Source organism: Oryctolagus cuniculus, chromosome 18, assembly GCF_964237555.1.
Source record: "Oryctolagus cuniculus chromosome 18, mOryCun1.1, whole genome shotgun sequence".
Taxonomy (NCBI): domain Eukaryota; kingdom Metazoa; phylum Chordata; class Mammalia; order Lagomorpha; family Leporidae; genus Oryctolagus; species Oryctolagus cuniculus.
The window spans coordinates 49,483,923-49,604,250 of record NC_091449.1 but is presented as its reverse complement, the minus strand read 5'-3'; the positions used below and the strand labels follow the sequence as shown (position 1 = coordinate 49,604,250).

The window sequence follows — 120,328 nt, the reverse complement described above, 5'->3', positions numbered from 1 at the left end:
GTTCGTTTTTCTCTCAGATCACACACGCTGCAACGTGTGGATCCTCGATGGAGACCTGTACCACAAAGGCCTGCTGAAGTTTGCAGTGTCTGCAGAATCCTTGCCGGAGACCTTGGTCATTCTCGTTGCAGACATGTCTAGGCCTTGGACTGTGATGGAATCTTTACAGAAATGGGCTAGTGTTTTACGTGAGCACATTGATAAGATGAAAATTCCGCCAGAAGAAATGAGGGAGCTGGAACGGAAGTGTAAGTATAATAGAATTTACAGTCTCTTTGAAAGGTTCTTTTTTTTTTTTTTTTTTTTTTTTTAAGATTATTTTATTTGAGTTACAGAGAGGCAGAGGCAGAGAGAGAGAGAGAAAGGTCTTCCACCTGCTGGTTCACTCCTCAGTTGGCTGCAATAGCCAGAGCTATGCCGATGTGAAGCCAGGAGCCAGGAGTTTCTTCTGGGTCTCCCACATGGGTGCAGGGGCCCAAGGACCTGGGCCGTCTTCTGCTTTCCCAGGCGATAGCAGAGAGCTAGATCAGAAGAAGAGCAGCCAGGACTCGAACTGGCGCCCATATGGAATGCCAGCACTGCAGGTGGCGGCTTCACCCACTACACCACAGCACTGCCCCTGTGCAAAGTTCTACCCACCGTCCTTTTCAAAGCCAAGAGGCTTCCTTTGCATAGTGTTTGGTTTGTTTTCACCATGTGTTTCAGTTGCTCAGTGGTCAGAAGGATTCAATCCTTATCTCAAGTGTTACAGTTGAAGAATGAGTCACTGTTTCTTGTTATCTTTATTGGTTCTGTTTTAAATTGAGAATTCTTCCCTCGCTCACTGAAATGAGATCAGTGCAGTGAGTCTCAGTACCTGCTAAGTTAGCAGTAGAGGTGTGGGGATTTGTGGTGGTCTCTGCAGCTTGAATCTCCTGCCCTAGAACTCCATTAAGGCCCCTGTCATGGGCAGGTTTGGAGGAAGCCCTAACAAGACAAACCCGTCAGCTCCTACCAATTGATTTTACAACCCAGTACATAAGATTTTAGTTAAGACAGAAAGGTCATTTTTTGGATCCTTGAGATGAAAGGCTATTTTAAGACGAAGGATGTCCAAGTCCTTATGAGAACAAAGAACTTGCAAATAAAAGGAAGTTGTTTTTTCCCCCTTAATGTGGTTCAGGAGCTTGTTTTTCTTTTTCCTTGCTTCTGTGCAGTTACATCAGCTTCTGTCCACTTGCCAGGGAGATGGGAGGGGCAGGTGCTGGAGCTGTGGCAGTGCTGTCTTAGCCAGGGTAGGCTTGGCCTCGCCTGGCCTATTTCCATAGGATGACATCACTCCCTCTAGTGAATTACCGAGGGCGGGCTCCTAGGGCACGGCACATGGCTTTCTTCATTCTTACAGCAGAAGGGTCAGGAATTTTGATGCGTTTTTCAACTCAGATTTCCTGCCGAGTGTCTTCCTGTCCCTCACCTTATGTTGTTCCTGTCCCACGTTAGCTAAAGCGGGGGAGTTCAGCGTCTTCCTCTCAGTGTGTTTGTATGCATGTGTGTTTCCTGGGGCACCCACATGTGCGCTGCAGTGATTATTATGCAGCTCAGCTTGTCTGTCTCCAGCCACTGACCTTTCTAGATAAAGCCTCTTTTCCCCTGAAATAAAGACAGCTTCTCAGAATAACTGTGGGGCTGACGAGCTGTCTGTGTCCCTGCAGTTGGAGCTTTCCTCCCAGATGAGGGGGCTAGTGTCCTGGAGACTGGGGTTCTTTGAACCTGTTTTCTTGCGTTGATAACCTTGTAAGGATTTGTTAGAGCAGAAAAAAGGAGAAGGATTCAGCCAAGGATGTTGTTCCTTCCCAGGCAGGGAAAGTCTCTGCCCTGTACCAGTTACTGGGATGCAGCTGGCAAGATGCCTGTTCCTGGGGATCTGAGGTTTCCATGAGCCCCTGCAGTCATTTTGTGATCTCAGTTATTGATGGCTGTGTCACCGAGGATTTGGTTCAGCTACATGTGGTGGAAAACCTGAGATAATGTGGTTTATGCAAGACTGGGATTTCTATCAGTGAGTTGTGAGTTCAGTGAGGCAGTTCAGGATTGGAAGCAGCCTGGGAAGACAGGTCAAGACCGTTGATTCCTTTGTCCTTGTAGCTCTGTTATTTTTGGGTGAGGTTCTCTCCCTCCTGACACCTGGAGCTCCAGCCTTCACATCCACGTCCAGGCAGCAGGAAGGAGGAGTTGAAGGAAGGGCCGAAGGGCACATGGTGTCTTGTTATGGAGGCTGGAAATTCAGTCTCCGTTCTGTGTCCCAAGTGTCAGGGTTGGGTCTGGTTTTGAAGGGAAGAAGGAGAGGACACTGGAGAGGAACTAGTGATCTGGACTCCTGTTGGGTCGCGGGTCTGGGTAACCTGCCAAGGGCCTCCCTGCTGTCCCCGCCCCTCCGAGATGTTTGGCCTGGTAGGGAGCTCTGTTTACCGCATATAGGAGTGCCTTTGATAGGGCTGATTTTAGGTTATGTATTAATGAAGCAGTCGGCCATCCTTGTGTTCAGAGGACCCCACTTCCCAGATTAATAGGAAGTTTCACACTGAGTGTGTGAAGGCTGTTATCCAAATAGTTTCTGATCCAGCACCCATCTCCAGTCTGCTGATTTTCGCAGCTGCTCTGTGGTTGGACCACTGTGTTTCAGGGTTATGTTCCACAGTGGCCCTGGGTCTGTAGCAGCTGACTGAGAACCATCTGAGAGGGAAGGTGTTCCCCAGAGCCACCAGAAAGTGGTGCTTGTTCCTCTGTGATTGTTACCTTTCCTGCTTTCTGTCTGGGGCTTCTCTTGAGTACGAAAGGCTGTGGGGTCTTGAGGACTGTGGAACCCACGAGTGGTCAGTGAGGTAGGAGGGATAAGACAGGAAGCAGCAGCCGGGAAGGACGCTGTCCCTGTGATCTCGTTCGTGCACCTGCTCCCCTCTGATGCGAAAGGGGAGCCTCAGGCTCCCTGCTGTGAAACACCAGCCATCCCCAGCTAGAGAGAGATTGTTAGCACGGTGGATTGTGTAGACCTGAGGAAAATGCACATCCCACATCCAAATTGCACAGTCCTCGCTCTTTTTATGATCCTCCCTTCTCACTTACGTGTATGTTATGCACATTAGCTCTGCTTTCCAACCTGTTTGGTAAAATGGCAAGTTATTTAAAAACCTGTGAATTTCCCCCTGCTGTTAGACAGCTGCAATTAAGTCATTCCTTTATGGTGGGAATCATCTTTTTTTTATATAAAAATTTATTTTTATTTATTTGAAAGAGTTAGGTAGCGACAGAGAGAGAGGTCTTCCATTGCTTGTTCACTCCCCAGATGGCTGCAACAGCTGGAGCTGAGCCGATCCGGAGCCAGGAGCCAGGAGCTTTTTCCGGGTCTCCCACGTGGGTGCAGGGGCCCAAGGACTTGGGCCATCTTATACTGCCTTCCCAGGCCACAGCAGAGAGCCTGATTGGAAGAGGAGCAGCCGGGACTAGAACCAATGCCCATGTGGGATGCCGGCGCTTCAGGCCAGGGCTTTAATCTGCTGCACCACAGTGCCAGCCCCTCAAGTGATGTCTTAAAGGCTGTGCCAGACACTCTCCCTCAGGTTCTTTTTATTTCTGCTATTTGCATTTACTTGCTGTGTGTGTTGTTGATGAGATAAAAGGCCTATCAGTCCCTCAGTCTGATTGGGTGTAGAACAGTAGAGCCACCTGTTTGCTCCTCTGACTCATGGTAGCTTTAACCACCGTGTTTGTGCCATGGCTCAACAAGACAGCTTTGCTGTGTCCACACAAGGGTCAGGTATGTGGGCCGTGTGGTTCTTGGCTTAAGTGAGCCGGTGTACTACTGTCAACTTGGAGGCCCTCGTTAGCCGGAGTAGTGGACGTGTGTAGTAAGAAGTGATGCTGTACTGCTGGCCCTTTAGGTAGGAACAGTGACGAACCCTGCACATGTGACTTAGGCTCTGCTGAGGATGATACCAAATCTACCAGGTGAGGGTAATGTGGGGATGCTATGGTGCTGGGCAGGTCTGGCCTTGTCACCTAGTGCTGAAGGACCTCAGTGCTTTGTAGCCAGCATGGCGTATCTATGTGGAGTTCAGATGTTTTACCGGGTATCTCTAGCGAGGTCCCTGATGGGTTTTGTATGATATAGCTGTTTCTAATAGTTGCCTGTCTTAAAATAGCACAGTTCAACTTTTCTAGTATTTACAATAGAATATATGTACAGAAGTGGCTTTTTTCATTGTAAAAGGTATGGAAGCCTTAGAATTTCTTAAAAGTCTGTTTAGGAGTTAGACAGAATTCAAAGTTTTAGGGGAATGTCCTGGCTGCTCTGGAGTGACAAGGCTCACTCAGATGTGTCTGGATTGGCACTTTGCATCACCATCGCCGATCCCTAAGATTGCAGTCAGATGCAACTAGGAAGTTCTGTCGCATGTGACTGCTTATTTTCTGTGCTGGTTGCTGCCTTTTTCAGTTTGCTAAAGCTAATGTGTTTTTTATTTTTGTATATATTTTTTTCTTTCATCCACTGTAGTTGTGAAAGATTTCCAAGACTATATCGAGCCTGAGGAAGGTTGTCAAGGTTCCCCGCAGAGAAGAGGCCCTCTGACTGCAGGCTCGGATGAAGAGAGTGTTGCCTTGCCCCTGGGTGACAACGTGCTGACTCACAACCTGGGGATCCCTGTGTTGGTGGTGTGCACAAAGGTGTGTGCTAGGGGAGTGTAGGCATGCAACCATCACCACTGGAAGGAGAGTTTGAGAAGAGCAAACTTTGGATAAAGTTAGTTCACAAGGGAGCATTCGGCTTGCTCAGGATTCAGTAGGTACTGAATATGTCAGGCTAGGAAAAAAACCCTGTCATTGAATGTTGCTGCTGGACACATGGCATCACTCAGGTTGCTTCTGGGCTGGGTTAATCTGTGAAGCCCTGTTGACTTTTTAGGCAAACTCAGAACTAAAAGCAGTTTTCTTTTTTAAGAGATTAGCTTGTTTGCCTTATTTATTTAATTTATTTGAAAGGCAGAGAGAGATCTGTCTGCTGGTTCACTCCTTAAATGCCTGCAGCAGCCGTGGCTGGTCCACGCTAAAGCCAGGGACCCTGCTGCTTGAGCCATCACCTCCTGCTTCCCAGGGTGCACGTGAGCAGGAAGCTGGAATCGAGTGGAGCCGGGTGTTCCTGTACGCGATGTCAAAGTCCCAAGCAGCTTTTTATCCTCTATGCCAAATACCTGCCCCAAAAAGCAGTTTTCCTAAAGCTGTGTGAACTGGTTCATCTCACCCAAACTGATGGTGAGAATGATTAGCTGGGAATAGGAATTAAGTTCAGTTATGCAGAAGTAAACTTATGTTTCTTACATAAGAAAAAAATGTTGCCTTAAAAACTTTTGGATTCCAGAATACTTTACTCCCAGTTATTCACCATGTTACCCAAGTATGGGCTGTGCCAGTTTTATCCTGTTATGGAGCATGGAGCTCTGTGGACAGCGGCCACAGATTTGCCCAGTGTGGCTCATGAGAGCTGGTTCCAAGTTAGAACAACTGTAAACTGATCAGGCCTGTTATAGCCAATTTGTACATGGAGAAACAGGCCCAGAATGGGCGGGACAGCTCCCCGGTGATTCCTTGCTCTTCTCTGATTAATACTTGGATCCTTGGTGGTCTTTATCCTTGGTGTCCTGTAGTTGGTTTGCAGAGGTGCTGTTCCCGCCTCAGCAGGCAGAGAGGCAGGAGGTGACTGTTTGTCTTGCTGTCTCCCCTGCAGTGTGATGCAGTGAGCGTCCTGGAGAAGGAGCACGATTACAGGGACGAGCACTTGGACTTCATCCAGTCGCACCTGCGGAGGTTCTGCCTCCAGTGTATCCTTGGGGTGCTGTGTCGGGCCCAGGGCATGGACTTCCCTCCAGAGGGGTGAAGCTCCTTAGGAACCCAGAATAGTCTGCTGTTGGGGGAAATTGTGTCTTTTACCTCATTGGAATTTGAGGCTTACTTATTTTGGCCTATCTTTGATCACTTTTTTTTTTAAAGACTTATTTATTTATTTATTTGAAAGGCAGAGTTATAGGGAGGCGGAGGCAGAGAGAGAGAGAGGTCTTCCATCCTATAGTTCATTCCCCAGATGGCCACAATGGCTGGAGCTGTGCTGATCCAAAGCCAGGAGCTTCTCCCAGGTCTCCCACCTGAATGCAGAGGCCCAAGGACTTGGGCCATCTTCTACTGCTTTCCCAGGCCATAGCAGAGAGCTGGGTCAGAAGTGGAGCAGCCGGGACTTGAACCGGTGCCCATATGGGATGCTGGCACTGCAGGCGTAAGCTTTACCCACTATGCCACAGCACCAGCCCCTTTGATTACTTTTTAATGCTGTGTATTTGATAGGATTTCATTACAAGGAAGCTGATTGTGTAATCATTGACCGCATTATTTTTCATCATTCTGTCTTAGAAATCTTTTAAAAGTTTGCTTTTATTCAAAAGAGATTACTGAACTACATAGTGCTTCAGATGCAACAGGTGCTTCCCTTGAATTGGTTTTGTGCTATCCATGAGGGGTGCTGTGTGGCAGTCTGTCTCTGGAACCTTACTTCTGTAATGTCAGTAGTTTTCATAGTTCCAGACCTCGGGGTGGGTTCCTACCTTTGCCTTTGAGCTCATTGGCACTCAAACCTCAAAAAAGTTTTACCATGTGTGAGTTCCTGCTTGGGACGGGACCTGTGTACCTTGATATTCTGTGAGTGTGGACATCATAGAGCCATTAACTTAACCTCTTGGGAAGCAACCTTGATGTTGAGGGGGTCAAGACAGTGAACTACATGGCCTGCTGATGGTAATAGGCTTCATGCTTTTGATTTGTTTCATATGCTACTGTTTACTTTTTTCATTTTTTTTAGAAGATATATTTAGAGGCTGGTGTTGTGGTGTAATGGATTAAGCTGCTGTCTGCAATGCCAGCATCCCATATGGGCGCTGGTTCAAGTCCTGGCTGCTCTACTTCTAATCCAGCTCCCTGCTTAAGTGCTCGGGCCCCTGCACCCACATGGAAGACCTGGAAGAAGTTCCTGGTTCCGGGCTTTGGCCTGGCCTAGCCTCAGCTGTTATGGCCATTTGAAAAACCTTTCTCTCTCTATGAAAAGATTTATTAAAATAGAAGTAAATATATAATAAAAATAAAATAAAAAGGTTTATTTTATTTGTTTAAAAGGCAGAATTAGAGAGAGTTGTCTTCCATCTGCTGGTTCACTCCCTAAAAGGCCACAATGATCAGGGCTGTGCCAGACTGAAGCCAGGAGCCAGAAGTTTCATCTGGATCTCACATGTGGGGCAGGGGCCCAAGTACTTGAGCCATCCCTGCTGCTTTCCCAGGTGCATTAACAGGGAGCTGGATAGGAAGTGGAGCAGCCCATATAGGAAGTGGTGCCCATATAGGATGCTGGTGTCAACAAGCAGTGATTACCCACTGCACCACAACACCAGCCCATCTTTTTTTCTTTTTTTTTTAAAGATGTATTTATTCATTTGAAAGAGTTAGAGAGAGAGAGAGATTTTCCATCTGCTGGTTCACTCCTCGAATGGCTACAGTGGCTGGGACTGGTGCTGAACCAGGCCATAGCCAGGAGTGTTATCTGGATCTCCCACATGAGTGCAGGGGCCCAACCACTTGGGTCATCATCTGCTTTCCCAGCCTCATTAGTAGGGAGTCAGATGGGAGGTGGAACAGTTAGGACTGAAACTGGTGCTCATGGAATACCAGGGTTGCAGGCTTAACCTGCTGTGACAGCACCGGCCTCTACCTTTTTTCATTTTTAAGTTGTAACTTTCTGTTGCTCCTGTATTGATCAAAAATTGATGAAGCTGTGAGTACTGCTTTGAGGATTATGCTTGAGTGTGTTTGATTTTGTCTCCTCTGGTGAATCTGTTTTCCTTAAGAAGATTGATTAGATGGCGCTGCCTTGATTTACACATCAGTGAAGGAAGAGAAAAATCTCGACTTATTGTATAAGTACATTGTGCATAAAACATACGGGTTCCACTTTACCACACCTGCCTTAGTTGTGGAAAAGGATGCAGTGTTTATGTGAGTTCTTTAGCTGTAACGCTTGCAAAGTCTCTGTCATTCACTTGCTTTTTACATGTTTCAAGTAAGGTGCCTCCGTCTGCTGCCTGGAGGTGGAGACCCACCTTTCTCTGCTCCCTTCCAGATTACAAGGCGCTCTGCCTGAGGGAAGTGGGGTGCGCTGAAGGGTACAGCCTTTCTTCAGGGAGAGCAAGTTGCCAGAACTTCACCAGCTGTGTGGGGCACTTACTGTCGTCTGGTACAGTTGTGGTGGGAAGAGGGAGTTGAGGTCTCGGGAGTTTCTCTTTGGGGATCCTAAGTAAGCAGTAGTTCCCGTGCTCGTTGGCAGGGATGGCTGCTTGCATTCTGCATGCGTCCCAGTCAGACGGGTTTGGGAGCCACTGGAGTTGACTGGAGGTTTTTGTTTGTTTGTTTGTTTTTAGATTTATTTTATTTATTTGAAAGTCAGTTAAACAGAGGAGAGGCAGAGAGAGAGAAAGGTCTTCCATTTGCTGGTTTGCTCCCCAGTTGTCCTCAACAGCTGGAGCTGCACTGATCTGAAGCCAGGAGCTTCTTCCGGGTCTCCCACGCAGGTGCAGGGGCCCAAGGTCTTGGGCCATCTTTGCTACTTTTCCAGGCCACAGCAGACAGCCAGATTGGAAGTGTAGCAACCAGGTCTCGAACCGGCACCCATATGGGATGCCAGCACTTCAGGCCAGGGCATTAACCCATTGTGCCACAGCACCGGCCCCAACTGGTCTTGAAGATGCGTGGAGGCCTATGTGCTTACTGGAGAACCCTAGATGTTACTGAAAGCATAAATAAATGGTGATCCTGTGCCGAGAGGACTTGTGTCATCAGATTGATGTTTAGGCTTAGATATTCTCATGACTTAGCGGTTACATTTGCTTGCTCTGCAAAGCTTACTCAGCCCCTCCCAGATACCTGGATTCTCCACTGGGGACCCAGAAATGCATGCGCTCTGGTCCCTGCACATGGCACTGCAGGGGTCACACGCATAGCTGAAGAGGAAAGAATAGTGCTGGAGTAGTGGAGAAGTGTGGGAGGGAAAGCAGAGGGGCTGCTGGAGGACAGGCAGTGCGGAGGGAGGGACGGGCGGTCGGTGAGAGGTTGGAGGCGTGAAAGGGGCTCTCAGAGAACCACGTAGGTTCCGTCCTGCACTCACTCAGGCCGCTCACGGACAGCATACCTGATTTTGTCTTATTTATTAATTTATTTAAAAGCCCAGAGAGAGAATCTTCCAGCTGTTGGTTCACTTCCCAAATGTCTGCAATAGCTGGGGCTGGGCCAGGCTAAAGCCAGGAGCCTGGAACTCAGTCTGGGTCTCCCCTGTAGGTGGCAAGGACCCAAGGACTTGAGGTATCACTTGCTGCCTCCTGGGATGCACATTAGCAGGAAGCTGAATTGGCAGCAGAGCCAGGACGCAAACCCAGGGACTCTGATACGGGATGCAAGCTTCCCACGTAGCATCTTAAGTGCTGTACCAAATGCTCACCTGGCATACCTGGTTTTAGTCATCCAGAGCAGTCGGGCAAGCATCAAAGGCCCAAATTTAGTGAGTTTTTGGAATTGGAATTGCTCATAGCCAAATCACATGTGATCCTGAGGCGAAAGGGGGACAGAGACTGGTTTGGGGGTGCTGGGAATGGAGAAGCATCTCATAGCTTTTGAAGGCTGCAGAGGTCGTGGCATGTCTGGAGCATGCTTTGTTCCTTTGCGCTTTTAGCTCTGTTTCTTATCTGGAGATGGGTGTAGTCAGCAAGGCCATCTTGGTGGAGTGCCCTGGGTAAGCACCCTCTTGGTTATGGAGCTGTGGAACAGGAGTTGGGTGAAGAATGATCGTTTGCCATCTTTCAGAGCTTCCTGAGTTCAAATGGGTATTGTGTGGGCCATTTTATAATTGCTACCTATAAGAGAATCAGGCAGGAACCTAGGTGACATGTTGTCCTGTGGTATGCAGCAGGGCAGCCTCCATGGGGGAGGGTCAGGGACATCTTGGGGCCAAGGTTAGACATAGACTCTGGTCACTTTGTGGCTTCAGGACATATCTTCCCATGCCAGAAAATGAATGAATGAGTTCAGAAGATGATGTTGCTAAGAGTTCACAGTGACTGCGTAGGAGGGTAGCCTCCATGCCACGGTCCATGAGAAGCGGTCACCTCCTGAGCTCTGCTCTCTGCGTGGTCCTCTGCCAGAACAGACCCCATGTGTCCTGGCTCCTTGAGGTGGAGTTGGTGACTCTGCACACTTCAGTGGGACAGTGAGCCTAGTCATTCCACACTGGCTCCCTTAGGCCTGGCACCCCTGAGCTGGTATGGGTGGAGCAGGATGTGCAGTGTTATCTGCTTTGTTATTCCTGCAGTGGATTCTGGCTTCGTCTCAGAAGCTGCAAGCCACCCCCTGCAGTCACCAGATCTTGTGGGAAACAGTCTGAGCCAAGTGTGCTTTACAGATGCCATCAGGCAGTCGGGGGAAAAGCAAGTCAATCCCTGTCTCTTTGCCTTTAGACCTGCAGGCTGGGATAATGAAAAGAAAATAGCTATTTTACATGAAAACTTCACGACTGTGAAGCCAGAAGATGCATATGAAGACTTTATCGTGAAACCCCCTGTGAGAAAGGTACTCAAGTCAGTCACTTGCAGAGATGAGGTGTTTCAAATGGGAAAAGAAAGAGATCTCGCACACTGTGCCACTTTGGGGGAAAAAATGCAAAGTCCTTTTTGTTAGTCTTTAATGAGGTGTAGTGTTGGGTAAATGGCCTGGATAGCAGGCCAGGAGTGATGGTATGCCCACTGGAGCTGGGTGGTGGCTCATGAAGTCCAGGCACTGCTGTGGCCACCTCTGGATTGCTGCTCCGAACCCCCTGCTCCTGGGGTATCCTGTAGATCCTCTTCTGGGATGTGTTGTTTAGAACCTGCCAGACTCAGAGATGGTAATGAGCCACCTACTGTGGGTGGTTTGGGGAATGGGTCTGTGCCAGGCCAGAAAAATGTTAATTCTGCAGTCTGAGCAGGAATCCCTCAGCCCCATGTGGAGGCCCAAGCTTCTTGCAGCATGAATCATGATGGTAGTTATGAATATTCTTGGTCTGTGGCCATAAACCTATGTATCACTTCACAGCTGGTCCATGACAAAGAGTTGGCAGCAGAGGATGAGCAGGTGTTCCTGATGAAGCAACAGGTAAGAAGACCAGTGAGGTGTGGAACAGAGGCTGCCGCGTGCATGAGGTGTCAGATCTCCAGGGCAGGGCTTGGGGTGTCCACACAGCGGGAGTCACAGAGCTTACAGGAGACCAGGTCTCCTCCTTCCCATCTGTCTCCCGTCTGTCTGGGATTAGTAGGGGTGGGACTGCCTACCTGCTTGCCTTGCAGATTGTTTTTAAGTGCTCTTTCTCTAGAAACAGGGAAGGTTTTCTGGCTTACTTCCTGTGAGGACAGTCTACCAAATCACCCGCCTCACTTCTGTTATTTCATGGAGCCTTGCACAGCCCCATGCAGAAAGGCCGGTGATGCCCGTTGCTGTAGTGATGATAGTAGTTTCCCCAAGCTGACAGGTTAGAGCATAAACCCAATCTCACGTTTCCCTTTTACCTGGACGGTTGTTAGACGTGTCTAGGGTGTGTCTGGTGGTACAGGTAGATCAGTTGGTCTTTAAAAATTTTTATTTATTTAGAGCCGGCGCCGTGGCTCAATAGGCTAATCCTCCACCTTGCGGCGCCGGCACACCGGGTTCTAGTCCCGGTTGGGGCGCCGGATTCTGTCCCGGTTGCCCCTCTTCCAGGCCAGCTCTCTGCTATGGCCAGGGAGTGCAGTGGAGGATGGCCCAGGTGCTTGGGCCCTGCACCCCATGGGAGACCAGGAAAAGCACCTGGATCCTGGCTCCTGCCATCGGATCAGCGCGGTGCGCCGGCTGCAGCAGGCGGCCATTGGAGGGTGAACCAACGGCAAAAGGAAGACCTTTCTCTCTCTGTCTCTCTCTCTCACTGTCCACTCTGCCTGTCAAAAAAAAAAAAAAAAAAAATTAAAAAAAAAAAAAATTTTTTTATTTATTTATTTACCTGAGAGACAGTGTGTTCCTATCTGCTGGTTCACTCCCCAGGGCTGGTCTAGGCCGGAGCCAGAATTCAATCCAGGTCTCCTACCTGGGTGTAGGGATGGACCCGACTACTTGAGCCAGCACTGCTGCCTCCCAGGATGCCATTAGCAGGAGGATGGCGGCAGCAGCCAGAGCTTGCTTTCCTAGCTTCACAACTGATTACTTGGAATAATTTTTTTAAGTGTTTTTGCATTTGTATTGTAAAACTTAGGACTTTGTTGTTGTTACTGGTGCCCTCTAGTGGAATATTGGAGTATATTTTTCTCCAGACCTTCATTGCACTCTGCAGGCCTTGGTTAACGGCCAGTTTGTCCCTCTCTTTGCAGTCACTCCTTGCCAAGCAGCCAGTCACGCCCACGAGAGCCTCCGTGAGTACCTTACACTACACAGAGGGTCATGGCCCAGTGTCATGGGTGCTTCAGACTTTGTACCATTATTTGTGTGGGCTTTCATATTTCTAAAGGGAATTTGGTTTCCCTGCAGCCCCACAGCTAGGAGCATCATATGATGTCTCATGAGGAGCCTGATGAGGGACTTCAGTTGGGAAGTGGAGGGAACTGACGTTGTTGTCTGGGTCACTCTTGTCTCACCTGGGACTGGGAAGGATCTGTGGAATCAGGCTTTCACTTTTGGAGTAGGTGTCTGCTGTCATTTTATGCCTCTATGTGACCTGGGCTGGTTTTGGACTTAGGAATCCCCTGCAAGAGGACCCTCTGGCTCTCCAAGGACTCAAGGCCGGGGAGGGCCAGCCAGTGTGCCAAGTGCTTCCCCTGGCACGTCAGTGAAGAAGCCAGACCCAAACATCAAAAGTATGTATGCTGTGTGTCCATGGAGAGTGTTGTAGCCCTAGGCCTGTGCCCTGCAGTGGCTCGGAGGCTGGCTCTGAGGAGCCCCCGAAAGCTGGGCATTCGCTTCCCCAGGAAGGGCTGCTTTCCATTTCTCCTTGCCTGGGGGAGGGGTCGTGCTTGGTGGAGACCAGGGCCTATTCACTTTGTTGGTATTGGAGGCCCATGCACTTAGCTTTGCATAAAAAAAAAAAAAAAAAAGAAAGAAAGAAAGAAAAAGAAGGGAAGAATAAACTGCAGTTAGGGCTCCCAGATTGCCTCATAGAGGATTCCAGAATATGAAATCACATTAAAATATATATTTTGAATTCTTAGCTTTTTTTTTTTAACCCCATCTACTCCAGAAGGCGGAGAGAGGGAGAGACCTTTGTCCACTGGTTCACTTCCTAAATGTCTGCAACAGCTAGGGCTGGGCCAGGCCGAAGTCAGGAGCTTGCAGCTTCCTCCAGGTTCCCCATGTGGGGGGCAGGTTCACAAGTGTCTGAGCCATCATCTGCTCCTCCCAGTATATGCATTAGCAAGAAACTGGATCTGAAATGGAGTAGCAGGACTTGAATGGACCAATATGGGCTGTGAGCATCCCAGATGGAGGCCTAATTCTGTGCACCACAATGCTCTCCCTGAATTCTTTCCTTGTGTTTCTCATTATGTTTGTACTGTTACTACTAAATTCTTATATATTTGATGGCATTCATTCAGGAGATGTACTGTTTTCAGCAGGTTTGGAGCATTAGGGCCCAGAAACCTTTAAAAAAACACTGCCTTGCAGACAGGCAGAAGAGGCGGAGCACAGGTTATCTGTTCGGCCCCCAGACAGGTGGGAGGTGTAACACGCTTCTGTTGACCTCGTTAGCCTCAGCAGCAGTGCTAGGTAAGGACTCACAGTGGAGAAATCGGTGTTCTGGGAAGATGATAGGCACCACAGCTCATTCCAGTGAGAACTAGGCTTTTGTTCAATTAAGTCATCCAGTTTGTGTAATGCTGTGTTGTTGTTTTTTCTGTGATTTCCCTAGATAATGCAGCAAGTGAAGGAGTGCTGGCCAGCTTCTTCAACAGTCTTTTGAGTAAAAAAACCGGTTCCCCTGGAAGTCCTGGTGCTGGTGGGGCACAGAGCACAGCCAAGAAGTCAGGTACAGCAGGGGCCCCTGAGACTGGGAGCCTGGTAGTTGAGCAGGGCTGGAAGGATGGGGAGCAGCGTGGAGTGTCTGCCTTCTCCTGACCTGCAGACCCCGGCCTCCTGAGTGGCAAGCAAGGAAACAGATCCTCACTTGGCACTGAGCAGTGGGAGCACTTGAGGCATGTGGGTTTTCTTGGCGCGTTTTGAGTGGGGTTTACATACATTCATATTTTTGGGAACTACCTTCTGGGTGAGTGAGCAAATTATATGTGTAGCCCTGCTACATATATAACCTTCCTATTGGAGGTCATGGTTATAGAAAGGGTAAGTAACTTGTGCAATTAAAATTAGTAGAATTGATTTCAGCAGAGTAAAGCAAACACAATTTGCAATTCAGGAAGCTCCCAGAACCAGAGCTTATTCTGAGAATCCAGCTAACCATGTGATCATTGCAGCATTTATAGAAAGGGCAGCTGAGGTACAGAAAACAACCTAGCTGAATCCTGTTCGGTCTATCAGCCAGTCAATTGGTTGGTCCCTGTTGGCTATAGGGCTTCCTGCCACTAACTAGCGCTTGGTTGGTGTGATTAAACTATAATGGTTTGGTCTGTTGAGTTCAGAACTGGTGCTCAGTCCAAATCCATGGTCTCCCAAAGTCTTATTTAACATGATCTGGGGTGGACCTTGAGCATTTTATTGTTTCATTTTCTGTGATGCTTTATGAAGCTTTCTGTTCATGTCTGCTGGAGCCTGTGAATCCTCACCGTCTCGCTGGAGGGTCCTCATCTTCTCCGTGAAGCCCCTTCCTTGTCACACGGATGCCCCTCTGGCGGCCCCCCACCTGTCTCTCCCTGCGAGCTGGTAGGACAGTTTGATGCCATGGAGGACTCTGAAATGAAAGAACCGAGTCCCTTGGGAAACAGCACATTTTCCTGAGGAACTGGAGGATATTTTCAAAGGTTCTTCGCTTTTAATTCTCCATTAACTGTAAGGGTATTACTGTAGTGTTTTCCATGACTGGTTTGTCTAGGACAGAGAGGTCCTCAGGAGACCCCAGTCCATCCTCAGGGCAGCCTGGGCCTCCAGCAGCTCCCAAGGTCTTAGAGAGTCAGAGTCTGGTCTGGTGGCCCTGGCCGTGGACTGCTATTCTTGGCCTCAGTTAGTGTTTGACAGCAGACAACTGAGAGCACCAACTTTGTGTAACTCTTTGGCCTTGATCTTTCTTTCTGATAGAAAGCAAATATTTCTAGGCTAACACATGGGAATCAGCCTAAACTATTGGAATTAGAAATAGAACCTAAACACCTGTTCTTTTGTAGGGCAAAAAAAGTAGTTGGTGGCAAGCCTGAAACTCAGATACCCCACTGTAGGTGGTGAGAGTGTACAGGGCTTAGGGTTGGAGGGCGAAAGGGTTTCTCGAAAGGTCTATGTGTGTGGCACAAAGCGCCCTCTGCCAGGGGCCACCCATTTAGCTGGGGGAGCACAGACCTGTGACATTTAGAATTAAGGAAGTCTGAATGAGATTCTGTCTCAAAGTCTTTCCAGTGAACAAGCTGTCCTTATTCTTACTAAGGTTACTCTCTGTATTTGTCCATTTTCTGCTACTGCTTATTAAATATGAGGCAGAGGCTTATGTAGCTCATAGTTTTGAGGGCTGAAAGTCCAGACAGTGTGGTGCAGGGTGTAGCTTAGGTCACATGGTATGTGTGGCGGGAGGAAGGATCATGTCTCAGACCTGGAAGCTAGGGATTCAGCTTGCACAGTTCCTTCCCTGGGGACTCATCATTGGACCTAAGGACTTCCCACTAGGCCTCCTCCCAGCTTGCTCTGAGGAGCCTCCAGCATGAGGACCTTTGGGAGATAAACCACATCAGAACCTCAACATTGTCACTACACATAATTACTGAAGTCTGCATCATTTTATTTATTTATTTTTAAAGATTTATTCATTTGAAAGGCAGAGTTACGGAGAGGCAGAGATTGGTTCATTCCCTAAATGGCTGTAATGGTCGGAGCTGGGCTAATCTGAAGCCAAGATCCAGGAGGTTCTTCTAGATCTCCCACATGAGTGCAGGGTCCTAAGGACATGGACCATCTTCCACCGCTTTCCCAGGCCATAGCAGAGAGCTGGATTGGAAGTGGAGCAGCTGGGACTGGAACCGGCACCCATATGGGAGGCCTTCACTGCAGGTGGCAGCTCTACCTGCCATGCCGCAGCGCCGGCCCTCTGCATTTTTTTTTTATTTGAAAGACAGAGTTTTATTTTATTTATTTGAAAGAGTTTTTGTTTTGTTTTGTTTTTTTATTTTACTCTGCATTGTTTTAAATGTCCCTTTGTTTTTATTTTTTTTAGAAGATTGATTTATTTGAAAGAGTTGCAGAGAGAGAGGGAGAGACAGAGAGCTTCCATCTGCTGGTTTACTTCCCAAATGGCCGCAACAACTGCAGCTGGGCTAGGCTGAAGCCAGGAGTCCAGAGCGTCTTCCGTGTCTCCCATGTGGGTGCAGGGGCCCAAGGAGTTGGGTCATTTTCCGCTGCTTTCCCAAGCACATCGGTAGGAAGCTGGGTTAGAAGTAGAGCAGCTGGGACTCAAATCAGCGCCTATATGGGGTGCTGGCACTGCAGGGCATGGCTTAACTCACCATGCCACTGTGCTGGTCCTTAAATGTCCCTTTTGAAAGATTATTTTCTGACATCATTGCTTTTTTTTTTCTTTCTTTTCTTCTTTAGGACAAAAGACTGTGTTGTCAAATGTTCAGGAAGAACTGGATAGAATGACTCGAAAACCAGACTCCATGGTAACAAACTCCTCAACAGAAAATGAAGCCTGATCCTCCTTAAAAAGTGCATCTGTCAAATGACCAAATAACTCTGTATATTGATCTGCTAAGACCAGGATTTTTCTGATACGGCACATGCTATCAGTTTTTTGGGGCAGGGGAGATGGACTCTAAACAAACAAACAAAAACTTGGTTGGCTTGTCCAGATGTGAAATGCACATTGAGGAAAGTTGTATGCCAGACCCTTTGTTAGGGAGAACCCTTGGACTCTTGGGTGCGTGGCTCTCTTGTGGTCGGTGAGCGCAGCTGGGTTTCTTATGGAGGGAACGTGGAGCGAGAGAGGGAGGGCCCATTTCCTGTCATGGTGGGGCAGATGAGCCCAGGCAATCACTGATCCGAGGGTGGGGAGTCTGACCAGTTGTGTGTTAGCAAAGTCACTTGTTCTTGGGAGGCAGATTAAGTAGCAGAAAGTGCAAGAGAGAGAATGACTGAAGGAGGAAGGAGAGAAGTGATGACGGGGAAGCCGAACGTGAGGCAGGTGGGGGAAGCAGGAGGTGAGCAGTGTTAGCAGATACTGTGTGTTCAGTAGAAGTCAAATAATCATTGTTTAAGACTTAAAAATTAGAAGCATTTCCAAACTAAACACTAAGCAAATGGCAATTAGGCTTGCTCTGGAAGCATCTTTAACTTAAGAAGGATGTGATAAGCATGGGGGCACCTGAGTCAGGTGGAGCTGACACGGCTGGGGGAGATGGCAGCTGCCCAGGACCCACGTGCTTGGCCCAGGCCACGTCCTCGTGGGAGATGCTGGGCTCCACGCATGTGCTTCGTGGGGCAGACAGTCACTGCGGGGTGTGTGCAAAGTCAGCAGTTTAAGAATTAATTTTAACTTGAGTTTTCTAAATAGCTCTTGCGTTTTTGTTTTTTGTTGCTGTTGTTTTTTTTAAGCTGCCACAGGCTGGCCTATGATAGAAAATGGGTGTCACCCTCTCCTTTTGTCACAACACAGTGTGCTGCAGAAAATCAGGGGAGGTTTCGCTTGTGACCGCACTCCAGGTAATCGGCTTGCACCAGTCCCTGCCTTACAGTCCATAGGAACCTTCAGGGAGTTCCACGGATGGAAAACGGTCTTGTTCTAGCTCCCTGGTCTGATCAATGCTATCAGGTGGATAAATAAGTGTGAGTGTTTTATACTGAAAATGAAAGTTACTGATTTCTTTTGTGTTTTTCATAACGTAGCATTTTTTTCTTATGGAAGTGATACTTTTAGGTGTCTCCCTGTTTAGGGCAAATTCATGCACATTGTCATGTCACGCCACCATTCTGTGATGGATTTTCTGTGGATTAGAAATGGCACTTTTAATTTTATGTATGATACAACATTTGAATGCAAACACTACCATGAATTTAATGTATGAAATATTTTGTTGTCAAACCAAGGGAGAAAACCACAATTCACTTATGTGGAGTTTACTTTTTTTATATGAATGTTGTACTGTGTCTGAGCATAACTTCCCTAACGTCATTACTTTTACACACCCAGTTTGACTGACCACTGATGTAGTGCTGGGCATAACTGAATAGCCTGTGTTACATAACAAGACTTAAAACTGTCTTGATTTGCTTTTGTAAAGGTCTGAACACTGTTAAGGAGAGAGCTGAGTATTTACTTGCCTTTCTGACAAACAAAAACATGTTTCTTGTGCCAGTTTTATTGTTGAAATATACTATTTTTTCTTTTTAATTGCTTTTTTTAAAAATATTGTGGCTTCCAATTACCATGTTGTCTAGGTGATGATGCTGAATTGTCGAATGATGGTAGTGGTGAAGTGACCAATAGATGCCAAACAGCTCATGGCCACGCTAAAGGTGGGGGTCACTTAATCCTTCCATAGCAGCTGGGGCAAAAATGAGTGACCTCAGAAACAGGAAGGCATTCTGGGAAAGGCACATGCCTAAGAGAAATACAGTATGGTTTTAAATTTTAATACAGAATTTTAATTTCTGTTTATTTTTTATCCTTTGAAATGATAAGCACTTTGTGTGTCAGTGTAAAATGTACTACAACTGATGAAAAGGTTGCAACACCAGGCTTGGGCAGGAAGGCTTCTTGGAGACCACTTAAACGTTTCTCACAAATGGGTGCTCCTTGGTTCAGAAGAAACTGACACATAGTGTCACATGCGCAGTGGTTGCCAAAGTCTACCAACTTTGGGGAGCTGCAGGGTTCTTTTTAGGGGGTGGGAGGAGGGGAGATGATTTTGTTACTTTGGGGTTTTCAAGCATTGGAACCAAAGGCCAAATAATAGACAGCCTTTACTTTTTAAAGTAAAATTCATTTTATTTGCAGAATATACTTGTATGGTAGACTGTTAAAGAAAATTTTATGACTATTTATACACATTATAGTGATTACATCTGCTATTTGTCTTTAATATGGAAAAAAAAATCAAAGAAAAATAAGCCCAACCTTGAAGACGTGGCCAAGATAAAGACCTATGAATTGGTCTTTTCTAAAAATGCAACAGGTATGCTGCTAGATTGTTTTATTTTGTTTGCACTTTTTTTTGATTGGCCTTTTAAAACCAGTATTTAAACTAAAGATGTTGTGTTTTATTAATTTAACAGTTGAAAGTGACTGCTCTGTACATCTTAACAATGTTGATGCTGTAAGTGAGCGTTCACTGTCATCTATATACTAAGTTTATTGGTGTTTTTAACTTAAAATTAGGACTGCAGGTTTTCCCCCGCCAGCTTCAGCCGAGGGGTGTGACTCTGGGTGCAGTATGCAGTCATGTGGAACCTTGCTTTCTAGTGCTTGGGGAAAAAAGATGTGTCTAATTACTGGCTTCAATAAACATGAATCCAGACTGCTTACAATTTTTGGTGACTTTCTTTATGATAAATCATTCTCCTGGAGATCCATTAATTGCTAATCATATGAGATGTCTGATCATGTAGCTAAAAACTTATGCCTCTCACTTGAAATTACCAGAAATTCTGATAAAGAAACATTTTAAAGCCGTGTATTGAAGGTGGTGGAGCTCCACGCTGTGGGTAGAGTGCAGTGGTCGGTGTGTGAGTTGTCCCTGTGTTTTCTTTCTTCTTGGGTAACTGTTTCCTTGTCTGCATTGGGCTGGGTGATTTTTACCCCAGCTCACTTGGCAGCACTGAAGATCTGTAGAGCAATTTCAGAGCAGCTGTACCATGAAGCTTTTTCACTAATTTAAGTGGGGCACCATAACAGAGAGGGAAGGAGAAGCAGAGAGAGAGAGAGAGGTCTTCCATCCGCTGGTTCACTCCCCAATTGGCCGCAACGGGCGGAGCTGCACAGATCAAAGCCAGGAGCCAGGAGCTTCTTCTGGGTCTCCCACATGGGTACAGGAGCCCAAGGACTTGGGCCATCTTCTACTGCTTTCCTAGGCCATAGCAGAGAGCTGGATCGGAAGTGGAGGAGCTGGGACTTGAATCGGCGCCCATATGGGATGCCAGTGCTGCAGGTGATGGCTTTACCCACTATGTACGCCACAGCACCGGCCCCGTCCATGACATTTTTTCAAGAAGATTAGATTTTTTTTTTTTTTTCCTCTAAAGATTTATTTGTTTGAAAGAGTTACAGAAAAGAGGGAGATAGAGAGAGAGAGATCTTCCGTCTGCTGATTCACTCCCCAGATGGCTGCGGCACTGGAGCTGGGCCCGGCCAGAGCCAGGAATCTGGAACTCCTTCATCCAGGGCTCCCACACAGGTGGCAGGGACCCAAGGACTTGGACCATCTTCTGTTGCTTTTCCAGGTGAAGTTAGCAGGGAGCTGGATCAGAAGGGAATTAGCTGGTACTCGGACTGGAACTCATCTGGATGCCAGCGTTGCAGGCAGCAGCCTAACCCACTATGCCACAATGCCAGGCCTAGTTCTTTATATCTTTATATTAGTCCTTGAATTATATTTCTTTTTTTTTTTTTTTCAAGATTTATTTTGTATTTATTTGAAAGTTATAGAGAGAGGTAGAGACAGAGAGGTCTTCCATCCTCTGGTTCACTCCCCAGATGTCCGCAACGGCCAGACCTGTGCCGATCCGAAGCCAGGAGCCAGGAGCTTCTTCCAGGTCTCCCAAATGGTTGCAGGGACCCAAGGACTTGGGCCATCTTATGCTGCTTCCCCAGGCCATAGCAGAGAGCTGGATCGGAAGCGGAGTAGCCGGGACTCAAACCGGCGCCCATATGGGATGCTGGCGCTTCAAGCCAGGGCTTTAACCTACTGCGCCACAGCGCTGGCCCCATTTGAATTATATTTATGATGACTGCACTCACTTTAAGAAGTATGTTGAGTTTTTTTTTTGTTTGTTTGCTTTTTAAAGCCGATTTATCATACAGATTACCTCCCCAACTTTTTATTTTGTAAAAATGTAAACTGGCACCAGATTCACCGCTTTTGACCTCATTACCATGTGTGCTTGCTTTCTCTTTCCTTCTCCTCCCGCTCCCTCTCTCAGTACAAACTTGTTGGCATGTGTGTGCACAGACACTCTTGCCCACGGGTCCAGACCCGTTGTCTATAGAAAGTTCTGTATTCTGGGTTTGTCACTTTTACTTTTGATGTGATTCAGGTTAGACATACTGGGAGAATGCTGCACTCTGTGTGGGGTTGCACGTGTTCTACTGTGGTACGTCGTGCTCTTCCCCATATTGGTGGTGCCGGGTTGGAGTCTTTGGTTAAGGTGGAGTCCTTCAGGTCTCTCAAGTAGCTGCAGGACGGTTTGGGGAGTTATTTTACTTGATATACTAGCAGTACCAATATTTGTTATTAGTAGCAAATACTTGTTGCACATTGCTAGCTCCCTGTCGCTCTTCCATGCGTGAGGTGAGCGCTGTTGTCATCTCCATCTTGGTTTCCAGATGAGGAAACCGAGGCACAGATAGGCTAGGTAGCTACAAAGGTCGTGGCCAGAATTTGAACCCATGCATCCCAGCTTCTGAATTTGAGCTAATTTTGTTGTGCTGTGCTGGTATTCCTTGTGCTCGTGGGAAGCAGATGGGGAAAATGCATCAATTGAAAGTGTTTTTGTCTCTGGACCTGAGCCGCCGTGTGCTGCTGAGCCATTCTTGTCAGGTAAGCAAAAATGGCAGTGAACAGATCCAGGACCAAATGGGGTAGGGCTGCAGCTGCAGTCCCCTGCTGGGAAAGGCAGGTTGAGTGGTGTCCCCTTCTGTCTTGGGTGGGTCTTTGTAAGGCCTGGAGAGCTGTAGGGTCACCGGTGGCAGACCAAGACAGTTCCCCAGTGCAGGTGTCTGAGTGTGTGTGAGGCTGGAAGGCTGCTGCCCTGTCTGCTGGCCCGCTGTAGCCAGCCCCCCACCCTCTGCCCACTCTGGATTGCGAGCCTCACACCCAGGGAAGCGGCTGGAATGTGCAGGGACATCATGGGCTGGAATAGGTTCCAGTTTGGGGCATTCTGTTAGATTTTGAATTAGGCACATGCAGTTTATCAGATGAGAAACTGATCGAGCACAGGATTCACCCTGCTAGACTTCCTTTCCCCATCTTTGTAAAGTGGGGATAAAATTTCTTTCCAGTCGTGGACATTGAAGGAGGCACACGTGCACTTGGCCCTCAGCAGGTCTTTGTGTGGTTATTGACCCTAATTAACATTGTTCCAGCAACCCTGTCCTTAGCCCCTGTTCCTTTTGTTTGTAGCATTGCTATCTGTCATTTACCATCTCATCCCTGAGGAAAACAGGTCAGAGGGAGGGACTGTTCCCACGGGGCGCACATCTGAGCCCTGGCTTCTGGGAGCAGCATCGCCGTCCCCCTTGCAAGACCTGCAGGTGGCCAGAGGCCGCAAAGTGCAGTCTTGGTGCTGCTTATGACTGTTAGGCTGTACGCGGTGTGCTCTCAGTGAGGGGTGCGGAGCAGCAGCAGTGATGTGGAGGCAGGAGGAAGCTACGAGTCCCGTCCAGGACGCACAGTGCACTGCTGGCTTGCAGTGAGCCACACGCGGCCGAGACCTGGGCCGGAGAGGTCTGCCCTGGGCTCTGAGGAGAGGGAATCCCACAGCCTGGGAGGAGAAGATACTGCGGGACAAGAGTCCCTTCCTCAGCCTCGGGCAGTGTTTGGACAGGAGGGGCCTGGCCCATCAAGGGTCTGTAACCTTTCTAAGCTGTGGTGTTCTGTCTTGGTGGTTCTCATGGAGTGACTACAGATAAATGACAGTAGCGGTATTGTCCTGTGTCGGGTTTTGCTCTAACAGCCACTTGACCCTGTTTCTTTCATGGCACAGAATTAACATTCCTGAGTGATCACTGGCTGCCTCCCCCGCCTCCCTCCAGACCCACCTACCCAACTAGCGTCTTTAAAGAATGCTTTAAAGTTCTCTAGAAATGCACAATATGAAACACTGAAGTTTTTGTTTGGGAAGAATTCAACAATTTAAAACCGTTCCTTTTTGAGGCCGTAATTTATTTTAAAGACGGGGTGCTTTGCTACATCTGTCAGCGGCTTGTGTCATGTTACATCTGTCCTTGATATTTAAAATATTTGGCACTGTTTCACTGTGAATCCATTTTCGACCTATTCAGAGCATCTCACGAGTACTAGCCTGGGGATTACATGGGAAACAAAACCACGCAGTTGCTTAAACTTTGCCTGCAGAAAATCTGGCCATGTTGAGAGGGTGTTTCAGAGGCTCCAGCTAACGTTTGGTGGTTTTTGCCCCAGAAGGATTTTTTTTTGGGGGGGGGGCAGAGTTAGACAGAGAGAAAGGTCTTCCTTCCGCTGGTTCACCCCCCCAAATGGCTGCCACTGCCGGCGCACTGCACCAATCCAAAGCCAGGAGCCATGTGCTTCTTCCTGGTCTCCCATGCGGGTGCAGGGCCCAAGCACTTGGGCCATCCTCCACTGCCTTCCCAGGCCACAGCAGAGCAACCGGGACAGAATCCAGTGCCCCAACCGGGACTAGAACCCGGGGTGCCGATGCTGCAGGCGGAGGATTAGCCTGGTGAGCCAGGGCGCCAGCAGGATGTGTTCTGAGAGTACACCCCTGAGAGATGAGCAGAGGGCAGAGCTTTAACCCCCGCGGTTCTTGTGCCAGCTCCACCTGCCTCGCCCTTGACAGCTGTCTTCCCAGTTGTAAAAGCCTAAAATCCAGGTTTCCCAAAGCTTGTTTGGGAGCGCAGCCTCTAGGTGTTGGTCAGGTAGACTGAGAAGACTCAAGGTTAGACTACGTTAAACCATTAAACAGGGACCTTTACCTCTGTGTTCCCTCATCCTTGTTTGCATCAGGCAACTCCAAGGGGCCACACTGAGATGTCCTTGTGACCGACACCTGACTACGTGCTCCGGGTGCTGCAGAGTGCCCTTTGAGACCATTCCCAGGCAGGCCTTCTGAGGCACCGGCAGGGTCCAACTTTTTGTGACCTGGAATTTGGTTTTTGGTAATAGTACCTTCCGCTCCCCCTCCCCTTCTCCCCTCCCTCAGTAGCATCTGCCTGTTGGTGGATATGCCCACACCAGGTCATCCCGGGAGAGTTGCCCCCAGGCCCGCGTGGGCAGGTTTCTCCTGTGATGCTCATGAGTAGCACAGCTGAAGGTGTAAAAGGAGTTTAGCACACACTCGCCTGCTGCTGGTGCTGAGTCCTTGTGGGAAACACCACCAAACACAGCCTCAAGCCAAGCACCCTGCCAGGTGATTCTCTCCGAACTTGGAACCGTAAGTGTTTTTGGCATTGAGCTGAACCAGGACTGCTCTGGCAGAAAAGGAAAACCCTACCCCAGCCCAGACCGGAGCTGCTTTAGCTGGGAGCACAGTCAGTAGACCTGGGTGTGGGTCCAGTGTGCAGTGATGGAGCAGTCAGCCAGCCCGCTCAAGGTCAGCGTGTCCTCTCTCGGGTGGTGAGAAGCCTCGCCTGCCGCCCTGGGCAGTGTGTACACTCATCACGGTGTGTCTAGCATACAAGTGATGTCCCAGACAGGATCAATCTGAACTCTGTGAGATGCACAGTAGTCTGAAAGGGTATTTGAAATTTGGCCGATGTTGTGGCACCACCTACAGTGCCAGCATCCCATACAGGCACTGGCTGGAGTACTACCTGTTCCACCTCCCTGCTGATGTGCCGGGGGAAAAGCAGCAGAAGATGGTTCAAGTACATGGGCCCCTGTACCATGTGGATGGAGTTGTGGCTCCTGGCTTCGACCTGTCCCAGCCCCACCATTGTGGCCATTTGAGGGGTGAACCAGCAGATAGACAATCTCTCTCAACCGCCTCTCAAGTCTGAACAAATATTAGAGGAGTGAGGCATCCAAGTGTCACTGCTGCCTCCCTGCCTTCCTGCACCCCATCTGCACAACTTCCCTGGGCTGGGCAGTGCCAAACACCAGGCCTTAGTCTGAAGGATGAAACTGCCAGTTTATAGACTGAGAAGGAGCCCTGTTTTAGAACAGGCTTTCAGCGTGCCATAAATCCTGTCACCTGGGCAACCGCCTGATTTCTCGGGCAAGCAGCTCTTCGCCATCTGCTTGCGTGGGCATCCGAAAAATGGTGGAAGTGTGTGGCTTCCAGGGGCTGCCTCCCTGCGCCTCTTTGGCAACTGGAGCTGTCTTCCAAGAGTGTGGGTGGGTGACCCTGGCGATACAGCATGATGGGGAGGTGAACAAGGTGGGCCGTGCCCCTATGGGGCTGGTGGTCTAGGCCAGCAGACAAGCCGGCTGCTCTCCACACAACAACCAGAAGCTTTGTGGGGCTTTTCTTCTCCTGCCTAAAGCATTAGGTGGGCAGAGTACAGTAGGAGTCTGCAGACATGGGGCAGGTTTTCAAAGCAGGGTGAAGAGGGCATCCTGTGGGTGGAGCAGAGCAGCCAGGCTTGCAGTGTCAGAACCTGAGTGGGTGACCCAGTGTGCAGTCACTGGGCAGGAGGGCATCTGTGCAGGGATCGGGGTGATGGGGGCAGGGGAGGGTGTCTGCATACCAGGGCATTGGTCCAGCACATTAGTGAATGAGGATATTGGGCCAGGATTCCTCCTGCCAGAGAGAGAGGTACGAATGATGAAACAAACTAGAATGAAGCCCATGTGTTGGGTTGGGATGAGGTCAGCGCAGTCTTGGTTGTTTTTGTTTTGATTTATTTCTTTGAAAGGCAGTTACAGAGAGGCAGAGAGAGACGCCTTCCATCCACTGGTTCACTCCTCAAATGGCCACAACCGTCAGGAGTGGCCAATGAGGAGCCAGGAGCTTCTTCTGGGTCTCCCACATGGGTGCAGGGGCCCAAGGATTTGGGCCATCTTCTACTGCTTTCCTGCTTTCCCAGGCCATAGCAGAGAGCTGGATTGAAAGTGGGGCAGCGGGTCTTGAACCAGTGCCCATGTGGGATGCTGGCACTGCAGGCTGCGGCTTTACCTGCTGCAACACGGTGCTGGCCCCAAACGCAGGGTTTTCAATACATACAAACATAAAAATAGACATGTCAAGGAATGCAGGTGTGTGTGGGTCACAGCATGCATACACACTCCAACCTCCATTTCTTGGCTTTCCACCCTGAGGGCCTGAGAGCAACAGCAGTCCAGTAGCAATGAGCCCACCTGTGCCGAGATCTTGATTTATAAATCCTTTTCTCTTGAGGCCGTTGGAGTGTGTGACACTCCAGCTCCTAATGTGCCCAAGAAACTACAGAGGATGGCTCAAGTACTTGGGCCCCTGCACCCATGTGGAAGACCCAGATGGAGTTCCTGGCTCTTGGCCTCAGTCTGGTGCAGCTTTGGCTGTTGGCAGCCATTTGTAGTGAGTGGATCAAAGGTAGACCTCTCTCTGTGTCTCTCTCCCACTCCCGGCACCCCCCCAACCCCCGCATCTTCTTTCTCACATTCTGCCTGTCAAATACCATTCTCCAATAAAACAAATCAGGGCTCCTTGGAGGAGTGCAGAATCCAGAACTGGGGTGGGGAAAGCATAAGATGAGCCTGGAATATCTGTACAAGAAGCCAGAAGGGGCTCAGAACAGTGGAGATCTGTGGAAAAGATGGCCCAGTGGCCAGATGGGACAGTTTGAGCGTCCAGAAGTAACAGTGGGGTGGGTAACTGGCCGAGCTGGTTAAGGTGCTGCTTGGGACCCCCACATCCCCTGTTGGAATGCCTGGGTTCTAGTCTTGGCTCCACTTTGATTCTGCTTTCCTACTAATGCACACCCAGGCAGACTCCAAGTGATGGTTCAGTTAGGAACCTGGCACCCACATGAGGGAGCCAGATTGAGCTCCAGGCTCTTGGCTTTGGCCTGACCCAGCCCTGGCTGTTGGGGCCATTTAGGGAGTGAACAGCGAATGGAAGATCACTCTCTCTCTGCCTTTGAAATAGAAATTTTAAAAATGTGAAAAAGTGACAACAAAGGGCAGCACATGACTCTTTTTTTTTTTTTTTTTTTTTTTTTGACAGGCAGAGTGGACAGTGAGAGAGAGAGACAGAGAGAAAGGTCTTCCTTTGCCGTTGGTTCACCCTCCAGTGGCCGCTGCGGCCGGCGCACCGCACTGATCCGATGGCAGGAGCCAGGTACTTTTCCTGGTCTCCCATGGGGTGCAGGGCCCAAGCAACTGGGCCATCCTCCACTGCACTCCCTGGCCACAGCAGAGAGCTGGACTGGAAGAGGGGCAACTGGGACAGAACCGGCGCCCCGACCGGGACTAGAACCCGGTTTGCCGGCACCGCAAGGCGGAGGATTAGCCTAGTGAGCCGTGGCGCTGGCCCGCACATGACTCTTAATAGGAGCATTTTGCTGGAGAGACATGACAAGGACATTTGGCAAAGCTTGAGTGGAACCTGAGAGTGGATTGTGGTAACGCATCAATAATTTCCTGGTTAGGAAATTGCGTGTGCCCTGGTAAAGGAGAATATTTCTGTTGGTAGGAAAAGCACACATAAGTATCTGAGGGTGACAGGACACTAGGTTGACAACTTACACTCTCAAATAATTCAGGGGAGAAGTTATTTGTACTGTTCTTACCTCCATTTGGGGGATAGTTTTCATATTGTTTCCAAATAAACACATCAGTTTAAACAAGCAGCCAGCCTTCAAGTCCACCCATGTTTGCCACTGAAGAGCGTGGGCCGGGCTTTGACAGCAGCCCTGGAACGTGCCCGACCCCACTGCTCCAGCGCATCCCCCGGCTCTGGCCCCTGCCTTTGCCATCCCAGCCGCTGTGCCTGCCCACCCGTCTGCTCTGCTTCCCTAAGGCCGCCTTCCTGTGAGGCTTAGCTCAGGTGCTCACCTGAGCTCTGGGAGCTTTGCTGCCTGCCCCAGCGCTCCCTGTGATGGGTCTGGAGACCCCTAGGCATGCACACATGGACACCTGGGGTCCCTGAGACCTTTTTCCTTTTACAAGGGCTCTCCACATTATTCACAGTGTCCCTGCTGCCCATTTGCAGACAAGACTTTGAATAACCCATTTGTACTTTGGTTTTGGCCCAAATAGGATCATGTCAGTGCCTGATTAAGAGCAAAGTGCAGTAGCTCCTGCAGGTCCCCTCAGAATCTGTTCCCAACCTACTGTCCTGCCCATCTGTCCTTTGCACACCTTCAGCCCTCCCATGTCTGAGTGAGAACCCGGAGCACACACCCCTTTCTGAACCCTTTTCCATCATGCCTTATCCCGGGCTGGCTCCTCTTTCCAGAACGCCTTGCCCTGCCTTGTGGCTTCAGAATCGCGACCCCAGTGAAGAGTGTGTGTGGTGCTGAGTGTTTGCTTTGTAAGAGACATAATTCTAAACCCTTTGCAATTTACAATGAGACTGCCTCCTGGAGGGTCACATCTTGTCTGAGGTTGCAGAGCTAGTGAGTAGAATCTCATGCCCTGTGAACAGTTCCTTTTGTGCCTACCACATGTCTGGCCCTAAGCCAGGCTCCAGATAAATGGGGCTGTTGCCTTCTTGGAGCTCATGGTCTGAAGGGCAGTGTCCGGGTGTGTAAACAGGGAGTCATAATACAGTGCGATGAATCTGTGATGCAAGGGGCTGTGGAAGCCAGGACAGGAGTGTCTGACCCAGCCTGGGCCTTGGGAAGGTGTTCCCAGTGAGTGACGTTTAGCTTGAACCCTACAGGATATCCAGAAGACAGCCTGCCTTACTGGACTTTGAAGAAAAAAGAGCAAAAGTGAAAAACAAACAAACAAAAAAAAAAAAACAAAAAAACTACTAACATTTATCTGGGAGCTGGTGTTGTGTTGTAGTGGGTTAAGCAGCTGCCTATGACGCTGGCATCCCCTATGCACACTGGTTATGTCCCAGCTGCTCCACTTCCAATCCAGCTCCCTGCTAATGTGCCTGGGAAAGCATGGAGGGTGGCCCAAGTGCTTGGGCCCCTGCACCCACACGGGAGACCAGGAGGAAGCTTCTGGCTTCAGCCTGGGCCCATCCTGGCCATTGTGGCCATTTGCTGAGTGAACTAGTAGACGGAGGATCTCTGTTTCTTCCTCTCTCTCATTCTGCCTTATTTGAAAGTCAGTGACAGAGACAGAGAGAAAGAGATTTTTCATTGACTAGTTTCATACCCCAAATGACCACAATGGTCAGGGCTGGGCTGGGCCGAAGCCAGGAGCCAGGATATTGGGTTGTTTTGTTGTTTAAGTGAGTTAACATATGAAAACTAAGTACTGGTTTCCAGAATGCACTACACAACTGCTCCCACCTCCGTTGCCTCCTCATAAGTGGGCAGGTGTGTTTATGGCAGGGAAAGGGTGGGGAAGAGCAAGTGAGACGAGGAGTGATGTTAGGGCCTTGTGGAATTTGAGACCCCTGAGGATTATGTCCAGTGAGAAGCTGGATCTAAGTGGCTGGAGCTCAGGAGGAAGGTCTGGAGTTTGGGAAAAGGGGCGAAGGTAGAATCCTGAGAAGCACTGGCCTTGAGGGACAGCCCATACAAGCGACTGCAACAGAGGTAGGTGGGAAATCAGGAGAGCCCAGGCCATAAATGCCCAGCCAGGAGGCTGTTCCACGAGAGCAGGAACAGTTGGCACGCCGCATGCTAGCGAGCGACCTTCAAGAGCCAGGCGGGCTCTGTGGCGCTTTCCTTGTCTACCCCCAAGGCCCAAGTCCTGTAACTTGCACCAGCAGCTTCCTACCCCCTGCCTTGGGCCTAAGATTCTCCAAATCCTGAGAACTGACCCCTTGAGTGATTCCTATGCATAATAGGATCTGTGAATCCCTACCTTCTAGAGAGAAGACTCCCACAGTAGGATTCTCATTGGCTCAACTCAAGATCTCGTGCCGGAGCCGGCGTTGTGGCACGGCATGTTAAGCTGTAGCTTGCAATGCCAGCACCTCATATGAGTGCCAGTTCAAGTCCTGGCACTTTTGCTTCCAATCCAGCGCTCTGCTAATGTGCCCAGGAAGGCAGCAGCAGATGAACCAAGTACTTAGGCCCCCAATACCCTGGGAGAGACCAGAACGGAGTCCCTGGCTGCTGCGGCTATTTGAGGAGTGAACCAGCAGATGGAAGATTTTCTCCATCTCTCACTGTCTGCCTTTCAAATAAATAAAACAGTCTCATGCAAACTCTGAGCCAATCCTGAGGGTAGAAGGGAACCACAATTGGTGTTTTGTGGTTCAGCTGCTTGTCTTCCTGCCCAGGGAGGTGGGTGTTGGAGTTAGGCACAGCCCCCAGAATGAGGTGGGGGTGCAGCCATCTCATGAGAAGCAGGGTAGTGGGTGCCGGGCTGACCGTTGTGGCTTCACAGTGCCCCCTCCACCCCAGTGCTTTGAAGGAGCCTGGGGCCGCAGGGTGTGACCCAGAGCCTGGCACGAGGTGGCAGGGCACCAGCAAGGCTTGCTTGCCTGTGTTGCCTTCTGGTTGCCTCCGCAACTCCCTGGGTACACGTGGCCTGTGCAGCCGACACCTGGCCTGGCACCAGACACCAGTACTGGGAGTAACTGAAGGCAGTTCCCACACTTCCGGCAGCTGCACTTGGGCCTTCTTCCCCAGCAAACCTCTGGTGTAGACGAGAAGTCGGAGGGCAGCCAGGGATAAGCGACACAGCTGCCGTGCACATGGACCTGCCCCTGAGTCTCCCTAGTTCCAGCAGGGTTCGTAGGTGGCAGGCACCACCAAACGTGGGATTCCACAGAAGGCTCCGTTAGGGGCGCAGAACGGGCTGGCTCGGGTTGTCCTCGGTCATAGGAACTGAAGGAATGTTGAACTGGAAAATCCCAGCAAGCACTATTTTTAGAGGCTTCTTGGGAGAGCTGCTTTCCGGCTGCAGGGACAGTTCTTTCGAGAGCAACCGGCAACTCTAACCATGCACTACTTGTGCCTGGGGCTGGCCCCCGCCCGGGCTCTTCCCCCCGCCAGGCCTGGGGGACATTGCTGGGGGAGACCAGTCCTGCCACAGGGAAGAGGCAGGGCCTGTCAAGAGTGGAGCTCACTTCGTTTATTTCTGCGTCTTGGAGTCCAGTCCCTCGGCTAGAAGGACTGTATACTGGCAGTTTTCCTTCTGAGGCTTTTTAGATGTGAAGAGAATCGTTTCAAACCAAGTAGTCAGTCTTGAAACACTCAATATGTGATGTTCTTGTGTGCTTAGTTCATTTTTAATATTGATCATCAATAATAATAGTGTGATTGCCACCCCTCATTACTGTATTTTTTGGAAGTCTCTTAGGGCTTCTCCTAGCGACTGAGTTTATGTAAAGTAGATTAGAACTGTTGCTTAACTGAATTTACAGGAGGAGCTACCCCCCCTGGCAGGAAGGCACTGGGAGGGGCCTTGGGTGAGGAGCAAAATGAAGTAGGAGCCCCTCTCTCCTCACCACGGTCAGGCGCTGCCTGCAGGAATTGCACTGGGAAAGGCGTTTACTCCCAGCCCTTCCTGGAATTTGGAGTCGGCTATGGCTTGCCTGTGGTTTATTCCCCAAGGGTTCACGCATTTGGTCCCCAGTGTGGAAGCTCTAAGAGGTGGGGCCTAGCAGGGGGTGGTGAGGGATCGTGGTTCTTGTGGGGCCCTGGGCGCTCTCGGGCTTCCTGTCGCTCACATGTGCTCGCATCCACCACAGGGCCCTCACCAGAGCCAAGTCAGCTCAGGCTCATGCCCCTCAACTTACAGACTTGTGAGCTAAATCAGACTTTTCCTTACGAAGTACCCAACCCCAGCTATCTCCCTACAACAGCAGAAAGAGAACTAAGGAAGAATCTAATCCCCTGGCGGGAGCAATGCTTTTAAAGCTAGGACTCCCCAAGAGTCCTGATGTTCGGGGAGTCAGAATGCGTGGAGAGGAGGCATAGTGAGGGGTTCCAGGGCTTGGAGGTGGATGCCTTTCAAAAGAGCTAAGCCCAGGGGCCGGCACTGTGGCGTAGTGGGTAAAGCCGCTGCCTGCTGGTTCGTGTCCCAGCTGCTCCTCTTCTGATCCAGCTCTCTGCTGTGGCCTGGGAAAGCAGTAGAAGATGGCCCAAGTCCTTGGGCTCCTGCACCCATGTGGGAGACCGGGAAGAAACTCCTGGCTCCTGGCTTCAGATCGGCGCAGCTCCAGCCATTGCAGCCATTTGGGGAGTGAACCAGCAGATGGAAGACCACCTCCCCCCCATCTCTGCCTCTGCTTCTCTCTGTATGTAACTCTGACTTTCAAATAAATAAAATAAATCTTAAAAAAAAAAAAAAAAAAAAGAGCTAAGCCCAGGCTACATGAGAATCCCAATGATCCAGGTGAGCTGAAGTTTCCTAGGGAACAGCCCATACCTGAGGATGCTGTGTGGAGCACGACCTGCAGAGAGACGGACCAGCCAGTGAGGAGTGTGGAGGAGAGGGCCGATGACGGGGCTGCTGTTGTAGTGAGTGGGCTGAGCCACCATTGTTGACGCCAGCATCCCTTATCAGCGTGCCGGGTTGAGTCCAGGCCGCTCCGCTTCCCATCCAGCGTCCTGATCATGTGCCTGATGATGCCTGGAAAAGCAGTGAAGGTAGCCTAAGTACTTGGCTTCCTGCCATGTTGGAGACCTAGATGGGCTTTCAGGCTTTGGCCTGGCTCAACCCTGGCTGTTGCAGGCATTTGAGAGTGGACCAATGGATGGAAGATCTCTCTCTCTCTCAGATAAATTAATAAATCTAAAAAAAAGAAAAAGGGGTGGGTGGGTGGGTATGTCAATGGGAAGGAATCTGTCAACACCAAAGCAGTGCCCAGGCTACAGAAGACCCTGTGGTAGGAGACCCTGGGCAGGCACCCCAGCCTCCTGTGGCTCAGGCGTGTCTGCAGGCATGGAGTGTCCCTCTGCATTGTCTGGCCGCCCTGTGCAGCTTGTCACAGGCTATGCTCGGGGTCTGAGGCAAGAACCGGCATGCTGGCAGTCTTTCCTCCTGCAGCAATGAATGAGGTAGCATCTGGCTTACGCATCAGTCTCTTCTGAGTTTGGATGCCCCGAGTCAGCCCTGGTTATTTAGCAAGCAGATCCTGGAACCCGGGGACCTGTCCGGGGGGTGCGTGCTTCTCTCGTCCTTGTGCCTGCAGCACTCGCAGACACCCAGAAGTAGGGCTACAGCCAGGAATTGATGATGTATTACAGCGGCACACCGAGGAAGGCACTGTAACCTCAAGTTTCGCCTACTATTTAAGGATCCACGTGGGATTCCCAACAACACCCTTTGGAAGTCTGTGAACTTCTGTTAAAAACCAGAAGAGAAAATCTTGAATCTGTCCCTGGAACTAAAAATAAACTTAGGCTGAGGTCCAGGAACAAGGAACAGTGAGTAAGTGCTGGAGGGGAGCCTCTGCCTTGCTTCTGTTCCATCCATCCCCCTCACAGAAGCCAGCGAGAGCATGCACGGGGCAGGCCTCGCGGGGCCGCGCTCTTTGTCAGCACTGTTCCGTGCAGAGCCCACCCTCTAACATGGCCCAAGAGGCCTCACAAAGTCTGCCTCAAAGCCACGTTTTGGTTTCAGATCTTGCCTGCCAGTCCTCCTCCCCTGAATTCTACACTTGACTCTTTTCAATGCGCTTTGTTTTTCTTGTCTCCGGGCCTTTGCACATGTTGCCTCTCCCTGCAGTTCTCTTCCGCCCTTCCTCCCTGTCCATTTGCCTGGCTGACTGGTGTGCGCATTCCAGATCTGAGATCCTGACCCACAGGTGCAATTGAATCCTTGTGCTGGGAATTCCCACACCACCATGAACACCCCGTGCCCCCAGCAACACTCAGCACACCCTCCGTGGTACTTACTGGTTTAGTGGCGGAACTGAGTCTCCAAGTGGCGGGACTGAGTCCCAAAGCCGGGGGCAGGACCTCCAGCTGCGTCTCCCACATAAGTAGCAGAAACTGAGATACTTGGGCCATCATCTGTTTCCTCTCAGGCGCATTTGTGGGAAGCTGGATTGGAAACAGAGTCAAACTAGGTGCTCTTATATCCCAAGCAGTGGCTTAACCCGTTGCACCATAACACCTGCCCCTAGCTTTTACTTTTACCAAAGCTTTGAGCACACATTTCAGAGAATCAAATAGATCTACGAGCTCCAAAACTGCCATTCCATTTTCTGCTCCCCCAAAGGCAACACTATTTAGCTCTTTTAACTGATTATTTTATATTTATATTTCTAATTAACATGCATATATTGGTGCCTCTTGATTTTTCAGTTTTAAACACCTATTGGTCTCCCATGATGAATGTTATGTGTTTATTTATTTATTAAAGATCTATTTACTTATCTGAAAGTCAGTTATAGCGAGAGAGAGAGGGAGACAGACTTTCTATCTGCTGATTCACTCCCCAGATGGCTGCAACGGCCAGGGCTGGCCAGCAGCTTCATCCGGGTCTCCCATGTGGGTGCAGAGGCCCAAGCATTTGAGGTATCTTCCGTGGTTTTTCCTAGGCCATTAGCAGGGAGCTGGATTGGAAGTGAAACAGCCCAAAATTGAACTGGCATATGGATGCCGATGTTGCAGGTGGTGGCTTTACCCACTACACACCTGCCTGGATGCGGTGTGTTTAGATCTCTTCCCACCCTCCCCTTCTCCCTGTCACACATCCTTCTTATTCCTATCCTCTCCTAATATGGTTGTGTACTTTTGGTTAGATCAGCATTCACTCTTTCCATGACTATGCAAATGCTCCTCACAGCTGGGCCATGGGATTTACCTTGCTTATTTCTCCTTTTTGATTTGAAAGGCAGAGTTACAGAGAGAGGGAGAGACAGAGAAAGACCTTCCACCCACCGGTTCACTCTCCAACTGGCCTCCATGGCTGGGGCTGGGCCAGGCCAAAGCCAGAAGCTAGAACTCCAGCTGGGTCTCTCACATGGGTGTTAGGAACTCAAATGTTTGGACCATCATCTGCTTCCTCTCAGAGGCATTAGCAGGGAGCAGGATTGGAAGTGGAGCAGCCAGGACTTGAACCAACACCCATCTGGGATACTGATGACACGGGCAGTAGCTTAACCCAGCTACATGCTGGTTCCCTATTTCTCCTTTTCTTCCTTCCTTTTTTTTTTTTTTAAGATTTATTTATTTATCTGAAAGGCAGAGTTACAGAGAGGCAGAGAGAGGCCTTCCATCTGCTGGTTCACTCCCCAAATGCCCACAACAGCTGGACTGCAGCAGGTTGCAGCCAGGAGCCCGGAGCTCAATCCAGGTCTCCCACAAGGTGGCAGGGACTCCGCTACTTCAGTCCTCACCTGCTGCCTCCCCACGTGCACATTGGTAGGGAGCTGGAACTGGGAGCTAAGCTGTGACTTGAACTCAAGGTATTCTGGGCTGGCGCTGTGGCTCACTAGGTTAATCCTCCACCTGCGGTGCCAGCATCCCATATGGGCGCCGGGTTCTAGTCCCGGTTGCTCCTCTTCCAGTCCAGCTCTCTGCTGTGGCCCAGGAGTGCAGTGGAGGATGCCCCAGGTGCTTGGGTCCTGCACCCGCCTGGGAGACCAGGAAGAGGCACCTGGCTCCTGGCTTCGATCGGTGCAGCCATTTGGGGAGGGAAACAATGGAAAGAAGACCTTTTTCTCTGTCTCTCTCTCTCTCACTGTCTATAACTCTACCTGTCAAGTAAAAAAAAAAAAGATATTTTGACACTGGATGCAGTGGTGACTTAACCACTGTGCCAAACACCTGCCCCTCAATCACATTCTTGATTTCATCTTGGAGAAGTCTCCCTCCAAGCCTCTGACTATGAGGTTCTGTCTGGGAGACCCTAGGCCTGTGTCCCCGTCATCTCCGGGACCCTTAGTGCCTCTCTCATGCTGCAACTGTCCTTCCTAGATCCCAGATCCTCTGTTTCCTTGGTTTAGAATCAGGGGTGGGAACATCTGGCCCGAGTGCTACTTTAAGGCCCAAGAGATCATTTGGTCTGGTCCTGCCAAGACAACTGCAGGTGCGACTCAAAATTCAATAAATCTATAGCAGGCTAATTAAAAAAAAAAAAAATTGGGGCTGGTGCCACGGCTCAATAGGCTGGTCCTCCGCCTGTGGCGTCAGCACCCTGGGTTCTAGTCCCAGTCGGGGCGCCCGTTCTGTCCTGGTTGCTCCTCTTCCAGTCCAGCTCTCTGCTGTGGCCCGGGAAGGCAGTGGAGGATGGCCCAAGTGCTTGGGCCCTGCACCCGCATGGGAGACCAGGAGAAGCACTTGGCTCCTGGCTTTGGATCAGCGCGGTGTGCTGGCTGCAGTGTGCTGGCCACAGCGGCCATTGGGGGGTGAACCAACAGAAAAAGGAAGACCTTTCTCTCTGTCTGTCTCTCTCTCTCACTGTCCACTCTGCCTGTCAAAAAAAATATTTTGCATCTCATTTCTATTTTTTTTAAGATTTATTTTATTTATTTGAAAGTCAGAGTTAAACAGAGAGAGAAGCAGAGGCAGAGAGAGAGAGAGAGGGAGGTCTTCCATCCGCTAGTTCACTCCCCACTTGGCAGCAAATGAAACTGTGCTGATCTGAAGCCAGGAGCTTCTTCCGGGTCTCCCACGCGGGTGCAGAGACCCAAGGACTTGGGCCATCTTCTACTGCTTTCCCAGGCCATAGCAGAGAGCTGGATCGGAAGTGGAGCAGCTGGGACTTGAACCAGCGCCTATATGGGATGACAGCACTGCAGGCGGTGGCTTAACCCGCTATGCCACAGCGCTGGCCCCATAGGCTAATTTTTAAGTTGATAGTTTTGTGTGGCCTGTGAATGATGTCATAAATATTCAAATGGCCCTTGGCAGAAAAAAGGGTCCCCATTATGTTGGAGTCTCCCTCCAGCTGCTTCCTGGGAGATAGAGGGTGTCTCTGCACGTCCAGAAGCGTCTTTGATGCACACTGCTTTCCGAGCCAGGCTCTGCGGGAACTCGCCCTCTAGGTGGGATCCTTTTCCCTTGCAGATACGGAAAAGTATGGTCCACTCACTCCCTCATTACTCCCGAAGTTTCTGTGCAGCAGCTGGTGCCCTTCTGATTGCTGATCCCTACAACGAGCCTGCTGTGTTCCTCTGTGGGACTTCGAGGATCCTCTCTACTCCAGTGGTCTAAGGGCTTGGCTGAAGGTTCAGTTTCATTCATTCTGTTGAGCACTGGTGGGTCCTTTAAATAAAAAACTCATGTCCTTTGGGTTCTGGAAAATGCTATTGAATTATTCTACATTTTCTTCCATTCTTTTTTTTTTCCTTTTGACATGGAAGTGTCTTTCTCTTGGATTATTCCTGTAATTTTCTCATCTTTTCTTTCATTTTCCACCTCTTTGTCCTTTGGCTATATTTCCTGTGAGATTTTCTTTAACTCTTCTGTTGAACTTTTAATTTTTTCTTTTATATTCCTTAATAGCTAAGGATATGTGTGCAGTATACTTAAAATGTACCACTTTTGCGGGCCGGTGCCGTGGCTCATTTGGCTATTCCTCCACCTGCAGTGCCGGCAACCCATATGGGCACCGGGTTCTAGTTCTAGCTGCTCCTCTTCCAGTCCAGCTCTCTGCTGTGGCCCGGGAAGGCAGTGGAGGATGGCCCAAGTGTTTGGGCCCTGCACCTGCATGGGAGACCAGGAGGAAGCACCTGGCTCCTGGCTTCGGATTGGCGTAGTTCCTGCTGTAGCGGCCATTTAGGGGGTGAACCAGCAGAAGGAAGACCTTTCTCTCTGTCTCTCTTACTGTCTAATTCTGTCAAATAAAAAAAGAATATATATATATATAATGTACCACTTTCAGCCGTGTTGAAGTATACAAGTCAATGACATGTGTCCACATGTTGTGCAACCGTCTCCGCCATCCCAGACCTTTATCACCAAATGGAAATGCCATACTTCTTGCGTAGCCTCTGCCCATCGTGCCTCCCCCAGCCACAGGCAGGAGCGAATCTGCTTTTCCTTTCCAACGATTTGGCTGTTGTGGATATTTCGTGTAAACAGAACGCAGTGTGGGATCCTTTGGGTCTTGTCTTCTTTCACTTAGCATATTTTCTTTCTCTCTTTCTTTAAATATTTATCGTTTATTTGAAAAGCGGAGTTGGGGTAGGGAGGGAGACAGAAAGAGATCTTCATCCACTGGTTCATTCTCTAAATGGCCACAACGGCTGGAGCTGGGGCCCGTCCAAAGCCAGGAGTTTTCTTCCGGGGCTCCCACGTGGGCCATCTTCTGCCACTTTCCCATGCACAGAAGCAGAGAGATGGATTGGAAGTGGAGCATCGGGCCTAGAACCGGCACCACAAGGGATACTGGCATCGCAAGCCATGGCTTAATCCACTACGACACAATGCCCCACTTAGCATATTTTCAAGGGTCATCCATGTTGTGGCATGTATTAGTATTTCCTTTTTTGTGGCAGAATAGTATTCCATTGTATGAGGTGTATCATGTTTTGTTTATCCACTTCTCAGTTAATGGACATTTGAGCTGTGTCTACCTTTTGGCTACTGTGGATAATGTTGTCATGAACATCCGTGTACAAGTTTTTGTTTTGAGTACCTGTTACTGACTCTCCCCTTGTGTCTTCAAAAAGTTCACAGAAGATTCATATTAACAGACTTCAATTTTTTCAATTTTTCTTGCTTTTTCTTCTTTGTTTTGACCTCTATTATAGCTTTCTTCAAGCATCTGGGGACTTCCAGCTATCATTTGTATTTCAAAGCCAGGCCCTAAAAAGCTCATTGGAAGTCTGTGCCTGTGACATTCCCGACTCTGGGGTTCAGTCAGGTGACCTGGCTGCACTGTCCCTGGAGGAACTTCCAATGTCACCATCTTCAGGTCTTTCTTCTTGGGCTGCTCATGTTCTCCAAGGATGATACAGAGGTCTCGGTACCTCAGTTGAGGGAAAGAAGCCGGATTGGGGAAGGGCCCCCAATATTCAGTAAACAAACTTGTGCTTACTACACTCCTGTTTGCAGTACGGTGCCCCTGCCTCCCCTTCACCTGTGTCTGGCAATCTCTAACCAAGAGATCCTGTTTCACCTTCTCTGGTCCTGGGGCATCAGCGCAGAGGGGAGCCGGGGTCCAGCTGCTGCTTAGAAAGACTTTCAGTTGATTTGGGGCATTTCTGTATTCACCCTCCAGACACACTTGGTGCTGCCATGCCTGAGCCTTTTTTTTTTTTTTTTTTTGACAGGCAGAGTGGACAGTGAGAGAGAGACAGAGAGAAAGGTCTTCCTTTGCCATTGGTTCACCCTCCAATGGCCGCCATGGCCGGCGCACCGCGCTGATCCGATGGCAGGAGCCAGGAACCAGGTGCTTTTCCTGGTCTCCCATGGGGTGCAGGGCCCAAGCACCTGGGCCATCCTCCACTGCACTCCCTGGCCACAGCAGAGGGCTGGCCTGGAAGAGGGGCAACCGGGACAGAATCCGGCGCCCCAACCGGGACTAGAACCCGGTGTGCCGGCGCCACTAGGCAGAGGATTAGCCTAGTGAGCCGCAGCGCCGGCGTGCCTTTTGTTCTGATACAGCCTAGGTTGCATTTCAGTCTCTCACTGCCGGCTGAGGGTTTAGTTTTCTTGGATATGCTAGTCAGTTACCACTTACCCATTTGCTTTTCCACTTCCAATATTTTGTTGCCATTCTTTTTTTTTTTTTTTTGGACAGGCAGAGTTAGACAGTGAGAGAGAGAGAGAGAGAGAGAGAGAGAGAGAGAGAGAAAGGTCTTCCTTCCGCTGGTTCACCCCCCAAGAGGCCGCTTCAGCTGGCACGCTGTGCTGATCCAAAGCCAGGAGCCAGGTGCTTCTCCTGGTCTCCCATGTGGGTGCAGGGCCTGAGGACCTGGGCCATCCTCCACTGCCTTCCCGGGCCACAGCAGAGAGCTGGACTGGAAGAGGGGCAACCGCGACAGAATCCGGCGCCCCAACCGGGACTAGAACCCGGGGTACCGGCGCCACAGGCAGGGGATTAGCCAAGTGAGCCGCGGTGCCGGCCCGTTGCCATTCTATATTCGTGTGGTTTTGTGCCCTTAATAAAAGCAAATGCCTGTAACTGTCATTTCATTGGGATTTGGGGAGAGTAGAGGCCAGAGCCTACACCCAACCATTTAACCTCCGGGGACGCAGGGTGGTGGTGGTAGGAATCTTAGCATATTGCTTAACACATAGTGCCCAGTAAGTATCTTTTGTTCAAATAAAGTATTAATTAGCACCATAGTCCTAGGATCGTCCTTCCATTTTTGAAAAAATGTTGAAACCTGGGCTCTGCCCACCATTTAATTGTGTGACCTCAGCCAAGCCACTTCCACGCTGGACCCCCAGCCCTCTCCTCAGGGTAGCAGCCGCCACCACCACCATTACCACCATCACCACCACCACCTCAGGTGCCTCACTCCGTGCCCAAGCCAGGAAGCTGCTCTGTGGTGTGCAAGGGTTCAGTATCAAAGCCACAGTTCTTAGAAAGTCAGTGTTTTACTTAAGCTTAAAATTAGCCTTCACACTTGAATTGCAAATTGGCCCCTAATTAACGCCCTTCAGGGCAAAATCTGTTTAACTCGACTCGATATTTCAAGATGGCAAAACCTTTCCGGCAGAGAGCGGGCACTAACGGTAGTCACGGGGGCCCTACTACGTGCCGGCGCCGCCCCTCGGGCGCTCGGGGCGCGGACCCCACACCGGGCCCCCGCACCTCCTGGTGCTGACTGGGTGCGGACCCCGGCCCGCCGCGCTCCGGCCTCCGAATCGGTGCGTGGGGGGCGCTCCTGTCGGTCAAACAGTCCGAGTCGCGCCCACTCTTGGCCACACGCTGTCCTAGTCACGGGGGTGGCACAGCCCATCCTTGTCTTCACCGGTAGAAGCCCCCACTTTCTCCAAAGAAGAAACTGAGGCAGTGCCCTGAGAACGCAACCTCAGCCCCCTCTGCCCCCGTAGCTCCTGGTCCCGCCGGCGCGCGGCGCAGGTGAGGGCGGGGCGGGCGGGGCGGGGCGGGGCTTGAGCAGCCGGCGCCCCGCCCGCCCCGAGCCCGCGGCGCGGCCCCGCCACCTCCACCTCGCCGAGCCGCGGAGCGCCGCCGAGCGGCGGGCTGGCGGGCGCTCGCTCCGCCCCCTCCGGGCCCGGCGCGCCGGCTCCCGCCTCCTTCCCTCTCCGCCCGCTCCCGCCTCCCTCCCTTTCCGCTGCCCAGGCGGCGGGAGCCGAGCCCGAGCGCACCGAGCCGCGGCCGCAGCCGGGCGGCGGGTGCAGAGGCAGCGGCAGCGGCGGGGCGGGCCGCGGGCGGGCGGCGGTGGCGGCGGCGGCGATGCGGCGGCTCCGCTGAGTCCGCCCGCGCTCCTGGCGCCGGGGGCCGGCCGCGGGAGGCGGCCCGGGCCAGGCGGCAGCATGCGGAGCGGCGAGGAGCTGGACGGCTTCGAGGGCGAGGCCTCGAGCACCTCCATGATCTCGGGCGCCAGCAGCCCGTACCAGCCCACCACCGAGCCGGTGAGCCAGCGCCGCGGGCTGGCCGGCCTGCGCTGCGACCCCGACTACCTGCGCGGCGCGCTCGGCCGCCTCAAGGTCGCCCAAGTGGTAGGTGCCGGGCGGGGCCCCAGGTGCCGGGCGGGCGGCCTAGCCGTGCGCCTTCTCCCTCCCGGGCTCCCGCTGCGGGGGCGCAGGCCCGGCCGGCCTCCGCCGCGTCCCCGCCTCCCGGGGCCAGACCCCGGCTCCCCGGAACCCTGGCTCCCGCGCTGGCTCTCCGGGCCTCCCTCTCGCCTCCCCTGGGGGACCTTGCCCTCGCCGCACCCTCTGGGGAACCTGCCCTGTGCATCCTGGCTGCCTCAGGTGTGTGCCTTCTACCTGGGCAGCTGTCCCCGGGCCTACCTGTCCACTCGCGCCTCCCCCCTTGGGAGCTGGTCTTTGCTGTTGTGCTTGGCGGTGCGCGGCGCCCGGCGCGCAGGGCTATCTCGTCCCCGGGGTATTTCTGATGGGAGCAACTTGTGGCAGGTTGTCGGGGCCCACACAGCCTCCGGACGGTCCGTGTCTGGCTCTGCCCCCCGGAGATGGGCAGCTGTGGCTTGGTTGCCTAGCGGGGTGCCTGGCATATGGCAGCCGGCAGGAACTGTTGCTGGGAGGCAGGTAGCCCAGGTACGGCGGGGACGCCCAGATCGGCCACACACAGCCTCTCGCTTATGCCGCAGGGGTCTGAGCCCTCCTGATTGACCGAGAACACAGAACCGGCCGCCCGGAACCCTCCGCGCCAGCATGGTGGCTGGCACTGCCCAGTTGGTACCCAGAGTTAAATCACTCTGGGAGGGCAGCCAGTTTCGGAGGTAACAGAAACAGAGAACTTTCTGTTGGACTCGTCCGGAGTGGAGCTCATTCCTCAGGGTCCTTGTTTTTAGCTTCCAGGGTGTTCCAGACACCGGCCTCTCGGCTCTGTGCCTGTTTTGTGGTTTTGTTGAACAGGCCTGTGCGGGTGGTTGGTTAGCTCTGTGGTGGACAGGGCTTGCTCTGGAAAACCCTCGGCGGCTTCCATGTTCCCTGTCTCAGGTAGGCGCTCCTCTGAGTGCCTGCCGCCAAAGTTTTTAGACCCACCCCCACCCCCACCCCGGGAGAAGCCATTTGCAGAGAGCCACAGCGTGTGTGCATTTTGTTCCTTGTGCTTACTGGAGAGCATAAGCCAACATTCCTTGGGAATCATGTGTGGACGCCCGTTTCAATCAAGGTCTGTGTCGACTGCAGAATCACGAAGTGTTTTATCTCTGCCTGGTAAAAGGCTCACTGCTGATTGCCGGGAGTGTGTGGGGGTGGGGGTGGGGGTGGGGGTGTATTTTTGAAGGGCGTCAGGACAGGTAAATGGAGCAGGTTATTTGTCTCTAGAATTTTCAGCTGACGTTTTCCCAGGAAGCGGGAATGTTCTCCGAGGTGATTGGTTCAGTAGTTAGGTGTTGCTGTTAGCAAGGAGAATGGAGGAGGGGCAGGGGGGCGGGGCTTTGCCAGGGTTTTGAGTAAATGGGGCTGAACTTGGACCAGGTCGGGGACAGGGTCTCTTCAGGGGCCTTGCTGTGTTTACTCCCTGGGGTTTTGAGGGTAAATGGAACTTGCCATGGTGAATTCACTTGTCACTCAAAGACTGGTAAACGAATTGAAATTCAGTAGTCGATACACCTCATTGCTGGGACTTTGTCACCTATGGCCTGGGATGGGAGCTGTTGGAATGTATTTACCTTTTGGGAAGGTACTAGTTTGTTGTAGAACTTTGCTTTTAATCTGGAAGAATTTGGGGGCCCAGCCCCTAAAACCTTGCCCAACTCCGCCATTTGTCTACTCACTGGAACTTAAACAGTGAGAAGTTATGTCGGAGTGAGTGGAGGAAAGGGATCCGCCTGTCGGCTACGGCGGCTTGAAACTGTCTTCTGTTTCCTTAGCTTCTCAGCTCTTACACAGGTCAGGGATGTTAGAGGGGGAAACCCCTGGAAGACTCCAAAAGATTACAGTCTAAGCTGGAAAAGAAAAGTGAGGGAGATTGTCCTAAGATATTACAAAACTCAGAGTCCCATCAAGAGTCAGTTCTAACTTTGGAGAAAAAAATGACTTTAAAAAATTTTGGTTTTTGTAGACATTTTTGGTGGTCTGTGACCTGTTGCAACTTGCAGATCCTTGCGATTTCAGATGTGGCCCATTGGCCAACGGCACTGCCCTCATGTGAGAGCAAGTTAGTGCTGTGGAAGCAGGGGCGGGCCCTTGGCGCAGCGGTCAAGTTGCTGCTTGAGACCCGTGCTTCCCACATTGGAGCGCCTGGGTCCAGTCTCCCACTCTGCTTCCAGTCCTGTTCATGGGTACTCTGGGAGACAGCAGGTGATGGCGCAAGTACTTGGGCCCCTACCACCTACATGGGAGACCCACACGGAGTTCCAGGGTCCTGGCTTCGGCCTGGCCCTGTCCCAGCTGTTGTAGGCATCTGGGCAGTGAATCAGCAGATGGAAGATTTCTCTCTCTCTCACACGCGCATGCACTGTTTCTCTGGATTTCAAATAAATAAAATTAATGAATAAAAAAATTCAGAAATGTAGGAGCAGCACCTCACTCCGGACCTTCTGAATCATAATTTGCATTATAACAGCATTCCCTTAGGTGATCTGCATGACACTGAAGTTTGAGATTTAAGCTTTCTGCATCATTTTAGGGAGTAACCTTACACAGGTGCCAGCAACCAGCTCTCTATCAGAACCATTAGTCAAACTGAAGGCTGAGTTTTCTATGTAAGAGGAGCCAGTCCCTCCCTCCAAAGATTAAGAGAATGAGCTATTATGTAAGAATTAGCACCTAGCTCATTAGGTGTTTAATTGGTGTAATAAATGTAAGCTATCATTGTTGCTAATTAATATTTCCTGTCTCTAGAGAAACTTGGCAGTAATGTCACCTGAAAATCCTAATTACATATTTGAATAAATATAGCTTAATTTTTGATTTAAAGTTTCCTCTTGGAATGTTGTTTGAGGGTAAAACTAATCTGAAATGTTATGAAAACTGATCAGTGCAGTTGCTTAGGTTATATCCTTTCAAAATGCTACCTGGGCCTACCTCTGAGTGGGGGGAGAAAGTACTATGGTTACATCAAACAATGAAGTTTGCTTTTTGTGGAAAGAAGAGTTGGCTTGACCAACTGATTTAAACTACCTGCATTCCTCTTATGAGTGTGAGGTTTATTTATTATTATTTATTTGAGAGGTAGAGTTACAGAGAGAGGGAGAGACAGATCTTCCATCTGCAGGTTCACTCTAAATGGCTGCACAGGCTGGAGCTGAGCCGATCCAAAGCCAGGAGCTTCTTCCAGGTCTCCCGTGTGGGTGCAGGGTCCTGGGGACTTGAGTCATCTTCCACTGCTTTCTCAGGCCACAGCAGAGAGCTGGATTGGAAGAGGAGCAACTGGGACACGAACTGGTGCCCATATGGGATGCTGGTGCCACAGGAGGAGGCTTAGCTTACTACGCCACAGCGTGGGTCCCATGAGTGTAAATTTTGTGAAAACTGGTTTTCAGCTGTCAGACACCAGTTAATGAAATAGCTAATGTAGGCCATTAGCTTGTTGTTATTCTTAAATCAACTGATGGAAAGCAGAGTTTTGTCCTTAGGGTGGAGGACAGGGGACCAGGCTCTGGAGTGGACAAGGCTGACCGGTAATAGCAGGAGGTGTCGTGCAGGCTCACTCTCCACCGTAGTCGTCCGTGTTTTACGGATGAGGAAATTGAAGCCCGGAGGTGCTGAGTCACTCAAGGTCCCGGGGCCAGGCATGGAGGAGCTGGGCTTTGAACCCTGGCAGTCTGGTTTCAGATCAGCTCTTCGCCACCTCCTGAACATGTGGATTTAAGTTCTGCAGAGCAGTGCCGGGCACTTGCAGGTCAAGGATTTTGCTGGGATCCGGAAGCAGCCCAGTGTCTCGGGTGTGAATTTGTCGATGCTGGAGAGAGAGGGAGAGGAGGGGTGTTGTTTGGAGGTGGGAGGTCCTGTTTAGTGCTGAGCTGGCCCACCTGACAGCTCACCCCCTTCCAGGAGTGAGGGCGTGGGCCCTCTCAAAGGCATTTCAGTTCCTCGAAGACCCTGCACGGGCCCCTGGTCGCTTCAGATCCTGTTTTCAATCCTCTCCCATGCCAAGCTGACATTTTGCAGTGGTTTGTCTAGAACCCTTCTTAGGCAGGGGTAGGCTACAAACACCCTAACCCCGGCTGTGTCTTCCTCGGTAGCAGAAGGTGGGCGTAGTGACTAATTGAGCATTTCAGGAATTATATGAATTAATGTTTGATAGGTGCTTTCTTAGGTGTGTCAAAGGCAAATCTGAGTATTTGCATTTTGGGGTTGGGTGATGGCATATCTTATTTGACAGCTTTTCACCTCAAGGCAGTCTACACAACTCCGACTGGTTCCTGCTCGCTGGGGCCTTAGAAAACTGGGTTTTTACTAAAGTCCAGTCGGGAAATAAATGATAGATAAAAAGTAGACACAACCTGGGAATCAGTCACATTTACGAAGCAGCAGCCTTGATAAAGGGCTGGCCCGGCACAGCCCGCAGTGTATCAGCCCCACATCCCCCAGCAGGGTAGGAGGGGCGGGTTCACCCGAAGGTCGGTTAGGACAGACCTGGTTTCTTGCTTCTGAAGACCTGGCCAAAAGAGCAGGCAAGGCTCCGCCCCGCAAACGCAGACTGTACCTTGCCCGACCCTGAAGGGCGCTGCGCCCTGCTAAGAACAGAAGATCCTTCGCCTGAGGCAGGTGGGACTTGAAAGTCAATAAATCTGTTGCAAGCTGAGGTTTAGGTGGAATTAAATATCCAGGTGACCTTTGGCCGTCTTCCCCACCTCTGCTTTAGATCGCTATCTTTAGGAGTTGCCTTCCTGATCAAGGACTTGGAATCAAATTCTAGCAGGAAAGCAAAGTTAAAACTAGTCTTTATTTTTTAGCCGGTGCCGCGGCTCACTAGGCTAATCCTCTGCCTTGTGGCGCCGGCATACCAGGTTCTAGTCGCGGTCGGGGTGCCGGATTCTGTCCCAGTTGCTCCTCTTCCAGGCCAGCCCTCTGCTGTGGCCAGGGAGTGCAGTGGAGGATGGCCCAAGTGCTTGGGCCCTGCACCCCATGGGAGATCAGGAGAAGCACCTGGCTCCTGCCATCGGATCAGCGCGGTGCGCCGGCCACAGCGTGCCGGCCGCAGCGGCCATTGGAGGGTGAATCAACGGCAAAGGAAGACCTTTCTCTCTGTCGCTCTCTCTCACTGTCCACTCTGCCTGTCAAAAAAAACAACAACAAAAAACTAGTCTTAAGTTTTTATGATGTTTAAAAATAGTACAGTTATCCACGTCCTCCAAAAACCACATGAATATTGGCTTGTTGTTGTTGTTTTAAAGATTGATTTATTTTATTTGAAAGGCGGAGTTAGAGAGTCCTCTACATCTGCTGATTTATTTCCCAAATGGCCGCAGTGGCCAGGGCTGGGCCAGGGGCCTGCACCACCAGCCGGTCTCCCATGTGGGTGGCAGAGACCCAAGTCCTTGGACTATCTTCTGTTTTCCCAGGCACATCAGCAGGCAGCTGGATGGAAGTAGAGCAGCTGGGACTCGAACTGGTGCTCTCATATGGGATGCTGGTGTTGCTGGCTGCAGCGTAACCCTCTGTGCCACGATGCTGGCCCATGTGCTGTTTTACAAAACCAGACAAATAGCTGGGGAAGAGAATACCACAGACAATATTACCCATGAAGGCAGACACAAGATTCTCAACAAAGTAACTAGGAAATCAAATCCAGCAATAGCAAAAAGAGTAACACACCACAGCCAATTGTGATTTATCCCTGGAACAAGAAAGAGGCTGGTGCAGTTTTCAAAAATGAGTATATGTAGTACATCCTATGAATAGCTTGAAGAAGGAAGAAAACACAGTTAAGTCAATTGATGCAGAGAAAACATTTGACAAAATTCAGCACTCATGATAAATGCTGTCAGCAGACCTGGCAGAGGACATCCTCAACCAAGAAAGTGTTACCGGAGAAATGGCAGGGCGGAGAAATTCAGGCGTGAGTCAGAGAGTAGTGGGAGGTAAAATAGCAAGGTTTATTAGGGAAGGGACATCCGTAAGGATGGATGGGCACCCCTCCAGACAGGACCCGGGAGGGTGCCCAGTCACTCGGACTGGGGTGGGGGGAAGGAACGAGGTTACGTGGTTGGGTGGAGAGATGACACCTGGCCATACCAGGCGGGCGACTCAGCATAGAGGCAGAGGGCTGAGCGCGCAGCTCCTTAAAGGAGCTCCTTAAAGGAGATGGGTCTTTGTCTTCACACATCTCCTCCTGAAACAAAGGATTTTATGGCTGTAAATATTAAGAAGCTCCTATAGTTTTCCCTTGAAGGTATCAGACAGGAGGAAGCCTAGCTGGCGCCATCCTGGGTTCAGAGGAAGGGTGAGCAGGACCCCCTAGAGAATGGGGATCCGGAGCAGGGTGTTTGAAATGCAGATACTGGGCTGCACCTGGGAGATTGTGGAAGATTTGTCAGGCAGAAGGGGCAGGGACCTCCACCTGGCAGGTGATCAGGTAGAAGGGGGCAGGGCAGGATGCAAATACCAGGCTGCCCCTGAAACATTGTCAGCAGATGCATATGCTGGACATAGATGTCTTCTCTTTAGGCCTTTCTGTCACACACACATAAGCTCATAACTGACTTCCTACCTAACAAAAGGACGTCTACAGAACATAGACAGCTGGGAAAGAGTGAGTGCTTTCCCCTAAAACAGGGACAGGCAAGGCTGTTTGCTGTCACCACTCATATGCAAAGTGCTATTCCCAGCAAGTGCAAATAAAATAAATAATCAAAGACATTCAAATTGAAGAAATACAATTGTCTGTTTGCAGATGGTATGATTGTCTATGTAGATGATCCCATAGGAATTTATAAAATAGAACTAATAAGTTAGCAAGTTTGCAGGATACAAGGTCAGCACATGAAAATCAAATGTATTTCTGTAGCAGAAAATCATTGGAAATTGAAGTAAAAAAAATCAATATTATTTGCAATCGTTTTGAAAATAATGGAACTCTTGGGTATATGTCTACAGAACATGTACAGGATCTGCACACTGGAAACTACAAAGACTAAGGAAAGAAATCAAACACAGTCTAAGTAAATGGGCACATATACGGTGTTCCTGGATTGGAAAACTCAGTGTAGTTAAAATATCCATTCTCAGGACTGGCGCTGTGGTACAGTGGGTTAAAGCTGCGGCCTACAGCGCCGACATCCCATATGGGCACTGGTTCGCTTACCTGCTGCTCCACTTCCGATCCAGCTCTCTGCTATGGCCTGGGAAAGCAGTAGAAGATGGTGCAAGTCCTTGGGCCCTTGCACCCATGTGTGAGACCTGGAAGAAGTTCCTGGCTCCTGGCTTCAGATCAGCTTAGCTCTGGCCGTTGCGGTCATTTGGGGGAGTGAACCAGCAGATGGAAGACCTCTCTTTCTCTGGTTCTACCTCTCTCTGTAACTCTATCTTTCAAATAAATAAAATAAATCTTTAAAAATAAAATATCCATTCTCCCCAAATGATCTTTATAGGTTGAACACCATCCCAGCCTCCTCACAAGATTTTGTGTAAAGTGATTCCAAAATTTGTGTAGAAAAAGCCAAGTTAGCCAGGTGAAAGGATGCTTTTGGGAAGAGTGCTCCCAGCAGAGGGAACAACAGGACAGGGACTGGCCCTTGCTTAGGGGAGAGCTGTGTGTGTGTGTGTGTGTGTGTGTGTGGTCGGTCGGTCAAGGTAGGTGTCTCGTCCATGAGACTTTAGGCAAGATGGTTGTTCACCAAAGGTCCCAAGCACATCTCATTTCCTGTAAGCCGAGGACGATGATGGTACTGCCTTACCTGTCCCAATGAGCCTGCAGTAAAGTCCTCAGCTCAGTTTTTTTCACCAAATCCTCACACCTGTGAGTTTGGTGGTGGCTGTGGTGTGAATGTTGTTGCCACCATTCCCACCAAATTCATGTGTTGGGAACTAATGCTCAGTGTGAAAGTGTTAAGAGATGGGTCCTGTTGAGCAGGCATGGGATCAGGGCCCTCCCAGAGAGGTGGGGGGAGCAGCCTTGCCCCTTTGCCGCGTGAGGTCTGTGCCATCTGCACAGAGCAGGCCCTTTGCAGAATTCGCTGACACCCTGATCTTGGGCCTCTCAGCCTCCAACACCCTGAGCAATAGATGTGTTGTTTATAAATTGCCTGGTCTAAGGTAGTATGTTATAGCCCCTCAGAGGCATAGAATGTCCCTGGAATGATACAAGTTGGAGAAGGGGGAGGCCAGGGGACAGGGAGACAGTTGTCACTGTGAAACTCTTCACACCTTTTGAATTTTATACTACACGCAAGGACCTCCTATTTAAAAATTACTAAAATGCTGTTACCAGTTCTACCTTCGAATAGATTAGCCTTCAAGCTAATATACTGACCATCATCTTTATTTAAACTTTTACTGCTTCCCTTACTTTATAACTGGGAGAGCCGTGGGGAGAATGACTTAGATACTACAGACCTCTTGAGCAAACTTGAAGGATAAAATTATTTTCAGTACATTTTCCTGTTTAAAAACATAGCAGACATTCTGCATGTTAGCAGGTGCTTAATAGATTTCTTGATGCTGGTGGAAAACATCTTCCGCTTGAAAGAAATATACTCCTATTTTATTTATTGATTTAAATGTTGCAACATTAAAGGAAATGAGGGGGAAATCATCTAGTGTGAGACTCAGGAAGAACTGGGGATTTTTCTTTCCAAAGGCCTGTCAGATGCCCTGGGGGCCAAGTCCCAAGATCATGGCTTCCGACTTTTTGCTGTTGGGAAGACTGCATCAGATAAGTGTCTTCAAGAATAAGCCCGATTCTTCTTTTGAATTATTTTTTGGTTAAACATTTTTAAAAGATTTACACAGAGAGAGAAGGAGAGGCAGAGAGAAAGAGAGAGAGAAAGGTCTTCCATCCACTGGTTCACTCCCCAGATGGCTGAAACAGCTGGAGCTGCACTGATCTGAAGCCAGGAGCTTCTTCAGGTCTCCCACGTGGGTGCAGGGGCCCAAGGACCTGGGCCATCTTCTACTGCTTTCCCAGGCCGGAGCAGAGAGCCGGATTGGAAGTGGAGCAGCTGGGGCTCGAACAGGTGCTGACCCGCAGGGGCAATCACCTGGGAAACAGTGACCTCTGCAAGTCCTGTGGCTCTTCCTGGACTGCAGGCCCAGACTAATTCCTTTTTGATAGTTCTGGAGAAACTTTTTCTTTTCTTTCTTTTTTTTTCCACGCACTCGTTTATTGGGGGCGGGCGGGGCTCAGTCCTTGGCGGCCGCCTTGCGCATGGCGGCCAGCACGCTGCTCAGCTCCTCGCGCTTCCTCTTGGTGCGGATGTTCGTGCTCACCCTCTTCTTGATGAACTTGAGCGCCCGTTTGTCCTTGGAGACCTTGAGCAGCTCCATGGCGCGGCGCTCGTAGGGGGCGAAGCCGCACACCTCCCGGATCATGTCCCGCACGAACTTGGTGTGCTTGGTGAGGCGCCCGCGCCGGCGGCTGTGCCTCGGCTTGCTCACATTCTTGGTCACCTTGTGGCCTTTGTTGAGGCCCACGGCCATGGGGTAGCGCAGGGCCATGGCTGCAGCTTTCCGATGGCGGCCGGGGCGGAAGGAACGGCGCCGCACGGAACTCTGGAGAAACTTTTTCTTAACTGGAGATTGATGCGAGCCTTTCCTAGGCCACAGGGATCCAGAAGACGCTGAGGACTGACAGGGTTCCGGAGGTGCTGAATGAATGCTGCTGGGTTCCTTGGTGCGGCACTGCGGGGAGGTGGGGCCTGGTGGGGGTGTTTGCATCATGGAGGCAGAGCCCTGGTGCACGGGTGGGTGCCTTCTTCCCACCTGCGCTAGCAGGGCTGGATCAGGTACTGCAGCAGCACTGCCCCTTGTGGCGCCTGTGCTTTTGTCGTCAGTGCACCCGTGGGTTGAAGCAGCAGAAGGCCCTCACCAGAAACTGATCTCGGGCTTGTCAGCATCCAGAACCCTGAGCCCAAAGAAAACTCCTTTTCTTTGTGAGTTACCCAGCCTCAGGTGTTGTGACACAGCAGCAGTGACCACACTAAGACAGATGCCCGCTGCGTGTCAGAAGCAGTGCTGGATGTACCTTAGCTGCCCCACATGTGGGGGCCATCCCTGTAAGCACCGAGCAGCCTGGGCTGAGTGCCCCCACCCCGCTCCCCACGGGTCCTCCCTGAGTGGTTGAATAAACAACTGGAAAGGCCAGCTTGTTGACCTTCAATGGCATGGCCGCCTCTATCCTTGTTCCTGGGACTAGCCCCAGTACCTTTAGTGGGGTCAGAGTTCTTTGGAAAACAGGACTATTTGTTAGGGAGTAGCATAGTTAGTCAGAAGGGCTGTGACCATAGGTAATAAATTGTCCTGGACAGTCCCTATTGTCTGTGCTGCCTCATCAGACTGTGTCCTCAGTTTAAAAAAAAAAAAAAAAAAAAAAAAAAGTCGGGGGCTGGCTCTGGCGTAGCGGGTAAAGCTGCTGCCTGCTCTGCTGGCATCCCGTATGGGTGCCAGTTCGAGACCCGCCTGCTCTACTTGCAATCCAGCTCTCTGCTGTGGCCTGGGAAAGCAGTAGAAGATGGCTCAAGTCCTTGGGCTCCTGCACTCATGTGGGAGACCTAGAAGAAGCTCCTGGCTTCGGATCGGCGCAGCTCCAGCTGTTGTGGCCATTTGGGGAGTGAGCCAGTGGATAGAAAACCACCCCTCCCACCCCGCACTGCCTGTCCTTCTCTCTGTGTAACTCTGCCTTTCAAATAAAGAAAGCAATCTTTAAAAAAAAAAAAAGCACCGTTTGAAATATGAAGTATTCCAGGGATGTGCCGTGGCTCACTAGGTTAATCCTCCACCTGCGGTGCCGGCATCCCATATGGGCACTGGGTTCTAGTCCGGGCTGCTCCTCTTCCAGTCCAGCTCTCTGCTGTGGCCCGGGAGGGCAGTGGAGGATGGCCCAAGTGCTTGGGCCCTGCACCCGCATGGGAGACCAGGAAGAAGCACCTGGCTCCTGGCTTTGGATCGGCGCAGTGCTGGCCGTGGCAGCCATTTGGGGAGTGAACTAACGAGGGAAGACCTTTCTCTCTGTCTCTCTCTCTCACTGTCTATAACTCTACCTGTCAAATAAATTTTAAAAATATGAAGTATTCCAAGCACTGACACGAAAGTGATTCATAGGCACCCATCCGTTCACCGTGTGTCCTCGTGGTTTTATTTGGAAGGCGGGGGAAGTAAAAAGGGTGCGAGGAGGCAGGATTTGGGTTCCTTAGCAAATGGGACTTGAGGCTGCTGGAAGTGGGTAAGGGCACACCCTGCCGGGGCACAGCCTCAGTGGTGTGGGTGACAGAGGACAAGGCACACTGGACTCGGTGCAAGGTGGTCCGGGGTGCAGGGGTGGGGCGGCACTGGCTAGAGGGGAAGGAAGAGAAGAAGGGCACAGGTCTCAGAAGGGGACGCCTCCTCCGGGAGAAGGTTCTGCTCCTTTCAGTACTGGTAAATTACTCTGTTTTTGGGCAGTTTCACTTCTTGATAGAGGGGGATCTTGCGTGGAAGCAGTCTCCCCTGAAGGCTGGCTCAGCCTCCGGCGTGGCCTGGTTGCCTTTGTGTAAGATTTCGGGGGGCCTTTCGCTGGCTTTCAGAGTGGGATTCCCTAGAGAGATCTAAGGTGGCAGTCGGGGATTCGGAGTCAGAAAGAGGGGCTGGGAACTAATGGTGTGTCAGAAAGTCCAGCAAAAGCCACAGTGAGCCGAGCAGGGCGCATTTCTCACCTTTGGCTGGAATGTTACAGTCCTGGTTGTCTCGTGACGTTCAGAAGCGTCACTGAACATCTTGACTAACTCGCCCCCGCCTCGGTCTTTGCACTCGGGGTTGGTTCTCCCATCCCTCAGCCCTTCCCCTAGAATGCTCTGCTGGCTCTGTTCCAGTTCCTGCTCCCAAGAGCCCCTCGCTGGCCACCAGGTCTGCAGTAGGACCCGGCCCCTCCCCTGGGCATTTACACCTGACCGAGGGGCGGGAGAAGTCTGCAGCTGCGTTCGCAGCGTCTAAGCCAGTGCTCACAAAGATGAATAGTGGATGATAGATGTTGGTTTAATGAGAGATAGGAAGAAATACTGGATTATTACTTAACAGAATTTGTAAGTCCAAGTAGTTTGAAAGCATGGAGTCCTTAAAGGAGAACTAACATATGTATAAATAAATAAAGCGCCGGCCTCTGTTCTTAGTGGAAAGTACTGGGGAGAAAGAATGGAAATAAAATGCCACTATAATTACTTTTTTCTTTTTTTAACTTTAAGTTTTTAAAAGAGTACTGCTACTAGGATACAGGAGCTTTTGCTTAGGAGACAGATTTTTGTACAAGTGGGGGAAACCGTAAGAGGCTTTGCCAAGCTTTTTGCTTAGAAACGTGTAAAATGAAAACCAGGGCTTCTGTAATGATTACCGAAACTGTCGGCTGTCAGCTGAACGGGTCAGGGCCGCATGGCTTGGGTCAGCCACCCCGATGTCTTTTTTTTTTTTTTTTAAGGTTTTGTTTATTATTTATTTGAGAGGGAGAGTCAGAAAGAAAGGTCTTTCTTCTGTTGGTTCACTCTCCAAATGGCTGCAATGGCCGGAACTGCGCCGATCTGAAGCCAGGAGCCAGGAGCTTCTTCCAGGTCTTCCACGTGAGCGCAGAGGTCCAAGGACTTGGGCCATCCTCTACTGCTTTCCCAGGCCACAGCAGAGAGCTGGGTGGGAAGAAGAGCAGTTGGGACTAGAACTGGCGCCCATGTGGGATGCTGGCGCTGCAGGCGGAGGATGAACCTGCTGCACCACAGCACTGTTCCCCTGCTCCCACCATGTGCTTTGAGGAGGAGAGATGCTGCCCGCTTGAAGAAAGCCCTGGCTGGGATGTGTTGATTACAGTTAGACAGCAGTCCCATGAGGCCTGCAGAGGGGTGGAGGCTGGGCAGCTCGCAGAGGTAGCACTGGGATCCAGAGCTGGTCTCTGCGAGTCTCACAGGGCTGGTCAAGCTTGGGAATCAAGCGAGTTGTGAACACTTCAGACGCTCAGGGTTTGGTGGAGTCGTGCTGGTCCTGGACGGTCGCTTTATCACCCCTGCCATTCGATGACGGGCGCAGTGGAAGCCTTCATTTTTGTGGTTTCCCGTTTATTCCAGCCCCGCTATGAAAAACAGTTTAAGGCTAAAAGACTTCTGTGCCAGTGGAAAAAAAGAGAAGAAAAACAAAACAAGAGCAGGAGCAGTGGGCCTTGCAGTGCTGCTGCTGCCCCCGCTCGTCCCCTCTCACGCTCGGGCCACACCCTGAGCCTGTACGAGCTGCCATCGCCAGTCGGCTGAGCAGCTGCAGAGCTAACATCGCTGCCTCTCTTTAAAAAATCCACACCTTTCTTGAGTGCAGAGACCGGGCCAGCTGCTGTTAGGCAAATAATAAGCAGGACAAATATCCTTGCCTCCAAGGAGCCCACAGTCCTCCTGTGGTTGAGGGTTTGGGGTGGACAAATGTACACACGCACTGTTCTGACCACCTGAGCCAGGTGCTGTCCTATGCATGTACTCCGAAAAGCTCATGGAAAATGGAATTAAAAGGTAAGTTCATTTGGATCAAAAAAAAAAAAAGACCCATGAATGCAAGGGATCTTAACAAAGTTAATGAAACATGAGTATTATGAAAAAGAACTATGCATGGATTTCAAGATTTTTTTTTTATTCACATTTTCCATAAACTTTCTGAAGTACCCTCGGAGAGGCCTGGAGACAATGGGCAGGGGAGCACCTGTGGCCTTGTGGGAGGTGGCACGTTGACGTGACAGGTTGAGTGTCGAGTGCCTGGAATAAGGAGTGCTGTGTCCTGTGGCTCAGAGATCCCCCCCGGTGCAGGGAGTCAGGGCAGGCCCAGGATCTGGGGGGAGGGAGGCGAGTCAGGTGTGGCCCACCAGGCACAGTGTGGGAAGGTGGGCAGGGCCGGTGGTTCGATGCACTGGATGGACCGAGGAGTGCTCAGGCTAGGGAGGGCCTGGTTTGTTAGGCTAACGAGCTGTGGCTGCTGAGCACTGAGGTGTGGCTAGTATGAACTGTGATGTGTGTAAGTGTAAAATGCATGCCTGCTTCCAAGGATTTAATGGGAAAAAATGTAAAACTTCTCAATATTTCATATTATACATTGAAATAATTAATAATGCTTTGGGTATACTGGGTTAAATTAAATATCCTATAAAACTAATTCTACTTATTTCTGTTCTTTTAAAAATATGGCTACTGGAAAATCTGTAATTGCATGTGGCTCACGTGTTCTGGGTTAGGCAGCCAGAGGAATGGCTTTTAGAAGGGCCAGACTGTGGCGGCTGGACCTGGTAAGGGACTTGGAATGAGTCAGGTATGAGTCAGGTGGAGGAAGGGGGGATGGGAAGGACGTGGCAAATGGGAGAGCGTTCAGGGTGGCAGTTACATTTTATGTTTTTATTTAGCAATTGATTAAATTCACATTTCTTTATGATTTCTTTATTTCCTATTTATTTGACAGATAGAGTTAGTGAGAGAGAGAGACAGAGAGAAAGGTCTTCCTCCGTTGGTTCACCCCCAAAATGGCCGCTACAGTCAGAGCTATGCCAATCTGAAGCCAGGAGCCAGGTGCTTCTCCTGGTCTCCCATGGGGTGCAGGGCCCAAGCACTTGGGCCATCCTCCACTGCACTCCCTGGCTACAGCAGAGAGCTGGACTGGAAGTCGAGCAGCCGGGACTGGAACCCGGCACCCATATGGGATGCCGGCGCCACAGGCGGAGGATTAACCAAGTAAGCCATGGCGCTGCCCCCCCATTAAATTCACATTTCAATTTTAAAAAATGCTAGTGGGGTTGGTGCTTTGGCATAGCAGGTAAGGCCACTGCCTGTGATGCTGGCATTCCATATAGAAGCCAGTTCATGTCCTGGCTGTTCCACTTCCAATCCAGCTCCCTACTAATGGCCTGGGAAAAGTAGCAGAAGATGGCCCAAGTGTTTAGGCCCTTGCCACCCATGTGGGAGACCCGGATGAAACTCTTGGCTTCGTCGTGGCCCTGGCTGTTGCAGCCATCTGGGGATTGAGCCAGCTGATGGAAGATTTCTCTTTCTCTCTGTAACTCTTGACTTTGAAGTAAATAAATAAATCTTAAAAAAAAAAAAAAAAGAAATGCTAGTAAAGTCAGGGTGAGCATTTGGCACAGTGGGTAAAGTCACTGCTTGAGACACCCATACCCTGTATTGGGGTGCCTGGATCAAGTCCTGGCTACTCCACCTCCAGTCCAGCTTCCTACTAATGCATATCCTGGGAGGAGTGAGTGATGACCAAGTGCTTGGGTCCCTGGCACCCACATGGGAGACCTGGATGGAATCCCAGGCTCCTGGCTTTGACCTGACCCAGCCCTGTCTGTCGCAGGTATTTTGGGAGTAGTAGATGGAAGATTTGTCTCCAACTGTCTGTGTGCCTTTCAAATAAAATGAAAATAAATAAATAAATAAATAAATGTTTAGAATGATGATGATGCTAACACTGATTACATGCAGTTGTGTGCTTGGTTACCTCATTTAATGCCCTTGGCATACGCGCAAGGCAGATACTGTGGATGTGCTCATTTCACGGACGGACAAACGGGCGTATGGAGATCAATAGCTGGCTGGTGAAAATGGGCAGCTCTGCCGCCCCCTTCCAAGACACACCTGGGCTCGGTGCAAGCTACTTTCTGCACCCACAAGGCAGAGAGCACCCCTTGTCAACACCACAGGTCCATGTCCACCTCCTGCTGGCCCTGCTCCCCAGGGGTCCACTGCCTGAAGGGAGCCCTCCTGGTGCCCTATCCTTGTGCGATTTCTGGGTCACGCCGGCCAGATTCTTTCATTTTAAAGGGAGGCCCCTGCAGGTCCTCTTCTCCTAGCTCTTTGGATTATCTGTATAATTTAAGAACTGCTGAAATCAGAGCCATTGCAAGTCATGGGGAAGCTGGAGACCAGGCTGGCTGGTAGAGGGCAGACCTGGTCATCCTCCTGTCCACCCGCTAGTTCAGAGCATCTGCAGGTGGGAGAACTGTTGACCTGGGAATCTTGTTTTCCCTTCTGAGAGCAGCTGACACATAGCGTTAGCAACCTTTTGGACTTGAGTTTGTGGGTATTAAAGGATTTATTATTTTTTTTTTTACAGGCAGAGTTAGACAGTAAGAGAGAGAGACAGAGAGAAAGGTCTTCCTTCCGTTGGTTCACCCCCCCAATGACTGCCACGGCTGGTGCGCTGTGCCAATCCAAAGCCAGGAGCCAGGCGCTTCCTCCTGGTCTCCGATGCAGGTGCAGGGCCCAAGCACTTGGGCCATCCTCCGCTGCACTCCTGGGCCACAGCAGAGAGCTGGACTGGAAGAGGAGCAACTGGGACTAGAACCTGGGGTACCGGCGCCGCAGGTGGAGGATTAGCCTAGTGAACCGTGGCGCCGGCCAAAGTATCATTTTTGTAAAGACAGGTTCATGAATGAACTCTCAGATAAATATAAAAGATCTTTATTAACTAATGAGGGAACCGGTGAGATGTTACACCTGTTCAAGGGACTATGCAAAGAGCGGATCCACAGGCGCACTCCTGAAAGGAGTTTCAGATCCTCGCACCTCAGACAAGGATCGTTTGCTTTGCTGTTAGCTACGGAGGACTTCCAGGGCTGCAGAGTGGCTCAAAGATAGGAAAGGCCCACATTCCAGGGGATCAGGTAACTTGGAAAGTTACTTTGTAACCGGGCCTGCCTTGCTGTTGGAGATACTGGGTGATCTTCATGGCCCATTTCACGAGATGTTCACAATGTATCTGGAGATGGGGGCTCTATGGGGAGGGCTGGCTGCCTGGGTCACACCCCAGCCTTGCATGCCAGACCTTCCTGATTTCATTTGTCCCCTCCTCTCTCTCCCCTCTGCTCCTGCAGCATGAATGGTGTGTGTCAGGGCTGCGGGGATCAGGGTCCTTTAGCACCCCCACCCCACATTCCAGATGTCCCTGTTGTTTTTCTCCTCCTTGGTCACTTCTCTTCAGAAAAGTAGGTCTTGATCACTTGTGCTCAGGACCTGGCCCATTAGGCCTCAGCCTGGCTTCTGAGAGCGGGAATCAGGTGAGAATGATAAGGAGTGCAGGGCAGGGGACCACCTGTCGCCGTAGCACAAGACGAGGTGGAGTGGAACGTGCCCAGTGTGCAGCCTGGCCGTGGGAAGCCTTGGTCGATGTAGCTGCTGGTGTGTCGCCTCACTGGGTCAAGTTCTGGTGCCCTCTTTGCTCTGTTGCAGTTCTGTCTGTATACCTCTCTGCTGCCGCGGCATGGTCGGGTGCCCCCACACCAGGACATCCATGTAGGATGGCTGCTGCATGGCCACCCCAGCCCTCGCTCAGCTAGGGGCATCCTGGGAGTGAGGGGGCCGGGGGCCTGTGTCCACTCACTCCTTCCTGGTCCTGCCCCGACCATCTCAGGGGTCCTGCCTTGCTCCGACTGATGTCTTGTGATGTGCTCAGGTGAAGCACTTGCATTACGTGTGCCCCTCACTCTGCGCTGGCTGTCCAGACAGATTTGGGTAATGAGCAATGCTCAGGTTCTACTCTAATAAATTTTTAAACATCGGCATGGCTAAGACCCAGTTTTTTCCTGCTCAGTGTCGTGTCCGTGGTGGTGAACCCTAGACCACTTGCTAAGCACTTGCCAGCTCATCCAAGTTCATGCTGATGAGATCTTTCCCTCCCTCCTCCACTCTCCCACTCTTTCTCTCTGCCTTTCTAACAAAGAAAATAAACAAGAAAAAAGTATATTAAAAATTCTAGGCCGGCGCCGCGGCTCAATAGGTTAATCCTCCACCTAGCGGTGCCGGCACACGGGGTTCTAGTCCTGGTCGGGGCGCCGGATTCTTTCCTGGTTGCCCCTCTTCCAGGCCAGCTCTCTGCTGTGGCCCGGGAAGGCAGTGGAGGATGGAAGACTTTTCTCTCTCTCTCTCTCTCTCACTATCCACTCTGCCTGTTAAAAAAAAAAAAAAAAAAAAAAATTCTAGCTGTTTACAGCTGGAAACTCCTTAATACTTAACACATAGATCATCAAGACCTGTCAAATACAGGATTTAGCCAGATTGGTTCAGTAATACAAAGAAAGTCCCCAACATCCTGGTATAAATAAATCTCTTATTATTCAAGTCCACCTGGTACAGTTGGGCAGACTGTGCCCTGCACAGCGGGCTCAGCTTAGAGAGCGATGGAGGCTGAGCCCCGGCTTGCCTGCTCTGCTTGCCAACCTGTGTGCCCTGGCATCGGGCAGTGTCCACTGGGAGGAAGGGTTGCCTATTCCCAATTCATCAGCCCAGCCAGGGTGCCAATTTAAATATGCTATCCTCAGAAAAAGCTAAGTTCCCACCCAGAGTGAGACCTGTTTTTAACTGACACAAAGGTCTTGATTATTTAATTGGGAGACTTGCTTTAGAGACATGACTTAGAAATAAGCATGTAAACTATAAATATTTTCCATATATAGTATTTTAAGCAGATTATTTTGGATCAATCAGCACATGCAGAGCCTTCCAGCGTTGTGTATGTTCTTATTACATAATATACATAGGTATATGCAACAGCACTTCAGAGAGCTTGTGGAGGGAGCAGGTGTTTGTTCCAGAAATTAAGAGGCCACTTGGGATGCCTGGGTTGAGTCCAGCCTCGGCGTCTGATTCCAGCTTCTGCTAATGTGTGCCCTGGAAACACTTAGGTGATGGCTCAAGTGTGGGAGAACTAGATTGAGTTCTGGGCTCCTGGCTTTGGTCTGACCCAGCCCTGGCTGTTGTGGGCATTTGGGGATTGAGCCAGTGAATGAAAGAGCTCTCTCTGCCTTTCAAATAAAATGAAAAAATTTTAAATAATAAACTTTTTAAAAGTTTGCAGGAAATGAAATTAAAAGATAAGTGTAGAGGTGGGTATTTGGTGCAGCAGTTGTCACTTGGGATGCCCACAACACTGAAATCCCTAGGTCGAAGTCCCCGTTCTGCTTCCAGCTTCCTGATAATGTGCACCCTGGGAGGCAGCAGATGATGGCTCAGGTATTTGATTGGGTCCCTGTCACCCACATGGGAGATCTGGACTGAGTTCCTGGCTCTTGGCTTCTGCTTGGTTTAGCCCTGGCTGTTATGGATATTTGGGAAGTGAATCAGTAGATGGAAGAGTTCTCTGTCTCTGTGCCTTTCAAATAAAATAATTTTTAAAAAGCTATTTATTTTGGTGCATAAAATTTGTAATCCAGGCTATTTTTTTGTCATATACATGTATTTTCCATGTACTTGTTGAAGACCTCTTGTGAATGATGATGTATACCGAATGACCAAATGAATAGGCGGTATCAGGTAACTTGCTGCCCCCATTCAGCGAGAGCTCCTATTTGTGGAAACTCACAGCCCAGGTGAGCGTCAGAACGGTAGCCCAGTGTAGCTGAGCGTGATGGTGGAGCTGGGCACAGATAGCCGGGTGGGAGCCACGCTCTCGTGTCTGGGTGTGCGCAGGACGGGCCGGCTGCTCCCGGATCCTGCCCATGCTCGCCGCCTTGGTCCCTTCTGAGTGGGTACCTCTGGGCTTACTGCAGGACTCACTGGTAAACCAGGTGTTCGAGAGTCCCTGGAAGGGCCCTGCAGTCGGGCCTCGTGAGTAGGACTGGCTTTGTCCTCTAGCTGCCGTGTCAAGGGCAGCCCTTGTCCTTCAGTGCTGACCAGATCCTGATCCCATCTCACTGACAGAGGGCTTGGCCTCCTCGGCTCTACCCTGAGGCTGGGCCAGCTTCTGCCTTGGAGGCCTGTCTGGCCAGACAGCGTGAGCACTGTCTGCCTTCTTCCCGAGGACATGGGATAAAAACTGCCTGGTGGTGCTCACGGACCATGGCCCCGCTGTGGAGGGCAGCACATGGCCCTGGGTCCGTATCAGCTGAGGACCAGCCATCCTTGCCCAGAAAGAAGGCCAGGGTGAGTCAGGGTAGCCGAGTCCAGGGCCCCAGTGGAAGCTGCAGACCAGAGCAGGGATGGGCATGTTCTCAGGAACCCGTGGGCCTTGATTCATTGCGTTTGTTTCCAGGTGTGTGGGCTGCAAGGCAGGGTTCACCGCATCCCTTGTTAGCTGCGGGAAACCCAATCTCTTGCTGTAAGGAAGCCTTACTAAGAGGCCACGTTTCACTGTCAGCAGCTGCACAAGACAGCAGCGTCTGGCCGGGAAGCAGCAGCACGTGTGTTAAGGTGTTTTCTGTCAGCAGACTGTCAGGGGAATCAAAAAATAATGCTTGAACCAAGTCGCAGCCTTCTGAAATCTGTGCATTGTTTTTCTGTAATTCTGTTTGTGACAACTGTTTGAAGACTCCTTGTATGCATGGATTTCAAAGGTGTTTTTTTTTTTTTGCACCAAAATAAACTTCTAAGTGCATTTTCTATGAACCGTTTGAAGTGCCCTCGTGTGTGTATGTGTCTATATAACTTTGCAAGTGTGTGTTGATGACGTGTGTGTTTAAAATATTTAAAATGTCATTGGTCTGTTTGCTGTGTCTGCTGTTGAATCTGTTCCCGCAGTAGTTGATATATTGGAAATTAATCTCAAACTCATGTGTTAATGATGTTTTGAGGAGGAGCCTTTAAAAAAAAGATTTATTTATTTGAAAGATAGAGTTACAAAGAGAGAGAGAACTTCCATCCGCTGATTCACTCTCCAAATGGCTGCAACAGCTGGGGTTGGGTCAGGACAAAGCCAGGAGCCGGGATTTCTTCTGGGTCTTCCACGTGGGTGCAGGCGCCCCGGGATTTGAGCAGTCTTTAGCTGCCTTCCCATGCATATAAACCGGCAGCTGGACCAGAAGTGAGGCAGCCAGAACTTGACCCACTGCTCATATTGGATGCGTGTGCCGTAGTGGTGACTTAACTCTGTATCACAACGCTGGCCAAGGTGGACCCTCTGGGGGTTAATTAGGATTAGATAAGGCCATAAGGTACCACCCTCCCATGCCCCTTCTGTGTCATTAGTGGCTTTATAGAAGAGGAGGAGAGACCTGGGCTAGCTGCTGACTCTCCCTGTGTGACATCCTCCGCCCTGTTATGCAGCAAGGAGACCCTCACCAGATGCTGATCAGATGCCAATGCCAAGTTCTCAGACCTCCCGGCCTCCCGAACCATGAGCCAGATAACCTTCTTATTCGTTATCCTGTCTCAGGTATTTTGTTACAGCAACGGAAAGCAGACAGGTGCTAATTGGCTGGCTGCAGCTGAAACCCAGAGAGCACCTGTCTCTCCCTATTTGCGGGCGGGGGTGGGGTCCTTTCCCAGCACAGACTGTGGGTTGGAGCCCATGTGTCAGGTGCTCACTCCTCCTGCGTACTCAGGGTCCCGAACATGACACTGTGTGCAGAGAACAGCCTGGAGCCACTTCCCTTGGTGTGGGGATAGGGTGGAGCGGGAAGAGACGAGCCGGGAAGGGGGTGGAGGGTGCAGTCTCAGCTCTAGAAGGGATCGGTCTCCAATGCCGGCCTTCGCTTCAGCGCTGCCCCTCTCTTTACACCTCTGGGTCTCCCTGCCTTCGTCCGTCTCAGGAGCATCCTCTTCACCACCGCTCTCCACCTCCTTCCCTCTGACCACCTTTGCCCTGTGGCACTTCCATTCCACCTTCTCTGGGCACGCGTCTGGTGAAGCGTCTGCTGGGAACTGGGTCCTGCAGGAGGCTTCCGGAGAGCTCACAGTTCAAGTCATTCATAAATTGTCCGTGATAGAAATGTCTCATTTTAAACTTGAATACATTCTTCCAAAATGGAGATAAGCTATTTTCTCATTATCAGAGTATTTGTATGGGGGGCTGGTGCTGTGGCGCAGCAGGTTAACGCCCTGGCCTGAAGTGCCGGCATCCCATATGGACACCAGTTTGAGATCTGGCTTGCCCACTTCTGATCCAGCTCTCTGCTATGTCCTGGGACAGTGTTAGAAGATGGCCCAAGTCCTTGGGGCCGTGCACCTGATTGGGAGACCTGAAGGAAGCTCCTGGCTCCTGGCTTTGGATTGTCACAGCTCCGGTTGTTGCAGCTGACTGGGGAGTGAACCAGCAGATGGAAGACCTCTATCTACCTCTCATTCTGTCTGTGTACTCTGACTTTCCAATAAATAAATAAATCTTAAAAAAAAAAAAAAAGCCAAAGTATTTGTGTCAGTTGTTTTATAAAACAAAGAAGGAAAAGTGAAAACCACCAGCATTCTCATCTGTCAGAACTGCCAGCTGATGATGGTGTGTATGTCCTTCTAACTTTTGTTCCTGCATGCGTGCCCTCCTGAAAGCAGGATGTTGTGGGGGCAGGCAGTGGTTAATGTGCTGGCCGAGATGCCTGTGCTCCACAGTGGGTCCCTGGGTTTGATACTTGGCTCTGGTTCCTTCCTCTGCCTCCCTGCTAAGGTGGACCCTTGGAGGCAATGGTGATGGCTCAAGTAATTGGGTTCCTGGTACCTATGTGGAAGTCTTGGATTGAGCTCCTGGCTCCTGACTTCAGCCTGGAGCCCCTGTGGGCACTTGGGGTTCCATTCCTGGCAAATGGGAACACATGCACACACTCTTTGCTTTTAGAAATTGGTCTCTTTCTTTACATTATTTTTATATTATTTTTGTTTTGTTTCATGATTGAGTGGCACAATTGCAGGCTTTCTTCTCTACTTTGAATCTGGAAGAAGTAACTAAAGCTAATTTAGAATCTGTCAGATCATGGTTTGAAATTAAATAAGCAAAAAATTAAAAAAAAAAAAAAAAGGATCTAAGTGGGAATGCACACCGCTTTCTTTCCGAGAGCATACAGAACTGGCAGAAGATTGCGCTCCAGAGGGCTGAGCACCTGCCCAGAGTGTTGGTGGTCTCCACGTGCTCTGTAAGGCAGCACGTCCTGGCTGACTGGCTTTGCTGTCTGCTCCACGCGCCGTAACGCACATGAGGACACACTCCTGGAGCAGCACCACAGTCACGGTGCAGAGCGGTTTCACAGCCTACAAAGCTTCCCTGTTGTCTTCAGGCTGCACCCAGCCCTTGGCAACCACTTTGTCTCTTCCAGAATGTCACAGGATGGAGTCAGAGGGTATGTGCTTCCGAGACCATCTTTCAGCAGACTGCGTGAGATGCAGGCACGTTGCTGTGTTTTGTCGCTAGCTTGTTCCTGCTTATTGCCGAGTTGTTTTCCACATCGTAGCTACGTAGCACAGCTTCTTTAGTCAGTCACCTGCTGAGGGGCATTTGCTTTGTTGGCGGCTTGTTGGCGATAATGAATGGGGCTGCTGTAGACATTTGTGCACTGCTTTGTGCGGACACAGGTTTTTATTTCACTAGGAGTGGAATTGCTGGGTCCTAGGGTAAGCGTACATTTAGCTGTGTAAGAAACAGCTGCCCTGTGTTCCAGAGTGGTTGTACCAATTTACACGCTCACCAGCAGTGTTCAGGGATGAAGTTCTTGCCGCCGTGCCTCCTGGCTGGGGTGTGTGTTGTCTGTAGTGGCAGCTCAAGCTGGTTTCAACTTGCATTTCCCTAAACGGCTAATGATACAAGCATCTTGTGCTTATTTTATTTGCCACATAGTGTTCTCTTAGATGAAATCTCAGTTCAAGTCATTTCTTTCTTTTTTAAAAGACTTATTTATTTGAAAGTCAGAATTACACAGAGAGAGAGAGAGAGAGAGAGAGAGAGAGAGGCAGAGAGAGAGGTCTTTCATCCGCTGGTTCACTCCCCAGTTGGCCACAAAGCCAGGAGCTTCTTCTGGGTCTCCCACATGGGTGCAGGGGCCCAAGGACTTGGGCCATTTTCTACTGCTTTTCAGGCCACAGAAGAGAGCTGGATCGGAAGAGGAGCAGCTGGGTGCCCATATGGGATGGCGACACTGCAGGCGGTGGCTTTACCCTCTATGCCACAGTGCCAGCCCCAAGTCATTTCTTTATTGGCCAGTTTGTTTGCTTACTGTTGAAGTTTGAGAATGCTTTATATGCTTTGAATTCTAGATCTCTGACAGATACATGACTTGCACATCTGGTAGTTCAGGCTCTGACTTTTCACTGTCTTGTAGAACTGGCTTTTTTTTTTTTTTTTTTTTTTTTAGATTTATTTATTTATTTGAAAGAATTACAAACAGAAGGAGAGGCAGAGAGGCAGAGAAAGAGAGAGAAGTCTTTCATTAGCTGTTTCGCTCCCCAGATGGCTGCAATGGCTGGAGCTGTGCTGATCTGCAGCCAGGAGCCAGGAGCTTCTTCTGGGTCTCCCATGTGCGTGCAGGGGCCCAAGGGCTTGGGCCGTTTTCTACTGCTTTCTCAGGACATAGCAGAGAGCTGGATCGGAAGTGGAGCAGCTGGGACCTGAACCAGCATCCATATGGGATGCCGGCACTGCAGGTGACGGCTTTACCTGCTATGCCACAGTGCCTGCCCTCTCATTTTCTTCTACAAGGTGGTTTTTTTTTTTAATTCGATTTATTTATTTATTTGAAAGTCAGAATTAGAGAGAGCTTCCATCTACAACAGCCAGAGCTGGGCCAGGCTGAGGCCAGGAGCCAGGAGCTTTATCTGGGTCTCCCATGTGGGTGCAGGAGCCCAAGCACTTCGGTCATCTTCCACTGCTTTTCCCAGGACATTAACAGGGAGCTGGATTGGAAGTGGAGCAGCCGGGACCTACACTGTCACCCGTACGTGATGCCAGTGTCTTAGGCAGCGGCTTTACCCACTATGCCACAATGCTGGGCCCTTCTTCTTCAGAGTTTTATGTTTTACAGTTAGATCTATGCTTCCTTTGAAGCTGGTTTTTATTCAAGGTAAAAAATTCAAGTTGACGAGCAGCTCCCACACAGTTTGTCTTTGAGACCACGCCTCTTCCCTGCGCTGCCTTTCCACAGGCAGCAACTGGCCGTGTCTGCCCGAGTCTGCTTCTGGGCTCTCCCTTTTGTTTCATTAATCTGTGTCCTTTTTTTTTTTTTTTTTGACAGGCAGAGTGGACAGTGAGAGAGACAGAGAGAAAGGTCTTCCTTTTGCCGTTGGTTCACCCTCCAATGGCCGCCGCGGCTGGCACGCTGTGGCCGGTGTGTCGCGCCACTCCGATGGCAGGAGCCAGGTGCTTCTCCTGGTCTCCCATGGGGTGCAGGGCCCAAACACTTGGGCCATCCTCCACTGCACTCCCTGGCCACAGCAGAGAGCTGGCCTGGAAGAGGGGCAACCGGGACAGAATCCGGCGCCCCAACAGGGACTAGAACCTGGTGTGCCGGCGCCGCAAGGCGGAGGATTAGCCTAGTGAGCCGAAGCGCCGGCCAATCTGTGTCCTTTCTTGCGTTAGTATCACACTGTCTCAATTACTGTCATCGTACAGTGATTTAAAAGATATACTCGAGAGGCAGAGAGACATAGAGCTCCCACCCCGCGTCACTCTCCAAATGCTCACAACAGTGGGTATTGGGCCAAGGCCAAAGCTGGAGGCCAGGAACTCAATCCAGGGTTCCCACGTGGGTGGCAGGAACCCAGTTACCTGAGCTATCACTGCTGCCTTCCAGGCTCTGCCTCAGCAGGGAGCTGGAGCCAGGCGCTGGAGCCAGGTACTGAACCTAGAAACTTTAATATGGGATGCAGGAGTCTCAACCAGCAGTGTAACTGCTGGGTCAAACACCCATCCCTGTAGTAATTCTTAAAATCATGGAGTATGAATCTCCCAACCCAGTTTTCAGAATTGTCTGGGCCATGTCTTATTCCATTTTGTGGTGTTTTAATGATGCCACAGACTAATTTATAAAGAGTAGAAACAGATTCTCTCACAGTTCTGGGGCCTGGAAATCTAAGAATCAGGTGCCCACATCTGTGAGGGTTTTCTTGATGCATCCTCACATGGCAGAGGGGCCAGGTGCATCCTCACGAGGCCAAAAAACCCAGGAGAGAACCAACCCACTCCTGTGAGCAGACCCCCACGAGGCCCCACCTCCCAGGACTGCTGCTCTGGGGACTACGTTTCCAACACGTGAATTGTGGAGGGGACCAAAGCATTCAGACCATAGCCGTTTTAGTTCCTTTTGATATATATATCAAAATTTATATATATATGTATATATAAATTTTAGAATCAGCTTGTCTCTGTAAGGAATACTGCCAGAATTTTGGGATTGTGTTAAACCTATAGGTTTAATATGGAGAGAATTAACATTTTCACTGTGTTGAATTTTCCAATCCATGAACACAGCACGTCCACTTGTTTAGCTCATCTTTGATTTCTTTCTTCAGTGTTTTGTAGTCTCGAGTGTGCAGATCCTGTGCATGTTTTGGGAGCTTTATATCTAAGTATTTCATTCCTTTCAGCAGTATTGTAACTTCCTTAGCTTTGGTTTCTGATCATTTATTGTTAGAGGGCAGAAACAGGACTGATTCGTGTGTTGATGTCATACCCTGCAGTCTAGCCATCTCGTTTATAGGTAGGAGCGCTTTTTTTTTTTTATGGATTCCTATGGGATTATCTACGTAGACATTCATGCCATCTGCAAATAAGGACAATTTATATTTCCTTTCCAATCCAGATGCCGTTAATTCATTACTGTTATTTGTACCGGCTAGGACTTCAGTGTGATGCTGAGTGAGTGGTGAGAGTGGACGCCAAGTGGGACAGCAGCTGTAGCCTTCCGTACTAGTCCTTTCTCCAGCTGAGGGAGTTCTCACTGACAGCAGTGATCGTGAGTGAGTGCTCAGTTTTGTCAAATGTTTTTCTGCAGCAGCGCAGAACTGCGTGCGTTTTCTTCTTCGAGCTGTTCACACGATGGGGTACATCTATTGCTTTTTGAAAACTGCACTGGCCTCCTGCTCCTGGGATAAAACACACTTGGTTGTACTGTTCTATTCCTTTTATACGTTGCTGGATTTGGTTTCCGAGTTACTTTGTTGAGGGTTTTATGTCTGCGATCATGGGGAATATTGTCTGTAGCGTTCTTTTCTTGAATCGCCTTTGTCTGATTTTGTTATCAAGGGAGTGCTGGCCTCCTAAAATGAGGTGGGAGGTTTTTATTCCTCTTCTGTTCTCTGGAAGAGATTTTGTAGAATTAACATTTCTTTTTTTGAAGATTGGTAGAATCTGCCAATGAAACCATCTGGGACTGGAATTTTATTTTTATTATTTTTAAAAATTTGAGAGGCAGAAAGACAGAGACTGCTAGGGAGCGATAGCTCATCTGCTGGTTTGCTCCGCCAGGTACCCACAAGCACTGGGGCTGGTCCAGGCAGGACTCAAGCCAGGCCTCACAGGTGGGTGTCAGGAACCCAGCTACCCGAGCCTTCTCTGCTGCCTCACGTGGTCTGCATCACCAGGAAGCTGGACTTCAGGGCTGGGGCTGGAATTGAACCCAGGGCTCAACTGTGGAATGTGGCAGTCCTAATTTGTGGCTTAGCTTCTTGGCCAGACATCCACCCTGGGTCTGTCTTTTTAATCTCTTCTCATGATTTCCATTTTTAATTGGTCTGTTTTTAGATCATTTACATTTAATCTAATTAATATATTTGGATTTAGGCCTACCATTTTATTATTTATTTCCTATTTGTTCACTCTGTTTTATTTCTGTTTCCCCTTTCTGCTTTTTTTTTGATTCTTTGAATATCTGCTACTATTCCATTGTAACAACTATTCAGTTTGACTAATTTCTCTTTATATAGTTTTTAAAAAAATGTTCTAGGAGTTAACATTATACATAATTAGCATTAACATTTTACAGTCTATTTCTTTTAATATTTTATTACTTCAGATAAAATATAGAAGACCTGCCGTTACATTGGTCCCTTGTTTTAGTTGTCAAATACATTAAAACCCCACCAGACAGTATTATAAAGTCTTCTTATAACCATCATAAAATTTAAAGAACTTAGAATTGTATACCAGGACACACCATTCTTCAAAAAGTTCATGGAAAATATACGTTATGAAAAAACCTATGCAAGTATTTCAAAGTTTTTTGGAGCAAAATAAACTTTAAAGTTTTAAACAATATTTGAGAGACTGAGTGTGTGTTCCCACTTGTTGGTTCACCCCAAGTGCCTGCAACAGCCAGGGCTGGGACAGGTCAAAGCCAGCAGCCTGGAACTCGATCCGGGTCTCCCATGTGGGTTGCAGTAGCCCAAGTACTTGATCCATCACCTGCCGCCTCCGAGGGTGCACAGCAGCAGGAAGCTCGTTTGGAATTGGAGAAGTCAGGACTTGACCCAAGTGCTACCGCATGGGATTGCAGGCGTTCCAAGCAGCAACTTAAGCTGTTGCCCAAACACCTGCCTCTACATTATTTTTTTTTTTAAGATTTATTTTATTCATTTGAAAGGCAGAGTTAGAGAGGAAGAGAGAGAGTGCGTACTTCCGTCTGCTGGATTACTCCCCAAATGGCTGCAACAGCTGGGGCTGGGCCAGACGGGAGCTGGGAGCTTCTTCTGGATCTCCCATGTGTGTACAGGAGCTCAAGCACTTGGGCCTTCCTCCATGCTTTCCCAGGCATACTAACTGGGAGCTGGATTGGAAGTGGAGTGGCTGGGACACAAACTGGCACTCACGGGATGCTTGTGCTGCAGGTGGTGGCTTTACCTGCTACACCATGAAGCCAGCCCTTTACATTATTATTTTTTTTGAAAAAAATTTTTTATTAGTAAAGTCAGGGCCCTAATTCAATAGGATTGGTATCTTTAATTTTTTTTTCTAAAGATTTATTTATTTGAAAGGCAGAGTTACAGATAGGCAGAGGCAGAGGCAGAGAGAAGCCTTCCATCTACTGCTTTACTCCCTAAATAGCCACAATGGCCAGGGCTGGGCCAGTCTGAAGCCAAGAGCTTCATTTGGGTCTTCCAAGTGGGTGCAGGGGCCTAAGCACTTGGGCCATCTTCTGTTGCTTTCCCATGCGCAGTAGCAGGGAGCTGGATGGGAAGTGGAGCAGTGGGACTTGAACAGGGACCTGTATGGGATGCTGGCACTGCACGTGGCGGCTCAACCTGTTGTGCCACAGCGCTGCTTGCCTGCATTATTTATTTCTTTAAAAGAAATCACTCAAGTAATGCTGATTAATTTTAAGAAAAAAGTCAGAAAATACTGATAAGTTAAAAGAAGGTTCAGGGGTTTGGTGTCGCTTTAAGATGCCACTGGGATGCCTGCATTCCACGTCACAGTGCCTGAGTTTGAGTCTCAGCTCTGCTGCCAATCCCAGCTTTCTCTCACTCACACCTGAGCGGCAGGTGATGGCTTGGATGCCTGGGCCCCTGCCACCTGTGTGGGAGACCCGGCTGGGTTCTGAGCTCAGAGGAGTCAACCAATGAAAGGGAGATCTCTCTCTTGTCTCGGTTTCTCTGCCTTTCAGTTAAATAATTATTTTAATTTTTTTATTTTTGTTATTTATTTGTTTATTTTTGACAGGCAGAGTGGACAGTGAGAGAGAGCGACAGAGAGAAAGGTCTTCCTTTGCTGTTGGTTCACCCTCCAATGGCCGCTGCGGCCTGTGCGCTGCAGCCGGCACACCGCGCTGATCCGAAGGCAGGAGCCAGGTACTTATCCTGGTCTCCCATGGGGTGCAGGGCCCAAGCACTTGGGCCATCCTCCACTGCCTTCCCGGGCCACAGCAGAGAGCTGGCCTGGAAGAGGGGCAACTGGGACAGAATCTGGTGCCCCGACCGGGACTAGAACCCGGTGTACCTGCGCCACAGGCGGAGGATTAGCCTATTGAGCCGCGGCACCGGCCAATAATTTTTTTTTTTTGATAGGCAGAGTGGACAGTGAGAGAGAGAGACAGAGAGAAAGGTCTTCCTTTTGCCGTTGGTTCACCCTCCAATGGCTGCCGCGGCTGGTGCGCGGCGGCCGGCGCACCGCACTGATCCGATGGCAGGAGCCAGGTGCTTTTCCTGGTCTCCCATGGGGTGCAGGGCCCAAGCACCTGGGCCATCCTTCACTGCACTCCCTGGCCACAGCAGAGAGCTGGCCTGGAAGAGGGACAACCGGGACAGAATCCGGCTCCCCAACCGGGACTAGAACCCGGTGTGCTGGCGCCGCTAGGCGGAGGATTAGCCTAGTGAGCCGCGGCGCCGGCCCAATAATTTTTTTTTAAAAAAAGGAAAATTTTCCTGAGCACTATTCACTTTTTGGTCTGTGTGTTCGTTCACACATGTATATGTATGCGAATCTGTGTATGTATGTATGTATGTATGTATATATATGTATGTATATATGTGTGTGTATGTATGTGTGTGTATATATAGCACACACAAATACAAATTGCTTTATAACATGACTGTTTTCTGTATGCCTCTCTATCAATAGGCTTCATAGCAGTTTTGATGTTTTCTTTTTAATTTGCATACACTAGATTTCATTTTTCATGATGTTAGTGCTCTGGGTTTTTTTTTTTTTTTTTTTTTGACAGGCAGAGTGGACAGTGAGAGAGAGAGACAGAGAGAAAGGTCTTCCTTTGCCGTTGGTTCACCCTTCAATGGCCGCCGCGGCTGGCGCGCTGCGGCCGGCGCACCGCGCTGATCCGATGGCAGGAGCCAGGAGCCAGGTGCTTCTCCTGGTCTCCCATGGGGTGCAGGGCCCAAGCACCTGGGCCATCCTCCACTGCACTCCCGGGCCACAGCAGAGAGCTGGCCTGGAAGAGGGGCAACCGGGACAGAATCCGGTGCCCCGACCGGGACTAGAACCCGGTGTGCCGGCGCCGCTAGGCGGAGGATTAGCCTAGTGAGCCGCGGCGCCGGCCAGTGCTCTGGGTTTTGACAACACTTGTCCACCAAGGTACTGAAAGTATCACTTCCCAAAATTGTCTCACGCTGCCCTGTGCCAGCCTGTCCCTCCTCTTTGGCTGACCCCTGGCAGCCCGTGGTTTTGGTTGTGTCCACATAGCTTTCCCATACTGTCACAGAAATAGGATCATACCGTATGTTACCTTTTAAGTCCTTTTTCCACGTACGTGCTGCGTTTGAGACTCATCCTTGCTACACGGGTCAGTGATTTATTCCTCTTCCTTGCTGAATGCTGTTCCGTTTTGTGCCGTCCCTTGCTTGCTTGCTCACCCGTTCACCTGCTCAAGGACATTTGGTTTGTTTCCGGTCTCTGATGATTATGGTGGAAACCGCTGTGAATATTGGGCACAGGTATTTGTGTGATCAAATTTTCATTTCTTTAGGGCAAATATCCAAGAATGGGATTTCTGGACCACAAGGTAAGTGTGTGTTTAACGTAAAAGAAGCTGCCACACCCTCTCCAGAGGGCTGCATTCTCAGCGCAGGTGTGTGAGCTCAGTGGCTGCATTCTGGCCAGGCCTTGGTGCTGTCTGTCAGCTTCCAGGTCACAGTCGTTGCAGTGAGTGTGAAATGCTGACTCCTGATTGTAATCCGCTGGTGGTGCTAAACTGTTCCATGTGCTTATTGCCTTCTCTCTGTCACCTTCTGTGAAGTGCTCTTCTTTTAGCTGCTTTTCGGGTTGTTTTCTTATTATAGAGATTTGAGTTTTCTGTATATCCTAGATATGTTCTTTGACATTAAAAAAAATTAAGCTTTTTGATTTGGGAAATTTGAAACATATACCAGTAAAGATAATAGTATAATGGACCCCCCTGTACCCTTCACCCAGCTTTAATGGTTACCACCATTTTGCATTTTTATTTCATTAATTTTACCCTTCAGTTTTCATTGTAGTTCTTTAAAACAAGTCTCAGATATCATAACCTTTCAACTGTAAAGGCTAAGGTTGCATCTCTACCAGTTAAGAGCTTTTCTCAAGTTACACATCTGTAACATCAGCGACAACATGTCTAAATGACTTGTAATTATTTCTTAATATTCAACATAATGTTCGCTTTTCCCCAGCGATCTCAAAAATGCCTTTTTGGTGTATTTGAATTAGGATCTAATCAAAATCGACCCATTGCATTTGCTTGAAAACATCTCTTATGTCTTAGTCTATAGCAGCCTTGTCTCCTTTAATATGATTCACCTTCGGGTGAAATGAGGTAATCATTTTCTTTTCTTGACAGGCAGAGTGGATAGTAAGAGAGAGAGACAGAGAGAAAGGTCTTCCTTTTGCCGTTGGTTCACCCTCCAATGGCCGCCACGGCTGGCACACCGCGCTGATCCGAAGGCAGGAGCCAGGTGCTTCTTCTGGTCTCCCATGGGGTGCAGGGCCCAAACACTTGGGCCATCCTCCACTGCACTCCCTGGCCACAGCAGAGAGCTGGCCTGGAAGAGGGGCAACCGGGACAGAATCCGGCACCCCGACCGGGACTAGAACCTGGTGTGCCGGCGCCGCAAGGCGGAGGATTAGCCTAGTGAGCCGCGGCGCTGGCCGAGAGGTAATCATTTTCTCATGTATCTCCCACATTTTGGTTTTGACTGGTGGCCTTGCAGTGTAATTTTAACACGCTCCTCCGAGTCTTCACTTTCCTGGCGCTGGTTAGCTTTGGAGTCTCCATTTGAGGGTGGGGAACGACAAGAAGGGCTTTGTGAGTCCTGCTGCCCGTCCCACTGCCTCCTCTGCAGTATATGTATATGTATATGTATATGTATATGTATATGTATATGGCGGTCTTGGCCAGTGGTCTCACCATTGGAAGTTAACATTGACTGGTGGGGGCTGGCACTGTGGCGTAGCAGGTTAAGCCACAGCCTGAAATGCCAGCGTCCCATGAGGGCTCCAGTTTGAGTTCCAGTTGCTCCATTTCTGCCCCAGCTCTCTGCTGATGCGCCTGGGAAATCAGTGGAGGATGGCCCAAGTGCTTGGGCCCCTGCACCCACGTAGGAGACCCAGATGAAGCTCCTGGCTCCTGGTTTCAGTGTGGCCCAGCCCCAGCTGTTGTGGCCATTTAGGGAGTGACACAAGCGATGAAAGATCTCAATCTCTCTCCTTCCCTTTCCCTCTCCCTCTCTCCCTCTCTCCCTCTCCCCCTCCCCCTCTGCCTTTCAAATAAATAAAGTAAATCTTTAAGAAAAAAAAAATTGGTGGGCACCCAATCCATTGATTGAAAATTCCTCGTCAGCCTTTTATCTTTAGCAGATCAGCCTAGATTAGCCGCTTCTCACCGGAAATAGAAGATTTTTATCTCCCATGGGTCATGTGACAATATCTGGAGACATTTTTGGTTGTCACCACTGGAGGGCAGGGTGGACACTGGCGTCCAGTGGGTGGAGCCAGAGTTATCACACCCAAACGTCAGTGGGTGGCAGCTTGGGCTGCCTCGTTCTAGAGTGCAGTGTGGGTGTCAGGACTTTGAAAAGAACCCCGGATGGACCAAGTGTGTGCACTGCTGGGGAAGGCCAAGGCTGTGGGAGATCAGAGAGCCAGGCCTGTAGTGCAGGAGCAATGACTTTGATCCGTGAACAGAAAGAGTATTTTTTGGTGAATCCAGCAAAGTTCATGTCTTCTGGTTTTAAATGGGTTGACTGAATACTGTTAGCTAATGTGTCAGCCTTATTTATGTTTTCCTCATTGTCTCAAAACTTTTGAAAAGTAGAAGAATGTGCTGAGTCATGGGTCTCTTTAATCTCCTTGGACCTGGCGCAGTTCTTCCGCCCCTGTGTTTCATGCCATCAGCGCTTTGGAAGGGCACAGGCCAGTTATTTTGCAGAATGTCTTCGGTTTGGGTTTGTCTCACATTTTCTCCTGTTTCTGGTTGTTTTGTGGTGTTGTCCAGAACACCACAGGGACAATGATGAGTTCTTTTCAGTGCATGCTATCAGAGGCAATCGATCGGGCGTGTTCCACTGTGATGATCTTGACTCTGTCCTGGCCACGGCTGCCAGGCGTCTCCGCTGTCAGGTTGCCGTCTTGTCTTGCGTGATTGCAGGCTGGGCATCCCTAACCCAACACTCTGAGATGCTCTGACACCTGAAGCTTGTTGAGCACCGATTTGGGAACATTTCAGATTTTAGATTTTTGAGCTTGAAATGCTCAACTGGTAAAGTCTATGTGACTTTTGCAAAATCTGAGAAAATTCTGAAATCTGAAACACTTCTGGTCCCTAGCATTCTGGATAATTACACAACCCACAGGAAGTTTGTTGTTTTGCTTTGCTTTTGTGGGAAGACACTTTCAGATTGTGCAAGTGCCTTGTAACTTCTCAAACTTTCATCCATTAGCTTTAATGTCCATTGATGACTCTTGCCTGAATCAAGTATTCCAAAGGTTGCCAAATGACAGCCTTACAAATCCGTCATTTCGTCAGTATTTTATTAGTTGGGTTTTTGACTGTAAGGGAAAGTTTCACCCCCTCTCCCTCTTTAGTTATATCCATAAAAATTCAGAGATTTGGATTTTATTCATGGATTTCAATAGTTATTGTGATTTATTTTGAAAATTGGCTCTGGTGTCCACTAGATACGTTGCCTGCATTCTCTGAGCACAGGTGTCCCAGGCTCACCTTGGACTCTCCTACTCTAGCCCCAGAATTCCCCAAGGAGCTCTGGTTCCTTTCAGTAGTATTTAGAAACCAAGATTTGGGCTTTTTTTTCCTTTTCTTTTTAGATGTATTTGTTTATTTGAAAGGCAGACTTAGAGAGACAGATAGAGATCCTCTATTCACTAGTGAGAGAGAGAGATCCTCTATCCACTGGGTTAGTTTCCAAATGGCTGCAACAGCTGGACTGGGCCAGGCTGAAGCCAGGAGCCAGGAACTCCATTTGGATCTCCCACGTGGGTGCAGGGGCTCAAGCACTTGGGCCATCTTCCACTGCTTTCCCAGGCCCATTAGCAGGGAGCTGGATTGGAAGTGGGCAGCTGGGACTCGAACTGGCACCCATATGGGATGCCAGTGTCGCAGGTGGCAGTTTAACCTGCTGTGCCACAATGCCAGCCCCATGAGTATATACAACCCAGATATGAAGAAGCTATTTCACCAAGAAACCCTTGTTCCTTTCAGTAGGAAATGGATTAGGTTCCTCACTAGCACTGGGGGTGCTCATTGTTACTGAGTTAATTTTTTTTTTAAGATTTTATTTATTTATTTGAGGGTAGAGTTACAGACAGAGGGAGAGACAGAAAGGGAGATCTTCCATCTGCCAGATGACTCCCCAAATGGCCACAATGGCTGGAGCTGAGCCAGACTGAAGCCAGGAGCTTCTTTCGGGTCTCCCACATGGTTTCAGGGGCCCAAGAACTTGGGCCATTTCCTACTGCTTTCCATGCCATAGCAGAGAGCTGGAGCAAAAGTGGAGCAGCCGTGACACAAACCAGCGCCCACGTGGGATGCCGGCGCTCCAGTCAGAGGTTTAACCTATTAATATGCTACAGTGCTGGCCCTGGATATAGCTAATTAAAAAAAAAAAAGATTTTATTTATTCAGGCCGGCGCCACAGCTCACTAGGCTAATCCTCCGCCTAGCAGCGCCAGCACACCGGGTGCTAGTCCCGGTCGGGGCGCCGGATTCTGTCCCGGTTGCCCCCTTCCAGTCCAGCTCTCTGCTGTGGCCAGGGAGTGCAGTGGAGGATGGCCCAAGTGCTTGGGCCCTGCACCCCATGGGAGACCAGGAGAAGCACCTGGCTCCTGCCATCGGATCAGCGCGGTGCGCCGGCCACGGCGGCCATTGGAGGGTGAACCAATGGCAAAAGGAAGACTTTTCTCTCTGTCTCTCTGTCTCTCTCTCTCTCACTGTCCACTCTGCCTGTCAAAAAAAAAAAAAAAGATTTTATTTATTCATTTGAAAAGCAGAGTTAAAGAGAAGCAGAGGCAAAGAGAGAGAAGTCTTCCATCTGCTGGTTCACTCCCCAAATGGCCACAATGGCCAAAACTGGGCCGATCTGAAGCCAGGAGCCAGGAGCTTCTTCTGGGTCTCCCATGTGGGTACAGGGGCCCCAAGGACTTGGGCCATCTTCTGCTGCTTTCCCAGGCCATTAGCAGGATCAGAAGTGGAGCAGCTGGGACTCAAACTGGCACCCAAATGGGATGCTGGCACTGCAGTCAGCGGCTTTTCCTGCTACACCACATAGCTAATTTTTTAAGAAGCAGGAGTAAGTTTATGTAATTACTTTGATTTTAGTACTTTCCTTTGTTTTCTTGGGTTAAGATTTTTATCTCTGAAAACTCAAAATAGAACTGCCATGTGATCTGACAATCCCACTTCTGGTCAGATACCCCCCGAAATGAAAGCAGGGACTGGGACGGATACTTGCACACCTGTGTTCATAGCAGCAGCACTCACAATAGATTCAATGTGGATGGAACCCGGGTGTCCATGGACAGATGAATGTGTAAGAACAATGTGATTTATAATACCGTGGATGGAATACTACTCAGCCTTCAAAAGGAAGGCAGTTCTGATGACTGATGGGTGAACAGCTTCCCCCATCAGAGCAGAGCTTGGTAAAGATGGGGACTCTGAGGGGGCCCCCCTTGGACTTTCCTGTAGTAGTGACCATTTGTTTACCACTCATCATATGCCAGACATTTAATCCTCATAGTGGCCCTATGAGAACAGAATTACTCCTTAATCCATCCTACAGATGAGTAAGTAGAAAGATGATCCACTCTGTGATTTAGAACAGAAGTACATGAGCCCAGGATCACAGAGCTCACACGTGACTGAGCTGAGGTCAGAGCTTCCGCTGTATCAAGTGATGCCACAGGCTGAGTCAGGAGGGGACTTTTGTCCTCACGTTGTGGCTGCCTGGGGACTTGGACAGCGTCGCGGCCTGAGGTCGGGGACTTGGAAGTTCCGAGCAGAAGTGTGGTCCCAGCCTGGGGACAGGGATCAGCCAGGGATGTGCGCGTGTGTGGTGGTGAGAGTGCAGCAGGGGCATAGCTGCCCCTGGAGGGGAGGGGGACAGGGAGGGAGCAGCGGAGGCAGGGGAGGACGGTGATCCCCAGTGCCGTGTGCTGCAGTCTTTGAAACCCAGCTCTGCTGTGATGGGGGCCTTGTGACTGCGAGTGGCTCGCTGGACCACTGTGTGTCATTATGGGTAAGATGGGGACTAAAAGCTGTGCCCCTCTTGGGGTGACGAAACTGTCCTGGGGTTACAAGCGGTGATGGGTACATGGGGAGCCACTGCACTGCATACTCACGGCGTGAGAATTCCATCTCCATCCAGGTCTCCCACGTGGGTGGCGGTGGCAGGAGCACAAGCACTGGGACCATCTGCTGCCGCCTTTCTAGGTGCATCAGCAGGGAGCCGGATCAGAAGTGGCGCGGCCCGGATCTGAACCAGCATCCCAGAACGGGGTGTCCACCTCGCAAGCAGTGTGTACCACAAAGCCGGCCCCTGTGTGGACTTTTCTTAGGAGGGTCACATGTCACATATTCTAGGGGCCACTTCTCGTTGTCTCTGGGGCTGGGGTCACCACTGACAAACACTGCGCTGAGTGGTCATCTCTGAGTCAGTGAGGGAAGGATGCAGGCCGGGGTGACCCTGGGTGGGGACACTTGGGAGGCTGCCCTTTTGCCCCCAGCACTGCCACCTCCCATAGAACCTGATCGGGAACTGTCCCCAGTTGGCCAGCGCAGGTGCTGTCGGGCACAGGACTCTGCCTGAGCTGGGTTGTCCCACCGGACTTGCTCCTGGCCTCCGGGATGTGCAGCTCTCTGTATTGGACCAGATCGGCTGTCAGCAAGGCGCTGGGCCCGGCCTGCTGGTTTCCATTCAGTGGGAAAAGCAGGCCCTCGCTCCTGTCCAGTGAGGCAGTGGTTCGCCTGATGTTGGGGTGGGGAGGCGCCTGGGAATTGAGGCAGGGAGGGGCAGGAGAGGGAAAGGGTTAGCTCTGGAGTCCTGTGGGGACGCGATGCTGCCCCTGGGTTTTCAGCCTCACCTCTGAAACTGGGACCGAGAGAAAGGAAGGCGGGAGCAGCCCAAGGCCAGCAGTGGTGCAGTGTCTTCCCGGCGTGTGGCTTGAAGGCCGAGTGCTCCCTGCACCCTGTGCGTGCGCTGTTCCTGCCCCTTACCCATCCGAGCGGGCTGGGAAATGCAGGCTTTAGGGCAGGGAGGCCTCACCAGGAGGATTCTGCGGGCAGTCTCTTGGCAGGAAAGATGCTGACCGTCCTGTGGTTTTCTGAAGTCATGTGCAATTCTGTCATAAACCACGTAAGGGTTTCTTTTAGAAACAAGAAAATGGGGGCAGTCAGGATGCCTGCACCCCACGTTGGAGTGCCTGGGTTGGAGCCTGGCCCTGGCTCCTGATCCCCACTTCCAGTGTAGGTCCTGGGAGGCCGCAGTGACGGCTCAGGCACATGGGCTCCTGCCACTCAGCTGGGAGGCCTGGGCGGATTTCCTGGCTCCTGTCTTTGCCCCTCCCTGTTCCCCACCCCTCATGCCCCCACCACGCTGGCTGTGGTAGGTGTTTGGGGATAGGATCTCTGTCACTCTCACTCTCTCTTCCTGTCAAATGATTCAAAATGTAAAACTACACTAAAACAAAAAGCAAGAGAGTGTTGCGCCTTATCCAGTAACACTGCCTGTGTGCTCGGAGAGGCTGGATATCCCAGAATACCCCTATTTGTGTCTGGGTCTGAGGTGCAGTGCCCCGCACAGAAATGCGTGCTAAGCAGGAGAGAGAGCTGCCAGAGAATCAGTCGGATGCAGCTTCCAGAGCTCCTTTCTTGACTTCCTCAGGGACTCCAGAACACCAGGAGGACCCAGCGTGCAGGCTGCGTCAGGAGCACCTGTTGAGCTGGCCAAGCTCCGACCACCCAAGCTGACAGCTTCCTGGGGCGTTAGCAGCGCGGCCCTCGCTCTCACCAGGGGCAGAGAAGGCATCCAGGGGCCTGGGGCAAGCACTGTCCGGCTGGGGTTGCCCGCTGAGCGCTCAGGTGGCTCCCTTGCCCTGCACTCTTAAAAAAAAAAGATTTATTTTATTTATTTGAAAGAGTTAAAGAAAAAGGTAGAGACAGAGAGAGGTCTCCCATCTGCTGGTTCACTCCCCAATTGGCAGGAGCTGCACCGATCTGAAGCCAGGAGCCAGGAGCTTCTTCCGGGTCTCTCACGTGGGTGCAGGGGCCCAAGAACCTGGGCCATCTTCCACTGCCTTCCCAGGCCATAGCAGAGAGCTGGATTGGAATAGGAGCAGCTGGGACTAGAACCAGCACCGAAATGGGATGCTGGCACCTCAGGCCAGGGCTTTAACTCACTGTGCCACTGCGCTGGCCCCGTGTCCTGCCATGGCAGCCTCTCCTTTTGTCCTCATCGCTCCCTTTCTGTACAAGAAGGAACTTATTTGCCTCCTCCGCTTGGCTCCTTTCTCACCCAAGTGCTCCCAGCCGAGAAGTCCTCCCGGCCGGTCTGGGTGGCTTTGGCTCTGCAGAGCTGACTCTGCCCCTCTAGGGCAGGTGGTTTTCTTGTAATGCTCTCAGATCCACAGTGTGGACACTGTTTAGCCACAGAAAAGCGATGAAACCGAAGGATCACCAGCGAAGATGCTGGTTACAGGTTTAGTAATTTACCTCTGAAATTAGCTCCTTTGTGGAACCAAAAAAAAAAAAAAAAGAAAGAAAGAAAGAAGAATTAGTTTGTGGCTCTGTTGTTTCAAGGGCAGTATAGTTTTAAATCCACCTTCCTCATGGGATTTCTTCCTCAAGAAGGAAGAAAGCATGGATTTATATTATTTATTTATTTATTTATTTTAGAAAAATTAAGAGGTTCCAGGGACCAGTGCTGTGGTACAGCGGGCTAACCACCATGTATGACACCAGCGCCCCATGCTGGAGCGCCCGTTCAATCCCAGCTGCTTTGTTTCTGGTCCATCTTCCTGCTGATACACCTGGGAAGGCAGTGGAACATGGCCCAGGCACCTGGGCCCCTGCCACCCACGTGGGAAACCTGGGTGGAGTTCCTGGCTCCTGCCCTGGCTTTTGCGGTCATTTGAGGAGTGGATCAGCAGATGGAAGATCTCTTTGTCTCTCTTTCTCTGTCACTCTGCCTTTCAAATAAAGAAAATGAATCTGTAAAAAGTAAGAGGTTCTGGGAGTGAGGGCCCTTGGAGGACAGGTAGTCAGGGGGGTGCTTTGTCAGGACCCTGGCACCGCTGCCCCAGGCCTCGTGCTGTGTGTTCCTCCAGGAGACTTCAGGCAGTGGTGGTTTTTCTGGTGGTTGGAGGATACGCTGCAGCTGGCATCTGGTGTGGGAGAACGTGGGATGCCGAGGAACGAGCCTTGGGGCCTTGAACAAACCTGGGCCCCATGACGGAGGTGCTGCCTGCTTCCTGAGTGGGGGTGAGGATCAGCGATCATGAATATCCACACCCACATGGCAGGGGCCGCGTCCTTGCCTGTGGATGCCCCTAAGTACAGGCCGTTGCTAGCCCAAAGGCCTGGCAGTGCACCTGTAACGTGGCTCCTGGCCTGGGAGCTAACATGTTATGGTGATCTGTCATTTAACCAACATGGATGTGTACAGAGCGGCTAAAAAACCCTCGTCTCAAGACCCAGGAGCGTGGGGAATGGCCTCGTGTCTCTTGCGTAGTTGGCTGTAGGATCCATCTGAATGTGGGCAGTAAGGCAGTGAGAATAGAGCTGGTTTCTGAAGAGCAGTCGCTGGCTACCTGCCCCTCTGCTGCACTGTTGGGTTCTCTGTTCTGTCATGAGGTCTTCTAGAAGAAGTTGTGTTTTATCTATCTATGTCTGTCTGTATGTCTTTTTATTGAAAGGCAGAGAGGCAAAGGTTTTCCATGTGTAGGTTCAGTCCCCAAAGGCCCACAATACCCAGGACCAGGCCAGGCCAAAGCCAAAAGCTCAAAACTCAATCCTGGTCTCCCATGTGGATGGCAGGAACCCAAGTACTTGAGCCATCACCTGCTGCATTCCAGGGTGCGTGGTAGGAGGAAGCTGAATCGGAAGCAGAAGAGCTGGGACGTGAACCAGCACCCCGGGGCAGGATGCAGGGGTCCTAAGCAGCGTGGTAGCGTCTGGGCAAATGGCTCCTCCTGAAGTCCCGCTCTGACCTTTGCCTAGTGGGCCTTTAGGGCTAAATACAAGCTGCGTCGTCTCATCTTCCAAGTGTTTTCTGAGCCCTGGTGAGAAGAGCAGCGCTTGATTTGGAGCATGCTGGAGTTGATCAGGGCTTGGCCTGCCTCCGAAGGCGCTGGGACCCTGCTGTGTACGCGTTGGTCCCTCAGTGACGGCCACGGCCGTTCTTTCCGAGGGTTGACCCGGTTTCCCTGCAGACACGACCTTGCAGGGTGTTATTGGGTGTATGGGGAGGGGGCAGAATTGTGCTCAGGAAACGTAATCCAGGTAGCAAATTAAGACTAACAGGTTTGACTGTGAGGCTTTTGCTAAGATGCCTGCATGCTCTGAGTACCCCAGGCCAGGGATTTAGTTAAGTAGGAAGCAGCTTGGACTCAGCATGAGAAAACCCACAGCCATGACGTTGTGTGGCTTTGGGGCTGCTCCATAACCAAAAGGGCCCGAATGCATCAGCAGTTTCAAAATTTTATAAAAGATGTTTTTTAAAGATCTATTTAAGCTGGCGCCGTGGCTCACTAGGCTAATCCTCCACCTTTGGCGCCGGCACACCGGGTTCTAGTCCTGGTCGGGGCGCCGGATTCTGTTCCAGTTACCCCTCTTCCAGGCCAGCTCTCTGCTGTGGCCAGGGAGTGCAGTGGAGGATGGCCCAAGTGCTTGGGCCCTGCACCCTGTGGGAGACCAGGAGAAGCACCTGGCTCCTGCCATCGGATCAGCTTGGTGCGCCGGCCGCAGCGCGGCGGCCATTGGAGGGTGAACCAACAGCAAAAGGAAGACCTTTCTCTCTGTCTCTCTCTCTCACTATCCACTCTGCCTGTCAAAAAAAAAAAAAATCTATTTATCTTTTTTTTTTTTTTTAAGATTTTTGTTTATTTGAATGAGTTACAAAGAGAGGTAGAGAGAGAGAGAGAGAGGTCTTCTATCTGCTGGTTCACTCCCCAAATGGCCACAATGGCTGGAACTGAGTGATCCAAAGCCAGGAGCTTCTTGCGGGTCTCCCACAAGGGTGCAGGGGCCCAAGGACTTGGGTCATCTTCCACTGCTTTTCCAGGCCATAGCAGAGAGCTGGATTGGAAGTGGAGCAGCCAGGGCTTGAACTGATGCCCATATGGAATGCCGGCGCAGCAGGCCAGGGCTTTAACTTGCTGTACCACAGCGCCAGCCCCAAAGATCTATTTATCTATTTGTGAGGCAGAGTTACAGACAGAGGGAAAGATAAAGAACTTCCATCCGTGATTCACTCCCCAAATGGCTGCAATGGTCTGTGCTGGGTCAATCTGAAGCCAGGAGCCAGCAGCTTCTTCTGGGTCTCCCACGTGGGTGGGACTTGGGCCATCTTCTGCTGCTTTCCCAGGTGATAGCAGAGAGCTGGAGAGGAAGTGGAACAGCCAGGACATGAAGCAGTAACACATATGGGATGCCGGGACTGCAGGTGGAGGCTTAACCTAGTATGCCACAGCACCAGCCCCTAAAATATGTTTCTAAAGAACAACAGGATACTTTCCCAGTGCATAAACCAGCACAATGCTTGCAAACTACCCTGTCTGGAACTTTCTTTCAGGAGGCTGTTAACAGGTGTTGTGTTCTTTGGTTCAAATAGTTTGGGAACCACTACAGGGAATGCAAGCATAAAACAGGTCCCTTGGTGAGGGGCGAGGTTCTGGCCCAGCCTTGCTCTTGCCCCCAGTCAAGAAACACGGTGGCAAAGTGAGTCACTGCTCTGGCAGACTCCCTGCAGGGGACGCCCGCGTCTGCTGTTGTGGGGGAACACAGCTGTGCCTGAGCCCCGAGTGGCCCTCTGCTTGCAAACCCCGGCAGTGCTTCGTCCGGATGCCTGCCTGGACTGAGCTGGTCTGACTTCGTGTTGGCTAGGTTGGAACTGAGACTGGCAGCGTGCTGGAGAAGGTGTCCTGCCCCGTCCTGATTTGACTGGGGCCCGGCCCCTCTCTGCTGCAATTCCAATATGTCCCAGGATTGGGGCTGCGGAAAGAGGTGGAGAGCAGGTGGCAGCCAGCCAGCGTGCTTGCCCCTGCCCCACGTGGGCCTGACCCAGTGTCAGTGGGGGGCTGTGGACTGGACAGAGGCTGTGGTCTTGAGCCCAGGTGTGGGCGGGAGGAGGCAGCTGGGGACAGACCCTACCCCTCCATCAGGGGCGTCTGTGGGACACCACGTGATGCAGGTGATGATTAAATTTGGCTATACGCGGTGGGGTTCCACCAGCAGACTTTCAAGTCCGTTCTCACAGAAACATAAGTGTATCAGGGAGAGAAAACTCAAGAGGAGGAACCTGGAACAAGGGGACATACTAATTCCCTGAGGAGCAGAGCAGGTGCTCGGCTAGTGTTAGCTAAATAAGGGATGATAGTTGCGTAAGTGTATTGCTTTTTGAAAACTAGACATTTTTAAAAAATGATTTTATTTATTTGAAAAACAGAGTTATAGAGGAGAAGGAAGAGGAGGGAAGAAGAGACAGAGAGAGGGGAGAGAAGGGGAGAAGAGAGGAGAGAGAGTTAGTTCTTCCTTCAGATGGCCACAATGGTCAGTGCTGGGTCAGGCTAAAGCCAGGAGCCAGGAGCTTCATCCGAGTGTCTCACGTGGGTGCAGGGGCCCAAGAACTCGGGCCATCTTTCGCTGCTTTCCCAGGTGCATTAGCAGGGAGCTGGGTCAGAAGTCGAGCAGCCAGGACTCAAATTGGCACCCAGCTGGGATGCCGGTGCTGCAGGCAGTGGCTTCCTCTGCTAAGCCACAGCGGCAGCCCAGGGTACACCTTAAGGTGAGAGAACGTGGGGACGTGTCGTTCTGACTTCTCAGATGGCAAGCAGGACTAAATCCGGGCTGAAAAGAGAACTCCTCTTGGGAAGCCAGTTTTTCAGACCAATTGCGCCGCTTGTTAACCATTTCGAGAAGTCCTGGAATCCATCTTATGGGCTTGGCTTTGATTAAATTATCCTGCACATCGGTGATGCTGTATGGAGCTGCATTAAAAGGGGGTTCTGGTACCGTGTGATCTGGATGGTTGTGGGGGGCTCCAGGGTGTTGCTCACACCACGTAAGACCCTCCAGCCTTGCCTTGTGGACACCCTGAGTTGGGAAGTCATCGTAGTATTTGGTGGCTTCTAGGCCCCCTTGTATAGTTCAGCATTAAAGGAAATTCATAAAATGCTGTGCTTTTTGCATGTATTTTAATTTTACATTGGGCTTCATTAGGGGTTAATAAACTGGTGGTCAAGAAGAATTAGAATTTTATCTAATTGGAGTGTGTGTTGTGGCACTGAGGGTAAAGCCACAGCTTCACCGGCATCCCATGTTGGAGTGTCAGTTTGAGTCCTGGCTGCTCTGCTCCAGCTCCCTGCTCATGCTCCTGGGAAGGCAGCAGAAGTGGCCCAAATCTCAGGGTCCCGGCCACCCCCTGAGAGACCCAGATGGAGCTTTTGGCTTCTGGCTTTCACCTAGCCCAGCCCTGGGCACTTTGGGAAGTGACCCAAAGGATGGAAGATTTTTCTTCCATGTCTCTCCCGCTCTTTTTGTTGCTTTGCCTTCCAAATAAATACTTTTTTAAAAAATAAATTTTGTCAAAATTTTTAAAAAATGAATTTTGTCTATCTTCAAAGACATCCTTGAAGATGTTAGAGATACTGTTCTTCCATGGGGTCCTTGCTGACAGGTTAAGAGCAAGGCTGCCTTTTTACTTTGTCCCCACTCAGCCGGAGTGCAGTGATGGTCAGGAAATACTTCGCAGATGACAAACTCCTCTGATAAAGCAGTGGAACCAATAGCAACTTGTAGAGTGCTTTTCATTTTCATTAAAGTTTTTCATTTCATTTTGAAATATTCATGAGAGGCTTTAAAACAACAGTGGTTCATAGAGGTCACCAACATTTAACTCCTAATAAACTGGAATGTTTCAGGAGAGTGTTCCTACACATGACATAATTTTTTTCTGATTAAAAACATAGACTCATTGTAGAACTTCTGGAAAATAAAAGAAGCCTAAAAAAAACCTACCTATCTACGTTTCTACTGTATAAATGAATTCACTGTTCATATTTTACTATAGATTCTTCCTGGACTTATAAACTTGTGTTATTTGCATATACGCATAGCTGCGTTTCCAATATATACATGTTCTGTGATAGATACATGTAAGTTTGCACACATATATTAGATGTATATGTATTTCTTATAAAATCAAAATCTGTAGTAGTGTTTAAAGTCCCCTCCCAAAAAAGGGGAGTTCTCCCAATTTCCCTTGTGGTTTTCCCAGCGTGAACATGGCTGTAGCTGTTCCAGTGGGCACATTCCCAGGCTTTCAGGAACAACTGCAGGTGTGTGAGTTCACAGTGGTGGTTTTTTTTTTTTTTTTTTTTGACAGGCAAAGTGGACAGTGAGAGAGACAGAGAGAAAGGTCTTCCTTTTGCCGTTGGTTCACCCTCCAAGGGCCGCCATGGCCAGCGTGCTGTGGCCGGCGCATCGCACTGAACCGAAGCCAGGAGCCAGGTACTTTTCCTGGTCTCCCATGCGGGTGCAGGGCCCAAGCACTTGGGCCATCCTCCACTGCACTCCCTGGCCACAGCAGAGAGCTGGCCTGGAAGGGGGCAACCGGGACAGAATCCGGCACCCTGACCGGGACTAGAACCCGGTGTGCCGGCACTACAAGGCGGAGGATTAGCCTGTTGAGCCACGGCGCCAGCTCCACAGTGGTTTTTTTTTTTTTTTTTTTAAGAGATTTCTGTATTTGAAAGGCAGGGTGACAGATCTTTCATCTGTTGATTCACTCTCCAAATGGCCACAATGGCCGGGTCAGGGTCAGGCCAAAGCCAGGAGCCAGAAGCTCCATCCTGGTCTCCCATGTGAGGGGCAGGGTCCCACTACCCATGTTGCTCCCACGTGGGGCATCTTCTGCTGCAGGATCGGCAGCAGAGCAGCACGTTGCTGTGGGACACTGGCAGTGCAGACGGCGGCTTCCCCTGCTGCCACCACGCCAGCCCCCCCCCCCCCCCCCCCCCCGCACAGCTTTGAAAGGGCTGCAAGGCCGTTCTCCGTGCCACACCCGTCCTGGTGGAAGGTGCCTGCTTGCCCTTCCTCTCTAGTACAAGATATCAGTTTGTACTATGAATCCGGGAGGTGAGCACAGTATCCGAGGTGTCATTTCTCTAGTTGAGGTGAAGTTGGGCATCCGTCTGTGTTGTTGGTCATTTGTTCCCCCATCTCCTGGATCTGGAACGTGGCTGACAGCTGTAGCTGGGGGCGGGGGAGCTTGGTGACATCATTGTCCACAGTTCCTGCAGGCTGCACCAGAAGCAACGAGTATCTCACTCACTCACATTTGAGTGAGTGAGTCCCAAAGTCGGAAGCAGATGCAGGTTTTGAGACTTAAGATTCAATGATTTGGGATGCTTACTTTAAGGGAAAGATATACAATTAAAAATACAAAAAACCTGGTGTGAGAATGAATATGTATTTGGAATAAGAAGCATGCTAATTTACAAATTCAGAAAGCATTTTCTCTCTGTTTTTGTCTTGGCCTTCACTGAAACAGAGCCTTCTCATACTCTGAGAAAGTATGCAAAATCAGTCTGAATCTTAGAAGTATGCAAGAATAATTCAGATTTTAGATTGCAGCATCATTATACAAGCGATGTGTTCTTACACAGCTCACGTTGACGTGCTGACAAACACGTGTGGGAGTTTGTCAGCGGAACACTTGTTTCTTCAGTCTGTTTCAGTGAGGCGGAGGCATTTGGTACGTACTTTTTGTTGGGGATGTCAAACCTTGTCAGATGCACCAAGATGTAATCTGAGTCAGGGGGATGTCCGGATGTCCAAAGCCACAGCCTCCCCCACACACGTACTCGTACACTAGTGCCGCCTCCTTGTGCCTGAAAACCCTGGAGTTCTCATAAATGCTTCTCATGTGGTTCCCAGCACAGGGCAGAGCGTGTGGTAGAGCACTGATAGTTGCGCACCTGCATCGGAAGGGATGCGACAGGCACAGCCTGCGTTCAGGTGCTGATGGCCGTAGACTTCTCCACTTGCAGTCTTACGCATCCAGTGGTCCTCAGGATTTCCAGAGACGAGCTCCTGGCTCCCTGTTTCACACCCTCTTCTCCTCCATTCTCCTTGTTGCTTCTAGCTGGGCCTGGGAGGACACATTGGTCTTGTTAATTTGGGGGCCAGAGGCTCTCTGGAAGCGTTCCACCCTGGCAGGGCGGTGGGAATGACAGCTGACTCTTCCAATTAGCTGTTACTCCGTCAGCAGCTGGCGCCTGGAGCTGTGGCAGGTTTTACAAGAACAGGAGCATGTTGTCCCCTCGCTGGGGTCCCCTCCAGGCTCCTGCAAGGGGCTGGTGCAAGCGAGGGCTCTGAAGCGCTGGCTGCGTGTTTTAGAATGAACGTGCATCTGGAAATCTCACAGCCAAGACTCCAGCCCCACCGTATGCCTGTGAACACAAGACTGGAATGTGTTGGTCTCTTTCAGTCTCCAGAAAGATCTGAGTGGCTTACGGTCCAACCCTTGGTAACCTGAGGCTTTATGAAAAAATTTCAGGGGCCGGTGCCGTGGTGTAGCAGGTAAACCCTCTGTCTTCAGTGCTGGCATCTCATATGGGTGCCAGTTCGAGTCCTGGCTGCTCCGCTTCCAATCCAACTCCCTGCTAATGCACTTGAGAAAGCTGCAGAAGATGGCTCAAGTGCTTGGGCTCCTGCATCCACGTGGGAGACCTGGAAGAAGTTCTGGGCTCCTGGCTTTGAATCGGCCCAGCTCCAGCCATTGGCAGCCATTTGGAGAGTGAACCAGTGGATGGAAGAGCTCTCTCTCTGTAACTCTTTCATCTTTGAAAATAAATGAAAAAATATATAAGTGAGTGAATGAAAAAAATTTGTTATACTAACTCCTCCCCTTTTTTTTCCTTTCTGCCTTTTGGTGTTGGTGATCATAATCAGCCACAGTTACGGAAGTCTCGTAGCCTTTCAATATTGATTTATTTATCAACTATGCAAATGTTTGCTCCAAGTCAGCTGGTGGGCAACACAAGGAAAGGGCTCTCCAAGGGCACCAGCGATCGCCTGATTAGCAAACGCCACAGCCTTTTCCTGTTCACCCGTCTCGGGCGTCTGTACGGTTCTCACACGCGAGATTTGCCCACCGCAAAGTTGTTGTAAGTTGAGTGGCTCCTGACCTTCTGGTTGCCACAGGGACTTTGCTGACCTAGTCCAGGCAGTCCCACATCTGTGACATCACTTCTGCAAGATGACAGGTCAGCCCCGTTCTGTGTGTGTCAAAAGGAGTAGCGTACCAGGGAGGTGTGGTCTTTGGAGGCCGGCTTCCACACCAGGCAGCCAGCAGACAGGAATTTGAACCCCAGCTGTCTGCCTCCTGCCGTGGTGGACACGTGGAAGTGCCCCCTGCCCAGCTTCAGGTGCCCTCTTTGCTGCCCGAACTCAGCCCAGCCAGGGGGGTTGTCGCATCCGTTCCACATCCCCAGGTAGGTCTCCGTCTGGGTTGTGTTCCGGCCTTAGCCTGTCCTGAGCTGAGCTCCCGATGCCCCCGTGCCAGCCCCCGCAGGCTTCCCCATCTTAGTTACCACAACGCAGCTCTTCCACCTGCCAGGGCCCAAACCTTCATGTGGCGCCGGCCCCCGCTTCCTCTCCATCCGGTCACCTGTCAGCAGCATTCAGAAGTCAGCACTCACCATCTGTGCTGCTGTGACCCCTCCCCAGGGTATTGCAGAGGCCTCCTGACTCTTCCAGCTTCTGCCCCGTCCTCGCTCTAGTCTGATCTCTGCACAGTAGCTGCGGCCCTTCTAAGACCTGAACCTAATGGTGTTACCCTCAGAGCTTGGCCACAGGCCCACCACGCCCCCGGGTCCCCGCAGCCCCGGGCCCTGGAGGCCTTCTGGGCCACTTGGTCTCAAGTGCAAGTGCCCTTGCCCTGCTAGGCTTCATTCCCCTTGCCTGCCCTCAGATTTTTCCCTCTGTTCTCATCACTGCCTGGCTTACTGTATTTTTTTTTTTTTTTTTTTTTTTTTGACAGGCAGAGTGGATAGTGAGAAAGAGACAGAGAGAAAGGTCTTCCTTTTGCCGTTGGTTCACCCTCCAATGGCTGCCGCAGCCAGCGCACTGCGCTGATCCGATGGCAGGAGCCAGGTACTTCTCCTGGTCTCCCATGAGGTGCAGGGCCCAAGCACTTGGGCCATCCTCCACTGCACTCCCTGGCCACAGCAGAGAGCTGGCCTGGAAGAGGGGCAACCAGGACAGAATCCAGCGCCCAGACCGGGACTAGAACCCAGTGTACCAGCGCTGCAAGGCGGAGGATTAGCCTAGTGAGCCGCGGTGCCGGCCGGCTTACTGTATTTTTTAAATTTAACTTTTAAGAATTTTCCTTCCATTTGACTCTGAGTCATCGAGCAGGGATTCAGGAGTGGCCCCTAAGACCTGCATGTCCTTGAAGCCGTTCTTATTTTAATGTCGAAGACTAGGAGTTACCTTTCCGCAAGAATCTGGTTGAGGTTAGCATTCCAGAGACATTTGCAACTCATCAGTGCAGTGTGTGATTTCTTGCCCAAGATTACGAGATCCGATTACAGGGGTGAGAAAAGAGGGAAGTTTGGGACTTTTCCTTATATGAACTATTTCTTTTGCGAATTGATCGCAAGTTAGGCATGAAATTCACACGGAGAGTTAGAAAGCCTCTGCTTCTGTAGCAAATGGTAAGGAGAGACGCAAAGTGTGTGCTGAGACCTCTACCTTTTGCTTCTGACGGGCAGCTAAAGCCGTGTGCCCCAGGTGCTCCGAATGTGTACACAACTGGAGTGGCTCAGCCGAGCTGAGCAACGCGTGCATTACCTCACATACACATACTTGTGCTTTCTCTCTTTTCTTGTGGTGAGAAGACTTAAAATCTCTCGTAGCCATTTTCCAAACACAGCACATTAACTGTAGTCACCGTGTTGTATAGCAGATCTGCTGAACACATTCTTTCTAGCTGCAGTTTTGATCTGTAAGATCCTTTTCTTCAATGTGTTATTAAAGAAATGTGAAAAGCCCTGCGGGCCGGCGCCATGGCATAGCAGGTTAGCCTCTGCCTGCAGTGCCAGCATCCCGTATAGGTGCTCCACTTCTGATCCACCTCCCTGCTAATGGCCTGGGAAAGCAGTGGGCGATGGCCCAGGTCCTTGGCCCCTGTACACACATGCGAGACCCAGAAGAAGTTCCTGGCTCCTGGTTTTGATCAGCTCAGCTCCAGCTGTTGCAGTCATCTGGGGAGTGAACCAGCAGGTGGAACACCTCTCTCTCTGTCTCTCCCTCTCTCTCTGCCTTTCAAATAAATAAACAAAAATATTTCAAATAAATATTTATTTAAAAGGCAGAGGCAGAGAGAGAGGGTCTTCCATCTGCTGGTTCACTCCCAAGATGGCCTCAATGGCTGGAGCTGCGCTGATCCAAAGCCAGGAGCCAGGAGCCAGGAGCTTCTTCCTTGAGCAGGAGCTCAAGGACTTGGGCCATCTTCTGCTTTCCCAGGCCACAGCAGAGAGCTGGATGGGAAGTGGAGCAGCCAGGACTTGAACTGGCACCCATATGGGATGCTGGCACTGCAGGCGGCAGGTTTACCTGCTACACCACAGTGCTGGCCCCAGTAAATATTTAAAACAAAACAAAACAAAAAACCACAAACCGTTAGGGAAGGGGACTGTGGAGACACAGCCAGTGAGAAGGGCGGAGTGCTCTCCTTTCGTGCCTGGCAATTGACAAGAGTGTGAGGGGTTGCAGGTGTGGGGTTTGTGAGTCACCAAGCCCCCGCCTGCTGACTGTGCCTATTTCTGTGTGTGCTGTCCCAGGAATGGGGAGAGATGGAGACGGAGTGCCTCATGCTGCACGTAGAACACAGCCAGAGATGAGCAGGCCTTATGGGAGTGGGTGGACTCGAACAAAACCCAAGTCTGGGGGAAGCACACCCAGGGGAGGCCTGGGGAGCGGGGGCCTCAGCACGCCCCGTGCTGCAGATGCTTCTCACACTTTGGGCATCTTGTCAAAAGGCAGATTCTGTTTGTGCCGGTGAAGGAGAGGAAGCAGCCGGTACGCCATACCCTCCCTGGGGTGCGGGTGCCGCTGGCTCAGAGGCCAGTGCCCGAGACGAATCTGCCCTTTGGTGCTACAGTCTCTGACTTTCCCTTGATCGCAGAGCCATTGACTTAGTCGTCGGGCCGCCTCCCTTTCCTGACATCTGCAGATCTGCCTTTCAGAGTTCACTTGGGCGGCCAGTGTTGTGGCACAATGGGTTAAGCCACCACCTGAGACACCAGTATCCCATATGGGCTCTCGTTTGAGTCCTGGCTGCTCCACTTCCAGTCCAGTTCCCTGCTAATGCACCTAGGAAAGCAGCAGAAGATGGCCCAGGTGCTTGGGCCCCTGCACCCATGTGGGAGACCCAGATGGAGTTCCAGGATCCTGGCGTCAGCCTGGCCCAGCCCGGCCCAGCCCTAGCCACCACAGCCATTTGGGGGAGTGAACTAGCAAATGGAAGATCTTTCTCTCTCTCTTTCTCTCCTTTCCCTTTGCCTTTCAAATAAATATTTAAAAAAAAAAAAAAGTTTGCCTGGGGAGCAGGCTAGCAGTTAGGATTCCTGCATCCCACATTGGAATCCAAGCCCCCAGATTGGCTGTGGCTCCGGCTGCAGATCCCGACTCCAGCTTCCTGCCACTTCAGACCCTTTTGAGGCAGCAGTGAGGGCTCGAGTAACTTGGCTCCTGTCGCCCATGTGGGAGACCTGGGTGAGTTGCCGGCTCCTGCTCAGTGCCAGCCACCGCAGGCATCTGGAGAGTGACCCAGCAGATGGGAGCTCTGCCTGCCTCTCTGCCCCTCGACAATAAATGAGTAAGAGCCCACTTGATAATTCTTGTGGCTTACTGTATGACTCTATGATCTCCGAATGCTGTGACATGTTTGCTAGGATGCTACCTGGGTCCTTCAGAAAGAACGTGGTTCTATTATTGGTCGATTTTGATTGTATTCCTACGAGCCGCCAGTCTGCCCCCTGTAATCACACCCGGCCATGCCCTTTTGAGAAGACACGTGGACGGAAGAGACGGGCCTATTGTTTTAGGCACTTGCTGTTGGGGAAGCCATCAGGGTTGTAGTTAACCTGTGTGACCCCAGCATGAACCACCAAGGTAGCTATGGACTGATTATGTAGCGATGTGCACTGATAGGTATTGATTATGTACTGATATGTATTGATTCTGCCTCTCTGTGCTCATACTTGTAGCAGAGGCTAAAATTAGAAACATGCCCAGGAGGTATCCACTTCTGGTGGCAGAGGGACCAGGGTTGCGTCTGTCTTCATCTTCTCAAGAGCTAGGGCTTATGCCGAGGGCCACGCAGCGACAGACCAGTGTCAGTGTGCAGCCAGGGAAGGGGAGTCAGGGGGGCTTGGCTGTTCACATCAACCGTTCAGCCCAGTTCGGACAGTTACCCCGGGGTCCCTGCGGGAGACGCTCTGTGGCTGTGCATCGTTACCCAGTGTCGTCTGAAGCTGGCTGGCACGGCTGAGCGCAGGTGTGTGCTGTACATAGGCTCACGTGTGTTTCCTGTTTCCTCCCTAGGTCTTGTCCCTGATCGCCTTCATCTGCATTGAGACCATCATGGAGTGCTCGCCCTGCGAAGGCCTCTACTTTTTTGAGTTTGTAAGCTGCAGCGCGTTTGTGGTGACGGCAGTCTTGCTGATCATGTTCAGTCTCAACCTCCACATGAGGATCCCCCAGATCAACTGGAACCTGACCGTGAGTACAAGCCCCACTCCCTGACGGTGAGAGGCTGTGCCGCCGCTAGGCTCCAGGGCTGGCGTCCCTCGTGTCATGTTTGCTTCTAGCGCAGTTGGATCCTTAACTAGTCCGTGACAACTCAGTGGTGAAGGTTAAAATGTCTTTGCTGGGTTGAATGAACTGAATGGTTCTAACAATGATGTTAGAGATGTCATTTCATGTTTTCTTCTTTTTTTTTTTTAAGATTTATTTATTTTATTTGAAAGGTAGAGTTACAGAGAGGCAGAAGCAGAAATAGAGAGAGGTCTTCCAACCACTGGTTCACTCCCCAAATGGCCACAATGGCTGGATCTGTGCTGATCTGAAGCCAGGAGCCAGGAGCTTCTTCCGGGTCTCCCATGCAGGTGCAGAGGCCCAAGGTCATCTTCCATTGCTTTCCCAGGCCATAGCAGAGAGCTGGATCCAGAAGTGGAGCCACCAGGATTTGAACTGGCGCCCTTATGGGATGCCAGCACTGCAGGTGGTGGCTTTACCCGCTATGCCACAGCACCGGGCCCCTCATTTCAGTTTTAAGTCATCTGCCATGACCAACCAGTAAGGTTCATGTTTACATGGGACAAGAAAGAAAATGGATTACTACATTTGTATGTTTTTCAGACAGGACACTGAAGCAGTTAACAAAAACATTGATTCTGTAAGAACTGAAAATATGAATGAAATACCAATAATGTGCAAAGCCTAGGAATGTAACTAAGTGTATAGAGACGGGGGACCTGGGCCTTTGAGTGGTTTGACCAAGAATCTCAAGAGGAAATGTGTGCTTTTCTCTCAAGGTTGAGTTCTCAGCCCTACTGGGACAGCTAGGGCTGGCCAGGCCCCAGCCGCCTTGCCTGGCCTGCGCTGCTTGTTCCTGTCTTGTGGCACGAGAAAGGAATTTTAACGTCACTTGGTTTTCTTGATATTTCTTTGCAAATAAGCTTGTGCAAGGGCTCAGACGTTTCAGTCGGGAGACAGAGAACAGCTCAGCAGCTGCCTCGCCCTCTGTGCCCGCGGGCACTGCAGCTGCACGCGTGGCAGTGGAGGGGGCGGCCGCGGGCCCCCTTCCGTCGGCCAGGGCCACGGGGGCCTTCAGTCATCCAGGGCCATGGACTCTGTCTCTCTGGCTGGTGGGGGGAGGCAGCCCAGGCAGGGCTTCTGCCGTGGTGTGCCCTGGGGCACGGACACGGTAAGTCTTCTGACAGAGTAGTCTTTGTGTTGTCCTAATGGGCACAAGCTCTTCTTAGGAGGAAGAAAATCAAAGGAGAACTGCTGATCTAGAAAAGTCGATGTCAGCCGAACGCTGGGCTGCTTTTGTCTTAGCACTGAAAGCTGGAGGAAAGGGAACTGTATTTTAAATTCAGTTTGAAGCCTCAATATAACTGGAAGCCTCTTGTCTAAGATTTTGTGACAAGTTTTAATGTCTCAGCTATTTTGGAGGTAAAGTCTGTGTTGTCCCTAAAGAAATGCTTCGCGTTCTGGCCTGAACTGATAGCGCCGCAGACGAACAGCTTGAGAGAGCCTTATGGGGCAAGGCCAAGGCTGCTGACTTGTTCCTTGTTCTCCCAGTTACTTTGTGATCCTAAGGCCCTCAAGATAAGTACTTGTTGAGGGAGGAGCCGCCGAGGAGCCTGTGAAACCGTGCAGGAGGACCTATTTGACAAAGCAGCGGCTGCCGGGAAGGTCAAGATCACAGCCTTGAAGAGTGGGTCACTTGGAGCCGGCGCCGTGGCGCAGTAGGTTAATCCTCAGCCCCCATATGGGCGCCGGTTCAAGTCCTGGCTGCTCCTTTTCCGATCCAGCTCTCTGCTATGGTCTGGGAAAGCAGTAGATGGCCCAAGTACTTGGGCCCCTGCACTCCGTGTGGGAGACCTGGAAGAAGCTCCTGGCTTCGGATTGGTACAGCTCTGGCCATTGTGGCCATCTGGAGAGTGAACCAGTGGATGGAAGACCTTTCTCTCTGTCTTTCCCTCTCACTGTCTGTAACTCTGCCGCTCAAATAGATAAATAAAACCTAAAAAAAAAAAAAAAAAAAAAAAAAGTGGGTCACTTAGAGCCCCGCGTTGGTGAGACAGTGCCGTCGGCAAAGTGGAGATAATATTTTTCTTGCAGGGTTGTTTTAGACATAAAGTGGAATCATGGGTAGACAGGCATCTGGTAAACCCTCATACCTGTGGGTGCTACTGCCGGTGCAACCACACCATCCTCCCTCAGGCTTCTACCAGGGTCGCCTTTCCTCCCGTCTGTCTTTGTCTGCCTCTTTGACAGCATTCATCTGTAATGCTTCGGATTCTCGCCCATTCACGTGGCCCTTCCCTCCAGAGACGCCTAGTTAGTGAGCATTCTGAAATTCCGACTTTCCCACTTCAGTCATGAAAGCCCTTCCACTGGTTGAACACCGCGTTCCTGGTCACGTTCAGCTGTATCTTTTTCACTGGAAAGTTGGTATCTGGTTTTTTTCCTGGATGAGGTTGGCTTGGTGGTCACGTGATCAGCTGAGACCACCTTCCTGTCCCTGGGGTCCACACTTTGCAGTGAGTGAGCCTGAGGAGGTGGTACCGTGGGTGGCACCCATGGCATCCGTCGTCTGAGAAAAGTGGGTTCCTCACCCGGGCACCGCTCTGTGAGTCGCCACAGGGCCAGCCCTGGCCGTGCTGTGGCTCTGACAACGCAGAGCCATCCTGCTGAGGCGAATGGGCGTGGTGGGCACAGGTGCAGGAAAACAGGTCATCTGGGAGCCCAGGCTGACACACGTGGAGGAGCAATGGCAGACAGGGAGGACATATTTTTTTTTTCTTCAAATTCTGTTTTTAAGTTAGAAATAACTATTTTTCTGTGGGGTACACAATGTTGTTTTGATACCTATATCTCTTGAGAATGGTCAAACCAGCCACGTCTCCATCACCCGAAATACTTAGCATTTCTTGCTGGTGGGAACATGAGAAGTCCTCTCGTAGCTACTCTGAACTCAGCATCGCGTTGGTCTTGCGACAGTCACACCCTGTGCAGTGGGACACCCAGTCTTCCTCCTCCCATCTGATGCCAGCTTTGTGTCCAGGGACCAAGGTCACAAGGCAGTTTTTGTACAAGCGTGAGTTGATGCAATCTGAATGATGCTGTTCATGTCAAGTTTGGGGGTTGGTTTGTTTGGTTTTATTTTTTTCCTGAGTGCGTGGGCCTTGTCCTGTGATACTGTGTCTAACTGTGGACTGGGGGCTCGCACACCTGTTGGTCCAGCGGCAGTTCACCTGGATGAGTGCCACTGCCGCCTCCTTCGCCCCATGCTGGAGCTGGGCTGTTGAAAGGGCATGTCTGATCCCCAGTGTACCCTGAAACCTGCCGCTGGCTCCCCCGCTTCCCTGCTGGCGCCGTAGCCCAAGGCCACCTGGCTAGACTTGCTGGCAGGAGACTGGCACCTGCCTTTTCTGTTCCCTCTCCCCTAATCTCTCTCTCCTAACCTGTTATGATCACATTCAAAACACTTTGGGAAAGTAAATACATAGTTTAACCAAGAGTTAAGATTATGTAGCTGCCACCTGGGCCAAGCACGAGGCTCCTGCCAGCAGCCCTGAAGCGCCCGTGTGTCTCGCTCAGACACAGGAGCCACCGCCCCGGTCCCCTGGGCACCGTCCGCTCATTTCAGTGTGGCTGAGGGTCCCACTGCGACACCGGAAGCCCTCTACTGAGGACCTCGGAGGCTGCATGCCCTGGGTCCCCTGGTGACCCTGAGCACTTGCCCTGCTCACCGCCGTGCCCTATCTGCTCTGGAACGCCCTGTCCTTGCCACGCTCTCAGCCTCGCCTCCCAGGACTCCGTGCGCTCCTGGCTTCCTGCGCCCCCCTCGGTGGCCCCAGCTCCTCTCCCAGGCTTCCTTCTGCCTAGGGCCCCAAGCCGGCTGTTGTGCTGGGTTGAGAACAATGTGAGGTCACCCAGAGGGGCCTTTGTTGAGCCCTGAGCTCTTGGCCATGACTCATTTTTTTATGTATGTGTATGTGTGTGTATTGTTTGTTCCTGATGCTACACAAGCATCTACACGTGGCCAGCAATTCCACTTAAATCTGACGCCAGTTCCCAGAGATAGTGCAGTCTCGCAGGTTAAGGGTTCAGTTACAAGACTCGCCCTGCTTCGGATATCATGGCCAGGCACCAGCAACCTCCACAACCCGCTCCGCGGTCCACTTGTTCTTGGGGCGGGCATTTGGCACAGCAGTTAAGATGCCACGTAGGATGCCCACATCCCATACCGAGTGCTTTGCTTTGAGTCCTGGCTCTGCTCCTGATTCCAACTTCTGCTAACACACACCTTTTGGAGGCCCTTGGCAATGGCTCACGTATTTGGATCTCTGCACCCACATGGGAGACCCGATGGATTTCCAGGCTCCTGGGGTTGGCCTGGTCCAGCCCTGGCCATTATGGGCATTTGGGAATTAACCAGCATATTGGATATGTTTTGTCTGTCTGCCTGCCTGCCTTTCTCTTTCTCTTTCTCTTTCTCTCTGTGTGTGTGTGTGTTTGTGTGTGTATCTGTGTCTGTTGGACTTTCAAGTAAGATGAAAACTGATTAAAGAAAATAGTTCCCCAGAGCAGCCCACAGGACCCAGGGCCGTGCTTTCCGCGTGACCCCTGGCTTCTTAGGAAGCATAAATCTCAGGAGCAGCCAGATCGGAGAGCGGTGCCAGGCTGGGTCCACAGGGCCCCGAGGGCAGGAGCCGCCAGAGCCGCTGAGGAGTTGGGATCCTCCTTGGACTCAGAGCCAGCTGCCCTCGTGGAAGAGTTCAGCAACTCAGAAGCTCCCAGCAAGGCTTATTCAGTGATTTCCAGGGATAGGCATGATGGATGAGCACTGGACGCAGTGTCCAGTCCAGTTCCCTCCCCTAGAGTCCAGGGTGGGTGGGGCTGAAGGTTTTTCTGGTGACTGGGCCCATCCAGAAGCTCTGCTAAGACCCACTTCGGTTGTTTTTTTTTTTTTTTTTTTTTTTTTTTTTTTTTTTAAGATTTGTTTATTTATTTGAAAGTCAGAGTTAGAGGAGAGGCTGAGAGAGAGAGGTCTTCCATCCGCTGGTTCACTCCCCATTGGCTGCAACAGCCGGAGCTGTGCCTATCCAAAGGCAGGAGCCAGGAGCTTCTTTTGGGTCTCCCACATGGGTGCAGGGGCCCAAGGACCTGGGCCATCTTCTACTGCTTTCCCAGGCCATAGCAGAGAGCTGGATCAGAAGCAGAGCAACTGGGACTAGAACCGGCACCCATATGGGCTGTTGGTGCTTCAGGCCAGGGCGTTAACCCGCTGTGCCACTGCACCGGCCCCAAGACCCACTTCTACCCAGGGTTGACCTCATTTGCACAGACTCAGACATGGTGCAATAGCAACAGATGCTCCTGTCGCTCAGGAGACTGAAGATTCGACGAGGAGCTATTTTTCACCTTCCCACACTCGTCCTCTCAGACTTGATTTCTTCATTCATGGGAGCAGATGAAGTAGCAAGAACTGCCTCGCGCAGCCTCTCGGGTATTCTGTGTCGTAACGGAGTTGGGACTCAGACCCTGACAGCTGCCTGATTGTCACAGTCAGGCCCCATTGCTGGGAGCTGCCATTGCCATCAGTGTTGTCATTGTCCTGTTGATCCTGGGGCCGTTTAAGCACAAGACATTGCATGGTTGGACCGAGAACTATGGACGTGCAGGACAGAGGCTGGGGCCCGTCGTGGAGTCTGGGTTTGGGAGCCCAGCTGGAGTGCAGCGACAGCCCTGAGCTGAGCCCGTTTCACCAGGGACTCAGTCACAGTGGGCGGAGCAAACACAGCTCAGCTGCTGCGTGCAGGTTTTGGGCACAGGAAGTACAGGCCTGGCTGCTCTCTAGGAGGCCTGGAGGGGTCAGTCAGGGGCGCTCAGAGGAAATGCCAGATTCCAGGTGGGCTTGAAGGACGAGTAGTCACCTGTGGCATTTGCTTCGTGGGACTCCTGGTCTAGGGCTTTTTTATTTATTATTTATTTATTTATTTATTTATTTTTTGACAGGCAGAGTGGACAGTGAGAGAGAGAAAGGTCTTCCTTTGCTGTTGGTTCACCCTCCAATGGCCACTGCAGCCGGCGTGCTGTGGCCGGCACATTGCGCTGATCCGAAGGCAGGAGCCAGGTTCTTCTCTTGGTCTCCTGTGGGGTGCAGGGCCCAAGGACTTGGGCCATCCTCCACTGCACTCCCTGGCCACAGCAGAGAGCTGGCCTGGAAGAGGGGCAACCGGGACAGAATCCGGAGCCCCGACAGGGACTAGAACCCGGTGTGCTGGCGCCGCTAGGTGGAGGATTAGCCTAGTGAGCTGCGGCGCCGGCCTTTTTTTTTTTTTTTTTTTTTTTTTAAGATTTATTTGTTTATTTGAAAGAGTTGCACAGAGAGAGGGGGAGAGGCAGAGAGAGAGACAGAGAGGTCTTCCATCCACTGGTTCACTCCCCAGTTGGTCGCAACAGTGACCAATTGAGCCTATCTGAAGCCAGGAGCCAGGAGCTTCTTCTGGGTCTCCCACATGGGTGCAGGGGCCCAAGGACTTGGGCCATCTTCTACCGCTTTCCCAGGCCACAGCAGAGAGCTGGATTGGAAGTAGAGCAGCTGGGATGCAAACTGGCGCCCATATGGGATGCCGGCACTGCAGGTGGCAGCTTAACCCGCTACGCCACAGCGCCGGCCACCGGCCCAGGGTTTCAAGAGCAGCAGGAAGTTGGGCTTCAGTTTTCAGAGGGGGCTTTTCTGTGTGGAGCCGTCCAGTGCTGGTTGGTTTGTTCAGGTTTGTCCTGCACCCTGCACAGGTGGAGCCCGTTGCTGGGGCACAGTGGTCTGTGGGCCTCTGCCCGGCACGCTCTGGGCGGCGTGGTGCAGCTGCACTCCGGGGTTTGCCGAACGAGACCCGGGCCTGCGTCCCTGGGGAAGGTCTCGGGGCTGTGGGCTGACGCAGCTCCTGGCCCTTGACCTTCCTGTTCGTCCTGAGGAGAGCTGCGGCCTCGGGGTTTGGAGCATAGCCAGGTGACTTGCAGCAGCTGGGCATGAGGCCGCAGGGAGCGGGGGACTGCGGACTGGAGAGGGACCTGTGGCGGGCAGAGCACTGAAAACCCTTACACACCAGGGGTGACTGGAGCAGAAACAAAACCGCACGCCCGCGTGTGCCTCTGCTGAGAAGGGTGAATCTGCAGCCCTCACTTTTGTTTCCTGGCCCAGGTCCTCAAGGGATGGATGCCGACGAACTTCTGCAGTGTCCCTTCTAAATCGTGGAAATAGGGCATGGTGTTTGGCACAGCGGTTGAGACGCTGCTTGGAGGGCCCACGTCACCTAGCAGAGTCCTGGGTTTAAGCCCTGGCTGCGCTCCCAAGTCCAGCTTCCCGCTAATGGGCACCCTGGGAGGCAGCCGGTGATGGTTCAAGTTGTTGGGTGGCAGCCTGGCCTGCCCCTGTGTGGGGAGTGAACCGGTGGGTGGGAGACCCTGTTTCTCTCTGCCTTTCAAATAAATAAAAATATTTTTTAAAAAGACAGTGCATATAACAAGTGTTGTAGAAAAAGTAGGCAATATATATAATAAAAAATAAAATCATGTGATGACCCAAGAGAAATGAGAATGTCCAGACAAACACAAGTTCCTAGCTGCACACTGATACGAACCAAAGTGGAAACAGCCAAAATGCCCACCAGATGAAAATGTGACTGATGTGATAGAAGTAACTGTTTGTGTGATTAATTTAACTTTGCTTACTTTTTACGTTTTTAATTATTTGAGAGGCATATACTCAAAGAGAGTTCTCATCTACAGGTTCACTCCCCAGATGCCCACAATGGCTTAAACTGTGCCAGGCCAAAACCAGGAGACAGGAACCTAATCCACGTCTCCCGTGTCGGTGGCAGGGAGCCACCCTGTGGCCTCCAGGGGTCCACATTAGCAGGCAGCGGGAACCAGGACTGTACCCAGGCACTCTCCTATGGGATGCAGGTGCCTTCACCAGCATCTTAGCTTACTTGGGCAAAGGCCCGCTGCCAAGTTCAGTAGCCACAGGTGCCCTCCCACAGCACAGCTCTGGCAGCCAGTGGTCTTCAGGTTCATGTTTTAGGCAGGTGCTTCAGCATGTGGAATACAAGGAAGCAGACACGCTACACTTCTGTTAGCAGTTGCTGGTGTTTCCCTGCCCAGTTCAGTCTCATCTCTGAAATAACCTCGGGTCACGGTGGGAGAGTATCCTATCTTTTTAAAATAGCCTTTTTGCATTTTTTTTGTTGTTGCTGCACACTGTGATAACATTTTATCATTTCAGTCTCCGTTTCCCAGTGTTAATTTTATTACTAAAACAAGTGGGGGCTGCTGCTTGCAGATTGGTGGGAGTCCTGGCTGTTCTGCTGATCCAACTCCCTACTCATGCGCCTGGGAAAGAAGCAGAGAATGACCCAAGAACCTCAGCGTCTGCCACCCACACTGGGGACCGACCAGGATGACGTTCTGGGCTCCTGGCTTCAGCCCTGGCCCTTGTGGTCATTTGGGGAGTACACCAGCAGATGGAAGGGCTCGTTATCTCTCCCTTCCTCTCTGTAACTCTGCCTTTCAGATAAATAAATCTAAGCAGAAAACCACCAGTACTTCAACAACTGCTAAAGTTTTGCCTGTTTATTTCCCAACCCTTTATCACATCTATACAAGCACCTCCAAAAAGTTTGTGGAAAATGGACTTAAAAGGTAAGCTTATTCTGGTGCAGATTCTTAAAAAATCCACAAATACTGGTATTTCGACAGTCACTGTTAATACTATTGTGTCTACTGTGTGACCTCAGCATTATATCACAAAATATTTTCCTCCATTTCCAAATGCTCTTTGCTTTAGCAAGCAAGTTAAGTAGGTTTTTTTGCCTCTAACCCAGACCTCCACGTAACTGAACACTTGGTTTGTGTTTGTGAAGGAGGGATTCACCCTGCCTGTCCCCTGCCTGCAGCCCTTCTGCAGAGAGCATTTCTGTGCCCCAGGTGCCCACGCAGGAGCAGCCAGAGTTTCCATTGCAGAGGCTCTGTAGTGTTATGATTCCACTGTTGTCTCTTTGCATCTTTATCTTGAAATTTCTACTTATTTATTTGGGAGGCAGAGACGAGAGGGAAGGAGGACTCCCATCCACTGGGTCACTCCCTTGGCGCCTGCAGTAGCCAGGGCTGAAGCTGGGAGCTGGCAACTCAATCCAGGTCTCCATATGGGTGGCAGGAGCCCAGTTACATGGTGCCTTGGCCTATACTGGCGGGGAGCTGGAATCAGGTGGAGCCAGGGATCAAACCCAGGACTCTGGTGTGGGATACAAGCTTGCTTGCTTGCTTGCTTTCAGATTTTATTTATTTATTTATTTATTTATTTATTTATTTATTTATTTGAGAGGTAGAGTTATAGACAGAGAGAGGGAGAGACAGAGAGGTCTTCTGTCTGCTGGTTCATTCCCCAAGTGGCTGCAACGGCCAGACTGGGCCAATTTGAAGCCAGGAGCTAGGACCTTCTTCCAGGTCTCCCATGCGGGTGCAGGGGCAAGCACGTGGGCCATCTTACACTGCCTTCCCAGGCCACAGCGGAGCGCTGGATCGAAAGAGGAGCAGCCAAGATGCCAACCGGTGCCCACATGGGATGCCAGCGCTGCAGCTGGAGGCCCAGCCTACTATGCCTCAGTGCTGGCCCCTCTCTTCTTTTTTTAAAGATCTGTTTATTTATTTAATTGAATTGCAGAGATAGAAGGAGAAACAGAAAAAGAGAGATCTTCCATCTGCTGGTTCACTCCTCAGATGGCTGCAACAGCCAGGACTGGCCCGTGCTGAAGCCAGGGGCATCTTCCAGGGCTCCCATGTCAGTGCAGGGGCTTCAGCACCTGGGCCATCCTCTGCTGCTCTCCTGGGTAGATTAGCGAGGAGCTGGATTGGAAGTGGGGCAGCCGGGACTCGAACCAGCAGCGCCCATGTGGGAGGCCAGCTTCACTGGCAGCGGCTTTACCCGCTGTGCCCGAGAGGTTAGATCTCGTGTGTCCAAGGTTCAGCTGTTCTTGGAGCAAAAGGGTGAAACAGTCCTTTTGCAGAGGTCTTGTCTCTTCTCCTTTAGGATCTGGTCAACACTGGACTCAGCACTTTCTTTTTCTTCATTGCCTCCATTGCCCTGGCCGCTCTAAACCACAAAACTGGAGCAGAAATTGCCGCCGTGGTAAGCGAACTCGGGGGCGGGGGTGTGGGTGAGCCACAGCCGACAGGGCCCCGCCTGTGGCTTTCTGTCCCCTGTCCCCGGCGTGTGTCCTGCCCACCCGCCGCCCTCAGCTACTGCTTGGCTGACAGTGATGGGACCCCGTCTTGCGCGGCTTGGCAGTGCCAGGCACTTCTTCTCTCTTGCGGGTGGAATGCTGGGGTGGGGGCCAGGGAGCATGAGGCTTTCACTCCCTCGGCCCTGCGTTCCCGTGTTGTTCTGGGTTCACAGGAACATGTTTCACGCTCATAGCTGGGGTGGGGATTAAAAAGTTTATTAAAAAATTTAAACGCGGGGCTCTCCCAGGTACCACTTAATCAAAGAATCAAAGCCCTCTGCTTGTCACCTTGGAGCTGCCAGGTGAGGCCGCTGGCCAGCAGAGGCCAGCCCCACTGCCCAGTGTGAGGCTCACACGTGCGTCCCTCACTTTCACCTTCAGTGTGTTTTCTCACCTTTGTCCAGAGGCCACGGAGGTGCTGGGAAAGAGGTCCTTTGGTGACCTTTAAAAGGTCCAGAATACTGCATTAGGACCCTAGGCCATCTGCCGGTCAGGCGGGATTTTCTTCCACCGACACCCACGGCCTTGCACAGGGCAGGCGCATGCCGGGGTCCAGCGGGAAGGGCTGCCCGCGGCTCGGGTCGGGGGCCCGGGACCAACCGTGCCTGTGTGTTGCAGATATTTGGCTTCTTGGCCACGGCGGCGTATGCGGCGAACACGTTCCTGGCTGTGCAGAAATGGAGGCTGAGTGTCCGCCAGCAGAGCGCCAATGACTATATCCGCGCCCGCACCGAGTCCCGGGACGTGGACAGCCGCCCAGAGATCCAGCGCCTGGACACGTGAGGAGCGCCAGGCCGCCCCCCGCCGGCTCTCGGCCCATCCTTCCCAGCCCCTCTCCCTCGGCACATCCGGTTGTTGCGTGATTCGGTGGAATGGTGACCTCCTGGGTAGAAGTGCCGCTTGGGGAGGGGTCTCCAGGATGGCACAGCATGGGCCCGTGGCAGGCTGCGAAGGCCCACGTCCTGCGGGGTGGCCGACCGCCCTGGTCCACCTTCCGTGTGCACCGTCTCAGAGCACAGGCGCCCCTCCGACCCTGAACCGCACTGTCCCCTGTGCCTGTGAAGAGTCAAGACTTCGGATTCAACCTGGCTGCTCCCAAGAAGGGGTGGGCACCAAGGGCCGAGCCGTGGGGTTGGGAGGCCAGCAGCAGCCCCTGTGTGAGACCCTGGTCCTGCTTGGGGTCACGTGAGCCTGTCTGCCAGGGTGGCCCTACTGCTTGTCATCCACACCCAGGACACTCAGGTGGCCAGCACGGCCAAGGCCACAGACGACCATCAGGGTCTTGGCAGGGGAATGCTGGTGGAGCTCTTGACTGGGCCTGGGCTCCGTGGGGGTGGGGCAGGCCGTGTGCAGCTGGGACAGCTGACTCCTGTCACCCACCCCACTGCGCAGTCTCCCGACTCTTGTTCCAGTGACACCTCTGAGCCCCAGGTTCTCCTCCGGGAACACGGGGGCCAGCTTGTTTTCCAGTTTCCTTCCTGTCCCTGAGTCCTTTGAGGCTGAACTGCAGAGTCGCTGGAATTTTACCTTCTCAGGCAGAACCAGCAAAGAATCGTGGTCCACTGCAGCAGCCAAGGTGCTTGCCCTGTTGTCGGGTTTGGGACCACGGGGAGGGGGTGTGTCTGTAGGAGGTATCCGCCTGCACCCCTGCCCTCTGCCTGTGTAGACCGGTCCAGGATCTGGACGCACAGGGCGCATCTTCCCAGCGGCGTTCAGGAGGCACAGTCATCACCCGTCGCCACCATGGGTGTCACACTGTGGACCCCAGGCCGGGAAGAATCCTGGTTCATTAAGGCTTTTGATTGATTCATAATCAAGTGCAGATATTTTTTGAGATGCGTGAGTTCCATGAGCTTCTCTCACATCTTAGGGGTTTTTTTTTTTTTTTAATTTGAGTAATTTTATCTTTGATGGAAAAATGTTTTTTGCCTGTCCGGTGTTCACTCCTGGAGCCACTTTCAATGTTTACAAACCTCCCTTGGGTTTCGCCTCCCCAGGCAGCGAGCCTGATGGCTGGGAGGATTCCGCAGCCCTGGGGAGAGGCCCCAGGCCCCCAGCCTGACGAATGTTTACATGACAGCCTCAGAGCAGGGAGAGCGGGCTGTGGAGGAGTGTCCCCCTGCGCCCCTGCACCCCTGCATAGTGGATTCTTCCCAGCAAGGTGTGGGGGAGTTCATCCGGCAGCACCGCCGGGCTGGGGCCTCTCCAGGAAATGGTACAAAGCTGTCTCTGAAGGGTCAGGGTCAGGGTCAGGGTCAGGGATAAGCCCACTACACCCAGCATCCCGCACAGTCCGAGTTCTGCCACAGCTCCTGGCCGGGGCAGTGGCCCACAGGGCGTGTGTCCAAGCACCACGTCCACCTCGGGCTGGCGCAGCTGGGCTGGAGGTACCTTCCTCCCCCACCCCCTCCCCCAGAGGCCTGCGCCCAGCCCTTGGGTGTCAGGCACTGATACAAGTCAAGCTTCACAAACTTGGAACTTACTTTATGTTGTGATTCGGGGTGGAGAGTATGGCATGGGGATTTCATCTGTTCATTTTCTGTATTTATTTTGTATCTGTCGAGTGTGTCTGCTCAGTGAGGATGGGACTGGCTTCCCTCCGGGAGTCCCAGAGCCTTCACCCCTTGCGCCCACAAGGAGGGGCCACCCTGAGCTTTCTCAGAAATCTCCTGGGGGCCCCCGTCGCTTGGCCCTGAGTCAGGGAAGGCTGAGCCTTTTGAAGTCAGGTTTCCCGAGTGCCCTCCGGAAAGCCGGTTTCAGGTCTGGGGTAAGGAGACAGCTGATTGTCCAAGGAGTAGCTCCGAAGCTGACGCCAGGCAGCGAGGAGGAGCCCACGTGCCTCGTGGGACCTGGGAGCAGGTGCACAGCCTGGTGACGCAATCCGTGCGGCGATTTTTGCCCCTGTAACTGCTAACATCCTTCCCTCCCCCGTGGCTTCTGAGTCTGCCCACGCGGTTTATCTGGCTCCCGCTGGGACCAGAGGTGGCCGGGCACACTTCTACGGCAGGCGGCACCATCGCCCAGCTCCACTTATAGGGCCGTCGGGAGGGGGTTGTGGCCGGCCCTGGGGTACCCGAGGGCACCTCGCACAGAAGACCATCCAGATCGGGGCCTTACGACGACCTCTGCAGTTGGAAGGAAGCATAGATCTGCATCGAATGGTTCTGATGTGGGCCAGCGTCAGGCTGGGGGCACTTGGAGGCTGAAGCAGCCTGACTGGTTTTTCCGGGCCTCTGAGCGGGCGGGTATTGGCTTTCATGTCGCTTCCCTTCCGCTGGGCCTGCAGGGAGCCTGTGCAGTTAGCCCTCAGGAACACGTGCCTGAAGCCCGGCGCTGCTGCCTCCGGAGAAAGGCCGCCTGGGCAGTGAGCTGGGAGGGGCTGGTTCCCTGCCAGGAGGGAACCGCTGCACCCCTCCCCGCACCGTCCCTGCTGTAGGGACCACAACCATGAAGGCCCGAGGACGGGTGGCCCCATGCACAGCTGGGAGAGGGCAAAGGCAGTCCCAGCCTGGAGTCTCATCCGGAAGGCTGAGCTAAAGAACACAGCCACCCAAGGGAGGTGACTTCTGTCGATTATGGCAAAGCAAAGCAAGGTCTCGGCAGCCCGAGCATGGGCAGGGCCGGCTGTGTCCTCAGTGCCCGCAACCGTCCCCCAGCAGGAGGGCGCACACTGGCACACAGGCGCAGCGCGTCTTACCTGCACTCGCGGGTCCCTGCGAGAGCTGGGACTCCACTGAAGACCCCAGCCTCTTGGAGCTGCCACTCTCGTCCGCCCTTCTTTGAAGCCTTCCTCGCAGTTTAGACTTGGTCAAGCCACGGGGGGCTCTGAGACAAAGCAACAAGGATTCTGTACGCCCACGCGAGTTCTCTGTGTGTTCTGTGAAGTCTTGCTTGCCACGAATGAGCCTCGAGTAACCCTGGTGCGTGTCCTGTCCTGCCTGTGCGTGGCCCGAGCTCGTGTCTTCTCGTGGATTTGCATGTGCTTCTCCGAGGGAGCTCCTCACCCGTGCGTGTGCGCTCAGAGGCGCGCCACAGTCGGGGCCCTGTCTGCACGAGACCTCCTGTGGGTTGTCTCAGAACCTGTCCCAAACAGCTGGAGAGACACGGGGCCGACGTAGTGATCCCGAAAGGCTGTGATGAGGTCGGTGGTTCCTGTTGTGCCAGCCACGCTGCAACCAGAGCAGCCACGAAGCGACTGGCATTCTCTCCAGATGGCGTTCACAGAGAAATCACAGAGAACACACTTTCTAGCCAGGGGCTGCTGGCTGATTCTGAGCAAACAAGTGGCTGGTGCTGCCGGGGTCTGCTCTTAGCCTATGGGGTCTTCAGACTCCGTCCCTGGGCTGTGTGACTGCATCTGCACTGGCTCCCTGGGCTGTGCAGGGGTCCGTGGGAGACAGGGGGGAAGAGAGGGATCCCCCAGCACCCCCAGCCTGGGTCTCGCCACACAACCAAGTGTCCCAGTCAGCATGGGGCATGAGCTGAGTGCCGGACACTGGTTTGCCAGGGAGAGGCGGGCTCCCGGCGCCTTGTTTGGGAACCCATGGTCTGGGCTCAGATGTCCTCCCAGGCAGGACGCAGGCCAGCCCCTACCACCCTTGTGCTTCGTCAGCTGTGAGTCTGCCAGTTCCCCTCTCTGTAGAAGGTGCCATGAAAGTCAGGCCTGGTCGGGAAAGTCATTCACCGCCATGTTTGACATTTTGTTTCTTTTAAACACTCTCAAGGAAAAACGCCTTCAGCGTCTGTTAGCTCTTGAGGAAGGTTCTGGAAGAGAGGTTTCCATGGCCTTTTCTCATAGCACACATCGTCTGTACACACGTGTGCATGTGGCCCTGAAATGGGCGTGTCCTGGCCTGGTCTCCCTTCCTTGTCTGGAATATGTTCTTGTCCTTGTGGGTACGATTTCCCAACCTTTGGGATTTTTAAAATTCTTTTCATTTCTGGTTTTCCTTATTCCATAAACAGTAAAGAAAAGCAAGTGACCCACAGACCCGCTGAGCCGGAGTCGCTGGCGACCTATCTAGGGTAGAGTTTGGACCGTGAGCCCTCGCAGGGTTAGTTTGCTCTCCCTAGGCGGCTTGTTCTCCTGCACCCTTGGGTGGCAGGGCGGCTGCAGCACAGAACACACAAAGGCCTTAGGTTACGGTGCTGAGCGCGCCCGGTGAGCCGCCGAGACTTGTATGGCTCTGATCGCCAGGTGGGAGGTGTCGCGCCTCCTGCATCAGCCTCGTGCTGGGGTTTAGGGCCAGCTGTTTCTCACAGTTGCGCCTGCAAGGAGAGGGACTGCAAACCAAGAGGGTGAGGACGGTGCGTGTGGGAGTCAGGCCTGATCCGAAACTGCCAAGAGACACGGGGACCCTGGCAGGAGTGGCCTGGGCCTGGCCCCCAGAGGGGGCCGCCTGCTCCCAACCCTTCCACGTAGTAACCCACAGAGAAATGAGTTTCCCAACTTTGCCTTGTGGTCAGACGGGCCTGTCCGGACCAAATCAGTGCTCTCATAACTTAATGTTGCTCCACATGGCTCCTTCTGAGACAGCGCGACCCAGGGAGACGCGCTCCCCAGGGAGACGATCTGTATATGTTGAACACGCAAGGGTTCAGGAACCCGAGGCAGAAACACTAAGCTATTTATTACAAGTGTGAGTGTATCATTTTCTTTTTGCAAAGCAGGCAATTCTTTGTATATTTTAAGACAAACACTCACGTCACCTTTGGTGCCTTCCATGCGTCACTGAAGCACTCTTGTCAATCATGGAGTCGGAAAAAAAGATGTACATTTAGGTAAACCAGATAACACTATTTTTGTAGCATGAGTTTAGATTGTGTCCTTTTACTATTGCTTTCCACAGCGCTTTAAACTTCATATGTATTTTTTAAAAGAACCCCCCCCACCCCGCGGCTCCAGTCTCCTCTGCCACTTCCCCCCAGTACCACGTTTCTGCTGATTCAAGTCATCTGAGAGTACACTTCTGTGACCTCGTTATGAACTGGTGGGCTTGCATCTGGCATCTTTTATCCACTCAATCAGTGTGGAGGGCCACTGTTCACCTCAGAACAGGAAGAGGAAGGGTTGCCCTATCTCGAAGAGAGAGCCTGCGTCTGGCTCCCTGCCTGTGCCCCGGCAGCGCGGGGCACCTGCGGCCCAGCGAGCAGGCCCCTGCCCATCTCCGGGGCTGAGTCACATCCCGGGACACCTGCTGGGCCGCTGCAGATGGGGGAGGGGTGTGTGTGTGTGTGTGTGTGTGCATAGCCCTCGGCCCCCCACCCTCAATGATCTGCCCACCCAGGAAGTCAGACAGCTAAGTAATCACTTTGCAACTTAATCACCCAGGGGCACCTCCCCTGGCAGCGCTTCTGGCGGGGGTGGGGGCGGGGCGGCATCCAGTGACCATTCACTTGCTCCTCCAAGGCCTGTGTCTTCTCCACAGCTCGGACACAGATCCGGCCGTTCTGAGGTGGTGCCGCTCGGCCAACTCTGGACTCTGCACAGCTGCCATCCTGGCTTCTCACGGGGACAGGGACGCCCGGGGGGGGGGGGGGCCCAGCCGATGTGGCCCCCGTAGTTTCCTTTGAAGGACCCGTTTTTCATGGTACTTGTCTTGTTTTCATAGTGTGCAAATCTGTATTTTTGTATGTAGAGGGAAATAATTTTGTCAACACTAATCACTAATATTGTACTAAATTGTCATGAAGGAGTTCCTGGTTAATAAATGGACACGTAAACGCACGCCGGTCTCCCTCCCTGCCGATGGGCCGTGGGGCCTGTGTCCCCCGCACGTTCTTCACACCTCCTTTCGGGTGTCGGGTGTGGAAGCCGGTGCTCCGTCAGCTCGGGCCAGTTCACCAACCAGGGCCTTCGACACTGAGGTGTCTCAGGCCAGCAGCTTCCAAACCAGCTGCAAGCTGCCGGGGCCATGGCCTGCATGTGCGAGGGCCCGGGGCCGGGTTCCCTGGGTGTGGAACAGGGTGGTGACGGGGTGAGAGGCGCACTGGTGGCTTGTGCATTGCCGCCCACCCAGTGCGCTGCCCCTGAGCCCCGGGGTGGGGTGTGCAGCCTGCTCTGGCTGGGGGTGGCATAGCAGACACACACATTCCCAGCACGGGCAGCCTGGTTTAATTCATTCATTATGGCTCTCTTCAGGGTGGGAGATCCACATGCAAAGATCAAGGGTACGAATGCCCACGACTCTGGCTCACGTGTGAAGCCTTTTGGTTAAGAAGCTGCTTTTGTGTATGTGTATAAAAATTATAAAAAGTTACAAAATCCCATCGAAGGTGCATACATGGTAAGTCCTTACAAACACAAGAAGGCGCGTCTCCTCTCGGGGGAGGTGGTCTGCAGACCTGCTTGGGTGTCCAGACGTTGAGGGTCCCAAGAGCCTCTTGCCTGCTAGCCAGTCCCCAGGAAGAGGGAGGTGTAGCTGGGCCTGCCCAGCTACCCTTCGTGACACTGTCGCTGCTACGTCCTTGGTCGCCTCTGAGCTTGGGCCATGGCAACTGGCCTATGGGCTCTCCTTGGGAAGTCAGCCCCAGAGAGGCCCTGTCACCGAGGGAGGCGGGAGGTGTCAGTTGTGGGGGCCAGGGCCCCGGATGACAAGGCAAAGGTCAGTTCTGTCCCTGCTTCAAGGACAAGGAAGATACACGGTGCTGCTGGAACACAAGCCCCTGGGCGGGGCCATCCTCAGCAAAGCACCCGGCTCACTCAGGAGCATCACGTGCCCGCGGGGGTCTCTGTCAGTGGCACACAGAGCCCCCCGAGGGCGGTGCTGCCCATGCTTAATTTTGGCGGAGAGGGTGGAGGGTGTCAGGCCCATGAGACACAAATGGGGAGACCCCCCAGCCTGTGCACACAGTGGTTCAACAGTGCTGAGCCGAGGGGAGCAGTCTTGGGTGCTGGGCTCAGGGCAGAACTTCGAGGCTGCAGGAGGCCTGCTCCAGCTGTACCTGCAGTGGCCGCAGCCTCCCCCCCACGCCGTGTCCCCCGCCGGCCACACTCCCAGCAGCAGGGCGCAGGCGCGAAGGCCTCAGTCGGAGTCCGAATCGGAATTCTCTTCTGAAAGGAAGGCAGAGAGGGTGCCGGCTGGAGGCAGCAGTGCCGGCACCGGACCCTGGGGAGCCCAGGGCCCAAGCCCCTCCACAGGGAGCCCCTTCCCCTCAGGCAGCAAGTGGGCACCCACCCCACCCCTGCAAGCGCAGATGCCCCCTGCCCCCGGGCTCTTCCCCCTGGGGGTGTCGGGTACACTGGCACCCCAGCTTCAGGAAAAGGCGAGGACAGCCCAGTGGCCTCTCTCTGGCCATTTTATAGCCCGCCCCCCGATCCTTGGTCTATTTGTGATCAGAAATAATTTGATATAAGGGCTGTGAGGGGTGTCTCGAGGTTCCCCAGTGGAGCCTTCGGGAGCCGCACACCCCAGGAAGGGAAAGCACCCAGTCATGAGCCCTCCCTGGCCTCGTCAGCTCTTGCTGCAGGCTTGGGGCCAGCGAGGCCACCTGGGGCCCCCAGCCGTCTGGAGAAACGTCCCTAAACCCCCACTTCCCTTCAACCTCCTGCCGGGCTGTGCTGGTAAGATCTGTGTAGACTGTGCTATGTTCAGGTCTAACGTACGGGCCGGGAATAATCTTCAGCAAAAAATAAATACAAGGTTCATGGGAAATGCATATTCTGAGAAACCCACACGCGTGCATCCCAGTTCTCTGCAGCAAAAGGCACATCTTCGCGTTCCATTTTTACTTCAACTTTCCTGAAGTCCCCATGGACCTGAGGTTCTCCAAGTACTTAAGAAGAACAAACCAGGCATCTCGGCCGACGTGGCCCCCCCGTGTCTGACACAGGGCCCAGGAAGAAGCAGGCCACAGACACTCAGGCTGGGGGAATTCAGTGCTGAGCAGGACAGCCCATGGATTCAGCTGCACGGAGCCACTGGGGCTGCCGGCCCACATGGCCCACGCCGCCCACACCGCCCACAGGGCCCTGGCCTCTGCATTGCAGGTGCCCCGGGGCTGTGGAGGGGGCGGGGCAGGTTAGCCCATCCCACGTTAGCTCCTGGGCTTCCTGGCATTTGATGCTGCTCTGTGCCTCTAGGCTGTGACTGAGTGTGCTCTGGCTCCTCCTGCAGGCCACCCCACAGGCCCTACGCTGGCCAGACACAGCGCACAGAGGATGTGCCGGTTGGTCGGCACAGCTCTGTGGGGTAGCCTCACAGAGCCAGAGGGGGGGAACCTGCATGGCTGCTACGCTCTCCTGAGAAGCAAAACCCGCAGAAGCTGGAGCCTGTGGGCTCCGTCTGGATGCCAGCCGGGGTCCCTGGGCAGGTGAGGCCGCAGGGGGAGCTGAGCAGAGGCGGGCGGCTGCTCTGGGGACTTGTCCAGGGGGAGTGCGGTGTGGCACCGGGGCTCAGGCAGGCTCTGGGCTTGCCCTCGCCGGAAAGGCAGAGGCCCCGAGGGGCCTGGCTTCGTGCTCGGTGCTGCAGGAAGGGACGTGAGAACCAGGCTGCCGAAACGACTCACAGCCCTGCCTCTACCCAGCCAAGCGTGCCCGGGGCGGGCAGCTGGAGTCCCCAGCCAGAAACGGACACCGGCCACCCACCTTCCGCCTTGCGGGCTGTGGTCTCATCTGCAGAGTCCCCTTGCTTGAGGAATTTGGCCACGTCGTTGAAGATCAGGTAGAAGTCGATGGCAAACACGATGGTGGCAAAGAAACCAAACACCTGTGGGAACGGCAGGCAGGGTGTCGGCCGCGTACCCGGCCCCGGGAGAGCCGTGCTGAGGCGCCATGGAAGGGCAGACACAGGTGCCTCCAAGCCGTGGACTGGGAAGGGGAAAACGCTGCAAACTCGGTTGCACAAATAGCTGATCACGCCTCAGGGCAGAAGAAATGGGCCCCACGGAGCGCCCAGGGGCCAGAGCGGGGGAAGGCGTGCCCAGCCCCCACCCCAGCACCCCGAGGGGGCACCCGCAGCTTCAGGCGGGGGAGCGGGAACTCCAGGGGACACCGCGGGGCACCCCCTCCCCGGGGCGGGGCAGTCGCTCACCCCCGCTGCTTTGGATGCCCCATCTGAGTATTTGGCGACGGCCGTGATGGAGATGGCGAAGTAGATGAGGGCCGCGGTGACGCAGCGCAGGAAATCCTGGGGAGAGAGGGGTGTGGCGTGTGGCAGGATTCACCTGCGGGGGTCCCCCAGGGTCCCATCCCATCTCGGCCCCGCCCACCAGGCGCTGCCTGCTGTACTGGGGCTGCTGTCCAGGCAGAGACTGGAAACGTGTCACCCGCCCCCCCTAGGGAACCTGACCCTGGGCCTGCCACGACTGATGCGCTATCCCTCCCTGAACTGGAGACAGAGGGTGCAGAGAGGCCGGGGTGAGGCCAGGAGGCCAGAGTTCCCGTGCGGCCCTTGCTGCTGCTCCTCTGTGACGTTCGTCATCCCACAAAGCCCACTGGCGGGGCTCTGGGCCCTTGCAGGTGACAACAAGGTCTGGGAAGCCCTGCAAGTCCTCAGCTAACCCGCGTGGCCAGGATTCCTGCGGCTGAGGCTCATTCCTCCAAGGCCGCGCGCTGGGAGCACCAGCGCCACCTGGTGGCCAAAGGCTGTCTCCAGCGCCCAGCTTGGAATCTGCTCCAGGCATATCGCCTCTGAGCCGGAGGGGCCGGATCCGGCTATCCGGCGGCCTCCAACAGCAAGCCGCCCTCGGGGACATCCGAGGGTCGGGCCCCAGAGGCACAAGGCTGGATTCCTCATCTGCCCCTCTGCGATGGACGGCCAGCCCTGTCCTCACCATCATGGGCCAGCACAGGCCCTGCCACTTGTCTTTCAGCTGCATGGCATCGGCAAAGAGGAAGTAGAGGGCCAGCAGGAACTCCAGCAGCGGCGCCGTGAAGAAGGCGGACGCGGAGGACGCCACGTAGCAGATTAAGGTGATGAAGGAGAGGCCCTGTGGGGGAGGGGTTGAGGGCAGAGGTCAGAGCCCCTCCCAGCCAGGCCCCATAGGACAGGGAAGTCACCTGCCTAGCGCCCTGCAGCTGGGGACCCAGGCCCACGTGTGCTGTCCCCAGTCCTGCTCCACACCAGCTCCCCGCCCAGGCCCCAACCTCCCAGGAGACCGCCCCCACCTCCACCCCACAGTGGTTCTATGGCAGAATCCGCTCCATTCAGATGGGGTTAACTGTGGGGCGAACCCACAGCAAACAGCAACCGGTCTCCTAAGTCATACCCCAGCTAAGGGTTTGCTCACCGAATATAAATTTTATCCGAGAAATGAAAAACCCTGAACCTCGGGGAAGTGCATGCCCAAGTGCTTAGACTCGACGCATACCGAGGTCTCCAACTTATTGGAAAATCACCATGTAGAGTGAACTGACAGACACATAGATCGACGGGTGACAAAGCAAATACAGGAAGGTGTTAAAAGGCAGAGAGAGGGAGAGACACTGCTGGTGCACTCTCCAAATAGCTGCCAGGACTGGGCCCGGCGCTGTGACACAGCAGGTAAAACCTCCACCTGCAATGCTGGCTCCCACGTGGGTGCCGGTTCGAGTCCCAGGTGCTCCCCTTCTGATCCAGCTCTCTGCTGTGGCCTGGGAAAGCAGTAGAAGATGGCCCAAGTCCTTGGGCCCCTGCACCCGCATGGAAGACCTGGAAGAAGCTCCTGGCTCCTGGCCTCTCAAATAAATAAATAAATCTTAAAAAAAAAAAAAAAAACCCAAAACCATCCAGGCCAAAGCCAGGAGCCCAGAAGTGACTCTGGGTCTCCCATGGGGTGGCACAGGGACCCAAGCACTTGGGCCATCGTCTGCGGCCCTCCCAGGTGCGTCAGCAGGGAGCAGCCGGGACTCAGAGTTCTGATATGGGACGTGGGGTCACAAGCGCTAACCCAACGCCCACCCCAAAGCGTCCATTATTGTGCAGCGTGGGAGATGTTCTAGTGCCTTCCTATACTTGCAAGGTTCCTAGAGCAGCCAGTGGAGGGCGCACGGGTGCTGGGAAGGCTGCCTCTTCCACACGGCCTTGTGAAAGGGGATGTCCAAGCAGGGCCCGGGCAGGCATTGGGTGCAATGGTTAAGAACCTCCTTGGGACGCCCATCCCCCATCAGCACACCTGGGCTCTGGCCCCAGCGCTGCTTCCACCTCTAGCTTCCTGCTACTGTGCGCCCTGGGAGGAAGAAGGTGATGGCGCCAGCAGTTGGCTCCCTGTCACCCACATGGGAGACCGGGAATGAGTTCCAAGCTCCTGGCTTCAGCCTAGCCCAGCCCTGCATGTTAGGGGGCATCTGGGGAGTGAGCCAGGTGATGGCAGATTTCTCTCTCTCTCTCCAATGAAATAAATAAAGCAGATTTGTGAACACAACGTCTACTGTAGCCCAGCCTGCACACGGCAGGCGTGTGGTGGCTCCCCGGCATCTGGCACCCGCTGAGGCTTGTGGGTACCACCTGCAACCTTCAGGGCCACCCCACTCAGTGTCTCCACCAAGAGGGCACTAGAATTTGAACCCAGGCCTGAGCTGACCTGTGGGTCCCGGAGAGAAGCTGGTTTTTGTCCCCGGGGGCTGGGTTTGAGCGTGTCCACGGCTGAGCAGCTTGGAGTGGGGCCCGGCGGTCCCATGGGGCCGCCCTGGCTACCCCACAGGAAGCACTGCGGCTGCTTCAGGCAAGTGAGCTGCCTGGATCCCAGGGCACCCCCGTGGGGCAGGGGCTGAGCCCCTCTTGGGCACATAAGAAACTGAGGCATAGAAAGGGGCTGAGGCCGCCAGGGCTTCCCAGGGAGGTGGGGCAAAGGACCTGCACTTCCTTCCCCCACCCCCCTAGCCTGGTCTGGGGGATCCCCCTTAGACGCCGGTTTCCCCATTCCTGGCCTCACCACAGCATTCCATGGCTGGGGGCAGCCTCCCCACCTGCTTGGGCCTGGGGCCGGAAGGACCAGGAAGAGAGGGGGGGTCTCTGCAGCCCCCCTCCCCCCTCCCCCACTTCTGATCCTCCTGGGCCTGGATTCCCCCTCCACCAGGGGGCTCTGGGCACAGCCGGCCCGGCAGATGGTGAATTTAACCTTGCTCCCCCACCCCAAGTGGCTCCCAAAGATCTCTAGGGTGGGGAAGGGTGGCCAGCCGTGGGGCACCCACCGCCCTGGGAGTCTGGCAAGTGCTGGGCTGGTGACCTCAGAGGCAGAACAGGTAAGACAACCTTCTGCTACCCGCCCAGGGCGGTATGCCCCAGCGGCCCCCAGGAAGCATCCTCCTTCCTCCGACCCCAGACCCCTGGACGTCAGGCCAGGCGCCTCGGACCCCGTCTGCGAAGTGGGAATAGGGGCGGGTACCGTCAGGCTGCGGGGCCCTGCAACAAGTGGCCCCGCCGAGCGCTGCCCCTCGGTCCGCCTCCCGCCGCCCCTCGGTCCGCCTCCCGCCCGCCGGGTCTCTTCCTTCCCATCCCTAAAGACTCAGCGCCCGCCCCCACCCCACACGCGAGCCTGCGGATGACAGCGCGGCCGCCTCCCTGGGTCGGGAGGACAAAGAGGCCCGCCCGGCAGGGGACAGGGGCGAGCCGGAGGAGGAGGGCGCTGGGCGGGAGCCAGGCGGCGGGGTGTGCGCGGTGGGGGCGGGGGGATGAAGTCACCCCGCCGGCCCCCGCCCCCTACTGCGCGGCCTGGGCCTCACCCCATCCCGGGGGGCTCCTTGCCACTCCACATCGACCCCTCCCAGCTGCTCCAGAGGCGCTGCGGCCTCCGCCCCGCAGCTCGAGGCCCCGGCCCGCGCGGGGTTCTTATGGGTGGGCGCGGGCCGATCGCTCCTGGGGCCCTGGCCTGGCCGGTGGAAGGGCTGAGCAGCGCCGGGACGGAGCTGTTGGGCGGACCCAGAGAGCCTACCCCAGCTTCCTGCGGCCGAAGGCCTGGGTTCGGGCCCGCCTCTCCTCTGAGTCGCGCTCCGAGTTCGGGGCGCCAGTCCGAAACTTGGGGAAGTTGGCACAACTTCGCCGGGCTCTCGCGAGGAGCCGTCGGGCAGGGGGCTGGGAGCTGATCCCGTCCCCACCTGCAGGCCCACGTCTCAGCGGGACCCCCCGCAGCCCCCCGTGCCCGCCGCACTCACCGATTCCGCCAGCAGGAGGCGGCCTTTGCGCGAGCAGAGGAAGGCGCGCGGCGGCAGCAGGGCGCGCAGCGCGGGCAGCGCCGCTCCAGCCCGGGAGCCGCTCTCGGCCTGAGGGTCCGGGTCGGGGTCGTGGTCCGGGTCCGGGGGCCACATGGCTGCAGCGGCGGCACCGAGGCTCAGCCTAGCTCCCTCTCACCCAGCGCCTGCGGGGGAAGCGGAAACCCGGACTCTGCGGAAGGAGAAAAAGGCGAGCCGAGCCCGGCACGGGGCGCATCCCCCCCGCCCCGCCCCTCTCCTCCCTTCCTCTCCCCTCCCCTCTCGGCGCAGCCCCGCCCCTCCCCTGCGTCCCCTCCCCCTGCTGATCACGGCTGCGACCCCTCGTCGCGTTGCTGGCCTGGGGTTTCCTCGGACCCTCCGCCTGCTCCCTGCTCCCCGTCCCGGCCACCGAGACCCACTGCCTACTCACCCCGCCGCGGCGCCCACCCCCCAGCCCCTGCCCAGAAGAGTTGTGCACCCCCTCGTCTGCCATCTAACTTCCTGGCCGTGCACGCGTCCGCGTCCCCGGGGCCCCGACGTCTAAAGAGCAAAGACGCCCGCCCGTTTGCCGGTCCGCACCAGCGCCGACTGTACTGTCAGCCGCGGCCCCGGGCCTCCGCCTCCTCCTGTCTCTTTTGCGTGCTCAGAGTTTTTCCGGCCGCCCACCCACTCCCCAGCCCCGTTGTTCAAAGCGGCCGCTGCAGGCCTGGGTGCTGCACCCCAGCCCCCACGCATCGGAGGAGGTGAGCTCGGAACCCCAGCCCCGCCCACCCCCGCTGTGTGTGTGTGTGTGTGTGTGTGCGCGCGCGCGCGTGATTGACACACACATACGCAACACACACAACACACACACGCACACGCGCGCGACTGCAGGGCGCCTGGAGTTCAGCGTGACTTTCTCAGGGCGTGCCCATCCCTCCTCCCCCAGCCGCGAGACGGGCTGGAGCGCAAGGCGGCCCCCAGACCCCCTCCCTCAGCTGCCTCAAGGTCTCTTTAAGAGGCCTCTTGGCTGCTAGGGAGATGCTTAAATCACCAATCCCCCGGTCACTTCCGTCCCCACCCGCCATCCCCACAAACAGTAAACAAACCTCGGGAGTTTCCTAGCTTGCCCAGGGTCTTGGCACAGAGACCAAGTATAAACCCCTTGCGGGCCCTCCCTTCCTGCCAGTCCACCCGGCAGTGTCCACAGGGCCTTTGTACATGCTGCCCCTGCCTCCCGAGACGCTGCTGCTTCACCCTTCTTCCTGGAGTGAGTCCTGTTCTGCAGGGGTCCCGCGGGCTGGCATTCCGCAGAGAAGCCTTTCCTGGCGTTGGCTTGCTCAGTCCACGGCAGCAGAAAACCCAGCGCACAGGGAGGCTGCAGCTGGGGGCAGGGGAGGGGTACAGAACGCTAAGTGTGTCCACGGAGCCGTGAGTATGGCCAATCCTGCTGCCAGGTGTCTGGGTCAGAGGGCAGCCAGGTGCGCTGCACCGCAGAAGGCTGG

At 52.2% G+C, this 120,328-nt stretch overlaps 4 protein-coding genes across 5 annotated transcripts in view; 2 read left to right on the top strand and 2 right to left on the bottom strand.

Moving 5' to 3' along the window:
- Positions 1-19,782, top strand: part of DYNC1LI2 (dynein cytoplasmic 1 light intermediate chain 2) — a 28,010-nt gene extending 8,228 nt beyond the window's left edge. The window contains exons 4-13 of the mRNA XM_002711556.5: positions 18-248; positions 4,532-4,701; positions 5,759-5,852; positions 7,929-8,064; positions 10,572-10,683; positions 11,185-11,244; positions 12,486-12,527; positions 12,851-12,968; positions 14,018-14,134; positions 16,852-19,782. Coding sequence (XP_002711602.1) covers positions 18-248; positions 4,532-4,701; positions 5,759-5,852; positions 7,929-8,064; positions 10,572-10,683; positions 11,185-11,244; positions 12,486-12,527; positions 12,851-12,968; positions 14,018-14,134; positions 16,852-16,952 — 1,181 coding nt within the window. The 3' untranslated portion in view covers positions 16,953-19,782. The remainder of the gene's footprint in view (positions 1-17; positions 249-4,531; positions 4,702-5,758; positions 5,853-7,928; positions 8,065-10,571; positions 10,684-11,184; positions 11,245-12,485; positions 12,528-12,850; positions 12,969-14,017; positions 14,135-16,851) is intronic.
- Positions 19,783-41,433: 21,651 nt separating this feature from the next.
- Positions 41,434-111,464, top strand: CMTM4 (CKLF like MARVEL transmembrane domain containing 4). The gene is made up of 4 exons (XM_051846868.2): positions 41,434-41,761; positions 94,260-94,436; positions 104,545-104,643; positions 105,356-111,464. Exons 1-4 carry the CDS (start codon positions 41,576-41,578, stop codon positions 105,518-105,520), a joined length of 627 nt encoding a protein of 208 aa, XP_051702828.1. The 5' UTR covers positions 41,434-41,575; the 3' UTR covers positions 105,521-111,464.
- On the bottom strand, positions 50,961-52,203 carry LOC100342534 (large ribosomal subunit protein eL36). Its single transcript, XM_017342272.3, has one exon. The coding sequence runs from the start codon at positions 51,551-51,553 to the stop codon at positions 51,017-51,019; it is 537 nt and encodes a 178-aa protein (XP_017197761.3). The 5' UTR covers positions 51,554-52,203; the 3' UTR covers positions 50,961-51,016.
- A 364-nt stretch (positions 111,465-111,828) lies between the features above and the next one.
- On the bottom strand, positions 111,829-119,576 carry CMTM3 (CKLF like MARVEL transmembrane domain containing 3). 2 transcript variants are annotated; one of them, XM_002711555.5, is made up of 6 exons: positions 119,424-119,576; positions 118,809-119,011; positions 115,511-115,666; positions 114,769-114,864; positions 114,324-114,444; positions 111,829-112,790 (listed from the first exon to the last, which is right to left on the bottom strand). In XM_002711555.5, exons 2-6 carry the CDS (start codon positions 118,959-118,961, stop codon positions 112,762-112,764), a joined length of 555 nt encoding a protein of 184 aa, XP_002711601.3. In that variant the 5' UTR covers positions 118,962-119,011; positions 119,424-119,576; the 3' UTR covers positions 111,829-112,761. The 2 variants fall into 2 exon arrangements, with proteins under 2 accessions (XP_002711601.3, XP_069918666.1); XM_070062565.1 differs by lacking the exon at positions 119,424-119,576 and having other exon boundaries at positions 118,809-119,094.
- Positions 119,577-120,328: the final 752 nt, after the last annotated feature.

Coding starts and splice junctions, on each gene's coding strand:
- CMTM4 (XM_051846868.2), top strand. CDS start 41,576: ATGCGGAGCGGCGAGGAGCTGGACGGCTTCGAGGGCGAGGCCTCGAGC. Junction 94,437..104,544: donor AGATCAACTGGAACCTGACC/GTGAGTACAAGC, acceptor CTTCTCCTTTAG/GATCTGGTCAACACTGGACT. Junction 104,644..105,355: donor GAGCAGAAATTGCCGCCGTG/GTAAGCGAACTC, acceptor TGTGTGTTGCAG/ATATTTGGCTTCTTGGCCAC.
- LOC100342534 (XM_017342272.3), bottom strand. CDS start 51,553: ATGATGCAAACACCCCCACCAGGCCCCACCTCCCCGCAGTGCCGCACC.
- CMTM3 (XM_002711555.5), bottom strand. CDS start 118,961: ATGTGGCCCCCGGACCCGGACCACGACCCCGACCCGGACCCTCAGGCC. Junction 115,667..118,808: donor GCCTCCTGCTGGCGGAATCG/GTGAGTGCGGCG, acceptor CCTCCCCCACAG/GGCCTCTCCTTCATCACCTT. Junction 114,865..115,510: donor GCCTGTGCTGGCCCATGATG/GTGAGGACAGGG, acceptor CTCTCTCCCCAG/GATTTCCTGCGCTGCGTCAC.